We start from the raw sequence: 144,179 nt of genomic DNA, 5'->3' as shown, positions 1-144,179 counted from the left end.
ATGGTAATTCAAAGGACATTTTTGTTCTATAATGTTAAAGATATTTCGGATATAATTTATTGTCTTTCGTTGTAACGAAACACTTTATCTATCGAACTCTACTTTAGAATAAAAAACAAATTAAACATTTCGTTAATTAATCCTACCTAGAAACATAATGGATTAATACCATATAAGTATTATTTAAGTAATATTTTATTAATTATTTTTAATAATATATAAATTAGTAAAAGGGTAGAATCATAATCCTATTTTAAAGTTAAGATATTTTCACTTATAATAAAATAATAATAATTTCTGGGCACGGCCTCCGCTCGTGTACCTATATCAATCAATACACATTTTTTTTAAAAAAAAATATAAAGATTATTAATAATATTGTTTATGTTTTAAAATTAAAAGGAGTATATACTCCTTAAAATGACGAATTTTAATTTTTCTTTAAGTTCACTGAATGACATGTGTGAACTTTATGTGTCTTGATTTTTCTTATTTTTTAAATATGGGTTAGATTAATTGACAAGTCTTTGAATCTATGAGATTTTTTTATCCAAATACTTTTTTTAGATAGAACAAATGAAATAATAAGTTCTAAATTTAATCAATAAAAACATAAAGTTGCAGAATCTAAAAATATTTAGCAATATCATCGTTTTTCTTCTTCAACGCTTCCTCTTTTTTCATTATTAGTTATTTACAAATATGAAATCACACCATGAGTTTATTTTCAAACAAGTAGTAAATCATTTATAAATTCTAAATAAACACACATTAAATATAATGCATGCTAATTTTTGTAGATTTAATTATGAGAAAAAACTAATTTCATGAAATATTCAATTCTTTTATCCAATAACCTAGAGTGTTCACTCCATGATAATCAACTTGTTATAATAAACATAATCTTTAAAAGAAGATTTGTACATCACACATGTAAATGATGTTTTTTTTTTCATTGCGCATTATTCAAGAAAAAGTACTCAATTTACCTTCTTTCAACCGAAAAATTGAATGTAACAAACAATGAAGCAAGTAAAAATATGCAACATTGAAATGAAAAATAATACTTACCAAACAACAAATAAATGTCCATGCTGCCTTTAACATTCTTGAAGAATGTATCGAATGCACTGAAATGACTAATCTTCTAATTCAAATATCTATATTCTCCAAGAAGTTACCGACAATAAATTAATGAAACAACATACATATTCTTTCCCACACAAGTAGGTTTGTTTTATCTCATGAATGTTGAGCAGACTTTTTGTCCAATTGAAAAACTCTCATTTATCACCTGTTGCGTTAAAAACATAAATTTTTTATTAAAAAAATGAAACAAAACATGTAATATTAGTTCTATCTATATACATATATGTCTCAAATTTATTGATCAAAAGAAACATGAAAATTAGAAGAAGAATTTTGTGAGATACATTAACTCACATGCTATTGTCACGGGAAAACATCAAAATAATGTATTTTGTTGGGAAAATCATGTATATAATTTTATCAATGGAACTCTTCAAATTCTTTAACTTAAAATTAAATAAGAGATGTTTTGAAATGTTTGGACTTCATTTGTTTGAATGACTATTTATCTTTCATTATATCTTTATTACTTTAAAGTTTATAATCTAATTATTTATTAGAATACTTTTACATTTCAACAAATAGAAAAAAAGATATTTAAGTGAAGGGTAAAATGGTAATTCAACTTTGAGGTTAGAAGCTTCTCACTTGTAATAATATAGGGATAATGCACAAGTACCCCCTCAACCTATGTCCGAAATCCCACAGACACACTTATACTATACTAAGGTCCTATTACCCCCTGAACTTAATTTATAAGTAATTTTCTACCCTTTTTTAGCCTACGTGGCACTACTTGGAAAAAAAAGTCAACCATCCTTGGGCCCACACGATAGTGCCACATAGGTCAAAAAGGGGTAAAAATTTATTAATAAAATATGTTCAGGGTGGTAATAGGACCTTAGTATAGTATAAGTGTGTCTCTGAGATTTCGGGCATAGGTTGAGGGGGTACTTGGACATTATCCCAATAATATATGATGATATGATATGATTTTTCATATTTTGACTTGACACACTTCATAAGAACGTTACTGCTATTTCTGCGTAAGAAGAGGTAGACAATGACTCGAACCAATTTTCGAATACCAGGTACTACGACAATGTGCTTCTTTCACGACATGCTATAGTTCTGGGCGTCTTTCCATGGTATTCTATCCTTAGAAGAAGTCATGTATGCCCCAGACATTTGCATATTCTAATCTTGGAGAACTAAAAGACTCATTCAATGACTTTTGTGATAGCCCTCACTAAACCAACCTGAATCTGAACGGATGTTGAACTCAAAAATTCAGAAATTTTCAATTCCATAAATTTGAACATAAAATTTTCATCCCTTTGAACTATAAGTAACTTCATTCTCATTAGTTGAACCTTGTACATTATCAAGTTTGATCCCAAATCCTAATTCATTATCCTCTTTAACTTCGAACTATTTGGTAGGAGAACAACATCACATAATATACACGACTTCATACAGAGTCTTCTGAGAGGTTGACAGGTTTCTTAGTAGATCCAGGATCTACTTTATATTAAGAGCTATAGCTTTTTGAAGAATAACCTCCCTCGGATCATCTATGTTTGATTATCATAATCGACCACTTAGTCCAAAAATGACATAACTGTCATTTCTCATATCCATATCTTTACTCACTTTAACTTTATTTCAAATATTCACGCAATTCTAATTCTTGTATTTGGTGATCTTGAAATGCTCTACCAATAAAAACTAGGCCTGAACATAAACCAATTGTTAGGTTGTGGAGACTGATTAATATTTGATGTATTGTCATATATTAATGTTCTTGCGGTTCAATCTCTATTTATTCTCTATAACCTAAAATACTCTGAATTATTAATATATATATATATATATATATACCCATTACCGTCGAAATTTACTCACGGGATGTTACCACGAAATATTGGTTTCTCTCTCTAGATCTCTCATCTCTTTCTCTTGAAAGTTCTTATGTTCTTCATTTATCAAGTGTGTGTGGATTCAATCCTTATTCCAACAACGTCTCTAAGTTTCTCACACTACTTTGATATCCATACCCTCGTGTGTACACATCTTAGGTCAAAATTCTATTCAAAGAGCTATATGTCAACTAGCTCATGGAGTTTCTTCTCAATATATAGAAGATAATGGGAAAACCAAAGGTTCACTCGTTACATTTTAGTTCATCTTCCACCTTATACACAAATATAAATTTATCTACAATTTATATTTATGTTTCCCCTTACATCTTTCCCTAATATTGAAGACTGAAGTGTTATGTTTTTCATCTTTCTATGAACAAATAATATTTTTACAATCTTTTTATATGCTTTATTTTGTACAGATTTATATAAATTAGCATGAGATATACGTGCAGCGCAGCAAGTAATCAAACACACTGGTACGTGCATTATCATTATGTTGTTTGCCTTAGCTTCAACTCTTCGAATATTCTAGATTCCTCTTTGAAATACCTTTAATTAAGTAGTAGATAAATGTTTAACACTTCTTAAGTGTTTTAACTGTTCTAAAGGGTCTGTTGGTCAGACTGAGATAACCAAAAAGAATTCAATGGATCATGTTGACATTCAAGATATGTTGGATTGGCTCTACTAATAGTAAGATTTCAAAAATTGACAAACAGTACCATGTTACTATAACAAAAACCTTTTAGAGGCATTAGATATTGACAATAATAAAGAGTACGAAAGCCTTTAGCGGCATTAGTTAAGTATCATTAGAATTAATGTCGCTAAAGGATTTAGGGACATATATAAAGAGTGACTATTGCCGCAAAAAATACATTATTTAGCGACAATTAAATAATTGCCGCTAACGATTACTTTTGTTGTAGTGAATTTGAAGCAACAAGTAGAAGGTACACATCTTGCGAAATGAACTTCTAATTCAACTTCTTCTATTCCACAAATTAAAAAATATATAGAAGTTATTTTCGATAGACTCCAAATTTGTTTATTTTATTATGCCTAGAATACAGTAAGTCAGTATCAAAATAAATTAGCTCTTAATAATTGAACTTAGCTTTTTATACAACTCAGAGGCTAACATATAGTTCCTCCGTTTAAAAAAAATGTTCTCCTTCCTTTTTCGTCTGTTTAAAAAAGAATAATATCTCTTTTTTTATAACATTTTAATTTCAACTTTCCACATGGCATGGTTAAAGCCACAAAATTGAAGGACAATGTTTAATACATTTTTACATAACTTTAATTTAGTACCATAAGATTTAAAAGTTTTCTTTATTTTCTAATACTCCGTATCAAGTCAAATCAGATCACTCTTTTTGAAACAGAAAAAATATTATTTTTTCTATTATTTTGATGAAACCACTAGTTGATGCTGACTTTATACTCCAGATTAGAAATTAATAATTCCAATGCTTAAAAAGACAATAAAGTTGATGGAAATTATTACTCCCTTCGTTTCATTTGATGTGATACATTTTGCATTTTGAGATTCAAACAGGTTTATTTTTGAAAGTAAGTTTTTCATAGATCCTTTTAATAACATTTTGAATTATTAATTATTGTGACGCATAGTACTCTTTACGTAGCTTACAAATAAATAAATTTCACTTTTAAAAAATTAAAAATTTCATACGCAAATATCGATTAAAATTAAACTGTTTGACTTTTAAAAAATGAAAAATATAATTTAAAATGGGATAGAGGGAATATTTTACAATATCTCCTTTAGCATCTTTTGTCTCGTAGCAAATATTTTATTGGTCATCTATCTGTGGTGCATTAGAGGAAAAAAGAAGAAAAAGAATTGACAAGTCTTTGTCTATTAGTACCTAATTTTTTTCCTTTCACATGAAAAGAATCAAGTGCAGTTATTGAAGATGAAAGAGAATTATTGGAGGATGAATTTTGACTACAACAAACAAAAAAACAACAACAAAGAATTGCTCATTTTGGTTAAGAGTAGTGTAGATCACAGGTATGCTCACTCATTTGCATCTCTAACCAAATATTTGATATATACACATCTATTCTGATCATTATTCTTTACTTGCAGGATTGGATTTATGAATTGGAATTAGAGGAAACTGAAAAAGATGGCTCAACAGTGTGGTGCAGTGATAGGTGCCATAGACTTTCTGAAGAGAAGACATTTGGATAGTTTCATAATTGATGAATTGGACGATGCTAGAACTCGACTTGTATGTGTATCTCTATTTCTGGTGAAATTGGAGGAGGTTTTCCCTGAGAACACGATATCGACACAACTAGGGGCCTTATTTCAACAAGCTCATGATGGATTTTCTGAGATATGTACTCACACGGATCAACATTACCCCATCATAATGACAAAGGCGCTGAAAATATTTACACTCAACAACATTGCTGCGCGAGTCGAAGCAGCTTCAAAGCCAATAATATCAGGTAGAAAAATGATATCAGAAGTGCTGAAAATGCTCAAACCCGAGAAAATTGCTGAAAGAATCGAAGCTTCAAAGTCATCTAGCCAAATCACTACTATGGAGATGGTGAGGTTTGTCGATTTTTTGCTTGATTATGTAAAGGATCCTACCCTTGTGAAGCTGCGATATCTACGCGCTTTCTTCATATTAAGTGCAAGTCGATGCATTGAGCATGAGAGTATGCATTATTTCTTCATCCATGTTGAGAATGTAGCTTATACTGCACTACAACTACGTTTCAAATGGATCGACAAATATATAGATATGATCAGTTATGAGTTGCACAGTTTGAGAAGTTCTTTAAGTCCTAATTTAACGCAGAACCTCTTGACAGCGTTAAAATCATCAAAATCAGAGACTACATTGAATTCCGAATGTATGCTTGATTTTGTTAATGTTCTACTAGAGGATCTAAAGGTGCATCTACACTGTTGTCAAATTTGGGGGCTCAAAGAAGAACTTCTTAACAGTGTTCATTTTCTACGGTGCATAGAACATGGAGGCACTCAACTCAGAATATTCAGTTCTCTTCAGTCACTTATTGAAGATCTGGTGTTTGAGGCGGCATTAGTCATCAACGCCTATGATGAGGATCTTCTTTTTGTTTTGATGCCGAAGCTTAATCATGTCAATCTAGTAATCAAAATGATTCAACTACGTAACAGTGAAGCAACCTTTCTCCTGAGAGCTGATAGTCTTAAACTGATTGACTATGCTTTAGAAGAGCTGATAGTCGTGACAAATTTTCTCATGGATTCATTGGATCAGTGCAAACAGCAACCTAAGATAACTGATCTTTTAACTCTTATCCAATCTGTGACTAACGAAGCATGTTCAGCTGTTAAAAATCTTTTATGTTATCCAAGAGGAGAAGACTTCGTCAGGGAAATGAATCGCTCACATTTTCAATTGCTTCTAAAGTTCAACTTTATTAAGGCAGCAATTAGACAGATGTGTTCTACCATTTGTGCTTCATCAACTGAGATACATCTGCTGAACTTTCTTCCTATTAATTTTGAGGTCATTGGTTCTTACTTAAACTCCTCAGAGAAATCATCCTCTGGTTACCGCAACATGAATTTAGTTATCATGGATTTTCACCAATATATTATTGACAATCTGCTACTGAAGCATGAAACTGATTTGTCATTTACAGTTGCAGATGATGTTAAAAAGTTCTATGATGGATTGTTGCTCCTGTTAACTCATCTTGTTGATACTCTATCTCAGTGCAGTGAATTTGGAACTACTGCAATTGAGGCCAAATCTGCGAATAGCAACAAAAGCAATCTAATTCTTCAGTTTTTGACGGTGGCTTTCAAGCTTATCGGATGTGAGAGAAGTTTGATGGATCTACAGAAGCACAAAGCCACCTTGAAAGCTCACATTCTGGATCTGATTAAAAGTTCTCATGAAGAGCTTATTTATCTTAGAGTTTTTCGTTCTCAGGCAACACACAGTCCATAATGTCTTAATGCATGCTGAAGTGACTGCCAACAAGATAGCACAAATCATCAAAAGAAGAAGCACTGAGGAAATTGGGCTTTTATTATCTGAGACTGAGTCTGTCAAGGTAGAGATCAGAAAAGTATGCTTTCAATTTCTGGATGCATCACCTTACAACATGACAGATGGCGAAGACCTTATTAGATTCTTATCGAAACACCAGGACTGGCTGCTCAACTTTGATGCCTTTTCAATTCCTTTTTTGAAGAAACAGATTCCAGAAATCAAAGGCAAACTATTTTATTTGGGTTCTTTTATTGCAGATATTGTACAGCATCGTGATATGCATCAAGAGCTCAAAGATCTTGTGAAACGTGTTCAAGATATAAAGTTTGTCTGTCTCTTTCCCATCAGGGATTCTGCACCTTCTTGGTGTTACAGGTTATATCTCTCTGATGTCAAGCAATTGCTTAAGTTTGTCGAGACAGAGGTCGAAATGATTTGTCTCAAAGTTCCAGATTTTTCAAGTCATAGCTTCCCCAAGATAAATGAACTAGGATTTCTTGATTGCTTCCTGGGAAAATTGGATGAGATGTTAAGTTCTAAGCTTGAGTCAGTCATCGACTTAAAATGCCAAATTGAGCCATTGAAGGAGGGCTTATTGTGTCTAAGAACGTTGACTGATCATTTCCCAGAAATCTACGATGAGCATGATGAAGTTTATAGTCTTATAACAAGAGTTACCGCCATGGCATACAAGGCAGAGTATGTTATGGACTCGTGTTTGACCTATTCTTATCCACTCTGGTACAAAGTTTGTTGGATTTCTGAAGCTGTTGAGAATATTAAGCTTGTAAATGAAGTTGTTAGGGAAACATGTGAAAGAAAAAAGGTAGATGTCGCAGTGCTCAAAATTAGAAAGACCTCAATTCATCTTGTGCCGTCTTTATCAGCTAATACTCCAGGATCAGATGAAGAAATGGAGAGTTTCCAGGAGGCGATGGACCAAATGAAGATGCAGCTACTTGGAGGTTCGCGTCAGCTAGATGTCGTCTCATTAGTTGGGATGCCGGGAATTGGTAAGACTACTCTTGCCGAGAAGATTTACAATGATCCAGTAATCACCTCTCACTTTGATGTCCGTGCTCAGTGTCGCACGACTCAAGTATATTCATGGAGAGATTTGTTGCTAGCCATTTTGAATGGTGTGCTTGAGCCTAATGATCGCAATGAAAAAGAAGATGGTGAATTAGCTGATGAGCTGCGCCGATTTTTGTTGACCAAGAGATTCTTAATTCTCATTGATGATGTGTGGGATGATAAAGTGTGGGACAATATACATATGTGCTTCAAAGATGCTCGGAATGGAAGTAGAATTATTCTAACAACCCGTCTGAGTAGCGTTGCCAATTATGCTAAATGTGAAAGTGAACCTCATCATCTTCGCTTGTTCAGAGATGATGAGAGTTGGACATTATTGCAGCAAGAGCTGTTTCAAGGGAAGAGTTGTCCACCTGAAATTGTTGATGTGGGGTTTCGAATAGCAAAAATATGTGGAGGGTTGCCTCTCTTCATTGTATTAGTTGCTGGTGTTCTCAGAGAGAAAAAGATAATAAAAGCAGAATTGTGGAAGGAAATAGAAGAAAGTCTATGTTTGCTGAATATTGATAGCTTGGAAGAGAGCATGTCTATAATTGGATTCAGTTACAGGAATTTACCACAACAGCTGAAGCCTTGTTTTCTCTATTTTGGAGGACTTCTAAAGGGGAAGGATATTCATGTCTCAAAGTTGACTCGGTTGTGGGTAGCTGAGGGTTTTGTACAAGCAAATGAAGAAAATGGACTAGAAGATGCCGCAGAATGTCTCTTGGAAGATCTTATTAGTAGAAATTTAGTCATGGGCGTGGAGAAGAGACCCAATGGAAAGCTCAAAACATGTCGTGTTCATGATCTGTTGCATAAGTTCTGCTTGGAGAAGTCCAAACAGGAGAATTTCCTTCTTCATATCAATGGGTATAAAGAACTATACTGATTTTATCGTATTATTGTTTATATCAACTCTCATTTTCATTATTTTTTCTTTGAACAGATTCAGTGGAGAGGATTCATTTCCTGAAATGTGTATGGATTACCGGTTGTTTGTTCATTCTTCTGAGGATCAGATTGATCTGTGGCAGCCATCTCGCTCAAATGTTCGCTCTTTGCTTTTCAATGTGATTGATTCAGATAACTTGTTATGGCCGCATGATGTCTCTTTCATCTTTAACAGCTTCAAACTTGTTAAGGTGTTGGATTTGGAATCCGTCAACATTGGTGGTACTTTTCCCAGTGAAATACAATTTCTAATTCATTTGAAGTATTTTGCTGCTAAAACTGGTGGAAATTCAATTCCTTCATGTATAGCTAATCTTTGGAATCTTGAAACTTTTGTGATAAGAGGATTGGGAGGAGAGGTGATACTACCTAGTTCACTTCTAAAGATGGTTAAAATGAGGAATATACATGTAACTCATCGTGCTTCATTTAGTTTGCATGAGAACATGGGCGAATCACTTGCGGACTCTCAGTTAGATAATTTGGAAACCTTTTCCACGCCACATCTTGTTTACGGTGAAGATACAGAGATGCTGTTGAGAAAGATGCCAAAATTGAGAAAGCTGAGTTGCATATTTTCAGGTACATTTGGTTATTCAGAGAAAGTGAAAGGAAAGTGTGTTCCTTTTCCGAGATTAGACATTCTAAGTCACCTTGAATCCCTCAAGATTGTCTCCAACAGTTATCCAGCTAAACTTCCTCATGTCTTTAGCTTTCCCTCAAGACTTAGGGAACTGACTCTGTCAAAGTTTCGTCTACCATGGAGTCAAATCCTGAGTATAGGAGAGCTTCCAAACTTAAAGATTCTTAAGTTACTTCTCAGAGCCTTTGAAGGGGATGAATGGGAAGTGAATGACTCAGAGTTCCGTGAACTCAAATACTTAGAACTGGGGGACCTCAACATTACACGGTGGTCTGTCTCCGAGGATGCTTTTCCTTTGCTTGAACGTTTGGTTTTAACCAAATGTAAGTGTCTTGAGAAAATCCCTTCTCATTTTGATGATGCTGTATCATTGAAAAGCATTGAAGTAAACAGGTGTAGCTGGGATGTTGCTCATTCAGCCGAGGAAATTCAAGCAATTCAGCATGATGAAATGGCAAATGATGCGTTCAAAGTTACAATACAGCCTCCAGATTGGGATAGAAATTCATCTCCTTGACTATTATCTGGTATGCTCTTGTCATGTTCAAAGTTACAATACATCATCATGCTTTTTCCAATTACTTGAATCTGATTCCCTTTCTCAGTGAATGTTCCGTTCATTCAGGCTTGCAAATAAAAGATGTTCGTTCATTCAGGCTTGCATCCCTTTCTCAGTGAATGTTCCGTTCATTCAGGCTTGCAAACAAAAGATGTTCCGTTCATTCAGGCTTGCATCTCTTTCTCAGTGAATGTTCCTGTTCATTCAGGCTTGCAAACAAAAGATGGAGGAGGACCTCTGCTAGTTGAAGGATCTTCAGCAATAAGTCAGGTATTTGAATTAATTTCAACTCTTAGTGATTTGTGCGAAACTTTTAATGAATTTATGAGCAAGAGCTCACATCCTTTTTCTAAACTTTCTGAAACAATTGGATATGTGAAATTTTTGTTATCAGTGTGCTACTTTTTTTCTTAATCAGTTCATTGGAAACTTGTCCTCTCGGCACGTGAAAGACTTATTTGTCGAGGTCAAGATGATTGAAGATATATTGTGTGTACCTACAAAGATGAATCATTAAAGTTTGATCAGATTTAATACAAGCATATGCATGGATGAAAAAACATTTAGTTTTTCTGTCATTTCAATCTATGTTTTTCTCTTATTTCAAGCTTTTTTAACTCCGGAAAACTAGAGTGATGAGAGATCGTTAAACGCAGTGATGAGGAACGGCCAGCTTCTTTTATATCACCAATTGCAAAAGGGGCTTTGAAATTGGCACGTCTTGGAGAGGATTTCTCTTTTATTTAGTTTTATTTTTTGGAACAGACATATTGCCTCTGGCTCCCATTCTTGATAGAGAGTTGCCTATTTACTGAATGAATACATATTTCCTTTTTTTTTTTTAACTAAAACCCGAGACCTCTAGTTGAGGTGGAAGGGTTGCATCCATCACAGATGCCTCTTGGTGTGGGAGACTTATTTCTGCCAGAAAAATATGTTCAATAATCAATGACTAAAACTGTCACGACCGGAATCTAGATCCCAGACGAGACCGGCGTCGTTGACCTCTCAGAGGTCGCAGACAAGCCTACTTACGTCATTCTTACTTTACATAGATTAATTTTAGCGGAAAATTTGGAATTTTTGATTCTTTAATCATACTTGCTGAACATTCTTAACATTTCGTAATCGTTCATCATCAACCATCTAACATTTAAGAGATAAGCAACTGAAAGAAATAATTCATTAAATATTAATTGTATATCGGCCAAAATAGCACCAATACAAAGTCTGAACCAAAACAGGAAAGAAACGCTAGTGGAACATGCTCCACTAGCTCAACTCTAAAACTACGCTAGAATGTAAAACAGTAGCATCCTCGAAGGCATAAGGACCTACCAAACTCCGGATGAATGCTGACGTCCAGATAGCTGCAACAAAGAACTTGTAGCTCTACCGTACACCTGTGCCTGCACCTAAAAGTAGATGTTTGTATGGAATTAGTACACACTTGTACTAAGTATGGGTATATGCAAGCACACACCAGGGACATGCATGAGAAAGAATAGCTCTTTCCTAACAACATGATTTTTGGAAGTCAAGTCGGTGGACTTGCTAAAATGAGATTAGGAAGGTTATGCCACGAGAGTGACATGCATCATTATAGTTATTGTATGGCACACAACACATAATATCTTCATATAACACATAACATATAGCACATAGTTTCTTTCATATTGTTCATTCATATACCATGAGACCTTATTATCATAGACTTAACCTTAAGACTTCCCAAAATGAGGGCTCAACATATGGGACCTCAACTAGGGAGCCTTCTTCAGCAAACACAGAGCCTGCTTCATTCATTCGTTCGTATTTCATTTCAATTCATTCATAGGCCAGTGCGAACACCAGCTATACCTAGGATGTAGTTTAAGACTTTCATCGGGTTTGCTGTGCAATGATCAGGAATGACCTAATGTCATTACCTAAATCTAGCTCACCTCTTGATTATCCTATCCTAACACCTTCGGTATCATTCATTTCTTTATATGATTCATTTGAGGCTGGCCTCATTCATTCATTGGGAACTTTAACTTTAACCGACATAGATCATGTGAGCATCATGAAATCCAGTGTCTTCCCCACACCGAAAAGAGGTGGAATCACCGGCCAAAGCGATTCAATAACATGCTAGCGTATATGGGAATTTAACCCCGCCAGATCCCTATAGTGGCAATATAGGTTCAAAGACTAGGAGATGTATGGAGACCCATACCCGGCAAGCCGGACAGTCTCATCTCATGAGAGTTACGTGAACCTCCGCCCTTCCCGAAAGAAGGCATCACCGCTCATAGCTAGCCTATCGGTGCTCAGTATAAAGTTCCATTACATCCAACTCATACATCATGGAAGTTGTCTTCTAGTATGAGGGCATCATAGCTCAATAGATGATTTCTCATCTCATTATTAGTATTAAGTGTTTTAAACCCAATATTTTTTCATTAAATTATTTATAGAGACTGGTCTCTTCATTATCTTACACCCTCATTGATGAATACGTATTGGTAACATTTACTTAGGCTCGTTTGAGATTGCTCTCTCCATATACATTAGCCTCACATCATGATTGTCACCACATTCTTCATTTCATTACGTACATCTTAGGTTCACTTATTTTTTTTGAACGTATGTTAAACTTATGTGTCTATACATACAAGCCATGGGGCTTCGTTTATAGTTCGTTAAGTGATTCTTATTTTCCTAAGATTATGTATTACAAGACTTATGTATCTTGTATATATACCAAGATCTTGATTTTTGATCAAAGTAGATTACATTATTCTTGAATATTTTACTCACGTATGACTTATGTATCAATACGGAGGTTTGGGCACGAGAACCCAAATCTTGAATTATTTGGACATCATTTATATTTTTCATTGATTTTAGTTCTAATATTCATAAATTTAGAACTCTAAATTAAATCTCAACATTTTCGTGACATAATACATTTTCTATTTTAATTAGAATTCTAAATTAAATTTCAATCATTTACATGAAAGAATAATTTTCTAATTTAATTAGAATTCTAATTTAAATCTCAATATTTACATAAAAGAATTAGTATTCTATTTTTAATCAAAATTCTAAATTTAATCTCAATGTTTACATAAGAGAATTAATTTTTTTTTTTAACTTTAATTAGAATTTTAATTTATTATTATTATTATTTTTAATTACATTCGCTTGAATAGGGAGGTTGTGGGTTCGAACCCCCACAGCCCCCTTTATTTTTCTCTTATTTTCGCTGGAAATGGATGCTGTGAGGTGGTGGGTTCGAACCCCCACAGCCTCACCTTTATTTCCTTAATATTTGTACCCCTCCCTTCAACTCTGAGGTCGTGGGTTCGATCCCCACGCCTCGCATCCCCTTTTATTCCCTTTTTTTTTTTTTTCGCGAACTGGGGGTCGTGGGTTCGATCCCCGCCCCCAGCATTCCCTTTTAAATCTCTTTTTTTTTTTTTTCGCGCGTGGCTGGGGTCGCGAGTTCGATCCCTGCCAGCCCCATTTTTTTTTTTTAATTAAGGCATGCTGCAGGGAGGTCCTGGGTTCGATCCCTGCAGGCCTCAAAACTTTTTTTTTTTAATTCTTTTGATGTTCAAAAATTTCCAGATTCTTTTAAAGTCTGTTTTCAAGTTCTGGAAATTTATTCTACGATTTTTCTTCACTTTTTCATCAAGTTTAACATTAATTCTTAGGGAAATTTCATGGTTCATTCATAATGTTTTAATTACACATTATATTTTTTTTTTATAGATTCGTCTAACCAAGAATTACTCCCTCAATCAAGCCACCTAACATTTCATATGAACTTCACGTCTTACCCCATTTTATTCACGAAAAATATACAATCATATTACATTAAACTTTTGGAGCATTACATAAAGAACCTCATTCACTGTAACATACTTACACATAATTTCAAGAAAAACATGGTTGCCTTTCATACGATTCCAAGTACACAAACATAATCATATTCATCGCGAAAACATAATATACACCTAAATCTACCAGCAATCATACCCAACCTAAAATTCATTGGGAGCTAGTGACAGGGGCATGCAACGGGAAACAGCCTTAGTTTCGAGATGAATAACTTGAATCGTAAGGGGCCTCTTGGGAAAGGAGCCAAGAGAGAAGAAACCCATACCTTAATCGATGTTCAAACTTTAATGTTGCTGCCCGGAAAACTCCTCCAAACCACTCCCAATTCACTTCAACGCACACCTCTCTCGACGAACCTCTCTTAGCCTTGACGTTTTGATTACTTATTTTCTTTTACTTGAAAATTTTTGTGAGTTTTTCAAGCATGAAAACTGTTGATATTTTTGGCAGAAATAATGTGATGAAGATGGAGAACGTGAGAGAGAGAGTTAAGGAGCGTGAGAGAGAGAGGACTATTTGGATTAGGAGACTAATTCAAAAATCAGTCAAATAATAAATAAATACAAATCTGTTTTTGATTTATTTATTTATTTATTCATTTAAAACGTGAAAGGACAATTACGCCCTTTAAATACTTATTTATTCTTATTTATATAAAAAAATTTTTTTTGAATCGTTACATTATCCCCCCCTTAGGAACATTCGTCCCCGAATGACACTACCATTACACCTCATAATGCCAATCAGATCATAACTTAATTGCTATGTACAATCAGCCAATAGCAACAAATACGAAGAGATAAGGAACTATAGTCTTATGAGTAGGAAGCCTAACCTCAAGAGTTGAAAAGATGTGGATATCGGGATCTCATGTCGGCCTCGGCCTCCCACGTAGCACCCTCAACAAGATGGTTTCTCCATAATACCTTCACTGTGGCAATCTCCTTGTTCCTTAGCCGCTTGACCTGTCTGTCTAAGATTTCAACAGGTATTTCCTCATAGGACAAGTCTTCACCAACCCCCAAACCTTCTACAGGTAGGATTGATGCTGGATCACCTAGGCACTTCTTCAACATAGAGACATGAAAGACTGGATGAACAGAAGCTAGCTCCGCAGGCAATGCTAACTCATAGGCCACCTCACCCACGCGTTGTAGGATCTCATATGGCCCCACATATCTCGGACTAAGCTTCCCTTTTCTACCAAATCTCATCACCCCTTTCATAGGAGATATCTTCAAGTAGACCTGGTCACCAACGTTAAATTCTAAGGGTCGTTTTCTGTTGTCTGCATATGATTTTTGTCGGCTGTAAGCAGTAGACAACCTGTCCCTAATCAGTCTAACTTTCTCCAAGGCCTCATGAATGATCTCTGGACCCAAAATAGATGACTCTCCAACCTCGAACCACCCAACTGGAGATCTACACCTCCTACCATACAATGCCTCAAACGGTGCCATCCCAATGCTGGAGTGATAGCTATTATTATACGAGAACTCTATCAAAGGTAGATGGTCATCCCAATTACCTCTAAAGTCGATCACACACGCTCTTAACATGTCCTCCAATGTCTGAATAGTGCGCTCTGCCTGCCCATCTGTCTGAGGATGAAAGGCAGTGCTAAGTTTCACCTGCGTGCCTAAGCTTTTCTGGAAAGATCTCCAAAAATGTGAAGTAAACTGAGCTCCTCTATCTGAAATAATAGACAAAGGGATCCCATGCCATCTCACAATCTCATCAATGTAAAGTCTCGCGTAATCCTCGGCCCTGTAAGTAGACTTCACTGGGATAAAGTGGGCAGACTTAGTCAATTTGTCCACAACAACCCATATAGAGTCATGCTGCCTCCTAGTCCTCGGAAGACCAACTACGAAGTCCATATTAATGGCCTCCCATTTCCAAGTCGGAACCTCAATGATCTGAGTCAGACCACCAGGCTTAAGATGCTCTGCCTTAACCTGCTGACAATTAGGACACTTAGCCACATAGTCTGCAATATCCCTCTTCATGCCATCCCACCAATAAATCTGCTTAAGATCATGATACATTTTTGTGGAACCTGGATGTATGGAATATCTGGACCCATGGGCCTCTGTAACAATCTTGGTCCGTAAATCATCTACATCTGGTACGCACAACCGGTTCTGGTATCTAAGTATGCCATCATCTCCCAAAGCAAAAGACTCATTCATTTTTAACAACACTGAGTCCTTCATCTCCATCAACACTGGATCAAGATGCTGACCCTTCTTGACTTCCACTATCAGGGATGATTCAGAACTAGGGTGAACTGAAACACCTCCACTAGTAGAGTCAACCAACCGCACACCCAGTCTGGCCAGTCTGTGTACCTCTTTCACTAGCTCCTTCTTCTCATCCTCAACGTGGGCTGTACTCCCCATGCTCATCCTGCTCAAAGCATCAGCCACAACATTAGCCTTACCTGGATGATAGTGCACATTCATGTCATAATCCTTCAGCAGTTCCAACCATCTGCGTTGTCGTAGATTCAGCTCCCTCTGCGTGAACACGTACTGGAGACTCTTATGATCTGTGAACACATCCACATGTACTCCATAAAGATAATGCCTCCACAGCTTCAATGCAAACACCACAGCTGCCAACTCCAAGTCATGAGTGGGATAATTCTTTTCATGAACCTTGAGCTGTCTGGAAGCATAGGCTATCACCTTACCAGCCTGCATAAGAACACATCCCAAACCAACCCTAGATGCATCACAATAGACAGTGTAATTCTCGCCACTCTTAGGCAGAGTAAGCACTGGGGCTGAAGTGAGTCTGTCCTTGAGCTCCTGGAAACTCTTCTCACAAGTCTCCGTCCATTCATACTTGGATTTCTTCTTTGTCAAGGCTGTAAGTGGGGCAGCAATGGAAGAAAATCCCTCCACGAACCTGCGGTAGTAACCAGCCAATCCCAGAAAGCTACGGATATCGGTGGGTGTAAGAGGCTTTGGCCACTTCTTAACGGCTTCAGTCTTTCTGGGGTCCACTTCTACACCTTGATCGGACACAACATGGCCCAGGAAGGTCACTGACCTCAGCCAGAATTCACACTTGCTGAATTTGGCATACAACTGATGATGTCTAAGTACCTGCAAGGTTAGTCTCAAATGCTGTGCATGCTCTTCCTTGGTCTTAGAGTAGATGAGAATGTCATCAATGAATACTATGACGAAAGAGTCAAGGTATTCACGGAAGACTCTGTTCATGAGGTCCATAAATGCAGCAGGTGCATTCGTGAGACCGAATGACATAACCAAGAATTCATAATGACCATATCGGGTACGAAAAGCTGTCTTTGGGACATCCCCATCCCTAACCCTAAGCTGGTGATACCCTGAACGAAGATCAATTTTAGAGAAGAAACTAGACCCTTGGAGCTGATCGAACAAATCATCAATTCTGGGGAGTGGATACTTATTCTTTATAGTGACTTTGTTGAGCTGCCGATAATCGATACACATTCTAAGGGTCCCATCCTTCTTCTTTACAAACAACACTGGAGCGCCCCAAGGGGATATGCTCGGTTGAATGAAACCCTTATCAGTGAGATCTTTTAACTGCAGCTTCAACTCCTTGAGTTCTGCTGGAGCCATTCTATAAGGAGGAATTGAGATTGGTTTAGTATCGGGTTCTAAGTCGATACCAAAGTCAATCTCTCGAAGGGGAGGGACTCCAGGCAAATCTTCAGGAAACACATCTAGGAATTCATTTACCACAGGCACTGAGTCTATGGAAGGAACGTCATGATCTAAGTCATTAACACTCACAAGATGACATAGTAACCCTTTGGCCATCATTTTATTGGCCTTAAGATTTGAAATCAAGGGGTTAGGGCGAGTCGGATTGTACCCCTCCCAGACTAACTCTTCTTCATTAGGGAAACGAAACCTCACCACTCTACTACGACAGTCCAAGCAAGCATAATGGCTGTGAAGCCAATCCATGCCAAGAATAATATCAAAATCATGCATGGGTAACTCAATCAAGTTTGCACACATAGCCCTGCCACTCACAACTATTGGGCAATTCTGGTATACCCTATCAGCTTTCACATTTTCTCCTAAAGGCGTACTAACCACTATAGGATCATGCAGGACTTCAGGTAGTACTTTAAAAGTAAGGGCAAGTAGAGGAGTCACAAAGGAAAGCGTAGACCCTGGATCAAGTAAGGCATAAACAGAAGTTGAGAATACTTGCAGCATACCTGTGACCACATCAGCGGACTTCTCCTGCTCCTCCCTACCTTTCAAGGCATAAAATGTGTTCCTCTTGGGAGGCTCGGCTGCTGCTGCACCCTGTGGGGTAGGCCTAGGCTGAGCATTACCCCCAGCCTGACCTCTGTTCTGGGGACAATCTCTGACCATGTGTCCACTCTTACCACAACCAAAGCAGGCATTAGTGCCCTGCCTGCATTCCCCAAGGTGAGTTCGGCCGCACTTAGTACAAGCCTTCCTTGGGCGCTGCATCTCACCTCCATTGCCCCTCTTGGGTTCGGGTCTGCCTCCTCTAGGTGTTGTATTTCTCTGAGGGTCAGAATTACCAGCACTCTGTTGCCCCTTCTTAAATTTGGGCTGCTCGCGGACGCCAAAATTATTTCTATGGCCTCCATGGCTGGGACCTGCCTGATCTTGAGGCCTAGGCCTCCTAACATCACGTACACCTCTCCTCTTTCGGCTGTCCTCTACCTGCTGGACATGCATCATTAATCTAGAAAGGTCCATATTATCATGGAGCATCGCAGCCCGACAATCCTCCTCCAGGTCTCCATTGATTCCTGTGAGGAATCTACTCATCTCCTCCCTGCTGGTAGAAACCAAGGGAGTAGCATACCTGGATAATTTCAACAAAGTTAAGTACTCTCATCATTCTTGTTATCAAATACTAAGGGAAGTACATACCTTGATAACTTCACAAACTTCAGGGAATACTCCCTGACAGTCATGGATCCTTGCTTGAGGTTGATGAACTCCTCAACCTTGGCCTCTTTCATCTCTCTAGGGAAGAACCTTTCCAAAAATGCTGTCTTGAACAGCTCCCAGGTGACTGGCACCTCTCCTAGGACACGGTTATCTCGCCACATTTTGCACCAAGTCTGTGCAACATCTTTGAGCTGGTAGGAAGCCAACTCAGCCTTCTCAATATCAGTGGCCCCCATGGCCACCAGTATCTTATGCAACTCGTCTATAAATTCCTGAGGATCTTCTGAAGTCTTAGCCCCTGTGAAAATTGGAGGATTCATCCTCGTGAAGTCTCGCAGTCTGTCAGCTATGCTGCGAACCGGTGGGTTTTCCCTTAGAACATCCTGCCGGTTGACTTGGGCAGTCATAGCTTGGGCTTGCATTGTGATGGCCTGTGCCATCTGGGCTAGAGATGCCCTCACCTCCGCATCAGTCAACCCAGCTGGGTTAACAGGCATAGCCACTCCTTCAGCTGGAGCCTGGGGTGGATTCTGATTACCCCTAGCTGCAGCTGCTCCCGTCCTCCGACCCTTAGTCCTCCAAGTATTCATTCTCTGAAAAACAACAAGATTGATGTTAGACACGTTCATAACACCAAGAATTCAAACATTAGGATAAGCACGATAAGATCAGAAAAAGGGAAGTTTTTCCTACGCATCATGCAGTCTCTAATCCAGGATAGTGGTGCACTTCACTACCATGACTTAGAAACTACTCAATGTGGTTGATGTGAACTCATTATTCTAGGAATTTAACCTAGCGCTCTGATACCAACTTTGTCACGACCGGAATCTAGATCCCAGACGAGACCGGCGTCGTTGACCTCTCAGAGGTCGCAGACAAGCCTACTTACGTCATTCTTACTTTACATAGATTAATTTTAGCGGAAAATTTGGAATTTTTGATTCTTTAATCATACTTGCTGAACATTCTTAACATTTCGTAATCGTTCATCATCAACCATCTAACATTTAAGAGATAAGCAACTGAAAGAAATAATTCATTAAATATTAATTGTATATCGGCCAAAATAGCACCAATACAAAGTCTGAACCAAAACAGGAAAGAAACGCTAGTGGAACATGCTCCACTAGCTCAACTCTAAAACTACGCTAGAATGTAAAACAGTAGCATCCTCGAAGGCATAAGGACCTACCAAACTCCGGATGAATGCTGACGTCCAGATAGCTGCAACAAAGAACTTGTAGCTCTACCGTACACCTGTGCCTGCACCTAAAAGTAGATGTTTGTATGGAATTAGTACACACTTGTACTAAGTATGGGTATATGCAAGCACACACCAGGGACATGCATGAGAAAGAATAGCTCTTTCCTAACAACATGATTTTTGGAAGTCAAGTCGGTGGACTTGCTAAAATGAGATTAGGAAGGTTATGCCACGAGAGTGACATGCATCATTATAGTTATTGTATGGCACACAACACATAATATCTTCATATAACACATAACATATAGCACATAGTTTCTTTCATATTGTTCATTCATATACCATGAGACCTTATTATCATAGACTTAACCTTAAGACTTCCCAAAATGAGGGCTCAACATATGGGACCTCAACTAGGGAGCCTTCTTCAGCAAACACAGAGCCTGCTTCATTCATTCGTTCGTATTTCATTTCAATTCATTCATAGGCCAGTGCGAACACCAGCTATACCTAGGATGTAGTTTAAGACTTTCATCGGGTTTGCTGTGCAATGATCAGGAATGACCTAATGTCATTACCTAAATCTAGCTCACCTCTTGATTATCCTATCCTAACACCTTCGGTATCATTCATTTCTTTATATGATTCATTTGAGGCTGGCCTCATTCATTCATTGGGAACTTTAACTTTAACCGACATAGATCATGTGAGCATCATGAAATCCAGTGTCTTCCCCACACCGAAAAGAGGTGGAATCACCGGCCAAAGCGATTCAATAACATGCTAGCGTATATGGGAATTTAACCCCGCCAGATCCCTATAGTGGCAATATAGGTTCAAAGACTAGGAGATGTATGGAGACCCATACCCGGCAAGCCGGACAGTCTCATCTCATGAGAGTTACGTGAACCTCCGCCCTTCCCGAAAGAAGGCATCACCGCTCATAGCTAGCCTATCGGTGCTCAGTATAAAGTTCCATTACATCCAACTCATACATCATGGAAGTTGTCTTCTAGTATGAGGGCATCATAGCTCAATAGATGATTTCTCATCTCATTATTAGTATTAAGTGTTTTAAACCCAATATTTTTTCATTAAATTATTTATAGAGACTGGTCTCTTCATTATCTTACACCCTCATTGATGAATACGTATTGGTAACATTTACTTAGGCTCGTTTGAGATTGCTCTCTCCATATACATTAGCCTCACATCATGATTGTCACCACATTCTTCATTTCATTACGTACATCTTAGGTTCACTTATTTTTTTTGAACGTATGTTAAACTTATGTGTCTATACATACAAGCCATGGGGCTTCGTTTATAGTTCGTTAAGTGATTCTTATTTTCCTAAGATTATGTATTACAAGACTTATGTATCTTGTATATATACCAAGATCTTGATTTTTGATCAAAGTAGATTACATTATTCTTGAATATTTTACTCACGTATGACTTATGTATCAATACGGAGGTTTGGGCACGAGAACCCAAATCTTGAATTATTTGGACATCATTTATATTTTTCATTGATTTTAGTTCTAATATTCATAAATTTAGAACTCTAAATTAAATCTCAACATTTTCGTGACATAATACATTTTCTATTTTAATTAGAATTCTAAATTAAATTTCAATCATTTACATGAAAGAATAATTTTCTAATTTAATTAGAATTCTAATTTAAATCTCAATATTTACATAAAAGAATTAGTATTCTATTTTTAATCAAAATTCTAAATTTAATCTCAATGTTTACATAAGAGAATTAATTTTTTTTTTTAACTTTAATTAGAATTTTAATTTATTATTATTATTATTTTTAATTACATTCGCTTGAATAGGGAGGTTGTGGGTTCGAACCCCCACAGCCCCCTTTATTTTTCTCTTATTTTCGCTGGAAATGGATGCTGTGAGGTGGTGGGTTCGAACCCCCACAGCCTCACCTTTATTTCCTTAATATTTGTACCCCTCCCTTCAACTCTGAGGTCGTGGGTTCGATCCCCACGCCTCGCATCCCCTTTTATTCCCTTTTTTTTTTTTCGCGAACTGGGGGTCGTGGGTTCGATCCCCGCCCCCAGCATTCCCTTTTAAATCTCTTTTTTTTTTTTTTTCGCGCGTGGCTGGGGTCGCGAGTTCGATCCCTGCCAGCCCCATTTTTTTTTTTTAATTAAGGCATGCTGCAGGGAGGTCCTGGGTTCGATCCCTGCAGGCCTCAAAACTTTTTTTTTTTAATTCTTTTGATGTTCAAAAATTTCCAGATTCTTTTAAAGTCTGTTTTCAAGTTCTGGAAATTTATTCTACGATTTTTCTTCACTTTTTCATCAAGTTTAACATTAATTCTTAGGGAAATTTCATGGTTCATTCATAATGTTTTAATTACACATTATATTTTTTTTTTATAGATTCGTCTAACCAAGAATTACTCCCTCAATCAAGCCACCTAACATTTCATATGAACTTCACGTCTTACCCCATTTTATTCACGAAAAATATACAATCATATTACATTAAACTTTTGGAGCATTACATAAAGAACCTCATTCACTGTAACATACTTACACATAATTTCAAGAAAAACATGGTTGCCTTTCATACGATTCCAAGTACACAAACATAATCATATTCATCGCGAAAACATAATATACACCTAAATCTACCAGCAATCATACCCAACCTAAAATTCATTGGGAGCTAGTGACAGGGGCATGCAACGGGAAACAGCCTTAGTTTCGAGATGAATAACTTGAATCGTAAGGGGCCTCTTGGGAAAGGAGCCAAGAGAGAAGAAACCCATACCTTAATCGATGTTCAAACTTTAATGTTGCTGCCCGGAAAACTCCTCCAAACCACTCCCAATTCACTTCAACGCACACCTCTCTCGACGAACCTCTCTTAGCCTTGACGTTTTGATTACTTATTTTCTTTTACTTGAAAATTTTTGTGAGTTTTTCAAGCATGAAAACTGTTGATATTTTTGGCAGAAATAATGTGATGAAGATGGAGAACGTGAGAGAGAGAGTTAAGGAGCGTGAGAGAGAGAGGACTATTTGGATTAGGAGACTAATTCAAAAATCAGTCAAATAATAAATAAATACAAATCTGTTTTTGATTTATTTATTTATTTATTCATTTAAAACGTGAAAGGACAATTACGCCCTTTAAATACTTATTTATTCTTATTTATATAAAAAAAATTTTTTTGAATCGTTACAAAAACCATTTTAGTCACCACAGAAAATTATGCTCAGCCCTAAGCGATTTGTTTATAGATTCGTGATCAGTGATCAAAAGATTATTATAAATCGAAATGTCCTATTTCGTTTGTTCATAGATGTGTGAGAAATGAGAAGGAAATACTGAACCAAGAAAAACAGCCACGAAAGATAGAAGTCCCTTCTTCTGTTTCTATTAAGGAAGAATTTCATAGACTCCAAATACCGACTATTTATCAAGACAAGTCAACTTCATTCTTCACAAGACTCATAACAGTACCTCAGAGCTCCATTTGTCCTGCAACACGATTAAATGGATCAGCAACCTCATTCTACATAATCTTAGAATACATTTCATACTAAATGAAAAAAGAAAAGCTTATACCAGAGAAGAAAAGTTGTCTACAGCATCAAATTCTTATGTGTTGTATACTCAAACGAGAAAGGGGTGATAAGATAAAACAATGACAGCATTTCCTTATGATCGGGAAATCCATATCTTATTACAGATATACAACTTAATTGTCACTGCAAATGAACGCTTCCATTCTACTGTTCACAATGACGTGCTGCAGAAGCAATGATCAATATATACAAGAAATATATTACTTACTTTGAAAGCACCATCTAGTGACTAGCAACAAATACATATATCCCAATATTTTAGATCTGCGATCTACTGTTTGTAACCCAAAGTTCTAACTTAGCACTAACAAGTTGATCATTACTCTTGCATTTTTGTCGTTTCATTATTAGCTACAAATGTCCAATTTAGCCTGAATATGCATTCTTATAAGTTCTTGATGAGATGTGATTGCACAACCATATCATCTCTGTCAGTTTATGCCATTTAGCTAATCTATTGTGGTAACCTACTATAGCCTGAATTCCAGAGACATAATTAAGTAACCTCTCCATAACCCAATTTAAATTTAACATTCTTTTCATAGTAAACAAGATGATATTCAATAAGCGAGAAATCCCAATGGGCCATCATCCCTCTACCCTTCTCCTCTTAAATACAAGATTTTTGTTTGTGACAAGGTTCAAACTCGCGACTACATCTAACCCACACATCAATTGTTTGCAGTACCCCATGATTACTCCTCCTTAGATCCAATCTTTCAACTATATATAACATGGCTGTGTGAATTCAATGGTAAAGGAGTTATATTTGGGAGAAAGACAATTCCTTTTTCTGCAGTTCAGAACAAAACTATATATGAAGAATTATGCAATTTATATAAAGTTGGCACTGGAGACAGACAGAGCAAGGTAGGGTTGAAAGGATCATCCAAACATTACTACTCTCTTCGTCCATTTTTATTTGTCATATTGCGATATTTCAAACAAAAAATTTAAATATTCAAAAAGTATATGAAAAATACTATAAATTTCACTATTTTGCATATCAATATCATGACAAAAATGCATCTTAAAATATCCATCAAAAAGTTTTTATAGTTTGACTCTAAAAATAGAGACAAACAGTTGTTACGTTTTACACAGAGCAAGGATTCTATTACTTTTCAGGTATATAAATTAGATATTTTGTCCTAAGTTTTCATATTATAGCGAAAATCCCGACTCAGGATCTACACATTATAAATAGTACTAGTTAAAAAGATTAGAAGTTGACCTGGTCATATTGAAGCAAAGGCAGAGTGTTGGCAACCCTTAATCTTATTAGTACAAGTAGGAATATTCTCAAACTCCTTAGCTGGTAATTTTTCAGATAAAAATCCAACATGAAATTCAATCATCTGAGACTGATCATCAACACTAATCCCAGTTACAGATACCCATACAAACAACTTCTTTGCTTGTATTCCAGTGACATCAGAGACAGATCCATAACTCAACTTCCCTTTAATATCTTTTTGGTAGTAAACAAGCTGATCTTGAAACTGTACATAACATGGATGTGTGAGTTGTACAGTAAAAGAACCGTCTTTGGTGGAAACAGTGTATGATTTCACATTGTTTGGGAGAAGACCCTTTGGAAGATTGTAAAAAGGAAGGAGATCATGAACATCATCATATTTATTTGAATGGCTAAGATTGAAGGATAGAGAAAAGATGAAGAAGAACAAGAACAAAAGCTCTGACTTTGGAGAGAATAAGGCCATTATTGAGGCAGAGAGACAACTAATAATGGGCCAATCAAGAGGCAAAATAGAATTTCATTAGCTAGACAGCCTATTTAATTGGGAAAACCGAAATTTCAAAAATACTGTGTCTCTAAAATTTCGATCATAGTCTAGCAAATATTTATGTATTTTTTCTATTTAATTCAATTATTTTGAAGCAATTCACGCAATGTGAACAAGCTAGAAGAAGTAAAAATATTAGTGATTGTTTTACGTTTCAAGCTCAAAGACAACCTATTCTATTTCTTTCTTAAAATAAATTAAAGACGATTAAATTATAATTAGAAAGTTGAATTATTATAAACAGCTTTAATTAAGTGGAAATTATCGATTTTATCTTTTTTACGAAAAGAAAACAATACTATATATTCTTGAAAGTTTGCTAAATAAATATAATATGAAACAATAGTAACTCAAATAGTAGAAAAGATAAACCACAAAATTGAGCAAAAAGATTCAACCAATCAACAATAAACAATAAGTCAAACCTAACATCATTGTTTTATGAATGTGTAGATATTGAAATTTTGTGAAATTTTACAAAAACATGTTCAATTCTAATCAGACTTAATAAAATGTGTTCATTTTCAATTAGAATTTTGGAAGGTTACTTAACTTTAAACTCTAATCATGCTTATATAAATAATATTATATTATCATGCATCTCAAATATTCTGCAAATTCATAACTATTAACTCCTCTTAGATTTTCAAGTATTCGCTTCATCTACTAAAAAGATTACAAAGAGCAATCCGGTTTTTAAACCACGGAATGCCACTATTTTCAATTAGTGTTCTGATAAAACAAAAATGGGAAAAAAGAAGTCACAATAATTCAGTTTCTTCGATTACAATACGTATATACAAAAGGCATAATACATATATATGTTTTTAACTTGACCTCATTTTATATTAGATAAATGACAAAAATCTCATCTTTAAATTTTCTTATTACCATTATCCCCTATTAGTTCTACAAATTCTCAAAATTTCTTATTTCCACACATCAGATTAATGTATCAGCGCATCAAATTAATGCATCTCGCGCACCAAATTAATGTATCTCGCACATCATATTAGCATATCGTGTATAAAATGTAATATATCTTACTTAACGATTAATGTATCTCGCGAATAAGATTACTGTGTCAGCACTTATATATTGTATCAGTTTCAGGAATTTTTATAATTATAAACTTATAAGGGACAAATGGTAATTTTTTCTTAAAAGTATGTGATTTTTCATTTACCCTATTATATTTATGTCATAATACATAAATGTGCCCTTCAACTTGACTTCGAATCACATTTATGCCCTTCAACTTTGGGTGTGCACAAGTAGACACTTAGACTTGTATAAAGTTGAACAAATAGACACACATGTCCTACATGTCATTTTTTGTCCTACGTGGTGTCGTACGTGTATTGTGCCATGTAGTACTCGTATGTTTATTTATTTAAAAGTTGGATAGTTAAAGTGTCTGTTTGTGCATTATGAATGTTAGATGTCAAAGTTAAAATTTGAAGTCAAGTTTAGGGTCCAATATATGTGATATGCCTATATTTATGCCCTCCAACTTTGGGTGTGCACTTAAACTTGTATAAAATTAAACAAATAGACACAAACGTCCTACGTGACATCCTACATGAAAATTTGTGTCGTGCGTGGTGTTCTACGTCTATTATGACACGTAGAATTTATGTGTCTATATGTTCAACTTTATACAAATTTAAGTGTCTATTTGTGCACACTCAAAGTGCGAAGAAGAACACTTGAATGTTTACCGGAATCTTAATGTATTTGAAGAGTAAAAGTTGAATCAATTTGTTTTGCTTAATTGGTTAGTATTCTTAACATTTGCACTATCTTTATATTCACACATTTGTGTAAGCTATTGTCTGTTCTTTTCTATATGTAGAATTCGTCATTAAATAATTGCATATGTGTCTCATCTTGACTAATAAATGTGATTACTTGTGTAGTTATTTGATTGCTTTGACAGGTTTCAAACTTGAAGTTCAAGTTGAAGATTAGCCATGAAGAAAGATTTATTTGTTTATTTGAATCTATATTTCTTTTCTTATTTTATTTATTTGAATGTTGTAACATTTGTATAACTCTAAAGCTCTCATATATAAATTTATTTGGGGGATCGCCTAGGGGAAGGGGATTTACATGCTAATTGTTCATTGTAATTTTTAAAAAGTTAGAAATCATGCCTATAGGTTTATCTTTAACCACCTAGAATTATTGTTTGTAGGTGTCGTAATAACCAATCTTCAACGTGCTTGATGCTTTTGTTTCACAAAATAACTAGATTTCATTAACTTTTTTTTTAATGTTAAAATCAAAATCATAATAATTTAGTAGGCTGATTAGATGTTTAAAAAATGTTATAACTTTTCATTTGTCTTATCACGTAGAAATTATGCCTAAGGATTAAAATGTTCATATCATTTAGATTTACAAATCATGCATATATGTGTTACTCCGTTTTTTAACACCTAGAAATCATGTTTATAGGCTTGTAAATAAACTTTTAGCATATCCATAATAAAGAATAAAATTTGTTGTGCATATTTGTGCCCTCCCCCTAAAATTAGTTAATATTATTAATTAGTAATCTTATTTGTCCTCTTGAAGATTTCGCACTTGTGATGCAATATGTTGTTTTCTTAAAATAATAGTGATAATAAATTAAAATCATTTCATGCATTTAACAAACTACTTGGCTTTTGAATATTTTATATCAAAACCTTTGTATTTAATAAATTTACCACCTTAATGTTCTACTAGTTTTTTTTTTCTTACTTACAAAGATTTGCAATATAATTTTCTTAAAAGTCATTATTCAATCTTCCTTTAAAATTTTGGATTGATTATGACATTGTTTATTTTTGAAATAAATTATAAGCACTATCTCCTAACCTATCGTTAGTGGGAAAGTGTCATGACCCAAAACGAGCCGCGAGTGGCACCCACATTTACTCTCCTATGTGAGCGAACCAACCAATCTAATCCCAACATTCCAACCATAATGAACCGAAAATAATGCGGAAGACTTAAAACTCATTAACAAAATCAATTAAATAACTTCTAAAATTTATCAATTACTATCCCCAAAACCTGGAAGTCATCATCACAAGAACATCTATCCTCAAATTACTAAATCTAAGAGTATCTAAGAAACTAAAATAAGTAAAAGAGATGGTCCATGTCCGAACTTCAAGACATGAAGACGCGAAGGAAAGAATCCAGTCCGAGCTAGGAACAATAGCTCACCCTGAAATCTGATTATGCTGAAGTCTGGCTAGAGTTGCGGTTGAGTCGAAGTCGATGGTACGTTTGCTGCACTCCACAAATAACAAGAAAAGAAACATACAAGTAGGGGTCAGTACAAAACACAAGTACTGAGTAGGTATCATCGGCCAACTCAAAATAGAAAACAATATATTTCAGATAATAACATAAAATCAACTAATATTTTTAACAGGTGACAACAACATTTACCATAACCCTTTTTGCCATAACACCATACACATCTATGAGGACTCAAGCCTCCACACCATACTCATTTGGGAAACAGGTTCTTTAGATTGAGTATATTAACATATTACAAGATTCATTCTTTTACTATCCTGGTGTCGGAACGTGACACCCGATCCTCTACTATCCTGGTGTCGAAACGTGACACCCGATCCAATACTACTATCCTGGTGTCGGAACGTGACACCCGATCCACTACTACTATCCTGGTGTCGGAACGTGACACCCGATCCACTACTACTATCCAAGTGTCGGAACGTGACACCCGATCCACTAACCTCATTCTTTTAGTTCATCAAGCCTTATTTTATAACAAGGCATCATCATTAACAAAGAGGTTTTTAAGGTTTGAGATGCAACGGTCTCATCGTGCTAATTCATCACAATTATATAATCACATCATGCATGCACACAATTAAGCATATAGGAGACTTTACAATACTACCCAATACATATCATTCGCTATTAAGAGTTTACTATGAAATAGCATAAACCATAACCTACCTCCACCGAAGAATTCGTGATCAAGCAAGCTATTCCTCAAAGTCTTTGCTTTCCTCTTCGTTTTCTCCCTCTCTCGATCGTTTCTCTCTTTCTCTCTGTTCTTTCTATTTTTCTTATTCAAACCCCTTCTCTTTTACCCTAATTATCATATAATTAAGTATAAAATATGGTAAAAGTAACCCACTATTTATTCCAAGGTTGTCTCCTTTAACCCCCAAGTAATTGAATTATTAACATTAAACCACTAACTTTAGAATTATAAGCAGGAATAGTCCAAAACGCCCCTTAAAACATTTAACAGAAATCTGACCCAGTCAGGGTTACGCAGCCTGTGACGGTCCGTCGGGCCTACGACGGTCCGTCCTACAGAGTCGTCACAGAGTTCAGAAACTCAATCCTGTGGAAAGGTTTGTGACTGTCCGTCGTGCCAACGACGGTCCGTCCTGCCATTCCGTCGTGATGTTCAGAGAGTCGATCTCAGTACCCAAGTTTTCAGATTCTAAGTGTTTTGGAACGAGACCCTCTCGACGGTCCGTCGTGGGATCCGTCGACTTAGACAGTTATTACCAGAATAAACTCTACTGCTCAAAACGACTAAACAGGTCATTACAATAGATACCAATTTACCCATCGTTCGTCCTCGAACGATCACAAGAAGAAAACAAGGGCGAAGAGGAGTACCTGAATCTGTAAACAGGTGCGGGTATTTTTCTTGCATATCAGCCTCCTTCTCCCAAGTGGACTATTGAACTGGTCGATTCTTCCATTGAACTTTGATGGATGCAATCTCCCTTGATCTCAACTTACGGATTTCTCTATCCAGAATGGCAACAGGCTCCTCCTCATAAGACAAATTCTCATCAAGAAGAACTGAATCCCAACGAATAATGTAATTTCCATCCCCATGGTACCTTTTCAGCATAGACACATGAAATACTGGGTGCACCCCTGACAGTCCTGGAGGTAAGACTAATTCATAAGCTACCTCTCCTACTCGTTTAAGTACTTCAAATGGTCCAATATACCTTGGGCTTAACTTACCTCTTTTACCAAACTGCATCACACCCTTCATGGGTGAAACCTTCAGCAAAACCTGTTCACCCTTCATGAACTCTAAGTCTCTCACCTTTCGATCTGCATATTCCTTCTGCCTACTCTGAGCTGCTAAAAGTTTTTCTTGAATGGATTTCACTTTCTCTAATGAATCCCTCAAAAGATCTGTACCCCAAGGTCTAACCTCAAATGCATCAAACCAACCAATGGGAGACCTACATCTCCTCCCATACAATGCTTCGAATGGGGCCATATCAATACTTGAGTGATAGCTATTATTGTATGAGAACTCTGCTAAGGGTAAGAAGTTATCCCAATGACCACCAAATTCTATCACACATGCACGAAGCATATCTTCTAACACCTGAATTGTTCGCTCAGACTGACCATCGGTCTGAGGGTGAAATGCAGTACTAAGGTCCAACCTAGTACCTAATTCAGCATGCAATGTTCTCCAAAACTTAAAAGTAAACTGCGTACCTCTATCTGATATGATGGAAAGTGGAACTCCATGCAATCGAACAATTTCTGAGATGTAGAGTCTGGATAACTTCTCTGCATTGTAAGTCACTTTAACCGGAATGAAATGAGCAGACTTAGTTAATCTGTCAACAATTACCCAAATGGAGTCATACTTACCCATTGTCTTTGGAAGACCAATCACGAAGTCCATTGCAATTCTCTCCCACTTCCATTCAGGAATGGACATTCTCTGAAGTGTCCCTCCAAGCCTCTGGTGTTCATACTTTACCTGCTTACAATTCGGGCATTGAGCAACAAAATCAACAATGTCCCGCTTCATCCTACTCCACCAAAAATGTTGCTTTAGATCACGATACATCTTGGTTGCGCCAGGATGTATAGAATACCTTGAACTATGAGCCTATGTAAGAATAGTGTGAATCAAATCATCGACACGGGGTACACATACCCTTTCCTTAATTCTCAAAATACCTTCCTCATCGATTTTTGCTTCTTTAGCCTCTCCTCGCAACACCTTATCTCGGATCCAGATCAGTTTCTCATCAGTAAACTGCTTTCCCTTAATCTTGTCAAGAAAGGAAGATCTTGTCTCCACACAGGCCAACAATCCTCCCTTCTCATTTACTTCTAACCGCATAAAGTCATTAGCCAGAGTCTGAACCTCTCTAGCCAATGGGCGTCTAGAAACTTGCAAGTGAGCTAGACTCCCCATGCTTCCTGCCTTTCTACTTAAAGCATCTGCCACAACATTATCTTTTCCTGGATGATACAGGATAGTGATATCGTAGTCCTTCAGTAGTTCCATCCATCTCCTCTGTCTCAAATTCAAATCTTTCTGAGTAAAGACATATTGTAAACTACGATGATCCGTATAGACTTCACACTTAACCCCATATAGATAGTGTCTCCATTGCTTTAATGCAAACACTACCGCAGCCAACTCCAAATCGTGGATCGAATAATTACGTTCATGCACCTTTAATTGCCTCGAAGCATAAGCAATTACATTTTTCTCTTGCATTAGCACTGCACCCAAACCAGAATAGGAGGCATCGCAATAAACAATGAAATCCTTACCTTCTACTGGCAGGGTAAGGATTGGTGCAGTAGTCAACAAGGTCTTGAGTTGCTGAAAACTTTCTTCACATTCGTCTGACCATACAAATGGAACACTCTGCTTAGTCAAATTTTTCAGTCGGGAAGCAACGGAAGAGAATCCCTTGACAAATCGTCGGTAGTAGCTAGCTAAACCAACGAAGCTCCTTACCTCTGTAACATTAGTAGGTCTTACCCAATTCTTCACTGTTTCAATCTTGGAAGGATCAACCATCACTCCATCCTTAGAAACCACATGACCTAAGAAGGACACTGAATCTAGCCAAAACTCACACTTAGAGAATTTGGCATAAAGCTTTTTCTCCCTCAACATTTCCAATACCATTCTCAAGTGCTCCTCGTGTTCTTTCCTGCTCTTTGAGTATACCAGTATACCATCAATAAACACAATGACAAAGAGATCCAGATATGGCTTAAAAATTCCATCCATCAAGCTCATGAAAGCAGCGGGGGCATTCGTAAGTCCAAAAGACATTACTAAGAATTCATAATGCCCATACCTGGTTCGAAAAGCAGTCTTTGGCACATCTGCTGCCCGTATTTTCAATTGATGATAACCAGATCTCAAGTCGATTTTTGAGAAGGTACAAGCACCTTGTAATTGGTTGAACAAATCATCTATGCGAGGAAGAGGATACTTGTTCTTAATAGTTACTTTATTCAGTTGCCTGTAGTCTATGCACATCCGAAAACTCCCATCCTTCTTCTTCACAAATAAAACCGGAGCACCCCAAGGGGATGCACTTGGTCTAATAAAGCCTTTCCTTAAAAACTCTTGAAGTTGGGCCTTTAACTCTCTTAACTCAGCGGGAGCCATCCTATAAGAGGGTATGGAAATGGGGCGAGTACCCGGCTCCAGATCAATGCAAAAGTCAATATCTCTATCTGGTGGCATACCAGGAAGGTCTGCAGGAAACACATCCAGAAACTCACGGACTACCGAAATCGACTTAATTGAAGGTACTTGGGTAGTATCATCCCTGAGGTGTGCCAAGAAAGCTAAGCACCCTTTACTAACCATTCTCTTAGCACGAAGAAAGGAGATGATACGAACTGGAGTGGAAGTGTAGTCACCCTCCCACACTAACGGATCTGTCCCAGGCTTGCCCAGCGTTACAGTTTTAGCATTACAATCTAAGATTGCAAAATTTAGGGAAAGCCAAGTCATACCCAGAATTACATCGAAATCAACCATTTCTAAGATAACCAAGTCTACATGAGTATTGCTCCCCACGAAAGTCACCATACAAGACCTATATACCTTTTCAACTATCACAAACTCACCCACCGGAGTAGAAACACGAATAGGCACGTCAAGCAATTCACAATTTAAATTAAGGCTAGTAGAAAATGCGGAAGATACATATGAAAATGTGGAGCCAGGATCAAATAATACAGAAGCCATGCAATCACAAACCAAAAGATTACCTGTGATAACAGCATCTGATATCTCCGCTTCCGACCGCCCAGGGAAAGCGTAACAATGGGCCCTATCACCTGTCTGCCCGTTGCCCCTACCATGTTGTGCTGCAGTCGTTCCGGCTTGCCCGCCACCCCGGTTGGTTTGGTGACCACCATTACCTTGACCACCACGTCCTCCAGAATGGCGGCCTCTTCCATGACCACCTCTACCTCTGACTATTGGGGGTCTGTAACTCTGTTTTGGATAATATCTCTTAATATGTCCAATTTCCCCACATCCATAACACTCTCTGGGTTCAAGCATAGGTCTCTGTGAGAGTGATGGAGTCTGGGGATAACCTCCAAACTCAGAGAAATATTGACCGGTCTGCGGTGGACCCCCAGCTACAGCCTGTAGTGAAGACTGAATAGGTCGGTCTTGATAACCTCCTAAACTCTGCCCTCTGGAGTAAGAACCACTAAACTCGCCTCCCTTGCGAAACTTCTTAGTTGCTGATGACATGGTGAAGTCATCTGGCTTCACTCCCTCCACCTCTATTATAAAGTCTACTACTTCCTGAAAGGATTTTGCTGTAGCAGCTACCTGTAAGGCTGAAATCCGCAAATCTGACCTCAACCCTTTCACAAAATGGCGAATCCGCTCTCCTGGACTGAAGCAAAGCTGGGTGGCATACCTGGATAATGCACGAAACTTAGCCTCATAGGCAGTGACCATCATCCTGCCTTGCTCTAGGCTCAGGAACTCATCTCTCCTCCTATCCCTCAAAGTCCAGGGTATATATTTCTCCATAAATAAGCTAGAGAATGACGCCCAAGTCATAGGTGGTGCATGTGCTGGTTGACACTCAACATATGACCGCCACCACATTTTGGCTTTTCCCTGAAACTGATAGGTTACAAACTCCACGCCAAATCGTTCCACTATGCCCATTTTATGCAGTAACTCATGACAATCAACCAGAAAATCATAGGCATCCTCAGATTCAGCACCCTTGAAGACTAGAGGTTTCAATTTCAAGAACTTACTGAAAAGTTCGTGCTGATCACTTGTCATTATAGGCCCTGTAGTCAATTGAGGAAACGTGCCTATTTCCAATGAGGCATCCATGCGGGGAGCCATAGTAGCTGCATGCTGTACTCCCGGAACTTGAGGTGCTGGTGCAGAAAACAGTGGAGGTGTCTGGCCCTGATCATATAACCTTCTAAGATAAGCAAGAACCTGATTAATCATCTCTGGGGTAGGTTGGGGTGGTAATTCCTCATTCTGCACTTGCTCATTCTCCCCTTCCTCACCCTCTCTTACTACTTCCTCAGTCGGTGGAGGAGTCACCGCCCTAGTACTAGATGGTCCAGGTGTTTGTCCTCTTCCTCTAGAGGACATCCTCCCGTGACCTCTACCACGGCCTCTTGCCACTGCTCCTCTTCGAGCTACAGCCCCAGTGGATGGCTCAAACGCATCTTGTCTTGCCGGTGCTGGTGTTGGTGTAGTTGTTGCTCTAGTTCTAACCATTTGCAAAATAGAGTGAAGATGGTCAGATACCAATTTGTATCACCTAGATACCAGTTGGATCCAAGTAATAACACGAAAGAAAGAAGGAATGAAATTTTTTCTAAAGTCCTATAGCCTCTCAAAGAAAAGTAAAGGCGTCCCCCTACCGTTCCTCAAGACTCTACTAGACTCGTTGTTGTGTGATGAGACCAAAGAACCTAATGCTCTGATACCAAGTTTGTCACGACCCAAAACGAGCCGCGAGTGGAACCCACATTTACTCTCCTATGTGAGTGAACCAACAAATCTAATCCCAACATTCCAACCATAATAAACAGAAAATAATGCGGAAGACTTAAAACTCATTAACAAAATCAATTAAATAACTTCTAAAATTTATCAATTACTATCCCCAAAACCTGGAAGTCATCATCACAAGAACATCTATCCTCAAATTACTAAATCTAAGAAACTAAAATAAGTAAAAGAGATGGTCCATGTCCAAACTTTAAGACATCAAGACGCGAAGGAAAGAATCCAGTCCGAGCTAGGAACAATAGCTCACCCTGAAATTTGATTATGCTGAAGTCTGGCTAGAGTTGCGGTTGAGTCGAAGTCGATGGTACGTTTGCTGCACTCCACAAATAACAAGAAAAGAAACATACAAGTAGGGGTCAGTACAAAACACAAGTACTGAGTAGGTATCATCGGCCAACTCAAAATAGAAAACAATATATTTCAGATAATAACATAAAATCAACTAATATTCTTAACAGGTGACAACAACATTTACCATAACCCTTTTTGCCATAACACCAAGCACATCTATGAGGACTCTAGCCTCCACACCATACTCATTTGGGAAACAAGTTCTTTAGATTGAGTATATTAACATATTAAAAGATTCATTCTTTTACTATCCTGGTGTCGGAACGTGACACCCGATCCTCTACTATCCTGGTGTCGGAACGTGACACCCGATCCAATACTACTATCCTGGTGTCGGAACGTGACATCCGATCCACTACTACTATCCTGGTGTCGGAACGTGACACCCAATCCACTACTACTATCCTGGTGTCAGAACGTGACACCCGATCCACTAACCTCATTCTTTTAGTTCATCAAGCCTTATTTTATACCAAGGCATCATCATTAACAAAGAGGTTTTTAAGGTTTGAGATGCAACGGTCTCATCATGCTAATTCATCACAATTATATAATCACATCATGCATGCACACAATTAAGCATATAGGAGACTTTACAATACTACCCAATACATATCATTCGCTATTAAGAGTTTACTATGAAATAGCATAAACCATAACCTACCTCCACCGAAGAATTCGTGATCAAGCAAGCTATTCCTCAAAGTCTTTGCTTTCCTCTTTGTGTGCTCCCTCTCTCGATTGTTTCTCTCTTTCTCTCTGTTCTTTCTATTTTTCTTATTCAAACCCCTTCTCTTTTACCCTAATTATCATATAATTAAGTATAAAAGATGGTAAAAGTAACCCATTATTTATTCCAAGGTTGTCTCCTTTAACCCCCAAGTAATTGAATTATTAATATTAAACCACTTACTTTATAATTATAAGCAGGAATAGTCCAAAACGCCCCTTAAAATATTTAACAGAAATCCGACCCAGTCAGGGTTACGCAGCCTGTGACGGTCCGTCGGGCCTACGACGGTCCGTCCTGCAGAGTCATCACAGAGTTCAGAAACTCAATCCTGTGGAAAGGTTTGTGACGGTCCGTCGTACCAACGACGGTCCGTCCTGCCATTCTGTCGTGACGTTCAGAGAGTCTATCTCAGTACCCAAATTTTCAAATTCTAAGTGTTTTGGAATGAGACCCCCTCGACGGTCCGTCATGGGATCCGTCGACTTAGACAGTTATTACCAGAAGAAACTCTACTGTTCAAAACGACTAAACAGGTCGTTACAGAAAGTCAAAGGAACTATGAGGTCTAGTTTCAATTTTTAAATTAAACCGACGCGTCCTTGGAAGTACCACCTACTCATAAATTTCAAAAGGAATTATGTGTATTTATGTGTAAATATTTATGTGCCTACATGTAAGCTAAATCTTTTAAATAATTTTCAAAAACATAAACTATTTTTTAGACCGACCTCAAATCAAAATTGTTTCCATGGTGGAGGAGCGCGATCAACAATATCGTGGCATCATCCCTATAAAGAAACAAACATTTTTTTAAATAAAAAATTCCTATTCAAAACTTGCTTAATTTTCAAAACTTTACTTTCGCACATATTAATTGCTTAATATTTGCCAATTTTGTTTATAACATAGTATCATATGCTTAAATAAAAAATAAAATTTGATTTTCATTTATTGCTATCACCTAGCCTTGCATGCTCAAATTAATGAAAAATAATAAAAGAGTATTAATTGTTTTTATTTTTGTTATCACTTAGCAAGCTTAAATAAATTAATAAATGAAGTGACCTTGATTGCTAATTGTAACCCCCACATAGATTGCATGAGATACGGCCGGGACCCAGATTTGTGGACCTCGAGGGATGCCTAACACCTCCCCCTCGAGGTAATTTGAACCCTTACCCCAATCTCTGGCTCATTGACCTTAGCTAGATTTAGTTAGGATAGATAGGTGCCCTAACACGCCTTAATTCGTTAGGTGAAGACTCCTTAAACTCAAAATCCCAAAATAGTTGTTAGGTCATGTACATAACCCGTTTTTGGAAAAAAATGGGGCGCGACAGAATGACGAATCCGCTGGGGATATTAGGTTCTTACCATTACGTGTTTCGTGCTTACTTATGTGGGGTTTACTTTATTTTGGTCATTTCATTATTTGTTAGGTGTTTACCATGTTTAGTTTATTTTGTTGCCTTATTTACTGTCTTCTCTCCATGTTCCATCCCTTTCCCTTTTCCTTATATGTTTATTACCATGTTTCATCTCTTCCCTTTTTTCTTATTTGCTTAATTACATGTTTAATCTCATACTCTCTTTCCTTATTTGCGTGATTTTCAATATCTTGATATGTTTAAATTCCTTTATTTATTCATGCTTATTTATCTATTTATTGTTTATAAACTGTCTATATGTTACCGCTTTCCAATTTAAATGCTAAATGTTTATTGCTTTGATAACTGGCATTTCGCTCATACTTCCCCCAATTGGGACCCTCTTCCTTTTTTTTTTATTTTTTCTTGTGATGTTTTGCCTTTGCACCTCTCACAACTACTCCAATTCTATTCAAATACCCATTATAGAGAGTCGGCATATGCGTGGATGTAACGGATAGTTTTACTATCGCGAAGCCACGAGCCTCTCGCATAGAATCCCTTACGAGTTCGTGTCAATCCAACTTTTAGAAGTCCTGGTTAGGTCATACATGCTGCATAAACCCTAGGTGGTTTGACCCTTGGTTTCAATCCACATAATTAGTAACCACCCTCTCGTCTAAAGGGCACCAACACTCTTTAGAAAAATTGCATACTTATGTGTCAACGTGATCATAATATAATTAAATCAAGCCAATTATGCCAAAATAGAGTTTAGAAGTTGTTTATTGTTTTATTTGCAGAGTCATGGATGGGTATGAACCTCCAAACCCTCAAATGGTGAAAGAAGTGAGTCAGAGACTTAAGACCTAGTGGATGGATATAAGAAGATATAAGGAAAGGGAGATTCATCAATTGTTGGGTGGCCTCACATTTCTTATTTTTGTCATACCAAACCCTTACCTGACAAGGGCACTACTAGAGTATTGGGATCCTGTGAGAATGGTGTTCCAGTTTACAGATTGCAATTTGACACCAACAATTGAAGAAATTAGCGGTTTCATCGATCTTCCATACCACGAGTGTCAAATGATGGTACCTTATAAGCCATCATCAAAGGAATTTCTAAAAAGTATGGGGATGAAGTCTAATCCAACTTGGACTTCTTTAGACCTTGGGTGGACTAGTTTAGACTTCTTATACTCACAATTTGACCGAGATGATGGCTACTACATTTATGACTATAAATTTGAATGCTCCGTTGAATAATGGGAAAAGTATCGTCTGGATGTCTTTTCCATCACCCTATTGGGATCCTTGGTTTTTCCTAAATCAAGAGGAAGAATCGATACATGCCTAAGGTACGTGGATCGAGACCTAGCTCAAAGAGGAGGCGATCCTAGGAAAACCATAGTGCCCACGATCCTGGCGGAGATAATGAGGAGTCTGACAACATGTGTTGATGGTAGGATGTTCTTCGAGGGATGCAACCTTCTACTTCAACTATGGTCTATCGATCATTTCCACAAGCGAACTGGCGTGGTAGATACCTATCTTGGTCAAGGCAACAAGATTGATAATCATCCAAGAAGGTTGGCACGTTTCGCCGCACCTGTAGGATTTGTGGACTGGCAAATATTTCTGACTGAGCTTGAGAGCCGCCGAATTCAATGGAAGCTTCATTGGTTGTCCACGCCTAATGTCATAGTAAGAGGGGATGATCGATATTTGGCTTAAAGGGTGTCCAACCATATGTGCCTCTTCGAGTACTTCGCCAATTTGGGAAAACTCAAGTCATACCACCCGATATGACATAGAACCATTTAAGTATGAGTTTGGACTAGATAAACCACAAGTCCACAACATACTTCGACGATGGGAGCGTGTGTTGACCATTCCTATTGGTGCATGACAGGCTTTATGCACGCATGAGTATCGCATATGGATCTTTATAGAATATGAAGTCCCAATATGAAGTGTAGAAGGATACCATGGGCTTACCAATGAAAGGTAAAACATATGGGTACGGAGTGTGTTGAACGTGACACAAGAAGTCCCTCCCATCACAATAGGTTAATTGGCGCCAAGCTCTTGGAGTCGATACCTCCAAGATTCCAGAATTTAGGATGATTTTCCCCAACTTATCCCTTTTCCCTTAGTTTATTTCAGTTTATTTTATGATGTATTGTTTGAATTTTATAATAAATGAAAGTTTTGTTTCTTCTAATCTAAACTCCAAATTGGCAAATAAGGCTTGAATTAATTATTGTGCATCACTTATGTGTCGCTTAAGCCTACCTCTGGCTCAACGAGGCTCTTTTGCATTTAGGGTGTTTATCTTAAATAACGTGTTTGATATCCCAATTTATGCAATGTTCTTACTTGGGCTTTATTTTGTTTTTCTTTTATTTTATTTTACCCTTTCCCAATAGTTGATCTGTAAACCATGGTTTATCACACGCGATCAAAGGATTTATTTCCTTCTCTCCCGACTGAGAATCGCAAAGGAAAATTGAAAGCGACTAATGCTAAGGTTATGTGCAAAACTATTAAAAGAAAGTGTCTTTCAGACAAGTTGGTATCAGACCTTGAGCATAAAATAAAGAAGTTAGAAGAAGAGTTGTTGGACATGCGCGAGTGGGCAAAGTTGTTACTCTCCGTCAATCTAACTTTGGAGACGAACATGGATATGTCACCTTTCGAAAGTCAAGTCACTCTAAAAAATAATCCTCCTCCAGATTACTCGACCTCTCAAAGTCGACCGAGCTCCATTCAAATACCTCCAAAGAATATCTACTTTCCAAATCACCCATATCCGCCACATCATCATGCATATGCTCCTAAACCTCAACACCTTACTTTAAATCCTCATCATCCCACTATGCAAGCTCCTCAATACGAAACAGCTTTGCACCAAGTTCCCTGGCATCATGCGCCTCCCATGCCATTTCCGATCCCTCCATATCAAATGTCTCTGTACCAAAGACCTCTTATGCTATATCTTTTGGAACTAAGTCAGATCTGATTACCGTTTAAGAGGGGATACGTAGGCGCTCCTATGGGGTTCGGTCTTACCATAACAAAAACTTTCATTTTCCCCTTCTATTGATAACTGGGGTAGAATTTTTGAGAGGATCTCAAAAAATTCCATAAATATTTCTTCTTGCACATCTCCATACTGGGGCAGAATTTTTGAGTAACTTAAAAATTCTCAAAAATTCCATCAAAAACATTTTTTCTCAACAACTGGGGCAGAATTCTGAGAGGATCTCAAAATTGCTGAAAATCAAGACTAAGTAGAAATTTTTAAGAGAATATCGAAAAATCCAACCGTCGAGCTACAACTACAACAGATCAGAATAACAGAAGTTCTACACTGGGCAGAAATTTTGAGAAAACCTCAAAATTTTTGACGATACTCTGAAGAGCATTCTATCAGATATCAAAGAAGCGTTGTGCCAAATCATGGATACACATCAACCTCCCCTTTAAACTAACTATTTTTTTTTAATGTAGAAAATACAGGTACATATACAAAGGCAGTTTCAACAATCAACATACCACTTTGAGCCCGACAAATGACACTCGACCCTTGCAACAAGGCAGATGTCCAAGCTACTATATACCCTCCACATTCAATTATGAAGTTGCACTATGCCTGAGATCTAGGTTTGCATGACTACATTATACCCGATATCGCATTATGCTCGAGAAATGCATCATTGCATGTGCCCGATAATGCATGTACCCGAAGAAATTCATCATTGCATTGTGCCTGAAGAAATGGATCATTGCATGTACTCGAAGAAATGCATCATTGCACGTGCCCGAAAAAATAGATCATCGCATGTGCCCAAGATTGACTTATGCTCGAAGAATTGCATCATTGCATGTGCCCGAAGAAATGCATCATTGCATATGCCCGAAAAAAATCCATTATTATATGTGCTCCATACTGCATGTGAAGAAATGCATCATTGCATATGCTCGATACTGCATGTGCCCGAAGAAATGCATCATCACTTTGTGCTAGAGACTGCATTGTGCCTAAAGTTTGCATAAGCCTAAGATTACATCGTGCTCGAAGTTTACATGTGCCCGAATCAAATCAAGTCATAAGTATCAACAGATGTCAAAACATATACGCTCTCTTTACTCATAACTTATATTCCAAAGGCGTCATTCTCTAAGGGCGTCATCTTTCATGGCCTGCGGACTTCATGTCATGGCCTAAGGACTTATTTTATGCATATCATGTTCCTAAGGCATCATAGTCTAAAGGCATCATCCTCATGGCCTGCGGATATCATATCATGGCCTAAAGGTTTAATTTCTGTCTATCATGATCCAAAGGTGTCATAGTCTAAAGGCGTCATTTTCATGGCCTATAGACAACATTTTCATCTCGGCCAGCAGTTGCAAAGAGAAGGATCGCCAGGCAGCCCGCGAGAGACAACAACAGCCAGGCAAGAAGAACGACCAGCGGCTCCAGCAACTCCACGTAGCAGCAGCCAGGCGAGGCGACCAGCGGCTTCAGCAACTCCACGCAGCAGCAGCCGACAACACCGGCAACAACTCCCACCAGCAACTCCGGACAGCGAGACAACGAGAACTCAATGAATTTAAAAACGGTTAAAGACGAATTTTTTTTTACAAATCCGTCCAAGTCCGTTCTCTTTTGATTAAAATCTCTTTTTTAATTTTTGGTGTGACTGGTTTCTCAACGTTTTGCTTGTCACATGTTAATAATTATACGAAATCATTATCTTGTACAAATTATATTGTTAATAATCTGTGAATTTTTATTTTTCTGATCCATATAAATATGTCCTTGTGTTATATGCTTTGGTTCTTAGTATCTTTTGAGGTTTTTCTAACTGATTTGAAATTTCAGTTTTTTTTTACTCAATATTTGGCTTTCATAATCTGTTCGCAATATGTTTACTCCCTCCTCTCCTGAATTCTTAAAATTGGTTAATAAATCTTGATAAAAATTCAATCTATTTGCATCTATTTTAATTAATGGGTTAAATAAATTATTGATCATGCTTAAATCTATGAATCTTTGCAATATCCATGCTCATACAAATGATTGGAGCCATTGGTGATTTTGTATGATTTTAGTTTAATTTGATTAATTTATTTTTTATCCTATGGTAATTTTGACATATTAATCATTTTCATATTATAAAATATAGACAGATTTTATATATATATATATATATATATATATATATATATATATATATATATATATATATATAGTGATTTAGTTGATTGTGTCAAATTATTTAATATATGAGCAAGTCTAAATACAATTCCTTCTACCCTTTAATATTTATGTCTAGTTTATATGATTGAATTAATTCAATGTCTAAAATATTCTTTCCTAGTCCATTTTACATGATGTATTATGGTAAGTTGAAGTTGCTTATCTTAACTTGACAAATTTCTTGTTTTTATATTTGATAAAAATAATTTAAAATAATTTTGTTTTGGCTCTTATTTATTTAAGGTAAAAGAATATTATCTTCCTTACTTTATTCTTGCTCATCTATTTTTTTAGTAATGAAATATTCTTTTTTTTAAAAAAATTAAGAAATAAAAAATATGATTTGTCTCTCATTATTTAAGGGAAAAAAATATTTCTCTTCCTAATTTATTTCTGCTTATATTTGGAAGTGATATATTTTTAAATTTGGCTGATTTGAACCTCCTTTAAAATAAGGAAAATAGTATATAGATTGATTCCTTAATTTATTTCTTTTCCTTATTTGTTTCCCCCTCTTTGCTATATAATAAAACCCCCTCCCTTCATTATTTCATCAACTCATCAACACATTCACTCTCAATCACAAGTTCTCTCATTGCTCTATTGATAACTGGGGCAGAATTTTGAGAGGATCTCAGCAATTCTCAAAATTGCTAAAAATCAAGACTGAGTAGAAATTTTAAAGAGAATCTCAAAAAATCCAACAGTCGAGCTACAACTACAACAGATCAGAATAACAGAAGTTCTACACTGGGGCAGAAATTTTGAGAAAATCTCAAAATTTTTGACAATACTCCGAGGAGCATTCTATCAAACACCAAAGAAGCCCTGTGCCAAATCATGGATACAGATCAACCTCCCCTTTAAACTAACTATTTTTCTTTGAATGTAGAAAATACAGGTACATATACAAAGGCAGTTTCAACAATCAACATACCACCTTTGAGCCCGACAAATGACACTCGACCCTTCCATTATGGGGGATGTTCAAGCTACTACATACCCTCCTCATTCAATTATGAAGTTAAATTGCACTATGCTTGAGATCTAGGTTGCATGACTACATTATGCCCGAGATCGCATTATGCTCGAGAAATGCATCATTGCATGTGCCCGATAATGCATGTGCCTGAAGAAATGCATCATTGCATTGTGCCCGAAGAAATGCATCATTACATGTGCCCAAAGATATGCATCATTGCATGTGCCGAATAATTCATACGGTCAAAGAAATGCATCATTGCATTGCGCCCGAAGAAATGCATCACTGCATTGTGCCCGAAGAAATCCATTATTGCATTGCTCGATACTGCATGTGTCCGAAGAAATGCATCATTGCATGTGCTCGAAGAAATGCATCATTGGATGTGCTCGATATTGCATGTGCCCGAAGAAACGCATCATCACATTGTGCCCGAGACTGCATTGTGCCCGAAGTTTGCATAAGCCCAAGATTGCATCGTGCTCGAATTTTACATGTGCCCGAATCAAATCAAGTCATAAGTATTAACAGATGTCAAAAACAGATACGCTTTCTTTACTCATTACTTATATTCCAAAGACGTCATCCTCCAAAGGCGTCATCTTTCATTGCCTGCAGACTTCATGTCATGGCCTGAGGACTTATTTTATGCATATCATGTTCCTAAGGCGTCATAGTCTAAAGGCATCATCCTCATGGCCTGCGGACATCATATCATGGCCTAAGGATTTAATTTCTGTCTATCATGATCCGAAGGTGTCATAGTCTAAAGGCGTCATTTTCATGGCCTACAGACAACATTTCCATGACCTGAGGATACACTTTGCATATCATGGCCCTAGACATCATAGCCTAAGACGTTATTTTTTCATGATCTTAAGGCAAACATTCATGGTCAATATGGGAATCACATCATGTTTAGATTTACCGCTTATTTTGATATATATGTTCTAATTACTATATTTAAGCTATATTACAAGTTACAGATGTGCAGATTACAGACAAATTTGCCTTCTGAACGGCTGCTCACTTGCTTACAAACAAAGGCTCTGACGAATTCTTGACTACTCGCACTATCGTTTCGCCACTCATCTATCATTCAGGCTACCATCTTCGGATTCAACTCGCCTTTGTGACCTACTGTCTCTTCATCTAGGATCGTCCGCCTTACAATGCGACATCTAGGCTCGTCCGCCTAACAATGCGACATCTAGGCTCGTCCGCCTTACAATGCGACATCTAGGATCGTCTGTCTTACAATGCGATATTTAGGCTCGTCCTCCTTACAATGCGACATGTAGGCTCGTATGCCTGTGACATCTAGGCTCGTCCGCCTTACAATGCGACATTTAGGCTCGTCCGCCTTACAATGACATTTAGGTTTGTCTATCTTGTAGGACATTTAGGCTGTCCACCTTAAAAGGACATTTAGGCTTGTCCGCCTCATAGGACATTTATGTTCGTCCGCTTTATAAGGTATTTAGGCCGTCTGCCTTAAAACGACACTTAGTATCGTCCGCCTTAAAATGACGTTTACACTTTCCTTACAACTTGACATTTTCGTCTATAGTATTATATCGCTATACTATCAGATCTATTGGAGTTTGATGTTATTCTTCGGAGATGGGCCAAAGACTATCAAGGCTTGCACTACGTCTCAAAACAGATATGATCGATCGCCCCTGACTACAATTATCATGCTATCATCTATCACAACGAAGACCCTATCAATTCTTTGCTACTCATACTCCGAACCTCGCTCAAAGGTTGATAGCCTTACTCTATCATGCTATGAGGTCTAGTTTCAATTTTTAAATTAAATCGACGCGTCCTCGGAAGTACCACCTACCCATGAATTTCAAAAGGAATTATGTGTATTTATGTGTAAATATTTATGTGCCTACATGTAAGCTAAATCTTTTAAATCATTTTCAAAAACATAAACTATTTTTTAGACCGACCTCAAATCAAAATTGTTTCCATGGTGGAGGAGCGCGATCAACAATATCGTGGCATCATCCCTATAAAGAAACAAACATTTTTTTTAATAAAAAATTCCTATTCCAAACTTGCTCAATTTTCAAAACTTTACTTTCACACATATTAATTGCTTAATATTTGCCAATTTTGTTTATAACATAGTATCATATGCTTAAATAAAAAATAAAACTTGATTTTTATTTATTGCTATCACCTAGCCTTGCATGCTCAAATTAATGAAAAATAATAAAAGAGTATTAATTGTTTTTATTTTTGTTATCACTTAGCAAGCTTAAATAAATTAATAAATGAAGTGACCTAACAACTCTTTTGGGATTTTGAGTTTAAGGAGTCGCCACCTAACGAATTAAAGCGTGTTAGGGCACCTATCTATCCTAACTAAATCTAGCTAAGCTCAACGAGCTAGAGATTGGGGTAAGAGTTTAAATTACCTCGAGGGGAAGGTGTTAGGCATCCCTCGAGGTCCACAAATGGGGGTCCCGGCCGTATCTCATGCAATCTATGTGGGGGTTACAATTAGCAATCAAGGTCACTTCATTTATTAATTTATTTAAGCTAGCTAAGTGATAACAAAAATAAAAACAACTAATACTCTTATTATTTTTCATTAATTTGAGCATGCAAGGCTAGGTGATAGCAATAAATAAAAATCAAGTTTTATTTTTTATTTAAGCATATGATACTATGTTATAAACAAAATTGGCAAATATTAAGCAATTAATATGTGCGAAAGTAAAGTTTTGAAAATTGAGCAAGTTTTGAATAGGAATTTTTTATTAAAAAAAATGTTTGTTTCTTTATAGGGATGATGCCACGATATTGTTGATCGCGCTCCTCCACCATGGAAGCAATTTTGATTTGAGGTCGGTCTAAAAAATAGTTTATGTTTTTGAAAATGATTTAAAAGATTTAGCTTACATGTAGGCACATAAATATTTACACATAAATACACATAATTTCTTTTGAAATTCATGGGTAGGTGGTACTTTCGGGGACGCGTCGGGTTTAAAATTGGAACTGGACCTTGTAGTTCCTTTGACTTTCCCACTAACGATAGATTAGGAGATAGTGATTATAATTTATTTTCGAAATAAACAATGTCATAACCAATCCAAAGTTTTAAAGGAGGATTGAATAATGACTTAAAAAAAATGTTGCAAAACTTTGTAAGAAAGAAAACTAGTAAAACATTATTATAGTAAATTTATTAAATACAAAGATCTTACTATGAAATATATTCAAAAGCCAAGTGATTTGTAAAATTCATGAAATGATTTTATTTTATTTATTATAATTATTATTTTAAGAAAAAAAAACACATTGCATCATAAGTGCGGAAATCTTAAAAGGACAAATAAGATTATTAATTAATAATATTAACTAATTTTAGGGAGGGGGGCACAAATATGCACAACAAATTTTATTTTTATTATGGATATGCTAAAATTTTATTTACAAGCCTACAAACATTATTTCTAGGTGTTAAAAAAATGGAGTAACACATATATGCATGATTTTGTAAATCTAAATGATATGAACATTTTAATCCTTAGGCATGGTTTCTACGTGATAAGACAAGTTAAAAGTTATAACATATTTTAACATCTAACAACCTACTAGGTTATTAGGATTTGATTTTAACATTCACGAATTAATGGAGTGTAGTTATTTTTAAACTTATTAACAAACAAAGCGTCAAGCATGTTGAAAATTGGTTATTACAACACCTACAAACAATAATTTTAGTGGTTAAAGATAAACCTATAGACATGATTTCTAACTTTTTAAAAATTACAATGAACAATTAGCATGTAACTCTCCTTCCCCTAGGCGATCCCCCAAATAAATTTATATATGAGAGCTTTAGAGTTATACAAATGTTACAACATTCAAATAAATAAAATAAGAAAAGAAATATAGATTCAAATAACCAAATAAATCTTTCTTCATGGCTAATCTTCAACTTGAACTTCAAGTTTGAAACATGTCAAAGCAATCAAATAACTACACAAGTAATCACATTTATTAGTCAAAGTGAGACAATATGCAATTGTTTAACAACTTATACATAACAAAGGAATAGAACAATGAACTCACACAAATGTACGAAATAAATAAAAAAAATAATATAAATGCTAATTCCGAATACTAACCGGTTAAGTAGATTAGGAATGGTAGCAATGAAAAAACAAGTTGATCCAACCTTTACTTGAACAAAAGCAAAATAGTAAAATAGCGAAGAAGAACACTTGAATGTTTACCGGAATCTTAATGTATTTTTAGAGTAGCAAGAGAGCAATGAGAGAAGGGAGAGTGATGAGAGAACTTGTGATTAAGAGTGAATGTGTTGATGAAATAATGAAGGGAGGGGGTCTTATTATATAGCAAAGAGGGGGAAACAAATAAGGAAAAGAAATAAATTAAGGAATCAATCAATATACTATTTTTCTTATTTTAAAGGAGGTTCAAATCAGCCAAATTTAAAAATATATCACTTCCAAATTTAAGCAGAAATAAATTAGGAAGAGAAATATTATTTTTTTTCTTAAATACGGAGAGACAAATCAGATTTTTTATTTATTTATTTATTTTAAAAAAGAATATTTCATTACTAAAAAAATAGATGAGCAAGAATAAAGTAAGGAAGATAATATTCTTTTACCTTAAATAAATAAGAGCCAAAAACATAATTATTTTAAATTAATTTTATCAAATATAAAAACAAGTAAGAAATATGTCAAGTTAAGATAAGCAACTTCAATTTACCATAATACATCATGTAAAATGAACTAGGAAAGAATATTTTAGACATTGAATTAATTCAATCCTATAAACTAGACATAAATATTAAAGGGTAGAAGGAATTGTATTTAGACTTGCTCATATATTAAATAATTTGACACAATCAACTAAATCACTATATATATATATATATATATATATATATATATATATATATATATATATATATATATATATAAAATCTGTCTATATTTTATAATATAAAACGATTAATATGTCAAAATTACCATAGGATGAAAAACAAATTAATCAAATTAAACTAAAATCAAACAAAATCATCAATGGCTCCAATCATTTGTATGAGCATGGATATTGCAAAGATTCATAGATTTAAGCATGATCAATAACTTATTTAACCCATTAATTAAAATAGATGCAAATAGATTGAATTTTTATCAAGATTTATTAACCAATTTTAAGAATTCAGGAGAGGAGGGAGTAAACATATTGCGGACAGATTATGAAAGCCAAATATTGAGTAAAAAAAAACTGAAATTTCAAATCAGTAGAAAAACCTCAAAGGATACTAAGAACCAAAGCATATAACACAACACAAGGACATATTTATATGGATTAGAGAAATAAAAATTCACAGATTATTCACAATATAATTTGTTCAAGATAATGATTTCGTATAATTATTAACATGTGACAAGCAAAGCATTGAGAAACCAGTCACACCAAAAAATTAAAAAAGAGATTTTAATCAAAAAAGAACGGACCTGTATGAATTTGTAAAAGAAATCCGTCTTTAACCATTTTTAAATTCATTGAGTTCTCGTTGTCTCGCTGTCCGGAGTTGCTGGTGGAAGTTGTTGCCGATGTTGTCGGCTGCTGCTGCATGGAGTTGCTGGAGCCGCTGGTCACCTCGCCAGGCTGCTGCTGCGTGGAGTTGCTGGAGCCGCTGGTCGTTCTCCTTGCCTGGCTGTTGTCTCTCGCGGGCTGCCTGGTGATCCTCCTCTTAGCAGCTGCTGGCCAAGCGCAGGAGTTCTCGTCGGGGACTGCTGCTTCTGACATTGATAGGAGGCGTAGGGAGGCAGTAAGGAAGGCGAGAGAGGAAGATAAAACAAGGAAAGGGAAAGGAAGAGGGGTCGCGAGAGAGGGAGAAAGGGAGGAGGATGGAAAGGGGAGAAAGAGGGAGAGAGGCGGCGGCCTGGGGAGAGGCGGCGGCCTGGAGAGAGGGGGAAGAGAAGGAGATAAAAAAATGTTTTAGGTTTTGGGTCTTTTGGTGTTGAAGAAAGAGAATTGGAGATTTAATCACAACCGTTAGATTAGATAGAGATGGAGGGTTAGGATTCGATCTAGGACTTATTTTAAAAATGGACGGATGAGATTAAAAGACGAAAAATTAGAATCAAATTGGTTGGAGGATTGGAATGGCTAAAAATGCAATTGAAATGGCTAGAATTGAAATGAAAGAGGGGCTACAATTGGAATAAAATTTGAAGTGGAGTTGCTAGAATTGGAAGAAATTAGAATAGCATAGGCTAGAATTTAAATAATTTTAAGGAAAGTGTGGGAATTACTATTTAATTAAAATACTACATATATTAAAATATTTTTATATAATTAAAAATCATTTAGATTTTGAAACATTTGAAATTCATTAATAATTTTAAAATATTTTAATAATATTTACGATAATTTATAAAGTAAACGATATTAAAATATATAATTTTTGAGAAAAATCGACTAAAACTTCAAACTTTAGGTAAATTAAAAAAAACGTAATTAATCGAATATTATCCTAAAAATGGTTAAATATCGGTCAAAATTGGGTGTCAACATGTGTAATTCTCATTGTAGAGGGTTTTCGTGGAAAATGCAGGAAAGGATTTTCATGGAAGATTTGCTCATTATTTCTTTGGGAGGCTGTGCTTTGGTGTTGGGAAATGACTGGATGAAGAAACATAATCCGACTAAGTTCAATCATGAGCGAAAGTGTGTGACTATAGGAAGGAAGGGTAATAAGTTGGTACTGCCAAGAATAGCAGGAGAAGGAAGTTTGAATGTGCTATCTACTGGATCAATGCGAAAAATGTTGAAGAAAGGTCAATCTATAGTTGCTCATCTTTTTATGATGAACATGATAAAAAACAGTGAGGATGAAGTAATTGAAGAAGGAGTGCAGAAAGTGTTAGATAAATATGGGAACATCTTTGCGGAACCAAAGTCTTTGCCACCAAAGAGATTGTTTGATCATACGATACCCCTCAAATCAGGAGTTGTACCTGTCAGTTTGAGACCCTATAGGTATAATTACCATCAAAATAATGAGTTGGAGAAGCAAGTAAAAGAGATGTTAAGCAGTGGAATCATACAGGCTAGTCAATCACCTTATTCATCACCGGCATTGTTAGTAAAAAAGAAGGATGGTACCTGGAGGTTCTGTGTTGTTTATAGAGGGTTAAATGACTTGACCATTAAGGACAAGTATCCAATACCAATTGTTGACGATTTGTTAGATGAACTGCATGGAGCGTCGATATTTTCTAAGGTGGATTTGAAAGCTGGGTATCATCAAATTAGGATGAAGATGGAAGATGTACACAAGAATGCATTTCGTACTCACATGGGCCATTATGAGTTTCGAGTAATGCACTTCGGACTCACTAATGCCCCAACAACATTTCAAGCCTTAATGAACCAGATTTTTTGATCGTTTATCTGGAAGTTTGTCTTAGTATTTTTCGATGATATACTAATCAATAGCAGAAACAAGGCAGAACATTTACAGCATCTGCAAGTGGTGTTTAATATTTTTAGAATGAATGTGTAATTTACAAAGAGATCTAAATGTTCTTTTGGTCAAGCTAAAGTGGAGTACTTAGGCCATGTTATTACTAAGGAAGGGGTGACTACTGATCCTCATAAGATTCAAGCTATGGTGGATTGGCCTAGACCCACCTTGGTTTAACCGGCTACTATCGAAAGTATGTGCAGAATTATGGAACCATCAGCAGGCCACTCACTAATTTGTTAAAGAAAAAAGCCTTCAAGTGAAATAGTGAGGCTGAAAATGCATTTGAAAATCTTAAGAAAGCTATGATGACTACACAGGTGTTGGCTCTTCCTGATTATACTCAAGAATTTGTGGTGGAAACTGATGCAAGCCATAGGGGTAGTGGGCTGTGCTTATGCAACAAGGGAAGCCAATTGTGTTCTTTAGTAAAGTGTTGGCTTATAAACATCGAGGTAAATCGATTTATGAAAAAAAGTATATCGCTCTACTTAATGCGGTGGACAAGTGGAGACATTATTTACAGTTTAAACACTTTGTTGTGAAGACTGATCATCACAGTTAGAAATACTTGTTAGAACAATGAGTGACTTCGGCTATACAACAGAAAGGTTTAACAAAATTGTTGGGTCTTGATTATGAGGTGCGTTACAAAAAGGGCGCCTAGAATAGAGTGGATGATGCTCTATCTAGGCGACAAGAAGGATTGCAAGGTAGACAAGATTTTGGAGGTAGGATTATTGATGGTTGTGAGTATGATCACGCCCATGTGGATCCAAGAAATTATGCACAACTATAGTGAGGATTCGTTTGTTTAAGAGTTAATGACCTTGTTATCAGTAAACACACACGGGCGTAGTTTATGACATAATGTTAATGGTGTTTTGAGGCGAAAAGGTAAGGTTTATGTGGGTTCTCAAGGGCCTTTACGGCAGCAGCTCATTTCCAATTTTCATGATACTCTTTTGGGTGGGCATTCGGGTCAGTTAGGTACTTTGAAGATATTAACTCAATATTTCTATAGGCCTAAAATGAGGACTATGGTGAATGACTATGTGGCTCAGTGTGAGGTATGTCATCGTAACAAAGACGACAATGCAGCATATCCGGGTTTACTTCAACCCTTGCCGATTCCAAATCAAGCTTGGAGTCATGTTAGCATGGATTTTATAGAGGGGTTACCAAAGTCTCAAAATAAAAGTGTGATCTTGGTGGTGGTTGATCGTTTTATCAAGTACACTCTTTTTATAGCTATGGCTCATCCCTTTAATGTGGTGACAGTGGTTTTGGAAGTGAATCCATAGGTTACATGGAACTCCAGAGTGTATTGTATCTGATTGAGACAAAGTATTTTTGAGTAAATTCTAGCAGAAAATGTTTCGGCTATTAGATACACAGTTGCATTATAGATCGGCCTATCATCCTCAGAGTGATGGCCAAACTGAGTGAGTCAATCGATGTTTGGAGAACTATCTTCGTTGTATGACCGCTAATCGACTTATTCAGCGGAAGAAATGGTTGTCTGCTGCAGAATGGTGGTATAACACCAACTTCCATACGGGCATGCAATGCACTCCATTTGAAGCATTGTATGGATATACACAACCTCAACTTTCAATCGGGCCTCTTCTGGAAATAGTTGTACAGGCAGCACAGGATGTAGTGATGCATCGACAACAGTTTCTTTAGTTATTAAAGGATAATCTCGCTACTGCCCAAGCTCGGATGAAATTTTTTGCGGATAAGAGAAGAACTGAGCGTGAGTTTGTGGTCGGCGATTGGGTTTATTTGAAACTTCAACCTTATAGACAGACTTCATTAGCTTTGAGAAGAAATTTAAAACTCAGTTTCAAGTACTACATTTCACATTTAATACTTGAGAAGGTGGGGTTAGTTGCTTACAAATTAGCTTTACCTATGCAGTCTAAGATTCACCCGGTCTTTCATGTATCGTTGTTAAAAAACAAGGTGGGCGATCGAGTGGTAGTACAGTCGGAGTTGCCTTATACGAATGATGCAAGGCAGTTCTTGGTGAAACCAGTGGCTATTTTGCAGCGAAAAATGGTCAAATGTAACAATATGGCAGTGGTGCGCGTACTAGTGCAATGGTCTAATCTTCCACCTGAGGATGCTACGTGGGAGGATTATATAATAGTGATTATTGGGGAGAGAAGGGTAACTAATTTTGGAAAAGTCACGTTTCTTTCCTTTCTGCTTCTCTGTTTCTCTTCTTATCTTTTTCTTTTCTCTGTACTTCTTCTCGTTCTCATCTTTCTTCTTCGTTTCTCATTTACAGATTTTCTATGGAGGTTATGAAGTTCTTAGTTAATAGTTAATTACGTGTAATTGAGACTTTCGATTATCAATAAAGTTGGTTTGGTTTTTTTGTGATTTTCGATTTAAATCGTAAATTGAATTTGTGATCCTATTAAGGTCATAACACATGAAAAATCCAATGGCTTGGTTTGTCTGTATCATGCGTATCAAAAATGAACCCAATCATAGGTATCCAACTCGGTGTCAAAAATGATCCAATCATAGGTAACCCGCCTAGAACTTTAAAGGTTGAGCTCAAGATAATTTAAATTGGGTTCAATCTCAACTAATTCAAGCTTAACCCAATTGAAGAGAATTCTCAATTGAGCCCAATTCAATCTCCAATTTCAACCCGTTTTAAAACTTTTTATTAAAATATGTTACTATATTAAAGGTATGAATTATTATCTATTTAACATCTTTTAGTATTTATTTATCCATTTTTTACTTTTTTAATTAAGAATTATTGAGTGGAAATTCAAATTGTGATTATAAAAGTTAAATATCAATATGTTAAATTAGTGAAATTAATCGGGTCAAATTGGACGGGTCAAGACCCAACCCATTTTTTAGCTCATTTGAGCCCAAAATAAACTTGAGCGGGTCAAGACCCAACCCGATTTCAATTCAACACATTTAAATATATTCATTTTCAACCTAGTCTGTCTGATGGGTATGGTAGGTTGGTGCTATGGAATCCATCTATTAAAAAGTTCAAGAAAGTTTTCGGCTTTGTTCTTACACAGATGGGTTTCATCTGGTCCAAGTGTGGTTTTGGAATATGATGAGGTTCATGACGATTATAAGGTAGTGGGTATTTTTAGCAACATGGTATGGTGAGGCTAAATTTTTGCATTGTAAGCTTCATTGGATTACTTATCGTAAAGTGGTTGGGGCATCACGTCTATTGATATGGTTGAATTTCCGAGTGTTGGGAAGTGATCTTTCGGTCCTCTGTCATAGTGATGAGAGAACTCACTCTGATGTGTGGGTAATGAAGGAATATGGAGTTAAAGCGTCTTGGCCAAAACTGTATACCATCAGGTATCCTGCGAACTATGAGCTTTCTCTGCCCCTTTTCACGTATAATAAAGGTGAAATTCTGCTCGCGTTTAAATCAGCTTTAGGGATATACGATCCAAAGAATGACTCTATCACATATCCAGAGGTTCCTGATGATGAGGTTACTGGTTTTTACGACAGAATTAAGGCAGAACTTTGCAGCGAAAGCCTAGTTTGTCCGGATTTACCAAACAAAGATCGAAAGATGTAAGAACTCAGGTGAATGCCTGTTGTAACAGTTAACAGCTTGTAAGTATTCTTTCGCTGCATTTTTCACGTGTTTCAAAATTCTGCTTATTTTGTCAAATATTGATCGTTTTTTAGTGACACTTATTAAGGAGATGGATGAATTACGGAGATCATTTAATAACAGTTAATTAGCTTCTGATATTACAAAATTTGGATGATTTTCGTTGCTGCTAATGATAGCTTCCTGTTAATTTTCTACAGTTAATCAAAAAGCGGAATCTTCTTTCACTTTAGTGGTACCGTTGATTTGAGTTGAAGGAGGGAACAGTTTTAGAAAGCTGCGACTGCTATAATCTTAATTCTCGAGTGTATTAGGCTCTTTTCACTAGGTATTCTCTAAATTTTAATAGCCCAGATTTGCTTAACTAAACAACTGGCGTGACCATTGTTGAGAAGGTCGTGGAGATGGCAATGGGACAGCGCTGTAGCAGTGTGGGTTTGGTCTAAACCCGCAAAGGCTTCAACCCGCCCTACGTAGAATTATTTTTCTATTTTCAACCCACCTGCATAGCAAAAACATTTAAAAATTATTTTATTGTTAAAGCTTAAACAAACCAGATTACATTTCATTTTTTCTCTTTTTAACCTTAGAAGAAAAATGTATTTCTTAACTTTTTTCCTGTATAGTAGACTATATTTAGAATGTTGCCCAAAATATTCAATATAAATACACCAGATATTCCTACTTAAATTGATTTACTAATTCTATTAAACTTACGAGATAAGAAGCATTGATGGAGCAATTCTAAAGTGATTCTTTGTACATTATGAAAATTGGAGGTCAAAGTTAAAATTTGAAATCAAATTTAAGATCCAATATATGTATATTATGCCTACATTTAAAATGTCAAACATTTTTGCAACACCTCTAAGTATTCTCTCTCATTATAGCTACTTAGTGTAGGAAAATAACATACACAGCGGAAGCATTCCAGAATCATACATCTTGCATGAATATGAACAACAGTCACAAATAGTCATCACATACAAAGTATGCTGAAAATTAACTCAGGATTACCTCTTGAAGCGTATACAGATATCTTGAAGTAATTCCAACTCCAGCTCTATAGTCTTCTACAGTGATCCCAATCAACAATTGAACTCTCTCAATAATTGGGTGGGCAAGTATTGTATAAAATACTCCAAACAATCTAGGTTAGAAGAATTCCTATTTATAGAGATGTCTTCCTAGTCCAAAATGGAGAAGAAAAGCAAATTCTTTTTCTTGAAGAAAACTTGAAAACACACGTTTATCCTTCAAAGAAAAAAGAAACGCTACTTTTCCATCTTCTACTAGAAAATAGGATTCTGAGTTCTAGTTAAATTGGGCACTGGAGGGACCACAGAATTTATTACTGAGGATTCCTATTATGGAAATATTTCTAGATAATTAATTTAAATTATTCTTACCATAATAAATTACAAATCATTCCACTAAAAATTCGTAATTGAACTCCTCTATTTATTTTGAAATTCACCACTAAACACTTATTTGATTCCCCATGTTAAGATTACCGATACTAATCAATAAATTAAATTACTGACGAATTTAATTCAATGATTAACTTCTTTTAGAGCAATACTTGACTTATTTCATGTGTCAGATTCATAAATCTACCGGCCGGGTTCACACATGAAAACTTACAAGCTTCTCATAAAAGGTGTATCATCAATCTCTATACTGAGACATAGATTCCATCAACTAACTAATTATTTCACCAATATATATTATTATCATCCAATCTACCAGACATATTGACCCATCTCAGAATCTCACCTTTTAATAAATCAAAATGATAATTAATATATACAGATCATAATCGTTATATCAAGATTAAGAATATAAGTACATTTAATAGTTTAGAGAATATGTTTTCATCAGTCAGTCTAAAACAACTATCTTTGCTTGGTCCCGTTCAATACATACCAAATGCACTAGCACGAGAAATTAGAACTATGTCATTCTCATAATCAAGATAAATTACTTTAATCTCGTGCTACAATCTTTCTGATGATTTTTTCCAAATTTCCATCTATGATTGTGAACTATCAATTTTTAACTTATAAGAACTGATGATTTAATCTTCTGTGTATAAGCTTAAACACTATACACCAAATCATCTACTATATAAGTTAAGGACACATATATGACAATCGATCTATTTAATGTAACACTTTATTGAATTGAATAAATGAATGAACAATTGTTCAATATTAATACTACATCAAAACGCATGGTTAATAGTATATCCTAACAATCTCCCACTTAGACTCATAACCATGCACCTACAACTCTAACACCCATTCCTTCAACATGTCTATCAAAAGACTTTTGCGGTAAAACTTTTGTGAAAGGGTCTGCATGGTTGTTTTCTGATGCAATCTTCGCTACCATCACATCCCCTCTCTATACTATGTCTCGAATCAAATGGTATTTTCGCTCAATGTGTTTTGCCTTATGACTTCGTGGTTCCTTTGAATTTGTAACCGCTCCACTATTATCATAAAACATTGTAAGTGGCATTTTTATCGCAGGAACAACCGCCAAGTCTTTCAGAAAGTTTCTGAGCCACACTGCCTCCTTAGCTGCTTCAGAAGCTGCTCATATTCGGCTTCCATAGTAGAATCAGCAACACAGGCTTGCTTGATGATTCTCCAAACAATGGCTCCACCTCCCAAAGTAAACACATTTCCTAAGGTCGACTTTCTAGAGTCCATATCAGACTAGAAATCTGAGTTTGTGTACCCTATGGGCACCAACTCATCCGAATGATAGACTAGCATGTAATCCCTAGTCCTTTTCAGGTACTTGATTATATGCTTAACTGCTGTCCAATGTTCTCGTCCAGGATTAGATTGATATTTGCTAACCATGCCTACGGCAAAACAAATGTCAGGTCTAGTGCATAACATGACATACATGAGACTTCCTACCGCTGATGCATAAGGAACTGTCTTCATGCTTTCTGTTTCCTCATCTGTCTTAGGACATTGATCCTTAGATAAAGAAATTCCATGTCTAAAAGGAAATAAACCTTTCTTGGAATCGTGCATGCTAAACCTGGTAAGAATTGTATCAATATAAAGAGCTTGAGATAAACCTAACATCTTTTTCTTGCGATCACGTAGAACCTTGATCCCAAGGATGTGAGCTGCTTCTCCCAAATCCTTCATATCAAAGTTTGTGGACAACCATTTTTTAACTGAATTCATCAAGCCCACATTATTTCCTATGAGCAAGATATCATCTACATATAATACCAAAAACACCACCTTATCCCCATTCCACTTTTTGTACACACAAGACTCATCAAGACATTGCTCAAAACCAAAAGACTTGACTGCAGTGTCGAAGCAAGTGTTCCATGCCCTAGAAGCTTGCTTTAATCCATAAATAGATCTTTTAAGCTTGCACAACATGTGTTCTTTTACTTTTTCTATGAAACCATCTGGTTGTCGCATAAATATGCTTTCATCAAGACTTCCATTAAGGAAAGTTGTCTTGACATCCATTTGCCAAATTTCATAATCATAATGAGCAGCAATGGATAAGATAATTCTAATAGACTTAAGCATGACTACTGGCGAAAAAGTTTCCTCATAGTCGATCCCTTCTTTCTGAGTAAACCCTTTTGCAACAAGTCTAGCTTTGTAAGTTTGCACTTGTCCATCTACTCCTCTCTTTTTCTTATATATCCACTTGCATCCAATGGGTTTGAATCCATCTACATGTGGTTCTACAAGATCTCAAACTTTGTTAGAGTACATAGACTCCATTTCTGATTTCATAGCAACAATTTATTTTTCTGCATCTTTATCTTGTAGTGCTTCGTCGTAATTCACAGGTTCGGTATTCGACTCCTCAGGGATTCTGTCAAAAGACTCTCCTAAGAGTTCATACCGAAGTGGTTTTCTTATCACTCTCCCACTACGACGAGACACTACAGCTGCAGGGGCAGGTTCAGAGAGATTTGCATTATTATGATCTTGTGGTGGAACCACATCATTTTTAGGATCTTGAGTTTCCATGTTATCTTCAGTATCTTGCGGTGCAGAGATATCAACAACTTCTTCCTCTAATACAATCTGCTCACTATTGCTCCAACTACCTTGATGCAATGAATTTTCAACATCTTGTACTTGCAGAATTTTATGTTTGTTAACATCTCTCCCACTATTATAATGCAATGGTATGTTAACTCTAACATGTGGGGTCTGAATTTGGTTTTCATTATTTTCAGTAGATTGATTTGTTTTCTCTTTGCTCAATTCCTGTAAAACTAGTTTACTTCTAGGAATATGGTTTGTTAAAAAATCCATTTCCAGAAACTTGGCATTGGTAGTCACAATGACCTTCTTTTCTTTAGGATTATAAAACATACCACCTTTTGTTCTTTTAGGGTATCCAATAAAAACACATACTTCTGTTTTAGGTTCCAATTTTTCTGCCTTCCCTTTTAATACATGTGCTGGACATCCCCAAACCCGAATATGTCTCAAACTAGGTTTGTGCCCAGTCCACAATTAAATGGGTGTCAAAGGAACAGATTTAGAAGGAACTAAGTTCAGAATGTAATTTGCAGTTTCTATGGCATATCCCCAAAACAAATGCGGCAAATCAGAGTAACTCATCATTGATCTAACCATTTCTAAAAGAGTTCTATTTCTTCTTTCTGCTACACCATTTTGTTGTGGCGTTCTAGGTGCAGACATTTGATATGTAATTCCTTGTTCTGATAAGTAACTAATAAAATCATTAGAGAGGTATTCGCCACCACGATCAGATCGCAATGACTTGATATGTATTCCATGTCGTTTCCCTGTTTCAGCCTTAAACTCTTTGAATTTCTCAAAGCATTCAGACTTACGACGCAATAAATATATATATTCATATTTTGAGTAGTCATCAATGAAGGTCACGAAGTACTCATACCCACCTCTAGCTTGAATGTTCATTGGGTCACACAAATCAAAATGAATTAACTCTAGTTTATTATTGACTCTATTTCCTTTTGAGGGAAAAGGTCTCAGTCATTTTTCTTTCTAAACAAGATTCACATGTTGGTAGTGCCTCCACTTTTAATGAACCTAAAGGTCCATCTCGAACCAACCTTGAAATCTTATCTAGATTTATATGACATAGACGCAAGTGCCATAGATAAGTATCATTAAAATCAGAAGAACATTTTCTTTTACTTGAAAGGTTAACATTATTCAATTCTACGATTTGTTGCAGTTCTGGAGAGACATTAATAATAAAAAAAATCATCAATCAATGTACCAGCAGAGACATATGTTTATTATAACTAATAACACAACCGTTATCCGAAAAACTAACATCATAACTATCTCTCAAAACTTTAGAAACTGAAATCAAATTTCTTCTAACGGCAGGTGCATATAGAACGTCTTTTAAAATTAAAACTCTACCACTATCAAATGAAAAAGAAATATTTCCTAATGCTAAAATTGGAGCTGCAGAGCCATCTGCTTGAAAAACGCTAACTTTACCTCTAATCAGCTTGCGCGTTTCTTGAAACTCCTGCATAGTAGTGCAGATACGATAAGTGGCTCCTGAATCTACACACCATGAAGTGGTAGAAACAGCCGCTAAAAAGGTTTTATCGACAAGTGAAAGTGAGTTACCTGGTTTGTTTTTCTTCTTGGCTAAGAAATCTGGACAATGTGCCTTCCAATGACCTGACATCTTGCAATGAAAACACTTACCCATAGACTTTTTCACTCCCCCAGTTGGAGGTGCAGTTGTCTTAGCTTTGTGAGCCTTTTTCTTCTTCTTTCCACCTTGCGGTTTAGAAGTAGAACCTTTCTCAACATTAAGTGTCATTGATGGTGCATGTTTTTTTAACAAGGGTCTCTGCCGCCTGTAGCTCATTCAACAATTGTGCCAAAGATAGACTCATCTTATTCATATTATAATTTAGGCAAAATTGTTGAAAACTATCAGGCAGAGACTGCAATATCATCTCAACATGGGAGACATTGTCGATTTCAGCCCCCAAAACCTCTAGTTCATTCAGAAGACCTATCATCTTCAGAACATGGTCTCTTACAGGGGTGCCTTCAACCATCTTAGTGTTCATGAGAGTTCTCATGGCAGTCTGCTTAGCTGATCGACCCTGGTCTCCAAACATTTGTTTGAGATTCTCCAGAATTTCAAAAGCAGACAACATAACTTGATGTTGATGTTGCAAAACATTTGACATTGAAGCCATAATGTAACATCGCGTCATCTCATCAGCTTTGCGCCATTTCTGATAAGCTAACTTATCCTCATCACTAGACTGATCATTTGGTTTCAATGGACATTCCTCATGAAGCACAAACTTATATTCTTCAGCAGTTAACACAATGTTAAGATTTCTCCTCCAGTCAACATAGTTAGAACGCTCTAGTTTTTTTTTGACCCAAAATAGTACTAATGGGATTAAAATGAGACATGTTGAATTTGAGATTGAAGAAATAGTTACAATAGATCAATAACATAGTCATATAACATTGAATATTTACATTCAAACTCATGATATACATATACATTCATGCATCTTAAATAGCCAATCGTTGGGAATGGAGAACTATTCATACAATATACATATATAATGACCGATTATTCACTCCATAAACTTATACAGATCTAACTCAGTTGGAGAGTCTACTGTTACTTTAAGTCAAGTGAAAATCCTCTAGTTGCATTGATCAAATCATATATTACTCAGTTTAGGAGAGTTAATACAAATTATCAAACTAGCGATTAAATACGTAATGACTTGTATTAAATTCATCTGATGGGGAGGAAGGTCTAAGCCAACACATAAACTTAATACTTTATTACTCTTTAATCTTGATAATTTTAAAAAAAATTACTTATCACCATTTTATTTTCTTGGTAAATTTTATACTAACAAATTTCTAGAAAGAAAACAAGTCATGGGTTGAAATTTTTTTTCAGCAATTCAATTTTAAATTCTTTATTTATTTATTTTCTTACTAAACCAGAAAACAACCAGCCGCCATAATACAAGAATAAAAATTGCACAGAAGTGCCGCCATAATAAAAAAAATAAGGACAGGTGCAACTATCAAATTTCTTTTAAAATTATCCATCCAAGGAACACCGTGCATGACAATATGAAAAAATTATCAAATCTTACAGATCAATTTTCATAAGTAACTATTACCGTATGCATTTAACAAAAACAAATCAAATCAAGTTTTTATCCGTTCTATCCTTTTCGTGATAAAATAAAATTCACAATCACGAATCATACATATAATTTCACATATGCATATTTTAGGTTATGTATAAAGATGCAAGTATGTCTCTTGATGCCAATTGTAGGAAAATAGCATACACAGCGGAAGCATTCCAAAATCATACATCTTGCATGAATATAAACAACAATCACAAAAAGTCATCACATACAAAGTATGCTGAAAATTAACTCAGAAATTACCTCTTGAAGCGTGTACAGATATCTTGAAGTAATTCCAACTCCAGCTCTATAGTCTTCTACAGTGATCCCAATCAACAATTGAACTCTCTCAATACTTGGGTGGGCAAGTATTGTATAGAATACTCCAAACAATCTAGGTTAAAAGAATTCCTATTTATAGAGATGTCTTCCTAGTCCAAAATGGAGAAGAAAAGCAAATTCTCTTTCTTGAAGAAAACTTGAAAACACACGTTTATCCTTCAAAGAAAAAAGAAACGCTACTTTTCCATCTTCTACTAGAAAATAGGATTCTGAGTTCTAGTTAAATTGGGCACTGGAGGGACCACAGAATTTATTACTGAGGCTTCCTATTATGGAAATATTTCTAAATAATTAATTTAAATTATTCTTACCATAATAAATTACAAATCATTCCACTAAAAATTCGTAATTGAACTCCTCTATTTATTTCGAAATTCACCACTAAACACTTATTTGATTCTCCATGTTAAGATTACCGATACTAATCAATAAATTAAATTACTGACGAATTTAATTCAATGATTAACTTCTTTTAGAGCAATACTTGACTTATTTCATGTGCCAGATTCATAAATCTACCGGCCGGGTTCACACATGAAAACTTACAAGCTTCTCATAAAAGGTGTATCATCAATCTCTATACTGAGACATGAATTCCATCAACTAACTAATTATTTCACCAATATATATTATTATCATCCAATCTACCGGGCATATTGACCCATCTCAGAATCTCAGCTTTTAATAAATCAAAATGATAAGTAATATATACAGATCATAATCGTTATATCAGATTAAGAATATAAGTACATCTAATAGTTTAGAGAATATGTTTTCATCAGTCAGTCTAAAACAACTATCTCTGCTTGGTCCCGTTCAATACATACCAAATGCACTAGCATGAGAAGTTAGAACTACGTCATTCTCATAATCAAGATAAATTACTTTTAATCTCGTGCTACAATCTTTCTGATGATTTTGTCCAAGTTTCAATCTATGATTGTGAACTATAAATTTTTAACTTATAAGAACTGATGATTTAATCTTCTGTGTATAAGCTTAAACACTATACACCAAATCATCTACTATATAAGTTAAGGACACATATATGACAATTAATCTATTTAATATAACACTTTATTGAATTGAATAAATGAATGAACAATTGTTCAATATTAATACTACATCAAAACGCATGGTTAATAATATATCCTAACAAGTGAAAGGGACGGGGGGGGGGGGGGGGGGGGGGGGGATAAAGTTCACAAGGCAAGAAATGTTAACCTGAACTGAACAAGCATACCTAGACACCACCTTATAAGTGTGTGATGGGTTCTACATTACTTGCTTATCAATGCGACCTAACCTTCTTTGTCTTGACCTCCATTGTTTCCATAAGACACTTGCAAAACCCATTTTACTCACCTAAAGTATAATGCAATAAGATAGTCTTTGAAATTGACACCTTATTTCTGTAGGTTTCCCGGTAATAGAGATATCTGCCAGATCTCTTACGGTTTCTCCTTCAATCTTCTTTCTTTCACCTGACACTCAAATTTTGGGTTCTATGTGATTTCGATGGGTTTTAGGGCAAATTTTTTAATAGTCATTCGTGACGATCTTATTAATGGTGTGTGTTGGTCTCGAGCGGTAAATATACGCATTTTCAAATTGAAACGAGGTCCAATGCGGGAAATATAAAATTTTCCATTTACGTGTCTTGTAGTCCATGAACTTTTTATGATATGTGATCCCGACTGGTTTTTGGCCAAAATTTTTTGGGTCATCCATGACGATCTTATCGACGGTGTGTGTTGGTCCAAGGAGAAAACATGCGCATTTTCAAGTTCAAACAAGGCTCAGAGAAAATACCGAATTTTTATTTTACTATGCTATAGTCATAGATTTTCGATTATATATGATCCCGACGAATTTTTGATCGAACTTTTTATGGACATCCGTGACAATTTTATTAATGGTATGGGCGTTTGTGACGACCCATGCGTTTGTCTCGAGGTCCAAACGTTCACATTTTCATGTAAAAGGCAAATTTAGTAATGCAATTTACTAGCAAAAGGCAGAGGCATAACCCAAATGAAAAGACCAATATAAGCAAGTGATAGTGGGATTATCCTTGGCCCCTACCAATCATTTTTGCATTCACGCTGTAAACAAAATTAGTAAATTCAAAATACAAACGACATTAATTAAACTATCCCAAGTAAAAAACTGAAATGTTTTTTTTTTTTTCATATTTGGTTTATTCTTTCCTATAGAAAAAGTCTGCAATTCTATAAATTGGAAACTCATCTTCTCATACCAACAATACAATGTAGTCGTTTAGAGAATTCTGTTTATGAAAAAAAAAATCTCTATAGTTTTTATGTTTTTGATTAGTTTTTAGTTATGTAGATCAGTTTGTCGTATCAAATAATAATATTATGACTTTAAGTATAATTTTATGTGTCGTCTAATTTATTGTAATATGATGTGCAATTATAAGCTTCCGCATGACGCCCTAATCACTTTCAAACTCAACAGAAAGTTGCATAAGAGTCTGCTCGAACTCAGTGTCTTGATTCAAATTTTGTGTTAAGAAATCCATTAATTAAATAAGTATAACAAATAAATTAATTTAATGATATCTTATCTCACTATTTTAGAAGAAAAAAATTCATAAAATTCAAATTCTGACTCCACCTATTTATACGACGGGGCGGATTAATACGGGATAAGCTCAATCCCCCGGACCCACCAAACTGACATCCATTAAATCATCCTCATGAGAAATATATAGGCTTTAGCCTTGTATTCTTTGTTTTTTTAGCAAATCTAAAAAAGAATCGCATTTCAAAGAGTATGATCAGGGGCGGATCCACATGGTGCCTATCGGGTATTCGAGTATTTATTAACTTCGTTACGAAATATATATATATATATATATATGTAGAAATCGATAAGTATATGTATAAAATTAACATAGAGCACCCAATGAATAAATCATATAGTTGGCCCAATGGTTCTAGGATGGGTACTTAAGACTCTTTTAGTATTGTGTATCGAGGTTTGAATCTCATTGTTAATACATATTTTTTACAATTTCACTTCAGAGCACCCAACAATCTTAAAATACTAGATCAGTCACTGAGTATGATGTAGTCATGTAGACAACCTATGATCTATTCTATTGTTAGTATTAATAACTTCTTTTGTATTCTAAATCTGTAATCTATGAGTTTCGCATAGAAAACTTTACTGTTACTCAAAGATCGCGTCGAAAGATAGGGAATTTAGTCAAATATGACAGCTTCAACTTACATAGCATCAGTGCACGGGCAGTAGTTATTTTGTGTCATTTTCATTAACTTGAGTATTATTTTTTGTAAACAAAACAAGATGACAACTTATAATTTTAACAACTCATAGTCAAAGTTGGTGTAAAATACCTTTTCCTTTTTGGTAGGTAATTAATTAATTGGTTTTTAATTCTGGTAGTTGGGATAGTTATTGCACTGATTATGAACTTTTGGTGTATGCCAGAGAGGTGATGAATATTATGGGTACTCAAAAGTGTAACAAATTGGGCATGTGGGTTGGTGTTCTGGTAAGAGTCTTAAATGTGAGGAGGCAAAGTTAAATTTTTTTATAGTTGATATGGTACTTGTTATTATAAAAAAATATCGAAATATATATCATAGCGAAATAATTAGTTTTGTATTAAAAATATACAAGTTAGTATTAATACAAAATTAATTATTTAGATATTTGAAATTTTGGAACTTAAAATATCAAATTAATTTAATTTGGTATAGTAAAAAAATTTAATACTATACGATGGACACACCTACTTAGGCCAATGTATTTGATGTGTTTGTTTTTTTTCCGGAAAAATTGGACAAATAAGTAAATATATATTAGTTAATTAGCTAAATCAATGAATTAATTTAAAATTGTGATGATAAATTGATAATTTTCATTTTAGATACTGAAAATCAGATTTCTAGGGATCATTTAAAAAAGAACAACATTCACATATAGCAAACATAAAAATCATATTTGTATGTTATAGTTATAGTGTGCATAGTTGCGCTTCATAACAAATATAAATATGTATCTGTATAATTTGTCTTTGTTTCGGTATACATATACAAAAGATTAATTGTATAATATGTGTTGGTATAAAACGAGAAAGAGAGAAAGACAACAGAAAGCTGCGCATGGGAAGATTGTATTTGTATAATCATAAGTGTATAAGACGAAAATATTTGCATTTGTATTTTGTATATACAATTTTCTCTCTCTTTATACAAACATAAACGTAATATATACATTTGTATTTGTATAAAGTGAGAGAGATCAATGAGAGTGACCAGCGAGATCTGGGAGAGGGAAACGAAAATATATGTATATATATACAACTTTCTTTCGCTTTATACATATACAAACACATTTTATACATTTGTATTTGTATAAAAGCGAAAGAGGCGAGGCAGACTGCCAGCAAGAACGAGAGTGGCGAGCGAGATTCACCATAAAAGAGGTAAAGTAACAAAAATTTGATATGTGATACAATTAAATCAAACTATATTTATAATGTTTAATTTAAAGTTTGATACTTAAAGAGTGCTTTATTAGAACCCTAAATTGTAGGAAAATGATGAGAAGAAGAAACACCGTGTAGAAAAATAAGAAGAAGAAACGGTGAAGATCAACAATGGGGGGAAATTTTCTCTGATTTTCTGAGTATTTTTATTGATGAAGGAACAACTATTTAACCTAATACAAAATGACAGAAATGTAAACAATCTAAGAGGCTAACAAATTTCTAACAAACTTTGCACACCTATATAAAATTCTAGAAGAAGCATCTAATAAGAGAATCTTATGCTATGTATTAAAAAGATGACAAAAAGTAATGGGATATGAGTGAATAGGCTTTCTTGATTGATAATGTTGATCTGAATGTTGGGTAGAATTTGAATAAGGAACAACAGGTCCTGCGAGCTGTTTCTCTTTATTTTTCAGATGATACTTGACTTAATTTGTTTCTCTTCTTTCTTTATATGAGACGTGTCTTCAGATGAGACTTGACTTAAGGAACAGGTCTTACGACCTGTTTCTCTTCATTCTTCATGTGAGACCTGGGCCTGATTTTCATAATTGTGGCCTGGCGTGAGTTTCATTATCATTCTAATACCCCCCCCCCCCCCCTCAAGTTGGCGGGGAGAGAAGCGAGACACCAAATTGCTATCAAGTCTATGATGTGAAAAACTAAAAAAAAGTAGAGTTGAACTGGTAAAGAGAATACTGAATGTCATGAAAACCAGGCCCAGGTCTCACATGAAGAATGAAGAGAAACAGGTCGCATGACATTCAGTATTCTCATTACCAGTTCAACTCTACTTGTTTGGTTCCTCACATCATAGACTTGATAGCAAGTTGGTGTCTCGCTTCTCTCCCCGTCAACTTGAAGGGGGGGGGGGGGGGGGTATTAGAATGATAACGAAACTCAGATCAGGCCATAGTCATGAAAACCAGGACCAAGTCTCACATGAAGAATGAAGAGAAACAGGTCGCAGGACCTGTTCCTTAATTCAAGTCTGATCTGAAGACAAGTCTCATATGAAGAATGAAGAGAAACAGGTCGCAGGACTTGTTCCTTAAGTCAAGTATCATCTGAAAAATAAAGAGAAACAAGTCGCAGGACCTGTTCCTTAATCAAATTCTACCCAACATTCATGACCCAACATTCAGATCTAACATTATCAAATAAGGATGTCCACTCACTCATATCCCATTATTTTTTATCATCTTTTTAATACATAGCATAAGATTCTCTTATTAGAAGTTCCTTCTAGAAATAAATTATCATAGGGGCCCTCTTCTAATTTCTAGCTTGAAATTAAATATTTTAGAAAATAAATGGGAAAGGGACTAATTTATACTACACATATTTTTGGATCGGGTCAAATAAATAGGTCATCAATCAGGTGGGGTTTTTGTGTTTGGGTTGAGATATTTGGATTTTGTGTAACTTGCCTAATTAGTATGCCAACTAAGCATTTAATATATGAGATAACATGTCAACGTAATTTATTAATTTTTAATCCACAAAAGATGAGTAAAATAATATGAAGATTAACGATAAAAGCATACGATTATATGAATGTGAAATATAAGAAGAGGTGTAATGTAATTACCTAAGTTCAATCATATTATATTACTACACGTAATTGAGTCTTAAAAGATAAATTGTATATGTGTTAAAAAATTTCATTCTCTAGAATAAGCTCTAACATTTCATATGATATAACATGTAAATGTAATTTATTATTTGATACAAAAAAAATGAGAAAAATATATGAAAATTAATGATAAAAGCATAAGATTATATGAATGTGAAATATAAGAAGAGGTGTTATATAATTTCCTAAGTTCAATTATGTTACTAGCGGTAGTTGAGTCTTGAAAGATAAATTGTGTTTACATTTATTTCTAATGATGAAAATTATCATTCTCTACAATAAGCTTTATTGTTAGTATTTCACTCAATTTTATCATAATTATATTTTATTCAAAAATAAAATAAAATTAGTAGTCTTTTCGGAAAATAGTCTATTATATTGTATTTTTTCGGAAAATGAGTCATCTATTATACCATCCTTTTCTTAAAGAAGTTGTTTGAATTTCTATAAATAAGATATTTGTCTCCCTATATACATGACACATACAATAGTTTTCACGATCTAGCTGTTATGAGAGTTTTTTATTATTTTGGAATTTCATGATAACCTGTAACTGCTATATTCTCTGTCTCAATCTCTATATTTTTGAATAAGCACTCTTTAGTGAGTACTTTAGGCACACGGGATAAACCCCCATTATGTAATAGCCTGCAAATCACACCGAAAATGTAAGTAGATTTTTTTTTTATTAATATTATTTTACGCTACCTCTAACCTTCTATATATTAGCTTTCAATTTTGTTTGATCATGCAATGCATGCTTATATGGTTTTATTTAGGTAGAAGACATCATTCCCCTAACTTTCTTGAAGTCTTAGATTTCTCTTCTTTTAGTAATTCCATTCTCTCACCCTATATATTGTTTTTGCCTTCCATACCTATCTCATGATTCAAAAAAAAAATAAATTAAAACTTAATAAAAATGGAATATGTTTAATTTTAATCTAAATAACTTTTGGACGAATTAATAACTCGTTAATTTATACTCATTTATTTGACACTTCTATGGATGACCACTTGAGGAATTTAACTTTATAATCCGCTATGCTTTCTTAATTACAAGTTAAACAATTAATTAATTTCATTTTAATTACTTGCCCCTTGTATCGAAAAAAAATAAATATACTTTTTATCTTATCAGTTTAAGAGTCTTTTTTCTTACTATGCTTTGTATTAAATATCTACATAAAATAGTAGTACGTTGTATTAAAAAAAAATTACCATTTCAGTATTACTATATACTCTTAGCGATAATTAATATTTTTTGAAAATGTCTGTGAAGCTTATAACGATATGAGATTCAATGACAATGATTTAATGTCAGTAAAGTTTTAGTTTTTAACACTTTTTGTTGATGTGTATCGCTAAAAGTTATTTTTGTTTTGTAGTAATAATCAATTCAAAGTTTCAAAAGCATGTTATTTAATAAAATATATTTTTAACGAATTTTTTTTAAAAAAATATATCAAATATTTATCACGAATCAAGTAATATAAAATGGAAGAAAAGTGATTTATTAGCTTTATCTTCTTATCACGAGTAAGAAAATTTATTCCTACCCATATAGGTAGGGGTATACAAAATGTGTTGGGTGTTTAATTGCATTTAATGTTACGGCAATGGAAAGATGATAAATTTAAATGACCAAAATTGACTTTACATTATTAATTTAGGTCATCAATTTATGACACATTAATTAATGTAATAGGAGGTTGTCTTTTTTTTTTTCTCTCACACTCTTTAAATTGACCAATGTTGATGTATTTTGGAAATTCAACAAACATATCATATACTCCAATATTTCTTGTTCTACTCATAATTTTCTTGTAACAAAAAAAAAATGGCACAAAATTCTCCTAATGGAGAAATTCAATCATCAAATTTACCTAATTTTCTTCTCTCTGTTAGACTTAAATATGTTAAACTTGGTTACCATTACTTAATCTCAAATGCAATTTATCTCATAATTGTTCCAATTCTTGTTGCTGTGGGACTTCATCTTTCAACTCTTACACTTGAAGATCTCATGAAAAATCTTGCAATGTTGAAATCTTACTCAACTCTTGTTGTATTTTTGGGCACAATATACTTCATGAGTCGTCCGAGAAACGTTTACTTAGTCGATTTCTCGTGTTACAAGCCACACGAACGTTACATGATATCGAAAGAACGTTTAGTAGAGAAACTGACAGATATTTTCGATGAAAGTAGTCTGAACTTTCAAAAGAAAATATTGTACAACTCAGGTTTAAGTGACAAGACATACATTCCAGTAGATAAGTGGATCCCTTCGAATTTTTCCCTTAGTAGTAACCAAAATCAAGCAAAATTGGTTATTATTGGTGCTATCGACGATTTATTGGCGAAAACCGATGTAAAAATTCGAGATATTGGATTTATTATTGTGAATTCTAGTATGTTTAATCCAACACCTTCTCTTTCTGCCATGGTTGTGAACCATTATAAACTTAGTGTCAATGTGATTACTTACAATCTTGGAGGTATGGGCTGCAGTGCTGGGCTTATATCTGTGGACTTGGCCAACAGACTTTTACAGGTTGGTGTATCGTCTTTTTTGATATATTTTTTTTTAGTACGTTTCAAAAAGATTATAGATACAAATATATATATATTTAGAAATAACCTCTAAATATAGCTAGCTAGTTAAAATTGAACTGATTGTAAATTCTCATGGAAACTTTAATTATTTCTTAAAGTAACACTTTTAATGAAGGTATGTCCCTCTTTTTTTAGTCCATTTTGCAAGAAACTAAATATCTTAATTTTTTTTAATTTTTGTATTTTGGGGGTGTGTTCTATATAAAGAAGAATATTTTCTTTAAAATGTTTTTCTTAGAGATTTTCTGGTTATGAGATATTTTCCAACAAAGACGTTTTTCCACCAACAGAATGAACACGACTTCTATTGCTTTCGGATGGAAGTCATTTTCCTTCGTAATTATTTCAATCTCATTATTTCATATCACAATAATACTTGACATATTATCAATCTTTAATACTTAAAAGTACCATCAAAACACAATATGATTCATTAATATATATGAATCTTTAATACTTAAAAAGTATCATTAAAACACAATATGATTCATTAATATATATCATCATCAACTTTTAATGAAGAATGAGATTCCACAGTCAAATCAATTTTCAGAAACTTTCTAGTGTTGGATCAAACATCATCATATAATATGTTGGTAAAAATTGTTGAGTTTTGAAATGATTGAACAGGGGAAAGCCAACAGCTATGCACTTATAGTAAGCACAGAAATAGTCTCATCAGCCTTCTATACTGGGAATGATAAATCAAAGCTAATACCAAACATGATTTTTCGGATGGGTGCATCCGCTGTTCTCCTATCGAACCGTTTCTCCGACCGGAGGCGGTCGAAATATCAACTGATGCATGTCGTCCGCACCCATAAAGGCGCGGACGACAGAGCATTCAGTTGCGTGTTTCAAGATGAGGAAGAGGATGGGAAAAAAGGCATGTCATTGTCGAAGGACCTAATGGCAGTAGCTGGTGAGGCTTTAAAAACCAACATCACAACTTTAGGCCCATTGGTCTTGCCAATGTCCGAGCAGCTCCTCTTTTTCGCCTCGTTAATTGCAAGGAACGTGTTTAAACGGAAAATCAAACCGTACATACCGGATTTCAAGATGGCATTCGAGCATTTCTGCATTCATGCAGGGGGAAGAGCTGTGTTGGATGAGCTTCAGAAGAATCTTGATCTCTCAGAAGCACTTATGGAACCATCTAGAATGACTCTGTATAGGTTTGGGAACACTTCAAGTAGCTCAGTGTGGTACAATTTGGCCTATTCCGAGGCTAAAGGAAGGATTAAGAAGGGCGATAGAGCGTGGCAAATAGGATTTGGATCAGGATTCAAATGTAATAGTGCTGTTTGGCGCGCCCTCAAGACAGTCAATCCAGCCAAAGAAAAGAACGCGTGGACAGATGAGATTGATGATTTTCCTGCTCAAGTCTCACGTTGATGCTTAATACTGAAAAATGCACAACACCTACAAAAAATCACTCTTATACATTAAATCGTGCAAACAATTATTTGTACAATTAATGTATCTACAAGTACAAGGAAAATGAGACAACCAGTAGGTAGTTCAAATTTCAATTTCATTACAAACTTTGAATCAGATTGGTGACTTGAATTTCAATCTTTTTTATTTCAATGCTCACTCATGCTCTTTATTTGTTGAAGGAAAATACCCTGTTCTTGAATCTTGCATCATTTTAATTTGTTTGTGTATACTTTTGAAACATGTAATCTTAAATATGTCATGAAAAATATTTTTCTTCATGCTCAACATACCATCTATGTGTTGGGTGTAACACATGAAATTCATGAGCTAGCCTTATTCTTTTACTACTTTTAGTTTTTGGCACTTTTTTTTTGCGTCAGTTGAACAAGTAGACACACGTGTATTATGCCACATAGGACACATGTTTATTTGTTTAGCTTTAAGTGTCTACTTGTACATTTTATGTCTTTTATTCCTTTTTTTGTATTCCTTTTACCTTTATTCACAGGACCACCATTCCAAAAACAGGAAACATATGATGTGATATTGCAATTTGCAAGAGGAGAGCAAGTTACACATGTTATATGACTGGTTCTTTGAAATAGGACCATATGTATCTGTAGCTCGTTTTAGTTACTAGGTTCACAATTAAATACATAATACATATTTAATGAAGTTTCTAACATAAATACATGATCTAAGCAAAAACTATTGGGTTTGTCTCAACCCATACCTAATAGTGTAACTCCACCCCAGCCCGCTTAATAAATATCAAGAAATGTTTGAATGTGAACCCGGTTATTATACTATACTAACTTGAGGTCGCCGTAGGAACCCATTAACCTCAAATCCTAGATCTGTCTTTGCTGGCTAATTTAGCTAGCAATGTCCAGCAGCAACCTAGGTCTTAACGATGCTTAACTTAGGAACAAATTAAACTCTTATATCCAATGTTTGTGTTAGTAAATAAAACCAGAACTTTGAGCTCCTTATGGATAACCAATTATTTAAGATGGCATTTGACACTCTGCGACTATTTCAAAATGCAGATCAAATAGAAGGCTTTCTAACAAAGAGGTACATAATACAAAGTGATTATAGTACTCATGTTATGTCAGCCAGCCATGAGAATGGTCTTGTTTTATGTTCATGACTCCAATCCAGTAAGGAGTTTATGGTTGTTGGGGCTAGGAGACAAAAATTTATAATCCGCCAAACCACGTCATCGATAAAACAAACATGAAAAACTGCAAGGTAGGCTACTCTCGGTGATGTAATTTAAAAATAACTATTGTCATGGAGTTTCAAATTACCTTGGGACTATGACCACTAGGATTCCAATTGAAACTTGAGGAGATGGAATGAAACAGACTTAGGCACCTTTCCTCTTTCAAGGGGACTAGAAAGAATGCAACTACTGAGACAGCATCTTGAATTAAATCCTGAGAGAAAATAAAAGATTGGTGAGGTAAGGTCTATAGAACCGTAAGGAAAAGGGCTTAAAAGGAAGAGCACTCCGACTTGCTTTCAAGAGAAATTCTAGACACCTTAGATGTCAGATCCTACAGGAAAGACTTCATGATTATGTCCTGGAGTTTCATCTCTGGAATTCGAAACTCCATGACAGCGGCTACTTTTCATTTATAGGAACTGAGCAGTGGCTATTTGTGACGGTAAAATGTCACATCCACTTCGTGTTATCATCAAAAGTTGAATAGGCCTATGAGTTGGTAAGAACCTCAAAAGAAGCTTTGCTCTTAAGAACCTCAAAAGAAGCTTTGCTCTTTTTTCATAGCCGATGTGGTTAGTTTGACAATGATTGTCCAAAAGAAATCTGTTGATCCAAAGAATATCGGATTGATGGACAAATTAAACACTCAAATATGGACTTTCAAACAAGATAAAAAAGAGAGCCAACCCAAGTTTGCTTGATAATTGGAGTGAATAACTGGGAGTTCAATTACAAGAAGCCAATAGAAGTATAGCAAAATAAGTTGCACAAAGTTGCTTCTGCTATATCTCTATTAAGTTCAATGGAAATGCAAGAAATTCTCTGAGTAGGAAAAATTATTTCATAAGAAGGCCCAATGCAACATGGGAAAGAGAAGGCCTAGTAGGTTGAAGATTGGTCACTCTCTAGAGAAAGAGTGAAGAAAGATCCCTCCTCGAAGAGTCTTCTGGACCAAAGGTTGCAAACTCAATAGTTTCATTGCATCTCCTTCGAGGGAGTATTGGACAATTGATGAGGTCTACATACTTATCAACACAAAGAATAACCTGGTACAGTTGGTTGTTAGTTGTTACCAAGTGCATCCTTATTGCATTCTATTGCTGCTTCATGTCCAGTTCCATCTTTACAGCTTCCTTGATTATTTCCACGCTATAAAAGCCTCCTGGCTCAATTCCTGCAATGTGTTTGTTTCGAGACTTAATGAATAATTTGATGCTGGACTGGAAAATAACTATAAGTACTTGCATCTTTAAGAACAGAAAGAATATTCACCTTCTCCTTAATGGTCAGAGCTGCTTTGAAGTAAGAATGCTCATCTAGAGTAGAAAGGGAACAGGTAACATGTTTGTCCCATTCGTGTGACCAGAATTTTGTTCCTTTATTTCTTAGACAGGCTAGCGTTGGCCAGTTCTCTTGCATGCTACTTATCAGGTCTTTGATCTGCACCGACATAAATTTTCATGTTCAGAGTTAGGGCCCGTTTGGATGGGCTTAATAAAAGCAGCTTTAAAAAAGTACTTTTGAAAGTGCTGAAACTTATTTTTAAAATAAGCAGTTATGCGTTTGGATAAAAGTGCTGAAATTGTTATGCCAAACGTGAAAAGGGAAAAATAGAAGAAAGAGATGTTAGGGTTATATGGTTCATTTGGAGATTGTATAAAAGTATTAAGGGAAAAAACATAAAAATATGGTCAACTTAAAACAGCTTATAAGCTAAAAAAAAAAAAGCACCCCTACCCCAGCTTTTAACTTTTGGCTTATGGCCCGTTTGGATGGGCTTAATAAAAGTAGCTTTAAAAAAGTACTTTTGAAAGTGCTGAAACTTATTTTTAAAATAAGCAGTTATGCGTTTGGATAAAAGTGCTGAATTTGTTATGCCAAACGTGAAAAAGGAAAAATAGAAGAAAGAGATGTTAGGATTATATGGGTAATTTGGAGATTGTATAAAAATATTAAGGGAAAAAACATAAAAATGTGGTCAACTTAAAACAGCTTATAAGCTAAAAGAAAGAAAGCACCCCTACCCCAGCTTTTAACTTTTGACTTAAAATAAGTTTTTTTTAACTTAAAATAAGCTATTTTGAGTATTGCCAAACAGTTAAATAAGTCAAAAACCAGCTTTTAAGTCAGTTTGACCAGCTTTTAAGCTGAGCCAAACAGGCTCTTAAAATAAGTTTTTTTTTAACTTAAAATAAGCTATTTTGAGTATTGCCAAACAGTTAAATAAGTCAAAAACCAGCTTTTAAGTCAATTTGACCAGCTTTTAAGCTGAGCCAAACAGGCTCTTAGTATCCAGATCTCCAAATGACCAGTCTTCTGACCTATATATAATTGGTTTTCATCTGTGCAGGATACATTAATGTAGAGGCCCTCCCTTCAAACACACTAAAGCATTCTCATAAGAATCATAAAAAGGAACTTCACTGGTTGAAACTTGGGAGTGCTTGAGAAGCTATTTCGACAAAATTAACAATGTTCACGAGAAAATGCCAGTGTGCCAGAGGTACAAAAAAGCATCGTAATATAATATGTAAAATCACAATTCATTGAGCTTACCTTTGTTTCATCATAGAGGTTTGTGATATCACAACTTGATGGATAGGAGCCATTGTCGTAATTTGGTCGAAGTCCATGAACGCCAAAGTCAAGTGTTGGCTTTACAGTAGTTGAATAACAACTTAGCTTTTGATCACATAGTGCTGGTGGCCACTGAGAACAAACATAACCTTAAAGTTAGAAAGTTCAAATCTAGGGAAACTCCAATAATTTTTACCTAAAAACATTCCAGGAGTAATGATATCATATTCTAAGAGGAACTAGCGATAAAAGGAGAACTTGCCTGCTGAACAAAGTAAAAGAAATCAAAATTCTGTGTGACACAGAGAACAAACAAACATTTTACTACAATAATCTTGATCAGTATAGGGCGGTAGTATCCTATCCTTGTGTGCATATATGGTTGCTATTGGAGTTAAAAATGGTGTTTGCCGTCTAGAGTTTTATACACATATATGTATGTACAATACAAATCATCAGGATTACCAGTGTGCGGATGGAAAGTATCACTCTGCTTAAGTTCTCGTCATGCCAAAAGAGTAAAATCATGTGAAAAACACACGGCTACGTCCCTCTAACAGGTTTATCTGGACAATGAGCATGTGCCAAATGAAGCCATTCTTGATTTGACTCTCAATCACAAAGAAGTGTCAGAAGCATGCTAAGAAGAGATGAATATCCTACGAGCGATACCACATGTATTAGGAAACTGCATGGTAGTTCATAAAGTCTAACTGATGGCTAGTGGTCAGAATTTCACCAAGCAGATTAATGTGCTACAAGTTTTGTTATCCTCTCTTTTCATTAAACATTATTATTAAACAGAAAAACTCTGTGGTCCAAGAAATATAATGATCCCATCTAGGGAACTCATTTAGGCCTTCAATTGGAAAGTTATGGAAACTATATAACTATAACAAAATATGAAGAAAAAAAAGCATTTCAAGGATGTTAGTTGTAGACAAATTTCAATTTACTCAAAACAGGGAATATGTATCAAATTTTAGGTTGTCTTCTTGAATTAGTGCTGTTTAGTACTACAGTTGATTTAAGAAAGTTGTAGCTTCATCTTTAATTTATGTATTACAAAAATTAAAGAAACTGAACTGAAAGTAATATGGTAAAGAAGGATAAGAAACCAGCTTATTTTCTAACCTTGGGTTTGCTTTTCATCAGCATTCACTAGCAAACAAATCTGAACGATAAACTATTATGATGATTGATGAACCCAATTATCACAAGAAAATTCTGCATTGTATCCAGTTGGTGTTAAGATTGTATAGGCTTGGTCTCGCTAGTGAGCATTCCATCAATCATGTAACCAAAACTACCCAATATAACTCTTTCCACCTTCAAAATTGATGAAACTCATTAATGTGAAGGTGGTAGAGGTTTCCTCTCGCAAGAGTGCATATCGATCATTTGTCACCAAAAATCCCCACAAGAACAGTTTCCACCTTCAAAATGATGAAATCTATGCAAATCTCTAATAATAATATTTCGTTTAAAGATAAGTGATATGAATTTCGCAGCTGAATGACAATCCCCACAGATTCTAAGGTTCTTAACAACACGGATTGTTTTTCCGGGTGGACTATTAAGAAGACCAAAAGTAATTGCCAATTTTTCACTGTGGTACCTCAAAGTAGCTTCTTTATCTTCATCGTTTAGGCCGGGACGAAAAGCTATAGATGTATCAGGAACATAACCAACCAATTTCAATTTCTCGATTAACTTGTCAACTTCCTGGTGCAGTTCCCTGTGCTCAATACACGTAACCTCCCCAGAGAAGAATTCATGTAGTACATTGTTAACCTCTATCGAACTACATCCAGGAATTTTTTTAATCCCTCTTTCTTTCATCAAATTCCAGATGTAATTCACTTCTTCCCACTTCCCAGCTCGTGCACACATGTTTGAAAAGATCACATAATCGCCACTATGTGATTTGTCCAGTTCAAAGATTCTCTCAAGTACCAGCTTCCCCAAATCCACATTTCCATGGATGCTGCAAGCAGCTAACAATGTCCGCCAAAGTAAAAGTGTAGGTGGAATTGGCAATTCCGTTAAGAACTTAAAAGCATCAGTAAGGCGGCCAGCCCGAGCTAATGAATCCAACATACATCCATAGTGTTTCACCCCTGGTACAATCCTGTAATTTTCTGTCATGCTATTGAAAAATCTAAAACCCTCTTCGATCAATCCACTGTGGTTACAGGCATAGAGTAGGCCCAAAAATGTAATTCCATCAGGATTAACTTTAGTGTTCTGCATCTCTTGAAACAAAGTTATTGCACAACGAGCACGCCCATGAATAGCATAAGCCATGATCATTGCTGACCATGCTTGAGTGTCCCTATAAGGCATGCTCTCAAAAACAGAAATCGCATCAGCCAAGCTCCCACACTTTGCATACATATCAATAAGTGCTGTGTTCACCTTAACATATTGATCAAAACTATTTTTCTTAATGTATTCATGTACCCATTTTCCAAATCCCAACGTTCCCAATAAAGCACATGATGAAACAACACCTAGAATTGTAACATCAGTAGGCTTAATTTTTTTCACTTGCAATTCACGAAACAACAAAAGAGCCTCATTTGGCTCGCTGCTTCTCACGTAACCTATTATGATTGCATTATATGTTACCACACAAGGGTCAGCTATCCTATCAAACACACGACGAGCTGAACCATTGTCCTTACACTCAATGTACATATTCATAAGTGCAGGACAAACATACATATCACCGTTAAGGCCGTATTTAATCAAAAGACAATGCAACTGCTTACCTTCTTCAAGAGCTTCAGCACCTGCACAAGCCTTCAACAAAGAAGGAAATGTATAAAAATCAGGGACAACACCCAATGTTAGAATTTTCAAGAACAGAACAAAAGCATTTAATGGGGTGTCACTATGAGCATAACCACGGGCCAAGAAGTTAAAAAGGACTATATCTGGTTGTGGAATTTTATCAAACAGGAGGTGAGCATGGTACATAAATGCAGGTGTTGGATTTTTTGTGCAAAAATTTATGAGCTTACTCATAAAAAAGATATCATTTTGCAATTGGGTTTTTATAGAAAAGGCTTGAATTTGCTTGAGGTCTCTTAAAGATTTGCATTTGGGTACAAGAGCAAGAGGGTCAATTGGTGTAAAAGTGTCTTTTCTTGAATTCTTTTTGGTGATCTCTTGGCAAGAGAAAGGGCCTACTATGAGTAATGGAGTTTGAATAGCCATGGATTACAGATTTTACATACAGTTAAGGGATTTTATACTGCAAATCAAATCAAAAGGATTTTTTTGAGTTTGGCTTTTCCTCCTTTTTCGCCTTTCATTTTGTGCCTCAATTATCCTTTCCCACTGTCTTTTTCTTGAACACAAGCCCAACTTTTAAACAGTTTAAGCCCACTATTCATTGCCCATATGGGCCTCTAACCTTCTCCTACCTCTGTCACTTCATCCTGTCAAAAATGGCGTCTACAGTAGCCAAGCTTAGAAGCAGCTCCAATTTCATCAATAGTCTTCGAAGATTTTCTCACGCAATATCCATACCACCACCACTTGATAGCACCATTTATCTCCAAACACCTTCATCACCATCGTTGGTTTTACCTGAACATGACGACGACGACAACAACAACAACATAGGATTTATGATCCCAAATTCACCTTCTCTTAAAGGGTCTATGGAGCTAATGGCTGTTCCTAAGAAAAAGGTAAAAGATCGTTCCTTTTTCACTTTGTAATTAAGCTCAAATGAGAGCCTATTTCTTGTATTTCCTAAATTGTTTTTTTCTTCTTATTACTATTGTTTAAAGTGATAATTATGGTTATAAATTTAGTTTTGGGTTTACTTTCTGTTGGCTGATGTTCATTTTCACGGTCAGGATTTCGGATACCATATTGCTTAGTGTTCTTTTGGGGCATGTTCTCTTTTGTGGTTATAGAGTTTCAGAATATTGATTTGGAAACAATAGTTTGGGCGTTTGGCCATATTTCGATGTGAAATTTGATTAAAAAAAGTAGATTTTTTTAATGATGTTCACAAATTATACATGATGAGTTTAAATGGAGTAAGGTGGTCAATGACAACTCATATAGCCAATCCTAACTTATTTGAAATAGAGGTGTAGTTGTTGTTAATGATTAATATGTTATAACTGTCTGTTGAGTCTTTAGTTTTGCTTGTCATTGCCATGTATTTTGGCTTCGAAAGATTATATAGAACAATGTTGCAACACGACTAATTGTTGTATTGAGTTTTACATTGTACTCTTTAAGTATTCGTTCCTGTGATGTTATTGTCTTCAGTTCTGATTAGGTTGTGAGTTGATATCAGTAACGTTGCAAAGTCTCTCGTGCTAATATGTGAAGCAAGACCTTATATGTATGCACAGCTTTTCTATTTTTCTATTTTTGAATGTGAGGTGATAGACTCGGTAGATGATAGATCAGGATGTTTAGAACGTCTTTAGGGAGATCACTTACCATCATGATCTTTATTGGGGGAATAAAATCAGAGAACACAAGTACGGCTGGGAAAAAATCCATCCCAATTGAAGCACTAAGAAAATCAAAGTCTTGTAAATGCATTTGGGGCCTTTACTATGTGGTTGGCGAAACTTGGGAAGTGGCTTAAGTTTCTCTATTCCCCTTGCAAATACACGAGATTAAGATAAAGTGTAGTTACTCTTTGTTTCCTTTTGGCCTTCTGTTCCCCTGCAATTCTCGAAGATTGGATCTGACCAGGAAATTTCCAGACAGTTCCAGATATGAAAGTAGGTAGTAAAACTAAGCTTAAATACAAGAATATGGAGTTGAGACTTAAATTAAGATCCCGGATATAAGATTTTATAGTATAATAGCTTTACATTTTGGCTATTTATTCACAATTAATAACAATTTAGCTAAGTGCCTACTCTGATCTTAGCTACCCTTGGACTGTAAACTGAATTCTGGTAAACCTATGGCTTTGAGGAGGCCTCCACATATAAATGTCTCCCAACTTTTTGTTAATAATTGGCAGGAAGGTTGACAACCTTTCACACTTTAATAGGTTTATTCATGAAGAGGGTTTTCTGCTTGCTTGTGCATATTCCACATGAAATGTCTGCAAAAATTTACAGTGTAACACTAAGTTTCCTGAAGAATTGATCCAACTACCTACACAAAAAGGAATGTTGAAATTCTGAATCTTTATCTAACAAGTTGGAGCCTTGTCAATCAGACTACCTCATTTGCCTTTTTCTTTGTGCTTTTTTGCATAGTGCATGCCAGCTTGGGGCACTTGTTTAAATTTTCCTATGTATAGATGGATGAATTCTTATGCTGTGAGGTTGCATTTGCTCATGCACTCGTGTGACACCGAGAGTGTGCATATGTGTATACATGTTACATATAGTTCACATTTTGTTGTGCTGATAGGATATGCTTGATCATGCAGGTTTCCCCTCATAAGAGAGGCATAAGAAATGGACCGAAGGCTCTAAAACCAGTGCCAGTGATTTTGCGGTGCAAGTAAGAGCTTTATGCCATCAAAAAGAACTATTTCAATATTCTGCTTCTTCCCATAAATTAATCTCAATTGAAACATATTGAAGAATGAAATGCTTAGCTAGTAAGAGAAAATCCTGAATTTTCTATTTAGCTTGTAAACAACAGAAGATTGGATATATCGACATATGTCTTTCTTGGTGCTTCTGAACTACTATTATGTCTCCCACTTTCAAAACCAGAAACCAAAGCAAGGCTTGGCACAAAAAAAGTATTATAGTAGATTGTCTTTCCCTGTAATGGAACTATCATGTTGGAACAAAAACTAGCATGAAAGTCGGACTCCGTGTCTCTGTGTAAAGGGAAGTTTTGATAGGGAGAGAACTCCTTGGAAAAAAGGCAATGAAAGAGTAAAAGTGTACTTGGGCTACCCATAAATTGAAAAAAGAACGACAAAAAGATAACAGTGTTTACATATCTCATTTTTGAGCGTGCATTGGCTATCCAATGGAGTGAGTCTTTGAGATTTTATTCGGCTGTCTGATCTTAGCTCAGGAGTCAGACTAACCGTGTGCTTCTAAAATTTTGCTCTCCCGAATTGATGGGTTTCAAGTATGATTTGTTCCAAGGTAACATCTTGCTTGAATGATTGATAAACAATAAGATTATGATTGTTGACACAAGAAAAATTCAGTAGGACATTAAAAAAAACTGATGATATTTGAAAGGTCTGTATAATTTTGTGATTTAGATGTGTCACAGTGATGTTTATCTTGGTCCTCTGTAAGGAAGACAATTGCTTAATGTCATGTTTCATTTTCTTGTCTAATGCAATGATTTTTGTTGTGCTCCCGGTTCCATTTTTCTTTCTTGGTCTTCCATCTAAGGTCTACACTATTCCATGCTAATTCTCTTAACATCCTTCTGCTTGCAAATAAACTTGCAGGGTCTGCGGTCGAGTCAAATTACCACATTTCTTTTGCTGCAGTGGAATCAAGCCTGGTGATGAGATTAGTTCGAGCAGTTGATCAACTTGAAGTGGAGCATCCAACATAATTTCTTCAACTTCAACTTTGTTGTTCTGGTAGAATTTTTTTTTGTTTGAAAGAAAGAAGTTTAAAATATGCACCATAGCTGCACAATAGCATAGGCCTCTTGCTGAACAACCTGTTTTGCATGTTGAAGTTGCACTATATTAGTTTTATTTCTTCCAAGTCTTCCCTTTGATTGATGACAAGACGAGTTCTTGAAAAACACAAAGCATTAGAATTCGGAGACTAGAGCATATAGCTCTTTCACATTCATCACTCTGGAAAAAAACATCCCTGATGCTCCCCTGAGCAAACAAGCAAGAACTTACATCAAGATCATCTGTTCTCCGTGACTATCAGAACTGTTCATGTACTTTGTGAAGTTGCACTGTTGAGTATGAAAGTTTCATATCTGTAGCATTCTCATCACTTTTAGTTTCTTCATATACATGTTTGAGTTCTTTTTTTGAAGGATTTGCTCTTCCTCTATGGCATTGATAAACGCTCGGGTATGTATGAGAAACAATCATCCTAGTTGAAGCTGCTAAACTGTGTTTATGCTATTGAAATAGATTGGAATTTTGTTTCCCATGCAAGACATGAAAAGCTATTCTTCTAAATACTTTTGAATTATGATGTCTTATCTTCCAGTTGTTCTGTTGTGCTTTGAATTTGTTTCACCTTGTGCTGGTGGAATTACATGGTTCAAACTTGCTTCAACTGCATTCTCTTGTCAGAAAATAGTACCCTGTAAATAGGATAAACACTAGTGTTTTTTTTTCAATACAGTATTGTTATTCATAACTATTTTAATTTGCCGCACTTAAAGCTAAGCAAAAACAATATTTCTATCTCCATGAGTAAAGTAAGGTCTACGTAACTTTACCCTCTCGAAACTCCATGTATGGGATTACAGTAGACACTAGTCACTAGGCATGTTGTATAAAAAGTTGGAACTTGACTGATTTGGAAAAAATAATATAATAGTTTTTTGAAGAAATAATCTACAACTATTTTTAAAAATAATGTAATAATTGGAAATCCGACAATAGATCGGAGGATTTTGACCATTTTTTCAAATTTAAATAATACAACAAGCATAAAAACGTAGACATAAATAGTTGCAAAGAATGTGGAGACAAATTAATAAGAGGATTGCTTATTAACTTGCATTATATGATTTAAATATCTATTTATTTACAATAAAGCAACAAGCATGGATTACGTGGCTTTTACACATCATGATTATCCAAAATAAGAATTAAATCTAATGTAATGCCCTCAAACTTTAAATTATGTCGTACATTTGTTTTTTGTTTTTTTTATTCATCATTGATATTCATTTTAAAATTCAACTAATTCTGATTTGTATTAAAAAATTTCACAATATAAAATTAATTAGAAGAAACTTCGATAGCCAAGAATATGTAATAATAATAATAATAATATATTGCAACCAAATGGGATTACAAGGAATATACTATTTTGGGATAAGAATTAACGTGATATATATATATATATATATATATATATATATATATATATATATATATATATATATATATATATGTTGTTTTGAATAAGTTTATAAGATGATAAGTGTAAGATATCATTGCCAACATAAATACAGTTGAGAGAGTTGAAAAAAAAAATACATCTATATATATCCTATGGGTCTCTAAAAAAAATTTAATTTAATGTAAGAAGCCAATAAGTTTTTTTTAAGGATTAGCAAGTTGACATTTAAATATTATACTCCTTCTGTCTATTTTTATTTGTCATGATTTTTTTAGAATTAAATTATAAAAAATTAAAACATTTTATGATGTAATTTTTATCATATTAATATGCAAAAAATTACACTTTATAGTACTTTTCATATATATTTTTGAATATCAATTTTTTTTGTTTACAATATTGAATTAATGCAGTCTAATTTAACTTTGAAAAATTAGTTAAATTAACTTTCGAGAAATACAACATGACAATAAAAAGTGAACATAGAAAGTATTCAATAACATTTTCACATTTAATTAATACCCTTGTTCATTTTTCTATATCATAATTTTTATTGAATCAATAGCCTTCCTATTTGAAAGATAGGGATAAGGTCTTTATATATTTAATATCTTTTTTAGATTTCGCTCACTTGTAAAATTACATTAAAATTTGTTATAATTAATATCTCTAAAAAAAAAAAAATCCTTTAGTGAAAAGAAAAAAGAATTTGTTATAAACATATTTGTGTTATAGTTAATGTCTAATTATGTGGATATGGTTAGGAATCATACTTGGTGACTAAGTAAGATTTTCCTTATAAATAAAGGGTTTTTTTCATTGTAAATAAGATTTGTGAAAGATCTATGAATCTTGAATATACTTCAAGAGAAATAAGATGTCACGACCCAAAAATGGACGTGATGGCACTCGTCTTATCCCACCAAGACAGGTAAGCCTAAAACTCAACTATTACAATAAAAATGCGGAAAATTTACTATCAACTTACATTATACCCCAAAACCTGGTTGTCACGTGTACAAGCGTCTAAAGTATTACAATCGGATCAAAAGAAAATATAAGTCTCATATGATATTGTTTCTAGAGTAGAACAAAATCATAAACAAGAGTAAGGAGGGATGCTGAGATGACCAACAACTACCTCACAAAATCTCCAGGAAGCCTCGGAAAAGAAGAGAATATATCATAAAGTCCGGGCTAGTAACCTACAAAAATTTGTAGAAGCAAGGGGTGAGTACCAAACCATACGGTACTCAGCAAGTAAACCTCTAAACACAAGCTAAGGGGATGAAATACGGGTACTCCTACCACCCCCAACCGAACCTCCACAACTACAACCTACATAAACATCAGCCCAACCTAACAACTCACAGTTTACATAGAACGTAACTCAACAAAAACATTTAGACAAATTACATATCCTCCACAACAACACTTTAACAAATTACATATCCTCCACAACAACACTTTACAAATTATATATCCTCAACATCAACACTTAAACAAATTAGATATCCTCAATAGCAACACTTCCAAAAATTTACATATCCTCAATAACACACTTCAACAAATCACATATCCTCAACAACAACACTTCAACAAATCACATATCCTCAACAACAACACTTCAACAAATTATATATCCTCAATAACAAGCTCAGTATTCAACAATCACAAGTTCCGCAAAAAGGCAATCACTAGATCAGCAAAACACAATATCAAGTTCACTAATGATAAGTATGTGCAATGTAATGGAATGCAATGTCAAGTATAATGATGCATGTCTGACCTAGTGATACACACCCGCTGTCTCTCAGTCCGGGACCCATGGGGGACATATCTGTCCATGCATCTGTCGCGGCGCACGACACGACCCTCGATAATAGTAACCATCGCGGCGCGCGATACGTCCCTCGAAATATAGTATCCATCGCGGCGCGCGATACGTCCCTCGAAATGGTACATCCTCTTAAGTACCCATTATTTCTCAATGCACAAAACACTTGCCACAACCAATGCCTCAGAATAATGCAGATGACAAGTTCACACATATAATGAGGAGATGACCATTTTCATAACATCGCACAGTTCACAACCACAAAAACATGAAGTTACATAAACAATGATTCAACAAGCCTTCAACCCTTTCTCAACACAACACACATAAACAATTAATCACAATGCCTTTTGTTATCCCCATTCTTTTCATCATTAGAATTAATCAATGTGGACAAGTCAACCCATCACCGATCCCGTTACTCCCAACATATACCACAAGGACATACACACATTTCATACACTTAACAAGAGTTTAGAAATCCACTTGCCTCAAATAGTCGAACAATGACTCCAAAACTTGAGCCTTCCTTTTTTGGTTGACTTCCAAACCAATAAAATCTATTCAAATAAATAACCACGATATGATTTCGAAACTAACAACATTCATATTGCTATATCTCTAGCTTACACCCAAAACTCATCCAAATTTATAATAAAATTTCTAAATTTTTATTCCAACCAATTGATCAAATCTCATATTTTTTGAATTTCAAGTTTAGGGTTAAATCTTAATTCTCCGAATAACATAATTATAATGATTTTTATATATCATAATGCACCCACTATTTAACACATATCTCAATATATCAAAACTTGAATCCTAATATGATAATCAAATGAAAATAATTAAAGCCGAAACTAACTGCCCTACACACCAATGGCGGACTACAAAACTATTTGCTGAAACCACTTATTTTCAATGTTCAAATTCATATTTATCGTTCCACTATTAATAATCCTAATCTTGGAGTAATCGTTGTCCAATGATTAAGACTAATCATTGTCCAATGATTGAACCATAATACTTATACACATTTATAACCCCAAGTTCACATATTAGTATAAATTATACAAGTTTTAACCTAAAAATCTATTCCTAGTTACTCAAAAATTTAATAGAAAGGATAAGAATAATTACCTTGATATCTCGAGATAAAAATATCGTTGTTTCTCCTCCTTTTTCTTTTTCTTTTCTCCCTTTCTTTTCTTTTCTTACCTGCATATTTTTTTTTTCCAGATCGTTCTCTTTCTGTTTCTTTAAGCCATGCGGCTTTTTAATAGCCTAGGGCACTTTGCCCCCTTTTTTTTTATTATTATTTTATGAATTTATTTAATTAATTCCTTTTCCATTTTTTAAAATTATATATGTTATAAAAGTAACACTTTCTAATAATCTATTTAAATATTTCAAATTTGGCCTATTATTATTAAAAATAAATAAATTATCCGATGTTAATTAATTTAGTTAAATGACAATTAAAAATTATCAAAAATGATCTTTTCGGATCCGAGTCATTACATAAGAAATTTTTTCTCTTCTCCCCAATTTCTTCTTTTTTTAAATTTATATAGTTTCGTAACAGAATTGTTATTTTTGATACGAAAAAGAAATCACGCTATCATAAACCAGTAGCACAAATGAATGCTCTATTGTCATGTTGTGTGCACGATACTATATTTCAAATCCCAATTTACAAAATAATTGTGGAAGAATTAGGAAAAGGTTATTCTTTCTATCAATATATTTAACTTATTTCCCAAATTTTCAATATATCATTAAAAATTTAAGAAAAGCTTAAAGCTTCTTTTCAACATTAAAAAAAAACAGCTAAACAAATCTGTAACAAATCATTTTATATTGTATTATATTATATACTAATATAGGAAACTTAAAAATCTTATAACTTTATAACATTCCAACTGAAGTCAATTTTTTCCCCTGTCGTGAAAAATAAAAAATTATTATTATTTCTGGTATGAAAAAAAAAGAGAATGTTTGACAAAAAGGTTGCGTATAGAATTACTATAGCATCAAATAAGGACCGGAAAATGAGCATCAAATTCCTGAAAAATTCACACCACATTTGATGATACAGAAAAATCGTTCCTTCAGAGATATCATACTTTTATTATTTGATGATACTCTTAATATGTGTGCGGATCTGATTTAATTTTGGATGACGATAAAATTAGATCTCGAAACATTTATCTGCTCTGATACCATTTTGAAGTGTGTGATCATCTCATCTAATCTGAAAGTTTAAGCTATTAGAGAGAACACACTTTTATTATTTAATGATATTCTCAACAGTTTTCGATTGAAATGATGCTCTAGACAGAGGCGTATTCAAGATTTCTAGATGATGGATGCACTATTATAAAAAGATTGATCTAATATATAAATTTGATCGGTTTGACAGGTAGATGCTTATTATTCAAAGTCATTAAAATGTCAAAAATGCTACCAATAACTATTAAGAGAGGTAGTACTATCTAATTTTTTTTAGAAAATAAAACAAGATAAATATAAAATTCAAATTTCTAATCTCACATAGAGAGGTGCATCCCATCATTATCGCATTATCATAGTATGAATTCACACATCTATATTTTAATATTTATACAAAATATAACACTACTATATATAATCTCAATAAAAAAGCATGAGTTCACGAAAATCGAATAATACTCTTTAAATACGTCTCCAACTCTAGAAATACCCTATAAATTATATATTAAATCGAAACTTAATATAAATATGAATATTTAGGAATACCTTACTCACTAAACACCAACTAATAGTGCTAATGTAACCTTCACGTTCACGTAAAAGTTTGATCCTCTTGTTTTCTTACCTCGATGCATGTATTAAAAACATTTTAAAGAAAAAAAAATAAAAAACAAAAAGTAAAAAATAAAAATAAAAACACGTATTAATAATCATATTATATTCCACGTGTAATACGCTGAGATTTACGGATGATAACTAACTAAACCAGCCGCGTTACAGCTGACATTTGTTTGTTAACACAAGCAAACCAATTTCCAAAATTATAAATTGGCAAAATTTGTTCATCATCAGCTCTTCCAAAGTTTCTGCATCACATAGCCAAAAAAAAAAAAAAAAGGTACACCGACTATTTTACAAATTATGTTGTGTATATATATAATCATGCATGTGTTTTTTAATTTGTATAGTTTCGATAAATTACACATAATTTTTATTTTTTATATGTACATATATATATATCTTTTTCTAGCTTAAAAGAGGATTAACAGTATTTTCATTTATCTTAGACGTGACCTAATTCTGAGCTTACTAGGTCACGTCTATGAAACAATTATCCGCTTAATGATATTTGTACATACTAATGACGGGATTACAAGGTGGGAAATCAAAAATTTTAATTAAGATCCCCTAATATAGCTTCTTGAATTATGATGAGTTGGGTATTTTAGGAGATTGTTGGTTTAGCTAAAGTTTAGTAATATTCTTAGAAAAAGTTACTTGAGTGATGTTATCTCTTCGATGAAGAAGCGGGGCTAGGCGGGGTTCATATATTGGGACAAAAACACTAGATTTTTTATAAATTGTATGTTTTTATCATAATTTTTATTTTTGTTTTTATGTATATTAACTTGTGATTTTCCCAAATTCCTATTTCTGGCTAGAAAGTGTGTTGATGGAGGAACATTGGATTTATGGTAGTTAGCTTCTCCATATTTCTTGTTCAGTTAATTAGTTTGAGATTTAGAGATTGCCCTTTTTCATATTTTCTTCATAATCTATCATCTTAGATATTATGACTTAATTGAAAGCTGGAATTTTTTTTTGTGATCATGCTGAATTTTTCACTTGTCATATTCTGTATCACTTGTTAATGGCACACATTCTGTTTACTATTTGGAATCTTGAATGTGAAGTTGCAGATATATACCCCAACGCGGTTAGACGTTTGCTAATTTCGTATAAATTTTGAGATATAACATTCAAGAATGAAGTTTGGTAAGTTATTCAAAAGGGAAATGGTCCCAGAGTGGATAGAAGCTTATGTAGACTACACTGGACTCAAACATATTTTACAAGAGATCCGCCGTTTTAAGGAAAGCAAGCAGCCTCAAACGCCTGCAACATCTTTAGATCAGAGGTTGGCATTGTATCGCAACTTTAGTGGTCTAAATCTACAAGGCGGTGTTCAGAATACTGGTGATATTGAGAACCAGGTGATAGCAGTAAACACGGTGCCACACGAAAACTACAGAAAATTTTACCAAACAAAGTTCCTGGCATCTCCTGAAGGAGCAGAAAATGAGATTATCTTCTTTGACAAACTAGACCATGAATTCAACAAGGTTAATACCTTCTATAAGGATAAGGTGGATGAAGTCATGAGGGAAGTAACTTTGCTGAATAAACAGATGGATGCTTTGATCGCGTTACGTATCAAGGTAATGGATCCGGGTTTCAATGCATTTCCTTCCCTTCAAAGTCTTTCCTTGGACATTAACAATTCAACACCTTCGAGGATCACATCTCCTCTCAAAACGACGGCTGTAGGTACGGGACTCAATCAAATCCACTTCATGGATTTCACATATTATGAGCTTTGCAAGTAGTAACTATATTCAGTAGAATTGATAGTTGGAATTTTAATGATGCTGATCCTCTATGGAGCAGACTTAACGACAAACCAACAGTAACTCATCAAATAATACTCCCTCGTTTTCAATCTATTTATTTGTCTACTTTTGACTTATCACGGAGTTTAAGAAAAAATAAAGAAGGACTATTGAAGCTTGTGGTTTTAAACTCAAGACATGTAGGATATACCAAAATGTCTTTTGATCTGGCTAAAAAGGGAAAAAAGACGTTCTTTTTGAAACATACCAAAAAGGAAAGTAAGACAAACAAATTGAATCGGATGGAGCTTAGTACTTGTTGGCCTTTAGTTGGCTCCAAGGTCCAATCTCAACTTAGTACTGCAGCTTACATATCCCAACTTTACGACTATCTTTCGCTTCATTGTATGATTAGACAGAGAAGTAAATTATTTTATCATTATTCCTGTAGATGATGTTTATGTATATTTCGTTATAGTGCATTTTCAGATTCTTCACTGTCAATGTGCAGATACAGATGATATGCCTGTCAGTTCAAGTTATGGAAGACAGGTTTCTATGACTAATGCTTCATATCCAAAGCTTCCCATCAACCGCAATTCTTTAAGAGAGTTCAGAGATACTGATTCACATAAAACCGATCCTCTTGAAATCCTAGATCATGTTAAGATTGTTAATACATTTGAAAGTCCCATATCAACTATAAGAGGCGTCTTGAGCGAATCCAAAGAGAATGATTTGAGTTATAAGAAAGAGGAACTAAAGAAGGTTGAACATAGGCTGAAGCTTATTTTTATTGAGTTCTATCAAAAACTTCGCCATCTAAAACATTTCAGGTAGTGCAAACTAAATTCTGACTTGCTTTAATCTCCTTTCCGAAATTATTCTTTCAATTTAATTATTTTCCGTCTCTCTGCATTTGGACTGCTACTTCTTCGGTGAACTTATACCAGCTATATGAACCTGTCTGCATTCTCCAAGATCCTCAAAAAATATGAAAAGGTTAGGTTTCACTAACCTAAAGCTTATTTCAATAGCCTGCCTTTCGGTTACATTTACATTATACTCCTTCTGATTCAATTTATTTATCTAGTTTTGACTTGGCACAGAGTTTAAGAAATCTTGTGGTCTTAAATTAAAGATATATAGAAAGTACCAAAATGTCCTTTAATCTTGTGGTTTTAAATATGTCACGTGGAAAGCTGAAACTGAAGAGTAGCCAAAAAAAGGAAAGAGACACTCTTTCTATAACGACTAAAAAGGAAAGACAAATAAATTGAAACGGAGGGAGTATTAGTTATAAGTGAAAACAACATTTTGAGCAAGTTCCAGGAATGCTGCAGTCTGTCACCAAGGAATTTAAAATCCTAAAATTTTGGATCCTTTTCCCGATTGCAGATTACATCTAGAAAAGCAGCAAGATCATACTTGAAAATGGTAGATAACTCTTACCTTGGGAGCTCCGAGGAGGTCAGTCTGATCAATCCTTCCACCATTAGGATTATGTTGTTCTTGTAAAAAAACGAGAAATTTTATCGTAGTATTGTACTTGAAACTGACTGTTACATCATTGATGGTATTATGCCATTCTATAGGTTACCAGTCTTCTGAACAGGGTGGAGACGACCTTCATCAAGCATTTTTCTCAGTCGAACCGCAGAGAAGGCATGAAGATATTGCGGCCAAAGCATAAAAGAGAAAAACATCGTATAACATTCATATCAGGCAAGTAATACAAATATATGATGGACAGAACCGATTGGACAGTCACTCTTTTCTTCGGATATAGTGTGTGTCTTTTTTGCATTTTATAGTACCCTTAATATTTTGGTCCTTCGCGTTATTTCAAATTTTATCAATTCACAATTTCCAGGTTTCTTTTCGGGTTGCTCAATTGCTCTACTAGTTGCTGTTATTCTATTACGAGATGACAGAAAGTTGATAGATAAAGATGAAGGCAACTCTTATTTGGACAAGATAGTTCCACTTTACAGGTAAGGGAGGATTAAACTCTTTTCTATGTGAATATCACTAATACCAGCATAATGACAAAGACCATACTTAGGCTTCCTGAGCCTGTAATTTGACTAGAGAAGAGTTTTGAATTGTCTGGCAGTTTTTATGCATACATTGTGTTGCATATGCTTTTATATGCTGCAAACATATATTTCTGGAAGCACTACAAAATCAACTATGCATTTATCTTTGGTTTCAAGCAAGGGACCGAGTTAAGCTATAGGGAGGTATTTCTTCTTAGCAACGGTCTAGCAATGCTCGTCCTTGCCGCTCTCCTGATGCATCTGCACATGAATTCAAGAGCTGAAGTATATGGTACACGTATTGACTATGTTCCTCTGGGCCTGATAATGGTATGATTTAGAGCTTTCTGACTGATCAGTTCTACTGTATTTACTTTCTTTCACCAAAGATAATTCTCTATGCAGGTACTTCTTTTCATTACTTTCTGCCCGTTTAACATCATTTATCGCTCAAGTCGTTGGTTCCTTATAAGATGTGTCTTCCGCTGTATCTGTGCTCCTCTTTACAAGGTATATTCAACAGATAACGGGAAAGTATATAGTTATATCCAGGTGAGCTAACTCTCTCTTTAAATTCTCATTTTGTGCAGGTGACACTTCCAGATTTCTTTCTAGCAGACCAGCTGACTAGCCAGGTTCTGTGACTTCTCGACATTGTAGAATTTAGTTTCTACTTCATCTTTTGGTGGTTGTAATGGTTTTAACTTCCTACATAATACAGGTTGAAGCAATAAGGAGTTTGGAGTATTACATTTGCTATTATACTTGGATTAAATCTTCACATGGACATGATACGTGCCAAAGTCACAATGTCTATAACATATTTTACTTCATTCTAGCGATCATACCATATTGGTTCCGGTTTTTCCAGGTTTGACGACTAATTTTGATTGTTAGTTCATTACTGTAAATTGTGTATATGAAAAGATGAGTGCCACTACGGATCTTCCCTCCGCCTTTCATCTCTAGTGATTCCCCCTGCCTGTGTTTTGTTTCTAGGACACGGGACATCTTCTAGATTGTTTTCACAATTAACGAAAATCAAACATCTCTTTCTCTGCTATATCCTTGGTGGCTTTAAGCATAAATCATGTTCTATTAGGAACTCGCTTCTCTTAATAGTATCTTTATACCATTCTTTAAGTACTCAAGAACGGGATCTTTTCCTTTACAGTAGACTTAAAGATGCTTATGCTTTCACTGTAGTGTGTCCGTCGACTGTTTGAAGAAAAGGATCAAGCACAGGCATACAATGGCTTGAGATACTTTTTGACAATTCTGGCTGTCGTTATTAAAACAGCTTATGTATTGAGAAAGAGCTTGACTTGGGAGGTGTTGGTTATACTGAGCTCACTTATCACAACTCTTTTCAACACGTACTGGGATATAGTTGTCGATTGGGGGCTGTTGAGAAGGAAGTCGAAGAACAAGTTCTTGCGGGATAAGCTCATACTGCACCATAAAAGTGTATACTTCACAGCCATGGTAACTTCCATAAGACAATTAAGTTGTTCCAATTCATTTTAAGACGAGCTGTTATTAGCTACTCTTCTGACTTTTTCGTTCTCACAGGTCTTGGATGTTTTGCTCAGATTTGCCTGGCTACAACTGGTATTAAGATTCAACGTGCACTCTTTGCGAGGAAGCACTGTCTCAAGCATATTTGCTTGCTTAGAAGTGATTCGACGTGGCATGTGGAATTTTTTCAGGTATTACAATTTCTGATGCCACATTTTCGTTTGAATCAGTCTTTCCCATAACTTGTTTATCATCTTTGAAGTTCTGTGAACTGGCATTGCACAGCTCACTGCAATTCTGCTGTCCATGTACAGTCTTGTTGATAATTGTACTATGCGATCTTAGATCTATCTATATACATTGTAATTAATCAGGTTGGAAAATGAACACCTGAACAATGTGGGGAAATACCGGGCATTCAAGTCAGTACCTCTTCCTTTCGCGTACCATGATGAGGATGATCACAAAGAAGAATAAAGATGAACATTTATCGATCGATCCCCATTACCTTATCAGAGTACTAGCAACTGCCAAACTTTACCAAGCATCAAATGTCATTCATCATGAATAGTTCACATGTCAAATGTCTTATGATATACAACATTTTGCTATCTAAGCTCAAGAAGTTTTTACATTTCTGGGCTTAAAGGTAGACGCCAAGAGTAGAACGCGTGTGGAAGAGCTTAATTTTCACACAAAAAAAAAACCAGGCAGAGTTCAGAACAAGGCAAGATATGCAGTGACAAGGAGGGAGAGAGAATACATTGTTGAGAATTATACAAATTTAAAAATTTCTTGTTTGTATATTGTTCAAGTTGAAGATAGTAAGTGAATGATCAAGAAAAAAACAATCAAACATGTTTAATTTTATTTTAATCATATTTAATGGCTTTAGGCTACCAAATTCATTGAGCTAATATATTGTTATGTTCCCAAACTTCATAGGTTATGACATAGCTTTTGTGGACGATTTTAAACCATTAATAACAAACAATATTTTCCTTTTTCATTAAATGTAGTATTCATACTCCCTCTGTTTTTTATTATTTGTTTTTTTTTTATTTAGTTGTCTTTAATTCTTTATCAATTTTGATAAATTAAGAAAGGATAATTTTTTCTTTCTATTATACCTTTAATTAATACTTTGAAAAAAAAACAGAATTTCTTGTAAAAATCTTAAGTTTTTAATTTATGTATTTCATAATTAACCGGGGAAAACTGTAAACTCTCTGTATCAATAATTATTTTCTTAATAAGTACGTCAATTTAAAAGTGAATAAGTAATTCGGGGCAAAGGAAGTACTATTATCTTCTCTTTTTCCTTTTCATTGCTAGGGGTAATTTTTATCTAGAAGATACTAGTGTTATGTTGTGCCAACCTGGAAAGCAAAAAAAACATAATACATAAGTATGATCATTAACTTGATTTCAGCGAATAATTATACTCTAATTTTGAGTGTGCACAAGTAATCACTTAAATTTGCATAATATTGAATAAGTAGATATATATATCTTACATGTCATAATACACGTAGGACGTTATTCAAAATACAAAATTATCATGTAGAATGAGTGTGTCTACTCAGTTCAATTTTATTTAAATTTAAATATTTAGTTATGCAATCCTAAACTTGAATATCATAATTATTATGTTTATGCATTATAAAAAACACAGATCTTTCATTTGGCATTAATAATTTTCATTGACCTGACTTTTATTTCTAAATAAATAATGTCCAAAAAGTAATAAAATATTAACTATTCTGTGGAGAAAAAGGGTTTAAGAGGAGGTTTATGAGCAGCCATGGAAAACTTAACTTCCAAGCTTTCAGATTCAAACCCTAGCTCCCCCAATTCAACAATCCTCACCATGTCTTCCTCACCGACCCACGAATCAAAATCCAAAATTGAACCGACCCACGAATCAAAATCTGAAATTGAAGAGACCCATGAAGCTGAAACGAGTGAAACCCAAAAACCTAAGGAGGAAGACCAAGAAGAAATTGGAAACGAGGAGGAAGAAGAGGAGGAGGGTGAATGTGGGTTTTGCTTGTTTATGAAAGGGGGAGGTTGTAGAGACTCTTTTATTGACTGGGAAAAATGTATTGAAGAAGGGGAGAAGAACAAAGAGGATATAGTGGAAAAGTGTTTTGAGGTTACTTCTGCTTTGAGGAAGTGTATGGAGGTGCACTCTGACTATTATGCTCCTATATTACAAGCTGAGAAAGCTGCAGGGGCTGAATTGGAGAAGGAGAAGGAGAAGCTGAAGGATGAAGGCAACGACACCAAATTGGAAGGGAGTTCAAATAGTTCTTAGCTAAAGCAGAGGCTAGTAAGTCTACAGAATCAGAAAAAAATGATCTTTTTTTGCTTGGGATGTTATAGGTGATTTTGATTATTAAAAAGTGGAAATTGGGAGATTCTTTTGAATTGAGGGAAGAGAATAGTCCAATAATTGTACTGAAGTTGCCTCAAATTTTAACATTATATGTTTTCTCATGAACTGAATAATTTGTTGCATTTTGTCTCTGTGTCTTTTGTATACTCAGCGAAATTTGGTGTAAACTATAGTTTCTTCTGATTTATGATATAATGATGCTGGAATGAGCAGAAGATATCTTCCAGCTATGACCTTCAACTCTTGATCTACAATTTCCGTCATTTTTTTGCGATAAATAAGAATTTGATGTTAGTTTATTGCTGTTGGAATTAGTATTGTAGTTGTTGATTTATGTGTAAATGCATTAATTGTGAGAAATGAAGTGTGGATGCATTAAGGAAAATCCAAATCAGATGGCTTGACTACTTGCTATCTGTATTCTTCATCAATTTAGGAGTGCATTAATTGTGAGAAATGAAGTGTGGATGCATTGAGGAAAATCCAAATCAGATGGATTGACTACTTGCTATCTGTTTTCTTCATCAGTTTAGGAGTATCTATTTCTTTTTTTTTCCTGCAAGGTTTTGACTTTCAGCTGTATCAAAAGAAATATGATTTGAGTACTAGTTGGTTATTGGTTTGAATCTTTTGAAGACCAGTGAGATAACTCTCTATTTTCTGTGTGTTCAGCTGGAAACAGACTGAGCAAGATAAGAATGCAAGATTACATTTAAGAGCTACGGTAATGTTATTGCATCTTGTTACGTTCTACTATCAGTTGTTAAGATCCATGAGCCAGTCAGATTCCTTATCAGAATTATCTTAATATTAATATGGTATAATAAAGTGAGACATTGTTCTATTTACTCGTCAATGACATCAATCCCATGTTTTGGACAATTTAAGATTTCTAAAAGACAAATTATGTGATTCTAAAGGTTCTTGCTTGACAAGGTTACCTTTCCTCATACTGATAAAGTTTGAGTATTTGATATCAACTCAACTTCTTTGCTTATTCATTGCAGTACATGAGTTTTTCATTTTCTCAATTGTGTGACTGAAGACAAATTGTGAATATAGTATGCCAGAAAAAGTAAAGGGTAGAGATCCAGTCTTTCAGTGCTGTTGCCTGCTAGAATCTCAAGTTCCTAAACTGTAAATATACACATCCTTACAATCTATACTTTTTATTGATTTCATTTGAAGACTTGACAGTACAAATGAAGTAGATTTTTGGTTGTGTCTTGCTGCTGCTGTTAATCGCCTGATCTTTTGTAATTTATGCTACTAAAGGTTCCATCATATCGTCATAATGGCGGGTATCTGCATGTGCAATGCATTTAAAGCCACTGATGTTGTCCTCTGCACTGTACTATAAAAGGAAGTGCATCCTGTTGCGCTGATTCTCAACCAGATAATCCGAGGAGAATATTTGTTTCCATACCCAGAGAAAAATGCCGTTTTATGTTGGAAAAATATGGTTATGCTTTTACTGCTGCTTAACGTTACACCTGCATTCAGCACTGTGCTCCAGGAAGTGTGTATCAAGTAGATTAGCTGATAAACTGAGGCTTATGTTAGTGCTCTTCATATGACTTTTTGATTAGGTTCTTTAATCTCTTTAGCTCATTTCATCTCATTTCTGCTTGTTGATTGAATCTCATCATCTTTTAGATAGCTCGCGTCTCTCTTACCTTCACCTTTTTAGAAAAAGATAGTTTGTTTACATTATGAAATAGAGTTTCAAGAGATCTGCTCCTGTTGTGCTTCAAACACGTTAAAATTGTCTTTTTCTTACAGATGAGGCAATCTGTAAAGACCATCATACAAAATAATACCAATGCAATGCCTGTGAACTGATATGAACAGAAATTCAAATTCCCCTTCCTGGCTGCATACTTCGTATGTCATGTAAACTGCAGCATTCATCAATTTGTCTCTGTGTATTCGTATTTTCATTTTGTGATTGTGTTCAATCTGGTGCAGTGGTATGCTAGAAGTTACAATATAGTCCAATTTACTAGCTATTTATCCTTTTTAATGCTTGCATCTTAAACAGCTATATCGATCTTAGTTCTGCTGGTCTATGACCTAGTCATATTGAACTATTAATACTGTGAATAATTGTTTTTGCTTCGCGGCAATCATGATTTTACCCTGATTGGCTTATCTTTGAGTTGAGATTCTTGTGTGTTCTTGCTCTACTTGTGGATTGGATTATATCCTTCCGGCTCTGGAGACCGTTTGAGGATTTTGTCCCAAAAATCTGCATAATGCCCTCATTTCAACCAACTTTTCCATCATCCATTTGTTTTTGAGCTGTTCTTAGCAGTCTCGAAATGACAATGGTTTTTTCTATTTGCTTATATTGTGTATTGTATCTCTTTGCCTCTGGTTGCGTATATCATTCTCATTGCCTAATAATGGCTGACTTGTGGGGTAATTGGACATAATACTATTTTGCTAGACAAACCAAATCACTCGTAGGGGTAGGGGAAATTTGGGAGGAGATAACAAGGTGGTAAATCAAACATATGTTTCTAATTTGTTGATACAAGTTGTGTTTGTTGATATTGAGTGAATACACGGGGAACAAATACACTTGATATATATCAATTGTATTTATGATACAATGAACACAACATGTATTCATCCTCTCTCTCAGATCCTGATCACCTCTACTACCTCTCCCGGTCGCTCTTACCTCACGAATTATAGTTGAAGCCAATCGAATTCTAGTTACGCTCAAGCTATAGTTATTTTTGAAAGCTCCCCATTGTAAAAAAGAAAGCCAGTTACTTTGGCGTTTTGTAACATTTTACTTCCCTATTTTTCGATTGTTGTAAATCTTAGAGATCAAGCTCTAATGCACGAAATGAGTGTGAAAGAAGTGAAATAATTTTCTTAAGTATTGCAACCTCCTAATTATAGATGTGGCGCGCTTCACACTGATAATTAGGACTCTACAGACAAAATCCATCAAGAACTCAATTTTTAAGCTTTCAAGAACTTAAATTCGCTGAAATAAATCATGATTGGAGCGTGGATAAATTAACTCAACGCTATGTGATCTCACATACTTTGTAGGGATCACCCTCGACGAAATCCACAAGTTAAACTTAGACAATCTTGAGAAATTTTGAACGTTCTTCTCCTTTCTCCAAGCCCTAGCGTGAAATTCACTTTTCTAAAACTGACTAAAATCTGACTTTACCCCAATTGGACTCCTAAAAACGAATTAGAATAATTAGGTAAGAAAAAGATTAATTTACCCATCCAAAATTCGGATTAGACTTTCCTTAATCCAACAAACCAACTTTCAGAATATTTTATACTATTTTTTATTCCTTAAATATTTATTTTACGTCTAAATTAGATGTTTTAATATTGTCTTATTTTAGTAGATTTATTTTAAAAGATTTGAAAATAACAAAAAAAAAAAAAAAGATATGTTTTATTATAACTAGTCAACGTGATACTAAGCAAACATTATATATTGTGTTTTGTGCCTTTGGGGAAAACAAAAAAAAGATTTAAAATTGGTAAAATTTACACACTATTATATTTTGGATTCAAAATTATACACTCTTCGTTACATATTTTGCACAAAAATATCTTCTAACTATCTAAATGGACCAAAAACATCATTCCTACCAATGATTGTACTTCGAAATAATACATTCAGTATTTAAATAAACATTATAATTAGATATAAAATATCGATACAAAGTTTCCTAATTGCTCAACATTCAAAAAAATAAATAAAATCCATATCCAAAGTTTCTATATGCATCGTGTAATAATCTAACTTCTTAATTCAATTAACGGGGGATAACTCTTTTTTTTTTCTTGGTAAAAATAAAATTTCCATATCTGTTTTCTTGATCTTGGCGACAAAATTAAGATTATCGTATCTATTATATCTTCTTTCTTGTTATTGATTGTCATCTTTGTTATCATGATAACATTTTATATCTATGCCTTATATTTTGTGTAATTTAATTAATTTATAAACCATGTTTTTCTATTTTTGATCCAATTAATTAATTGTTAGTGAAAGTTGTTCCTGTATGTATCGATTGTTGGGTCTTAGACGCCGTTTGTTTTGATCTGTATGGCTGGTGGATGTTTTGTTGGAATTGTTGACATCGTTTTGGAATATTGGTGGGCTTGAGTCGATGTTTTTACACTAGTTTAGGTCCTAATTGTTAAGAATTTCAATAGTTTCGAATATTATTTCCTTTACCATATTTTATGCTCGATATACATAAGTTTGAATTCATGAGATGATACATGTATTTGTCAAATATAAAATCGAGATACATATTTTATTTTTTAAAAAGTAATTGATTCTAATCGATTGCCTTGATTAGAGGAGTAATTGAAGATTTTCAGAATACATAGACAATTAATACAAGAAATTTAAATTAATAAAACCCCTTATATTAAGGCGGAAATCAAGGAGTGTATATATGTTTAGTTGATTTTATTTTATTATTCTTTGAAATAATATATTTATTAATATTATTATAAAAGACAAAAATATGTATATCTTGGTCATATAATTCGACCAATTTCATTTTATCACTCTTGAAGTAATAAATTTATTAATTTGATGTATCTATGATCAATATATGATGTATCCAACAAACTAAACACTTAGATACATGAGTATTAAGTATATTCATATGTATTATACAAATGTCTAGTATTAGTTTCTCGTATTTATTATATGTGTCTAGTATTTATTTCATGTATTTATTTATATGACCTAATATTGATTTCATATATCGATTTATTTGACCTAATTTTAAGTTCATGTATCTTTTTTATGTATCTAGTATAAATTTGATGTATCAAGTATCAATTTTTATATATTATATTCAAAAGCATGTATCTCATATGCATAATAAGCATACATATAATTCTGTGTATTTAAATATGAATGTAATAGAAACACACAAATATAGGAATAAAACACAATTTGTGTAGTGTCTTATCATAAATAAAAAAGGATTTTTAAAAAAAAATTCTTCCCTTTTTTCTAGCATCTCAATTTTTTTCTCATAGATACACATAACTTTAACTCAGATATATCAAGTCTTCACTAAATATATATAAACCTGATATGTATTCAACATTGATCTTATGATATATTTGTTATGTTAATTAAAATTTGGCGTAATTCTTTCATCTTGATTGGATCGTTCTTATATTTAGACCTATTCTCGATTTGTGTGTTGGTAGATGAAGAGTTATCACTACAAGGAGAAATTCATGAGTGAAAATAAACAATAAAGGTTGTTTAATTTAGTACAACATTGTTAATGTATTGTACCTTTAACAAGATTTATTCGATTTCGAGAATGATCAGCCACTAAAATTTTTGGGAAACAACAAAATTAAAAAATATAAAACCTAATTTTTGAACTTTTTAAATTGAATGTAAGAATATTATGAACTTTTAACTCAAATACAAAAATCAAGATAAGAATAATACAAATAAACCTATATGTATAATGTTTGATTTGAATACATCAATATCAAAAACTTGCTAGAGTTAGAAATCAAGCCCAAAAATGTGTTGGTTTAAAAACTTGCCAGAGTTAGATATGAATAATAAGCATACATATTATTCTGTGTATTTAAATATGAATGTAATAGAAACACACAAATTTTGGAATAAATCACAATTTGTGTAGTATTTGTCTTATCATAAATAAAAAAGGATTTTTTAAAAAAATTCTTCCCTTTTTTCTAGTATCTAAATTTTTTCTCCATAGATACACATAACTTTAACTCAGATATATGAAGTCTTAACTAAATATATATAAACCTAATATGTATTCAATATTGATCTTATGATATATTTGTTATGTTAATTAAAATTTGGCGTAATTCTTTCATCTTGATTGGATCGTTCTTATATTTAGATCTATTCTCGACTTGAGTGTTGGTAGATGAAGAGTTATCCCTACAAGGAGAAATTCATGAGTGAAAATAAACAATAAAAGGTTGTTTAATTTAGTACAATATTGTTAATGTATTGTACCTTTAACAAGATTTATTCGATTTCGAGAATGATCAGCCACTAAAGTTTTTGGGAAACAACAAAATTAAAAAATATAAAACCTAATTTTTGAACTTTTTAAATTGAATATAAGAATATTATGAACTTTTTACTCAAATACAAAAATCAAGATAAGAATAATAAAATAATAAAAATAAACTTATATGTATAATGTTGATTTGAATATATCAATATCAAAAACTTGCTAGAGTTAGAAATCAAGCCCCAAAATGTGGTGGTTTAAAAACTTGCTAGAGTTAGAAATCAAGCCCAAAAATGTGGTGGTTTAATTAGAGTTAGAATTAGGCCCAAAAATGTGGTGGTTTAATTAGAGCAGCCCATTAGACATTCGTTGGACGTGTATGACACTGGCTCGGTATCCCTTCCACTGCACAAAACGGAAGCTATTCGTTGCCCGTGAAACCAGCCTCACGCTGTCCACCCCACTTTAGGAATCAAGCCCAAAAATGAATGTGGTGGTTTAATTAGAGCAGCCCATCAAACATTCGCTGGACGTGTATGACACTGGCTGGCTCGTTATCCCTTCCACTGCACAAAACGGAAGCTATTCGTTGCGTGAAACAAGCCTCACGCAGTCCACCCCACTTTAGGAATCAAGCCCAAAAATGTAGTAGTTTAATTAGAACAGCCCATCAGACATTCGTTGAACTTGTATGACACTGGCTCGTTATCCCTTCCACTGCACAAAACGGAAGCTATTCGTTGCGTGAAACAAGCCTCACGCAGTCCACCCCACTTTAGAACTTATATGACACTGGCTCGTTATCCTTCCACTGCACAGAGCGGGAGCTATTCGTTGCTCTGTGAAACCAGCCATTCGTTGAACTTATATGACACTGGCTCGTTATCCTTCCACTGCACAGAGCGGGAGCTATTCGTTGCTCTGTGAAACCAGCCTCACGCAGTCCACCCCACTTTAAGAGCCCAGCAGCCCAAGCCTTCGCTTGGCCCACAAGACCCAACTCTTTGCTTGGACAGGGCAGGCCAGAGAATTGTCACACAAGCCCTACCTTCTGGGCATGCTCAACATTCCACCACACTGATGCCCTCACTTGAGTTACAAGCCCACGCTACTGAGCTCGGCAATGTGAACTCTGCTTCTTGCTAAAATAAAGAGGCAAATAGGTATACTTATCAACGATGTGGGACTACACTTGAGGAAAAAGGATTAATACTTAATAGAAGGAAAAAAGAAAATGTTGTTCTTTCTTCTTCCTATTTCTAGTTAGTTGTTTTATTATCTGCTAGTACTCATTATGTGCCTGAACATCAGCTGGAAAAGGAAATGCTGCTAGAACTCGGGGAAAATCGCGATTCCATAAACATTAACAACCATCATAAAGGCATTTGACTATCAAAAACTGCTCGTAATTTAAGTATTTACATCAAATAAAAAGTGACCTTGTAATATAACTCAACTAGACAGACCATAAGATTAGCTGAAGTGTGTCCTTATTTTGGCTCCCAAAATATGATATCTCCTTGCTCTCCAACAAGACCAAGATCTTTAAGCCTTCTTTCTTGGTAGTATTCTAATTCATCTAATTCCAGTTCTCTTTCTCTAAAGATATCGTCGATTTGTTGTAAAACCTTCTTCTCTCCTGCTCTTATCCCTACTGCTATCTGAAGCCTTGAACTGAGGTTCCCTTCCTCCATCAGTTTCTCATCCTACAATCATTGTTGTGTTCAATGCCATAAGCGGATTTATTCATAAGATTGAGAATCCAGATACCATAGAATTAAAGGAAGGTGACAATGAAACATGGACGACTTAAATATAGTAGGACAAGAGGCAATGACGATGTCTTAGTAACAGAATTAACTAGTGATGTAAACATATATACCTCTTCAATTGTGGTGTGATAGGCTGAAAGTGCAGATGTGCATGCATCTCGTACGACTTTACATATGAGCTCCTCGTTTGCTCTGCTGACAGGTAACTCAAGATGACCCCAAACAGCATTTCTGAAAATTGATTCTAGTAGGAAAGCATCAGTTCCACTAAGGGCAACCAGCCTTAGATATGGAATCAGAAAAGGGGGAAGAGATTGTCCGAGTTTTATGTCAAAGTAAGCAGTTCCTCCTAGGCCATTTGACTCTGCTATATCCAGCTTGTCCTCATAAAAATCATCAGACTCTGATATTTCCAAAGTTAACGTAAACGCATCACGAGCTGAAGTACTTGGTTCGATGAAGCCATAGTCAAGAGCCATATCAGCATTGCTTTTGTTCAAGTCATATTGTATGAAAAGCTGTCAAAATCAACCAAGTTGGCTATCAAATTGAAATGCTACCTGATGCATGTGATTATGAGATAGGAAGTGATGAATAATTGTTTTCACAATATCAGTTTTTCAATGAACAATAACAGAATGACTTGTTCTCTAGTGAAGATGGATTGAAGAACTCAATAAGCTTTACCTGGTCTCCAGCCTTCAGTTTCAATGGACTTCGTAAAGAAAACAACAAATCCCATGAGAACAGACCTGCTGGTCCCCTAACTTCATGGGCATGATCTTCTGTGGAAACTCTTGCATTGTGGTTTGTCTGATAAGTAAACCATTCATATAACGTTATTCACACAATCCATCATAGCCAATAAAATGATGAAATGTTATATAACAATGAACATTTACTGCAGGTGCACAGAGCCAGAGCCTCTCTCACCATTGTGGGCTTCTTATGAGCAGTCGGCATCATTAAAATACTTCAATTGCTTATCTAAGTAGTTTTCATTTACCTAATATCTTACCAGGTCAGCAAAAGGAACCAGAATAAGATTTTGATTCCGAAGACGAGAAAATGCCCTTGATCTGAGCATTCCAAATGCCCAGAAGAAATCATCCAACGTTATAGGAAAAGGGAAAAGCTGCTTGTTAGGAAGTATGACTTCTTCTTCCACTTTTCGGAATTCATTTTGCACATAATCTTTCACACTCAATGTTGTGCTTAAAAGTTGAGTCCCTGCAAATGATAGCATGACAAACGAAATGAATCACAAATACCTGAAATTCTCAAATTCTCACTTAACCAAACAAGGGACATCACATTTCTTATATAGCAACGAGCAATTTCATCATCTTTAGAGAAAATGCCATCGTGTTCTACACAATTGATCATGGAGTGTAATCAAGACAATCATGTAACAACCCTATGCAAAGGCATTAACAGTATCTCTAACTAAGTCAATAAGGGATCACAATTTCATAGGTTATATGAAAACCATTAACTAGCCTACCATATAAAATATTGCATCCAAAGCCGGAAACAAACTTCAAGAGGTTCTGTAACCATATGACATCTCTCAATAGTCCAAAATTTTATGACAATAACAATATAAGCAACTAGGACTAGCCATAACGCGATGATACAGTTGCTCCTTTGGTAACCTCAAGGTCATGTGTTTAAGGCACGAAAACATACTCTTGTAGAGATACAAGGGGAAGGCTGCAATTTAGAGTACTTTGTCATGGGGCAAGTACTTAAGTAATAAAGCAAGAATTTAAGTTCTACATACTACACAATCCAAAAATGTTTATACAATGGCGTGGAGCTCGATTTACTTCCCCTTTACGAGCTTAAAGACACACACATACAAAAAGAAAGCTAGTTGTGGGCTTCGGTTTCCATAAAATACTCAGACGGTGTGGGTGGCACAGAGTATATGAACACAAAAATCTGCAATTCTGCTTTTACATAGTAAAGCAGATTAGATTACCTTGAATCTCAGAAAGCTCCTCTTCAGACCTGCACTGGAAGAACATATCAAGAACCTTCATCAGCAATACAACTTCCAAAATAATTATTCATAACAACATATCCAGTGTAATTGCACAAGTGGGGGCAAAAAATACACAAAAATCTGCCTTCAATATGCAGACCTTACACCTACCTTGGGAAACGCAAGCAAAATTATTCATAAATCTAAAAAAGAAAGCAAATTGAAGGCAGACCCACCAATAAATAGTGGAATCAGTAGACTCTGGAAGAACAGCCATGTAATATTTCCACTTTGAATCATCTCTCCATTTCTCTCTAAGCAAGAAAAGAGCAACAGAAATCCAAGGTTTCAATCCAGTACACACATTCCCAATTTCAGTATCTGCAACAGCATCTGGATTAATCCAGAACCTTCTAGGAACTTCTAGAACTGTCTCCCCTTTAGCTATATCTCTCTTAGCAACTAACCCTAAACCTTCTGGTACAATTCCTGGCTTTACAGGTGTCTTTGCTGATACAACTCCTTCATCACATAGCCACTTCCAGAATGTTTGGACTGGTTCTGGGATATTTGGGTCAAGTTCTTGCAACTGAAGAGAGTTTATCAAGAGTGATTTTGGGGAACTGTGTAAAGATTGAATCTTTGTTCTGAATCTTGTGGTTTTGAGTGGACAGAGGAAAGATGAAGAGGGTAAAGAGAAAACAGAAGCCATTTTTTCTAGCTTAGCTTGGTTCTACTGGATTTCAGAGTAACTAGATTTCCAGATGAGGTTGTTAATCAGTTAAGACAAGACCTTTTCTATCTTCTTTATTTTAATTAATATATCTATCATTATATCTTGTTTATTGTGTTTCGATAATCACATTATTTTGTCCTTGTTATTACTCCTATCTTGTAGGCTCTGCAATGCTTATCTGTGTTAATTGTTATGTTTGCCTCGCTATTTTATTCTTCTTTTACTTTGTTACCCTTTAATTGAGGTTCTTTCGAAAATCATCTCTCGTGTATAATCTACCCTTCCAGTCCCAGATATCACTTGTGAAATTTCACTGATTATATTATTGTTGAATTAATAACAAATTTTCTATTCATGACATAATCTATCTTTTTTTTCCCCAAGTGCTTTTCCACATCGCTGATAAATATATCTGTTTGCCTCTTCATTTTCGCAGGCAGCAGAACTCAAAATGCCGAGCTTGGTAGCGTGGGCTTGTAACCCAAGTGGGGGCATTAGTGTGGTGGAATGTTGAGCATGTCCAGAAGGTAGGGCTTGTGTGACAATTCTCTGGCCTGCCCTGTCCATGTACAGAGTTGGGTCTTGTGGTCCAAGCGAAGGCTCGGGCTGCTGGACCCCTAAAGTGGGGTGGACTGCGTGAGGCTGGTTTCACAGAGCAACGAATAGTTTTCGCTTTGTGCAGTGGAAGGATAACGAGCCAGTGTCATACAAGTCCAATGAATGCCTGATGGACTGTTCTAATTAAATCACCACTTTTTTTGTCTTGTAGTCAAGCTAACCATAACCAGTCATTTGTTTCTGAGACTAGGATAAATATACAATGCTTCAACTGCATAGCATTGTCAAGTTCCATGACCACACCTCAAAGCTAACCATAACCAGTCATTTGTTTCTGAGACTAGGATAAATATACAATGCTTCAACTGCATAGCATTACAACCATTTAATTATCATTTATCTTTTTTTAGTCCTTTTTCATTCTGCAATCATTAAAGAACAAATGAGATAACATTTGTAGAACCAAGTAAAGCTAGAGTGAAACATGGCTTCTGTTTTCTCTTCTTCTTTCTTCTGTCCACTCAAAACCACAAAATTAAGAATAAAGCTTCAAACTTTACAGAGTTCTCAAAAACCATTCTTGATAAGTTCACTTCAGTTAAGAGAACTTGACCCAAAAATCCCGCAACCTGTCCAAACATTCTGGAAGTGGCTATGTGATGAAGGAGTTGTATCAATAAAGACACCTGTAAAGCCAGGAATTGTAGCAGAGGGTTTAGGATTAGTTGCTAAGAGAGATATTTCAAAAGGGGAAACAGTTTTAGGAGTGCCTAAAAGGTTCTGGATCAACACAGATGCAGTTGCAGAATCTGAAATTGGGAATGTTTGTACTGGATTAGAACCTTGGATTTCTCTTGCTCTTTTCTTGTTGAGAGAGAAACGGAAAGATGATTCCAAGTGGAAATATTACATGGCTGTTCTTCCAGAGTCTACTGATTCCACTATATATTGGTGGGTCTGCCTTTAAGTTTATCTTTTTCCTTGTTGTTGTTAGGCTGGATTAGAGTCTGTCATTAGCTAGATTTTGAGTTTGACTTCGGGTCAATCGTCATATCTTACATAGTATCGAAACTAGGTCCATCCTGTTTGGGCTTTCGGTCCACACTCGAGATGCGTCTAGTGTGAAGGGGAGTGTAAGAGTGGGTTAGAGTCCCACATTGGTTCGAGGGATGATTTTTTTATATGGTCTTGGGCACTCTTCTACCCATGAAATAGCTTTTGGGGTTGAGTTAGGTTAACTTTTAAGTGTCGTATCATTATCTTTACAGTTTTTATGAATATTTTTTTCTATTGAAGTTGTGTTGCTGATGCTGCTTGGTATGTTCTTTCAGTGCAGGTCTGAAGAGGAGCTCTCTGAGATTCAAGGTAAACTTTTTTGCTAGTAAAACATGCCTTTAATAGGAAAATTACAGATTCTTGTGTTCGTGATGGAGTTAAATTATATATACTAACATTGTAAATTATTTTTTTAACTCTATATAGTTACACAATCTCTTGAAGCTTGTTTCTGCACTGGATGCAATCTTGTATGTTGTAGCTATAGGCTATTTGACTGTTTTCATGTAACCTGTGAAATTGTGATCCCTTATGACTTTGTTATAGAGATTGATATGCCTTTTATATAGAACTGTTGCGTGATTCTCTTGATCATACACCATATTCAAATATGTAGAGTGGCATGGCACTGTCTCTACGCAAAGTTGAAACTGCCCTTAGATAAGAAATGTGATGTTGCATGTTTGGCGTGCTATCATTTGCAGGAACTCAACTTTTAAGCACAACATTGAGTGTGAAAGAGTATGTGCAAGATGAATTTCAAAAAGTGGAAGAACAAGTCATACTTGGTAACAAGCAGCTTTTCCCTTTTCCTATAACCTTGGATGATTTCTTCTGGGCATTTGGAATGCTCAGATCAAGGGCGTTTTCCCGTGGTGGGATTCAAAATCTAATGCTGGTCCCCTTTGCTGACCTGGTAAGATTTTAGGTAAACAAAATTACTTAGATAAGCAATTGAAGTTTTCTAGTGATGAATGACTACTTATAAGAAGTCCACAATGAAAAGGAGGAAGTGTTGGATTCAGAATAAATTCATCTTAGTTACAAGATTTATTCAAAAGTATGTTAATGATCAAATGAACCTTTATAGATATGAAAGCTTTAGTTTCAGCTAGAAACAAGAATTAAAAGAGTCCGAGGACTGTTGTCAGAATTTCTTTGTTTGTTGAAGTTCTTTTGGCTATCGATTGGTGAATAACGTTATACAAATGGTTTACTTATCAGGCAAACCACAGTGTCAAAGTGACTACTGAAGATCATATCCATGAAGTTGGGGGACCAGCCGGTCTGTTCTCCTGGGATTTGTTATTTTCTTTTCAAAGCCCATTGAAACTGAAGGCTGGTGACCAGGTAAGGCTTGCTGAGTTTTTCAAAAGGAAAAGTCACTCTGCTATTGGTCATACAAATTCCAACATTTTGAGTAAAAACATTCATTACTTCCTATCTCATAATTTCATGCATTATGTAGCATTTTTGCTGGATCGTCTGTTAAGAGTCTATAGGAGGCCTTGTTTGCTTCATATATTTGATTGAAGATTTGAAGTACTTCTGTTAGAACTAAAACCTTTTATGTACTCATACCACAATGGTACTTAACAGATGTGTTTTTGACAGTTTCTTATCCAATATGGCTTGAAGAAAAGTAATGCTGATATGGCTATTGGCTATGGCTTCATCGAACCAAACTCAGCTCGTGATGCATTTACATTAACATTGGAAATATCAAAGACTGATGATTTTTATGGGGACAAGCTGGATATAGCAGAGTCAAATGGCCTAGGAGAAACTGCTGAATTTGACATAAAACTTGGACAATCTCTCCCTCCTCCTCTATTTCCATATCTAAGGCTTGTTTCCCTTGGTGGAACTGATAATTTCCTATTAGAATCAATTACTGGAAATGCTGTTTGGGATCTTCTCGAGTTGCCTGTCAGCAGAGCAAACGAAGAGCTCATATGTAAAGTTGTACGAGATTCATGCAGATCTGCACTTTCTGGATATCAAACCACAATTGAAGAGGTGGGACATTGTCATTCCTCTTGTTCTTACCATATTTTTGTTCTCCATGTCTACATTGTCGCCTTCCTTTGAAGCATTCTGCTCAATACTATGGTATCTGGTCTCTAAATTGGAGAATAGAACTGTTTTTATCTCCATTATGTGGGTACATGTATTGTCTATTGGCATTGAACATAATGATTATTGTAGGATGAGAAACTGATGAAGGGAGGGAACCTCAGTTCAAGGCTTCAGATAGCAGTAGGGGTGAGAGCAGGGGAGAAGAAGGTTTTACAACAAGTCGACGATATCTTTAGAGAAAGAGAACTGGAACTAGATGAATTAGAGTACTACCAAGAAAAGGAGGCTTAAAGATCTTGATCTTGTTGGATAGCCAAAGTAAGGAACTCTCTGCAGACCTTATTATCATTCTAGTTGAGTTATAACAGCTTGGACTTCAAAGTCAGAGGCGGATCTAGAATTTATAGGCTCATATACGAACCTCAACTTACGAACCTCAACTTGGCTATACGACTTCTCAGCACACATTTTGGATTTTCTTCAAGTACCCTTTATTGAGCATGACATTTAGATAAACGATCAAACTGTTACATTTCTTTGCTCTACATTTTAGAGCATTTGATAGTAAAAAAAGGTTATATTCCTGTAAAAAAAAAACTGTGGTATCAAGTACAATCAACACAGTCCAACTTGTGGAAGAGAGTAAAAACATATGAACAAAATGAATGAACACATTAACATGACACTTCTTTTCTTTTTGACAAGTGACACGTTTGGTTTCTTCATTTTTTTCCCCTCTTGCTTCTCCCAGTTATAAACTACCTATCTATGACAAAACACCTCTCCAAAATGCCCTGACGATTGAAGGCCGCATTATAGCCCTTTGGCTAACAGATCTCGATTGTGCATACCAACAACTTTACGCCTTCACATAACGTCTGTGCATCACTATGGAGTAGCTACACATGGAAGACATGCCCTGAATTTCATTTCATTGGACAGCAGTGGAATTATCAGGCCCAAACAAGTCATCACAGGTTTTACTCTCACACAGACACTCCTGTGGATTTGCATAAAAATAATCTTCTTCTTTTGGTTTGTCTGCAATGACTCTGCGTCGAGACAGTTGTCCCATTCGTCCTTCATGTGACTGCCGGACTGTAGCTGTAAACTCATCCCATGAAAGTGTTCCATTCTGATGCAAATCTAATAACTCTACCAGTCTTTTTCGATCCAATAGAATGGTTTTCTTAAACCCAAGATACCTGCAAAATATAATCAGAAATGCCTTCATAATGTTGTTAATGTTATGGAATCATTTCCAGCGCAGTAGGTAATATGTACCTACGATGACCTTCAACAACTTTAGCCATGTTCCCATCATAAGTGGGAACAAATACATTACTAGCAGTTGAAACGATGAAATCCAGGGCTGCCATCTGAGATGAATGATTCTGGAAATGCTGCAATTCCCCAGGTGCTAGCAGCATGTCCTTTTTCACCTGATATTATACATAACAGGAAAGAAGGTCCTCAGCAATTAAAAAAAACTAGCAGTACAAAACATAGAACATTTTGAGCACATTCGCAGGCTACCAAATGTCTCAAAGCATGTCCGTTAGTTCAATAACAGTATACTTGTATCAGCGATCATTTTCCAAGTTGCTCGTCTACTGAATACATGCAATAGACTACAACAATGTTGGCTAAGGCACATGTTCGCTATTCCATGCATCAGATTTCGGATGAATGTTTAAGAAACAGCCCTAAAACTGGTAGTTTAAATGTCCCAGCAACAGATACAAATAATCACTTACAATTTTTGGGAAGGCAGCTCTCAAAGAAGCAAGCCTACGTTCACCTCCATAAATGTCACCAGATGCAATATATATTTGTATGTCTTTATCAAAACCCAACGCTTGCAAAATCAATGCTGCCTCTTCTGGGGTGAGAGGACACAATCCTTGAGATCTCTTCTCCTCAGATACAATCTCTTTCTCCCTCCACCAAGGGAATGCATACCTAAGGAAACAAAGACAACCAGAAAGGAATTTACTATTTAGACAACAAGTTTGCATGTTGGTCAAGACAAAAGGGTGAAACAGAGAAAACTGTTTTGGTGGGTGTGGAGAACAAAGTGAAATCATTAAATCATCCAAAAATGTAAAAATTCGAAATCTTGAGATAGAAAATTAACTTTACGAGTAAATGTCATTGTCACAGCAGCTCATAGTTTATGTTAGTAACCCACTGGCATCCAATCAACTAATTTTATTATGCCCATGACGAGGGCAGGCTGACGAAGGCGGATCAACTTCTTCAAAGACAACTTCTTTCCATATTTTGTTTAAAAGAAAAAAAAAGAGAATAAAACTAAAATACAACCATCATTCTTAGATGATCACCTTAACCGTTTGAGCTCCTCAGCTTCCTCCTCAGTGCAGCCATGGGTACAACCAGAGAATGCCAACATATCCATCTCATATCTTAGATGCAATGCTACAAATGGCCCTCTCTCCTGAAGCAATCGTACCAATTTTTCTCCCAAAGCCTCAATATCTGGAGTGAATTTCAATGCCTGGAAATTCACACGACATCTGAGTTTTTGAAGCTCAAGAGGAATCCCATTGTTTGCTAGCCTAGTATCTGTTCTGTTGAAATGTATTACTTGATGCTTTTTGAAGAGAGGCAGAATCTGCAATAGTAATCCAAATGCGTTAAAGCGGGTTAAATTAAACAACTCTTGATGAAGCATATATAGCATCAGAGGAGATCTATTCAATTATCAAGGTAATCATTGTATGCAGATTGATTCCAGTATCAAAAGCAGTACATGATACTACATACAGAAAAAAGAGAAGTACTTTGCAAGGTGAGATGTATCATATAAGATTTAAGCACCAGTCCTCTAAATGACAGACAAATGATGATGTCCACAGTCATGAAGAAGAATCGACGGTGTAGGTCAATCACAAATTGATAATAAGACAAGGATGTATTGCAAGTACATAAACCTGTTGCAAGTAATACTTTTCATTTGACCAGCTAACAGGAGGCATTTCTAGCGGTTGGTATCCATATCTCCTGCTGAACCTCTTTGGCAGTCTCTTTATTATCCGAACTTCATCTCTTAGGGAATCAATGAAGTGTCTCACATCAAAAATATCATCAAAATTGCTGCCAAGAAATGTTACAACTTGTTATAAAACACGGAGCAATAGGTTAAAGATCTACTTCTACAGAACACCAGAAATACCTAGGGTCTGCCCAGAAAGATGTTTTATCAAGCTCTGGGACAACCAAAGTTAGATTTAAAAGCCGTGCAACAGTCACCATGTCACAGATCTACATTCAAAAAATGGCAGAAATAGTTACAGATTAGGAGTTTGAAATTCCGGAGCCTACTTTATATTGAATACAGTTTTGGATTTTCTGACTTTCTTGCCATATGAATTGGATAAGATTGTATAAAGCAAAAAAGCAAAAGAACAAATACTAACGGCTGCACGCATTTGATTCAAGCCACCATTGCAGGACACTTGAAGAAACCCATTATTTGTATAATTTCCTGCATAATATCATATGCCAAAGTTGTTATGAATGTTAGAAGAAGCAGAATTTGGAACTCATAGAAAGAAATAGTTCCTATTACTGTTACACTTATAAGACTAGGTAACAGTACTTTTGGTCACTGAATGTTTAGTTAGTAGAGTTGCAGATATATAAGTTGTTTGGATACTTGAGTAAATCTTTAATGATTCAAAACAGCACTAATATTGTGCTGAGATTTGTATAACTGATTACAAAGATCAATTCCTACTCTAAACTGAAAGGAAATGATGAAGTCTAAGAATGTATCTACATCATTTACAAAATCCAACCAACCAAAAAATGCTAGCGAAAGTGTACAATTGCACTTGGAGATATATAAACTGAAATACAATGTCTCATATTGCAAGAATTAAAAAAAGGTTGCCTGTAGCAACTTAAAATGTACTTTCATCCATAAAAGTGTGTTTACATCCATCCCCTTATAGTTGAGACATTTATTTCTTTTATTAGTTCCTTATAGTTGAGACATCTCGTCTAGCAGCATTAAATTGTTCAAAAACATCAGGAAAATTTATGTTTAGTCTACTTCATGATTCAAGCTGTAATAAGGAATGCTACAGAGAGGACTAGAAAAGAAAGTCTATCATCCAGTCCCTTTCTCGACTTCCCTTCAAACGAACATTTTGTTTTTATCTCTAGGGAAGCACTTCCTACTAATCCAATTGATTATCTGTCGACAGACTAAGCACAGATTCAACGAGCAACTTCATTAGCTTTTCAGAATATAGTTTTAAAATGGGAAGAGTATATATATTCTAAAAAGCAAATGGAGTCTCTCATTGGATCTATGATTAGTTAGTCAAGGAACATGAGTTTAGGTTCTCTGTTTCACACATTGTGACTTTATCAGCTTTTTCAGAATATATAGTATTATGTTCCATTTTTTCAGGAATGCTTGATAAAGCAGTATGTCACAAGATTACGGGACCTGGAATGGGGAAATATAATAGCATCAATCAAAAGTATATCAATTAGCAGAAGAAAACACACCATAAATGGATACCAATTTGGGACGAAAAGAAGACATTTAAAACCATTACCTATTTCTGACCACAAACCTTTTAAGCTGGCGTTTTTTAATCGCCATTTGGACACCAAAGTGACAACTAAAAATAGAAAGAGAAACTGACCATAGACATCCATCCCATTGGTAGCTCTCTCTAGATTACAAATTTGTTAAATCGTACTTCCAAATTATCATATCTCAAAAACTATGAATACCATGCTCAGGTCTCCCTCCTAATTCATTTTTTTCCCTTGTCAATCTATGACAATCAATTAACTTGCCTCAATCTCAAACTAGTTAGTATATAAATCCTCTTTCACTTTCTGCTCTGGTAGGGGCGCCTTCATTCAAATGCTAAGCTTAGACGTTTTCAGTAAATTAGGATTCTTTAAAACTAAAAGTTCCCTAAATCTCATGTTGTATAAGTCTCTATTTATCCTAACTATACTAAAAAGACCAGATCAATTACCAGACCTCACACAAGTGTAACAACAACTATGTTTAAATCCCAATCACTGGGCAGATATCTCTATTCTTCCATATGGATCCTTCACTTCCATTGGTGTTAGGTTATTAGCTAAGGAATTACAACCAAATTATATACAGCAGACTGATCACATACTTTAACAACCACAACAACATAACCAATATAATCCCACAAAGTAGGATATAGGGAGGGTAGAGTGTAGACCTTAACCCTACCTCGGCTTAAGGAAAAACAGTCTAAAGCAGTTCCAAAAAAGAAGTACATAAGTACAAAAAACAACCAATAATAATACAAACAACATATAATAACAGAACGGGAACTAGAATAAATATCATAATCAAGGTACAAGAAACAATATATAGTAACAGAAATCAAAGGACAAGAAACTACATGAACAATACTACGACTACTAATATAAACGGAAAGATCACATACTTCAATGACATCAATTAACTAACTAAATACTTCATAACTTATAGAGATTCAACCTCAAAAAGACTCACTAGGTGGAAGAAGAGGCAAAGGAGAAGGCAAAGTCTCTTCAACATGAACAGACACCTTAGTAGTATAACCAGTAAAACCCGAAAACCAACGTGGATTATAAAGCTCCCAAACAGCAATAAGCTGAACCAAACATGTCCATATCAAAATGCTGGAACAAACCCTTACAAAATAAACTTTTAATCTAGTCCTCTGTATCATCTGCCCTTGTAATGGTAGTACTTTCTCACTTCTAACATGTACCTCACTCTCGGATCTAACCTCCATTTTACCTCCTCTTCACTCTTCATAGCCAATACTTCAACCCCAAATCACCAAACCCCCCAAATCTCTTCATACACAAATTCCTCATATGTACATGCATGTTAAGGTAATACCCAATTGCATCAAAACTCAAACCACATTAGAAAATGAGAAATTGTCACCCCAGATTAACTAAAAATTCAAACTTTTCAACACCCAATATGGAAAAAGATCTCAACTTTGGAACAAAACCAAGAAATGAGGGAAAATGGAAAATTATAACCCCAGATTGACAAAAAATTCAACACCCAAAATGAAAAAAACTGAACTTTTCAACACCCAATATGGAAAAAAATCTCAACTTTGAGCAAAACCAAAAAATGGGAAATCTATGATGAAGTAAAAGATGAGAAGCGGTGAGGAAATTAATTATTTTTTTTCTAGGGGTGTCAAGAATGTAGCACAAGGAGAAAACTATAGTGGGGACAGACAATAGTCAATATGCTGTAAATCTAAAAAAAAAAAAAAAAACATGCTTTTCATGAATTTTCTGAAAACTTTTTTCTCTGTAAAAAGATAAAAACTTGTACAGTATGTTGAAGTAGCAGGATCTAAGGAAGAAAATGACAGAGATGGAAGAGATCTAAGATTATCATAAAAGAAAAAAAAAAGATTAAATTTTAAACTTGGAATTTTGTACCCAAAAATGTACTTTTTACGTAATAGTATTAAACAAATAGTCCAAATCAACACACTCAAAATATGGTAATGGAAAATTAATTACTCTTAAGTCATATAACGTAAATTTTTAAATATAAAAAATTTAAAAGAGACTTTTTGGTATTCTAAATTAGGAAAAATAGTATGAAGTAATAATTTATTAATCTAAATTATTGTCATAGTTTATTTTATTTGTAATTCTTGATATACATCTTTTTTTTTTGTCATCTGATTTGGTATATAATTAACAATTTTTGATATACGATTACTCATTCGATACATAAATATGTAAAATGTGTTTCTCTTTTTATAAAGTGAGAGAAAAGTGTATATACAATACAAATACACATGTTTTCGTCATATGTATTTATAATTATACAAATACAGATCGTATTATATAAATTAGAATGTAGAAATAAATTTATACGAAAGTAGACAATTTGTATTTAAATAGATATATCTAACAAATTATACAAATAAAAAATTTCATAACAAACATAAAATTTGTTACAGAGCACAATTATACAAACTATAATTGTACTTTGCTAGATGAGAAAGTAGCTCATTAAATTAACCCTCAGTCTGTCAATAAATCAAAATTATTTATATTGAATTAATTTAGAATATGATAAAATTGTTTTTAAGTTTATAAATCATAGTAAAGTGGCATAAAGGGGCTTGAACTTGTGACTAAACTAATCGTGTGTGTTGTAAAGTCTCTCTTCTCACAAATTAAATTATAATTATTACTACTATTTATATAAAGAATATTCTCTTAGAGCCATAATACGTCACATAGTGCGTGATATAGAGTATATAATTATAAGATTTTAGAATAACACGTGAGAGGTTAATTATCTTATAATTACAGAATAACTGTAGTAACAAAAAAATAAAAAAAAATAAAAATATGTAATTTGACGTACAATTTCTTTATAAGATGAATAAGTTAATACTGTAATTAAACTAATTGATTGTTTATTTATTTATTATTTTTAAAAAAATTTACTCAATTAATTTTCAAGATACTCTTATTATATAAATATCATGATAAAATACTTATATTAATTAAATTATTTAATAACGATTACTCTCATAAGGAAATGACTGATGCATTCCTTTTTAATATTATTTGGTTTTAATAAATTAAGGTATATCTTCAACAGTAAGAATCTTATGATAAGCTCAAAAAAATTAAAAGTATTTATTAAGGTCAAATAAACATAGAGAGGTATTTTACTTTGATAATTCTATTTATAGGTCTTATTAATTATATGAATCATTAATATAACACTTTTTTAAGAGTTCCAAAATTACTCAAAAAGAAATGCAATGGTAATTTCAACATTTTCAATCCAATCATCATCACTTTTTGCAAATTTAAAGGTCTTTCCTTTTCTATATATCCCTTCCACCACCACCTTTTAAAATATTAAAGAAAAATAATTCATTTAAAGGGAAAATCTGGATTTAATAATTTTATTTCAGGAAAAGAAAATGATAAAAGTATAATTAAGAAAGAACCGAGGCACCAACATTTAGCAGTGTGCACTATTCGAATCAAATCGAATAATCAAATCAAATTAAATTAAATTTTTATTTAATTTTTAATTTGCTTTTAGATTTTAAAAAAGAAAAATCGAAAAAAAAATGAATTATTTCTCTCTATATGTATAGGTTCATAATTAAGTTAGAGTTAACCACTTTTGTCTCTTTTTAGTTATTGTCTTTCACGATGATTACTTTTAAATTTTATGTTTGAACATCTATAATAAATATGCTTATAAGTATTGTATTTTAATTTTTTCTTATGATTTATATTATAATATATATTTAAGGGATTCAATATTATTACTTTGATTATGTTATTAATTATTGACTTAACCGAATAATCAAACCAAAAAAAATTGAACCAAAGAGAGGAAAATCAATCAAAACTCAATTTATTTTGATCGATCGAATTGGTTACACTTAGCGCAATACCAAACCGAAAACTCAAATGCACTGATGGGAGTGTTTCACCTTTAACTAGAAGTCTCAAGTTTGAGCCCTGAAATATGAAAAAAAATTCTGATGAAATCACCACTCAGAATATAGGCTTCGGACACCGAGCAGCAAAAAAAAAAAAAAAAGGGGGGGGGGGGGGGGGATAAAATTCAAAATTAGAAAAGGAAGGTTCCTTTGAAGTCAAGATAGTTTTTTTTGGGCAAATTCATAAATAGGCCAACCACAAAAAGAGAGCCAATCATGTTTATTTATTACTCTCTTGGTCCACGAAATAAAAATAATTTAATAGCCAATATTATATTCATTAAGAATTACCAAATTATTCGTATTTAATAAAAGTAAAATTTGAATTCTTTATTATTACTATAAGCTTAAACTTTATATTCAATTGAATAAAAAGAGAAGCAAATAAAATAAATTTGTATAGTTGGAGAGCAAAATTTGTATGGTTTCTCTACAGCCTACAACCCTCAAGAAAATAAAACTTATTTATTTATATGTATTTACTATTATAATAATCATAATAATAATAATAATAAAATCTTCATCCTTCTCCATCTGAATCTCTTCTCCAAACCAACATTCTATCAGTGAAAAATATAGCAATAATTTATTTGAATTTAGTGACAGAAAGGATGATTCAAAGAAGGAACATCCAATGGGTAGTTGTAATTTTGGGGTTTATTGCTAGTCAAGTGGAATCCCTTCGATTTGATCTGCAATCTGGTCTCACTAAATGCATAGCTGAAGATATTAAGAGCCATGCCATGACTGTAGGCAAGTACCATATTGTGAACCCTAATGAAGGTTATCCTTTGCCTGATACTCACAAAGTCACTGTCAGGGTAATTTTCTTGTTATTTTTTGTTTATTTTGATGTTTAAGCAAATGGGGTTTCTTTATTTGATCTGTTTATGTTAAAGTTTGAGTTTTTATTGGTCGATCTATGAGAAATCAAGAATGGTTTTTGTGTGTGTGTGTTGGATGTTTTTGGTTTGATATGTGAATTTTATGCTGGAGTTGTAAAGCATCAATTATTGAACATGCAAGGATTTGAAATTGATCTGTGTAATTTAGGTGACATCTACATATGGAAATACCTATCATCAAGGGGACAATGTTGTTGAAGGGCATTTTGCTTTTGAGGCAGCGGAAGCTGGGGATTACATGACTTGCTTCTTTGCTGCTGATCACAAGCCCCCTGTAACTCTTTCTCTCGATTTTGACTGGAGGACTGGTGTAGCTGCTAAGGATTGGACGAGTGTTGCCAAGAAAGGCTCTGTTGAAGTAAGTCCACTTTTATCTTCTATCTACCTGCTAATGTATCTATACTTGACGTATACTTGTGTTAGATATGCATTTGCGTGGATGATATGACAGTTTGCGCTCATATAGAATGTAGCTCACAAGAATCCCTTGTGCACGATAAATTTGCACTTGAGGAGTCTCATAGACTACATCTTTAGTTCGAAAGAAACAGGAAAATTATGGATGTTCTTTAGTTTAAAGGTTTTCAATTTTTGATAGGGAATTTTAATCTAGCTGATTCCAACTAATTTTGAAATAAGAGTAGTTGTTATATACCATTCTTTCTCAAAAAAAAAAAAAAAAAAAGAAGAAATGGAAAGTAGTTATATAACAGAATTTGGGAACGCCTTATGAAGTGACACTCTTTAGTACCTTTTCTTAAGAATATTTTCTTGCTTATCAAAACAATTTGTTTTTTGGCTGAGTAAAAAATTACAAGCAACTTACTAATCATCTTGAGAGCATTGGACTGTGTTTGCTTGGTGATGATTGCCTCCATCATCTCGCCTGTAATGCATGCATACGCACTCCTTGCGGCCCTCATCTGCATTAGGCAGCCCTGCGATCACACTCATGAGTTCATCGATCTCCTCTGAGGCATAAGATTAACTTGGCTTGTGCATAGGTCTCATAGCTTCTGCGTTATCCTGAGGTCTCTGAGCCCCTCTCACCCCATTCACGCCCTTAAACTTGGAGACTGGAGTCTCTACTTGATGGAACTACTAGATGATAATGAACTTTTTTTAAATAGTAGGGAATACCAAAATATGAGGATGAATTTATTATTCAACATTTTAAATCAATATCTTAAATTCCTATGCATTTATTTGCACATATAATGAGATTCATGTTTCTCTGTGCATGTCAGCTTGAACTTTAGTGTTTATTACTTCTGCTGGAGAAGCTGCTACAGCTATTAATGTTATAAGGCATTACCTACTGGTTTCACTTTTGTACTTTCCTCCTCTTGAATAGAAGCAAATACAGATAAAGAATGGAAGAAAGAATAGCTAAAAACCAACCCTACGAAGTAACTCGGATTTGGTAGATATTATTTCCAGATTCTTGTTACTGTCAGCAAAACAATAAAAAGCCTCCAAGCCCATTAGCCTATTAGCAATTATAAATTTAGTTGCTGTCATTCTGTCATTAAAAGAGGTACTGATATAAAACCATGTCACTAGAATTCTAGTGCATTGCTACTTATTGAAAGAAGAAAGGAATTTCAATATCTGACAACCTATGGCTCAATCCTCAAATGAGATAGATGTAATGATGCATGCTCGTGAAGTGTTATTGATATGTTCTTGGAAAACAACAAAGGTTATAATCTTAAGATTTACATTAAAATTTTCTGCATTCTGTTGTTCTTAGTTAGGACTACTTTTCTTTGTTTTGAACAATAGTCTAGAGTCTTTTATTTAAATCAAAACTTAGAGTAGTAGAAAAACTATTGTTGCCAGAAGTGTGCACCTGTATTTCAAAAACTTTTAGTTATGTCAACTTTGTGCCCGGACGAAGGGGCTTCTGAAGAGATGAAATTGACCATGAACTTGTTGACTGCACCTTGTGGAGTTCTGAGTTGTGACTAACATAAACTCTTGTCATCTTAATAGATAATGGAATTTGAACTAAAGAAGATACTTGAAAATGTTAAAGCCATCCATGATGAGATGTTTTTCCTCCGTGAAAGGTGAGTTTATCTTTTCTTTTAATAAATATTTTAAGTTCCAATCTTCAAAAATGTTGTCGATGCATGTCAATTCATCCCTGGTTAGTACTCCCTCCGATTCAATTTGTTTGTCCTATTTTGACTTGGCACAGAGTTAAGGAAGAAAAGAAGGCTTTTGAATCCTAATGGTCATATGACTTAAAGATATATCAATTGCACTAAAATGTCATTTAATTTTGTGTGCTTAAACATGTCAGTTGGAAAGTTGGAAATACATAGATGCCAAAAGGGAAAGAGAATTCATTTTGAAACAAACTTAAAGGAAAGTAACGCGAACAAATTGAAACAGAGAGAGTACTATTTTGAGGATCAAACACAAGTGGTGCAAGATTTTTGGAGAGTCCAAGCTACATAATTAATAAATGTTGCTTGATATTTTTTCGGCACGGTGCAGGGAAGCTGAAATGCAGGAACTGAACAGATCTACCAACTCCAAAATGGCTTGGATGACTGGCTTGTCAATCTTCTTGTGTTTAGGTGTGGCAGGATTGCAGTTGTGGCATTTGAAGACCTTCTTTGAAAAGAAAAAGCTTATCTAATGTTGTTTCTGATAGCTTAATAATGCAACATGTATGTGTAGAATTTTCCATAGATTACAGCTGAAGAGGGAAGGCAATGTTTTTGAGTTAATTGTGATAGAGAGAACTTGGATCTTTGTAGTTAATTACTTTTATATGACACATTCTCCTATTTAGCTTTCTCCATTTTATTTGCAGTTTACTTGTCAAACTTTTCATTTTACCTTGATATCAGAATTTTATAGCCACAAAAATATCATTGCATTTAATTACAAAGTTCCAAGTGTAATTCCATAAGTGTGATTTGTGGAGAGTAGAACTTAAGTAAATAAACCTTAACCGAGAATTGTTTCCAATAGCCCCATCTTCCTACAATGCATCGACAGAAAAAGTAAATATATTTCAACCTTTCCACTAGTGGTGAACTGACAAATCTAATAGTAGTTGGACTGGGACAAATGCATGCTTAGCAAAAGAAGAAACAGAGCAACTGTCACGGCAATCAATTTATGAAATAACTCCCTAAAGAAGAAGAATAACAAGTAGGTTGGTAATTGATACTTGTCATTATAAATAACTTAAAAACATTTTTCTTCTTTCATTTACACTTTTTTTTGCAAAAAAAGAAAAGCACCCCAACCCCTATCAATCATCATTTTCATAATTTAATTTGCAAAACTTTCTGCATTTTAGCTCCAACATTGTTTTTCTTTCATTTAACTTCATATTTGGAAGAGCTAATAATTTCAGTCTCCATTGGAAACGAACACATCCTGGTAACTGAAAATGGATCATTCCTTTTCCTCCACTCCACTTCAGACTCCATCGGCAAATACGTCTTCACGATTGAATACGGATCATTCCTTTGCCTTCACTCAATTTCAGTCTCCAACGGCAACGAATACCTCCTGGTAACAGAAAATGGATCAATCCTTTGCCTCCAGTACTCCATTTCAGTCTTCATCCGAAGTGAACAGGTTTTGGTAACAAAAAATGGATCAATCCTTTGCCTCCACTCAACTTCAGTCTCCATCAGCAACAAAGACCTCTTCATAATAGAAAACAGATCATTTCTTTGTCTCCACTCAGCCTCTGTCTCCATGGCAGCGTAGTAGGCTTGATGACTGAATACTGAAAATTATTCACATTTCTATTACTCTTATTATAACTAAAATGCTCACCATTAGCCATTGACGAAGAATGGTTCAGTAACTTCAATTTTTTCGAAAAGCTAACTTTAAGGCTGAATGGTTTTGGAGCTTCTTAAAAAAAAAACCCGAAGAAACTGAACCATTCGTCAATTGCTAATGTTGAGCATTCTGGTTATAATAGAAGTAATAGAAATGTGAAGGATTTTCAATTTTCAGTCATCAGGCCTGCTTCGCTGCCCATGGAGATTGAGACTGAGTGGAGTTAATAGAATAATCCATTTTCTATTATGAAGACCTCTTCGTTGCCGATGTAGACTGAAGTTGAGGGGAGACAAAGGAATGATCCATATTCTGTTACCAGGACGTCTTCGCTACCGATGGAGATTGAAATGGAGTACTGGAGGCAAAGGAATGATCCATTTTCTGTTACGAGGATGTCTTCATTGCCAATGGAGACTGAAATTGAGTGGAGGCAAATGAATGATCAGTATTCAATTATGAAGACATATTCATTGCCGATGGAGTCTAAAGTGGATTGGAGAAAAATGAATGATCTACATTGGTCCCGAACCTGTCACTTCCTAACGCACACTTCCAAATCTATTTGATTAGCTCATAGGCTGAATTGGTCCTTTAGGTGGGATTGATCCATGTACCCCTTCTCCCATGGATAGTGTTAACTCAATCGTCCTTGCTCTTTTTATTGGTGTTCCCTATACTCCCATTCTCCTTTTGGTGGAGTTTTGTCTTACCTCCAATTAACTTTTGGCCTCTATTCCGGAGGTTGGGCTTCATTTCGTAAGTATAATGTCACAGACTTAGAGTCTTACAATTGATCCGTGTGACACTTGAAAACTTTGCTAAGAGAATGAAAAGGAAAGACTTAGAAAGATCAAATGAGAGAACTTTGAAGAAGGCTTGTGGATTGCTTTTGGAGAATGCTTTACAACTTTGTTTGGTGCCTTTGCAAATGAGGGACACCCTATTTATACTACCACCTAAGGACTAAAGTGCAATTAATATTTCTTTACAAGTCCCTAAGATATTTATACGTTGGTCCCTTTCTAGAGAATTCTACATTATCTTAGGACATCACCTAACCTTCTTGAGAATTCTAAAAGGTTCTAGAGTCCTCCGCATGCTTCTTCACAACTCTAGAATGTTCTACCCCTATCTAGATGTAGAATCTGACTGGAAAAGTGGCGGGACATCACAATAAGCTAACTATTATGCCTCCATTTATAGTGTAACATAGAGTCATACACAGGGCCGACTCAACAATATTGGGGGTCTAGAGCGAAACTAAAGAGAGGGGCCCTTGTTAGTTTTAATAATTTAGTTTAGTAAATTAGAGTTCTGTTAGAAAATAAATTCTTATCTGTTTTGTTTGTCCTAGTCTTTAGGAAGTAGTTTAAAAGTGGGTTGTTACCTAGGTTTTAGGATAAAATCTTGTTGGATAGTTACTATATTTTAGCTTAACGTTTACTATATTTTTGCTTATTAGAATGACTGCATCGCAGTTTTTTTCAGTCAATAAAAAATTCTTTTCTATCAGTCCTCTCTTCTTCTCTATTGTGTTTTACTCAAAGAACAATATATCTCTGGAATTTGTTTCTTTCCTATCAGTGGCATCAGAGCCGCAGGTTAGTTTCAAAAAGAAAATAGAGAGAGATATTGTGAGTTTATGGCTTCAGAGAGCAACTTCGTGCAAGCAGTCATTCCTCGTTTTGATGGTCATTATGACCATTGGAGTATGCTGATGGAAAAATTTTTACGGTCAAAAGAGTATTGGCAAATTATCGAGGATGGCATCGGTGATCCAACGGAAGTAGAGGCTTTGACGAATGCTCAAAAGATGGAGTTCGAAGCAAGAAAGTTTAAAGATTTGAAGGCATACCTCTTTCAGGATATTGAGCGTGCTATCTTGGAAACTATTCTTTGTAAAGAAACTTCCAAGGATATATGGGACTCCATGAGAAAGAAATATCAAGGCACTTCTAGAGTGAAGCGCGGCGCGCACAACTTCAAGCCTTGAGAAGGGATTTGATACTTTGCAGATGAAGGAAGGAGAGTCTGTAATGAGTTACTGTGCTAGAACGATGGAGACTAGCAACAAAATGCGATTCCATGGAGAGAAGATAAACGATGTTACAATTGTTGAAAATATATTGCACTCTTTAACGCCAAAGTATGATTATGTCATTTGCTCCATTGAGGAGTCAAAAGATATAGATGAGTTATTGCTTGATGAATTGCAAAGCTCCTTATTGGTACATGAACAGAAGATGAATCGAAATTTAACTTCTGAGGAGTAGGCCTTGAAGGCTTCTACTTTTATGTCTTCCAATTCTAGAGGAAGGGGCAGAGATAGAGGAAGAGGAAGAGCAGATCATGGAAATAGAGACGGAGGCAACATACAAGGCTGTGGAAATTTTAGAGCTAATGACTACGGTAAAGGCAGAGGAAGGGATTCAGATAAATCCAAGGTAGAATGTTATCGTTGTCATAAATTTGGTCATTATCGTTCTGAATGTTATACTAGGCTGCCTGATGAGAAACAGAAGAAGTCATTTCGTTGAGAACAAAAAAGGAGAAACTTTGTTAATTGCAGTTTATGTTGAAAAAGAGCCTGAACAACAAGCTCTTTGGTATATGGATACCGGTTGTAGTAATCACATGACTGGAAGTAAGTCTTCTTTTACTTATTTAAATGAAAGCTTTCGATCGAACAGTTAGTATTGGTGATCTATCTACAATGAATGTGATGGGAAAGGGTAATATAAATTTTAGAACCAAAAAATGGGTGTATGTAGATCATATATAATGTGTTCTATGTTCCAGCTTTGAAAAGCAATTTGCTGAGTGTCGGTCAACTGTCATCACATTAAGGAATGATGCATGTGAAATTTCTGATTCTTCAAAGGAATTATTGCTATTGTGAGAATGATTCAAAATAGGTTGTTTCCTTTGAAGATTGAAAATGTTCATTCTTGCTCTATGGCAGAAGTGAAAAACCCATCATGGTTGTGGCATTCTCGATATGGTTACTTGAACTTTGGTGGCTTGAAGATCCTTCAAAGGAAGAGTATGGCGATGGGGCTTCCTGAAATTGTTGTTCCCTCCCAAGTGTGTGAAGAATGTGTTGTTGGCAAACAACATCATTCTCAATTTCTGTAAAGTAAGTCATAGAGAGCCAAAAAGGTATTGGGGTCGGTACACTCAGATATTTGCGGGCCAATAACACCAATCTCGAATGAAGGTAAAAAGTATTTTTTTTACTTTTATTGATGATTATTCCAGAAAGACTTGGGTGTATATTCTGCAAGAAAAGTCGGAGGCCTTTAATGTATTTAAAATCTTCAAAGCTCGTGTGGAGAATGAGACTGGAAGGACTGTTAAGAACCTTCGGATAGATCGCGGAGGAGAATATTTCTCTAAGGTATTTGTTGATTTTTGTGAGACTCGTGGCATTCGAAAAGAGCTCACAACAGCATATTCACCGCAACAAAACGGTGTGGCAGAGAGGAAGAATAGAACCTTTCTCAATATGGTTCGTAGCTTGCTGGCTCGGAGAAGAGTTCCAAAGGAATTTTGGCCGGAAGCAGTGAATTGGAGCATTCACATCTTGAATAGATGTCCCACTTTGCTCTTTGAGATGTTACACCTGAGAAAGCTTGGAGCGGAAGTTATTATACATACATACATACATACATATATATATATATATATATATATATATATATATATATATATATATATATATTTATCATATATACTTTTATTTAAAATCTACTTTTCGAGCTATTTTAGATGCGAAGTTATTAGATACTGTTAATAATAAATTTTTTTAATAACTCTTTTTCAAATGGTGATATAGCTAATTCATTCAATATCTCTTGAGACATTGTTGATCTTAAAGAATATTAAATCAATTTTAATTCAAAAAAAATTCTTTCGGCTGAGGTAACGGATACATGAACTTTAATATTATTCTATGAGCATTATGTGTATTTGGAAAAGAATCAAGTTTTTTTATTTGATTTTAAAAACTAATTTTCCTAGCTATTTAGATGTGAAGTTATTAGGTACTGTTTTAAAATCAATTTGTTTTAATAACTCTTTTTAAAATGGTGATATAGCTAATTCATCCAATCTCACTTGAGACATTGTTGATCTTAAAAAAGATTTAATCAATTTTAATTTTGATAAAACTTCTTTTGGCTAAGGTAACGGTTACTGGAACAATTTACATTATTCTATGAGCAATACGTGTATTTGAAAAAGAAGGAAAAATGCACAAGTACCCCCTCAACTTATGCCCGAAATCTCAGAGACACACTTATGCTATATTAAGGTCCTATTAGCCCACTGAACTTATTTTTTATTTAATTTTCTACCCCTTTTCAGCCTACGTTGTACTAGCTTGAAAAAAAAGTCAACCAGCATGGGGCCCACAAGATAGTGTCATGTAGGCCAAAAAGGGGTAAAAAATTATTAATAAAATAAGTTCAGGGGGGTAATAGGACCTTAGTATAGTATAAGTGTGTCTCTGAGATTTTGGGCTTAGGTTGAGGGGGTACTTGTGCATTATTCCAAAACAAAATATTAATTATTTTGATACTTTGCACCACTGACCAAAATTTCCTCTATTCGAATTTTAATTGCCTTAACATCTATTCACAAGCTTTTTATTCACCAGATGAATGTAAAAACAACTTTTTTAAATGGTGATTTAAAAGAAGAAATCTATATGGTTCAACTTGAATGATATATAATTTTTGGACAAAAAAATAAGGTTTGTAAGCTAATTTAATCTCTTTATGGCTAAAATAAGCTCCGAAACAGTGGCATACTAAATTGAATCAAGTTTTTTTGAAAGATAATTTTACCTCTGTTGAAGTGGATAAATGTGTTTATACGAAAATTGTAGACACTGATTATGTAATAATATGTTTATATGTTGATGACATGCTTATATTTGGTACAAATTTAGATATTGTGAGCAGTACTTAATCATTTTTTCCTACTAAATTTGATATGAAAGATATGGGTGAAGAAAATATGATTTCGCGAGTTAAGAAAATAAAGAGTGAAGATGATATAATATTGTAACAAGAACATATGTGGAAAGAATTCTTCAAAAGTTCGAATGTTTTGAGGTGCTAACTCTAAATTGAAAAAAAATTATGGTGACCCAGTTGCTCAATCTAAATATGCTCATATTATTGAAAGTCTATTGCATTTGATGAATTTTACTGGACCTGGTATTCCCTATGTTGTTTGTAGTTTGAATAAATATACTCATAATCCCAATAATGAGCATTGATTTACATTGAATAGACTGATCAAATATTTGAGAGGAACCATGAATTATGGTATTATGTATAGTGAATTTTCTTCTACTTTAGAAGGGTATTGTGATGCAACCTAGATCTCTTATTTAGATGAGACAAAATCCACTAGTGGATATGTGTTCACCTTAGGTGAGATGCAAAGTAGATAATCATTGCTAGATTGACTATGGAGTCAGAGTTTGTAGCTCTGGAGATGGATGGTTCTGAGGCTCTGTGGATAAGAAATTTCTTAGAGCTTATCCCTTTAATAAAGGATGAATTGCCTCCAGTATTTATGCACTATGATTGTCAAGCCGCAATTGTCATTGCGAAGAATAAATCTTATAATTCTAAGGGCAAACATATGAAATTGAGATATGATGTCATTAAGCAATTGCAGAAAGATGGATTTATTCCAATTGATTATGTGAAGTCAGAATTAAATTAGGCCGATTCACTGACGAAACTCGTGGGAAGAAAATTAATTCTTCAGACCTCAATAGAAATGTGTTTAAGGTCAATTGATAATCATTAGAGATGGGAACCTAATTTATGTGATTGGAAATCCCATGAATGAGGTTCATATGGATAATAACAAGTCGATATTGACTCTGCGGACTAACTGAGAGTGTTTGAAACTGCTACTAAAAATGAGGGATGAATTATTAACTGTTAATGAATTCATAGTGCATTTAAAACAGTGTATACTTGATGAGTTCACCTGTATGAGAAATGGAGTTTGGCCGCTCCTATGAGACTTTGGTCTAGTCTCTAGAGCTTTCATAAGTACCAGGCACGCGCATGACCTATTGACGCAAAACCGCATTGAACATCAAAATTATTGTGGTCAAAATGTGATTGATAAAGTCTCTAATTTACAATAAAAATTATTGGTTCTTAGAAATAATATATTTCACCGGTAATCTAATAAATTAAATTTTATCAATCTTAATTTAGTTCATCGTCCGAAAGACACCAAATTTTTTACATTTTATCTTGAAAATCCATCAATTGTATTTTCTTCATAAAAAATCTTTTGAAATATGGGAGGGATTGTAAGTAAAATATATGAAGTATTTTATTTATTTCAAAAGAGTTTATATTTTTTTATGATAAACTATTTTAATGTGTAATTGAGAAGATTTGTGTTGCTTGGAGAAAATGGCAACTTGGCCGGTTGTTTCTCTTGAAACAATGACTTGGCCGGTTGTTTCTCTTGAAACAATGACTTGGCTGGTTGTTTCTCTTGAAACAATTATGACACTTGTCAAAATTGGAGCTCACCTTTTAGCCTATAAATAGGCTTTAACTTTCACTCTAAAAACATACAATTCACACATCTTTGTTTTGTTGTTTCTCTCACTCTCTCGTTCTCTCCTCTATTATTTATCATTTACTAATTTAATTAGTAATTTCTATAAATCCCATTATAACTTGTTGATGTATTAATTTCTTGATTCCTGTATCCTCTATCTCAGATAGAGAAGTGCTTGTTTAATTCCGAAAAAATGTTTTATATTGTTAAAATAATTTCTTAGAACAATGTCCAACACAACTTAAGTATTAATTTTATGTATTAATTTTATTTTCTATCATTGTAGTTATTTTCACCTTATTTTCAGAACTACTATTATTTTGAAGTTAGAAATTATTTTCCCAACAAATTCCAAGTGTAATTTGTGGAAAATAGAATGTAAATAAATCTTAATCAAGAATTTTTTTCAATTGCCCCATCCTCCTACAATGCATCGACAGAAAAAGTAAATATATTTCACCCTTTTTGCTAGTGGTGAACTGACAAATCTAATAGTAACACAATTTATGAAATAACTCTCTCAAGAAGAAGAAGAATAAACAGGTAGGTAGGTAATTGACACTTGCCATTATAAATAATTTAAAAATATTTTTCTTCTTTCATTTATACTTTTTTCAAAAAATAAAAGCACTCCAACCTCTACCAATCATCTTCTTCATAATTTAGATTGTAAAATTTTCTGCATTTTACCTCCAACATTATTTTTCTTTCATTTGTCATCATACTTGGAAGAGATAATAAGTCCAGTCTCCATAGGAAGCGAAAATGTCCTGACAACAGAAATTGGATCATTTATTTTTCTCCACTCCACTTCATACTCCATCAGCGACAGATACATCTTCATAATTGAATATGAATAATTCCTTTGCCTCCACTCGATTTCAGTCTCCATTAGCAACGAAGACCTCATGGTAACAGAAAATGAATCATTCCTTTGCCTCCATTACTCAATTTCAGTGTCCATTGGAAGAGAACACGTCTAGGTAAAAAAAATGGATCAATCATTTGCCTCCACTCAACTTCAGTCTCCATCGACAACGGAGACCTCTTCATAATAGAAAATAGATCATTTATTTGCCTCCACTCGACCTCTGCCTTCATGGCAGCGAAGCAGACCTGATGACTGAAAATTGAAAATCATTCACGTTTTAGTTACTATTTTTATAACTAACATGCTCACCATTAGCCATTGGCGAAGAATGGTTCAATATCTTCAGTTTTTTGAAGCCCTAAAACCACCCTTAATGTTAGTTCTACGCTTACATATTTTTGAAGAGCTAATTTTCGTGTTGCGTGGTTTTAGGGTTTATTAAAAAAATGAAGATACGGAAGAATTCTCCGTCAATGGCTAAAGGTGAGCATTCTGTTTATAATAGCAGTAATCGAAATGTCAATGATTTTCAATTTGCAATCATCAAACCTGCTTCGCTGCCCATGGAGACTAAGTTTGAGTGGAGGCAAAGGAATGATCCATTTTCTATTATGAAGACGTCTTCATTACTGATGGAGACTTAAACTGAGTGGAGGCAAAAGAATGATCCATTTTTTGTTACCAGGACGCTTCGCTACCAATGGAGACTGAGATGGAGTACTGCAGGCAAAAGAATGATTGATTTTCTGTTACTGGGACGTCTTCGTTGTCAATGGAGACTGAAATTGAGAGGATGCAAATGAATGATCCGTATTCAATTATGATGAAGTATTTGTTGCCGATGGAGTCTAAAGTAGAGTTGAGGGAAAAGAATGATCCACATTGGTCCCGAGCCTGCCACTTCCAAACATAGATTTCCAAATCTATCTTATTAGCCCATAGGTTAAATTTGTCCTTTAGGTGGGATTGAACCCTATACCCCTTCTCCCTCGGATACTGTTCACATAACCGTCCTTTCTCTTTTGATTGTAGTCCAATTAGCTTTTGTCCTCTATTTTGGAGGTGGGGCTTCATTTCGTAAGCGTAATGTCACGACCCGCCAGATACCCTGGCAGATCGCGACCCATCCAGGCAGCCAGCAGCAGGCACAAGGGGCAGACTGCCCAAGCAGGCCAACAGGCAAAGGGGCAGGCAGCAGTTGGAGGGGCAACCGTTTCAGCAGTTTCAGCTATTACAGCAGTTACAGCCGTTACAGCTGTTACAGCAATCAATGGGGCGGCAGTTTCAAGGCTTGGCAGAACGTGGGGCAGACTAGTCAATGCTAGGAGTCCCTTTTTGGAAGACTTAGGAGTCATGCCTTAAGTTCATGAACATAGGGGCTTGTATAGTTGTATTTATTTACTCTTAGTGGTTAGAGTAGTATAAATAGTAGGGTCATTGTATTTTGTAAAGCATCCAACAATTCATTGACTAATAATATACTAGTCCATTCTTCCAAATTCTGTCTTTGTTTTCTCTTTCTAAGTTCTCTTAGCGATCCAAGTAGAGGAAGGCTTACTTGAGTCTACAAGATCGTGCAAGAATCGTGAGTAGACCGTCAAGTGCCGCACGGAGTATTGTCCGATTCGAAAAGTCTGTGACAATTGGTATCAGAATAGGTTCATCGTAAGAGAATGACAAACGAAGGAGACGGCACTAGCAGCACCCCCAACGTCCGCACTGATGGTGGCAAGAAGAACAAGAAAGGGAAGAAGCAGCAGACGGGTAATGAACCCAATCTGCCCGGACTTCCCCCAAGTGTTCCTCCACAAAATGTTCCTACACCAAGCGAAGGGCAAACATCCCTCCCTCCCCAGATTGTCGATGGAAGTGACGTAGACACCGATGAGGAGTCTGTGGACGTTACTGTCGGACCGGAGTGGATTGCAAGGGTCGAAATGGCGAGGCAAGCCGTTGAGATCATAGGTCAGCGCTTGAATAGAACGTACAGAGATCTCAAAGCTCTTGAAGAGTACTCCCTTGAGGAAGTTGAGAACGTTCGGAAGGAGTTGGAGGCACGCCAGCGAGCCGAGTACGAGACAAAGGAGGTCATTACTTCCTTAGAAATCAGATTTAGGGAAGCACTTGGCACAATCGAGTCGCATAAGGCCAAGGTGGCAGCACTCGAGGAGGATAGAGAGGTTGGTGGATCCTCATCACGTGACCGGGAAAGGGAAGCCAGAGTTGAGGCGCCCAAGCCACCAGTCTTCATAGGCGTTTGTGACGCGCAAGCGGTGGATAATTTCCTTTGGCACTTGGAGAATTATTTCAAGTGTATGCGGGTCCGTAGTGATGTGAACAAGATCAACACGGCTGTGTTGTATCTTTCAGAGTTGGCCATGCTGTGGTGGAAGCGTAAAGAGTCTGATATCGCAAAGGGGACATGCGCGTTGAACACATGGGAACAGTTCCATGTGGAGTTCAAGAAGGTGTTCCTCCCTAGCAACGTTGTCTATGAGGCAAAGCGCAAAATGCCGGAGTTGAGACAAAAGGGCAGCATACGCGCGTATGTGCGGGAGTTTACCACCCTTACATTTCAGATTCCCGACCTCAAGGACGACGACGCATTGTTCTACTTCATGGACGGGCTGCAAAATTGGGCCAGAACGGAGTTGGAACGGCGGTAAGTAAGGAATATAGACGACGCCATCACGCAGGCTGAAGCCTTGACAGACTTCAGGCGAGAGAAGTCTATTAGTGCCGAGGAGGACGACGAGGTAGGCAGTCATGATGATAGTGGGGATGACAGTGGCGAAGGCGAGGAGCAAACGCCACAACCCAAAAGGCGTGACACCTACGGGTCCAGCGGCAAGAAGCCCGGAGATCGTGGCAACACGGTAAGGGATTCCAAGGATGGTTGCTTCATATGCAAAGGGCCGCATGGTTACAAGAGATGCACTGAACTAAAAAATCTTGGTGCTATACTCCGTGAGAGGAAGGAAGAGAAGGCCCAAGAAGAAGTCGGGGAGACTAAGCAGTTGGGCGTGGTAAGCCTATGCGGGGCAGTCATCGAGCAACCATCGACGAGGCCAAGGAAAGTTGAGCCAAGGCAAGCGGAGCTGAAGCATGCTGACAAGGGACTTGCAAAGTCTATGGTGTGGGCTCAAATAGTCGACATCACGGTCAATGGGAAACCTGCTCGTGCGTTGGTCGACACCGGTGCTGAGGTCAATGTTATGACCAAGACGGCAGCAAAGAGGTTGGGGTTGCGATATACTTCAAGCGACGCCCAAATAAAGTCTGTCAACGCATCACCGACTCCCATAGTTGGAGTAGCACACGGCGTGAACATCATGGTAGGCGATTGGCAAGGGAAAACAAAATTCATCATCGCCCCCATCAACATGTTTGATGTTATTCTTGGGCAAAAGTTCTTCCAACGGTGCCATGCAGTAATCGATCCTCATCTCCAAAAATTGACAATCATGGAGAAAGGAAGGGAATATACAGTTCCTATGGTGAAGGCACAAGCGACGGAGGGACAGGCTAGACTGACAGCCATGAAGCTCGAGAGGGGAGACGTGAGAAGAAGGTTAACACCGGCAACGACCATTGCAAGTTCGAGCGAAGACAATGGTGCTGGAAAGTCCATGCCACCGCGCAGTAAGAGGGTTCCGAGTAGGAACGCTGACATGATGAAGAAGCCGCTGGAGCACCTGCCTCCGTTGAAGGAGGAAGTTTGGAAGATCGGGTCGAGAAAGGTTGGGACATCGATGAAGAGGCTACTCGAAGGGATTGATCGAGTATGCGAGTTGATGGTCGCCCGGCAGAACTCAACGCCGATACGGACGCAATGCGACGTGGCCATCGCATCATCAGGTGGGGGAGTTTGTCACGACCCGCCAGATACCCCGACAGATCGCGACCCGTCCAGGCAGCCAGCAGCAGGCGCAAAGGGAAGACTGCCCAAGCAGGCCAACAGGCAAAGGGGCAGGCAGCAGTTGGAGGGGCAACCGTTTCAGCAGTTTCAGCTGTTACAACAGTTACAACCGTTACAGCTGTTACAGCAATCAATGGGGCGGCAGTTTCAAGCCTTGGAGAGGCTTGGCAGAACGTGGGGCAGACTAGTCAAGGCTAGGAGTCCCTTTTTGGAATACTTAGGAGTCATGCCTTAAGTGCATGAACATAGGGGCTTGTATAGTTGTATTTATTTACTCTTAGTGGTTAGAGTAGTATAAATAGTAGGGTCATTGTATTTTGTAAAGCATCCAACAATTCATTGACTAATAATATACTAGTCCATTCTTCCAAATTCTGTCTTTGTTTTCTCTTTCTAAGTTCTCTTAGCGATCCAAGTAGAGGAAGGCTTACTTGAGTCTACAAGATCGTGAAAGAATCGTGAGTAAATCGTCAAGTGCCGCACGGAGTATTGTCCGATTCGAAAAGTCCGTGACAGTAAGCTATATAAAGAGAGTCATTCTACAACTATGAAGGTTAAACAAAAAAGGGAGTTCCTTAATCCAATTCTACAATCAAATCCAAAAATTGAACATCTTATAAGGCTCTAGAAAGAAACGCAAGCAATAGGCCTTGTTCACCAGGTTATACCACTAGAGGGCCCACTCATAGTCAAAAGCGAAAAAGAGAGGATTTGTAAGAAAAAAGTAAAATTTGCTGACCTACGAGCATAAGAAAGAAGAGGAAATTAAATTACGTATGATGAGATTCAGTCGAGTCACAAAAAAATTTCATCATAGCCTTTTTAGAGCGACTTTCATGGTTATGATGAGCTTTCTTCTACCTCTTCTATTTTCAAGATTGAATTCCAGTTTTACGCTTCAAGCAAGAAATGTCTTTGGTGGATGTAGGACTTGGGACCCCCAAAATTTTTATGCAAGATAAGCCTACAGGGGTGCCAATCAACCGAGCCACCAGGTTTGAGAATAAGGTGCGATTCCTAGATCTAGTAGCCGGTGAATCGCTGATAAAAAAAATCAGATTTTGGAGAGATTCTTCATCGATCTAGTGGCCGGTGAATCACTAATCAAACAGCGAGCAGCCGCCAGGTTTAATGATTTGGTGGGATCTATAGATGTAGTGGCTGGTGAACCTTTTTTTTTCTTCTTCTTCTACCATGAAGATTCAGAGAAAATCAAGTTAGGATGGAACTGAACAAGATTGAGCGGAGAATACAAATATCAAAGATTTTATTATTATATTAGCATAAGTAGTCAACATTTTCAATTAGGGTTTCTGCTATAAATGAAAACATAATAAATAAAACCAAACGAAGATAGTTAGCATAGATAGGAGCCTATCTCCGGTAGGCATCAGAGTAGGTCTCCATTAATTAAAGAAAAAGAAAGGGGGTGCGGCTCAAATCCACATTTTTTTTACCCTTTACTTACTTCAAGGGACGGTGTGTCTGATACATGATTGGTTAATGACTAATCATATAGTTTCACAATTTCATTGACTAAAAAAGTTATCAAATTAATTGTAATTATAATTGAAATGATCGAAAAAGAAATGTGAGTAATATGCTCTAAGGTTGAAAATATCGTAAAAATTCTTTAAAAAGAAGAGCCCCTTAATTACATAATTCTAAAATGAAAATCGGAAATTAAATTCATTATAAGTGTTATTTATCTTTTTAAGAAGATGGTATGCCGCTACTTGCACTCCAACTGAGATGCATTGGTACTGCTTCCTAAGAGCAACATGTCTCTCAATTTCACCATAGCGGCTTGTCTTGAACTCATAACAGCCTATAAATAAGCAATCATCGAGATGGAGTAACCTATTTTAGTTTAGTAACGATTCAAATGGATCAATAACAATAAAGATTTGTTCAAATAAGAACTTTGAGGTTTAAAGTTCCTTCATTTTTATTTGAGTTAGAGTCTTACTTTTTTTATTTAACCTGAGACTTTTCTATATTTTATGCTTCCCTCGAATTCAACTTTTGTAATTAAACCGTTCTATACTCAATTAAGGAATAGAGTTCTTTTTTGTTTTCATTATTTAAGCAACAGTTTCTTTTTTCTTTTTTAATAAATCTAAAATAAAACAAAAAAGGAATTTCCACGACCAAATAGAAAGAAAAGAACCAATTTTGCATCACCAAAAATTCACAATTAGTCATACAAAATTTCATTAATTAATTTACTCTATTAATTTAAGGGCAAGATATACATAGTGTCAATATAATAATTCAGAGAAAATTAAAACTGAGAAAATAAAAAGGTTTCAAAATAGAATCAATTACTTTTAATGAGTTCTTGACTTTCACTAAAGCTTTTTATACATGTTCTTCTATAGATATGCAAATATAAAATTTTATTGGCATTTTATTCTGCAAATAGGTCGACGGGAAAATAAAACTCCCCATCTTGAAATAGAAATGATTTAATTCTTTTGTCAACAAAAAAGTTATTATTCAGTGAATAGTAAATAGAGGATTTCTTAATTGTGTTATTTTATATATTAGTCAGAAAAGCGAATAGAGTTCCGTTACATATGGATTGTTGAGCTAATCAATAAAAAATAGGAAAGGGAAATCGTTCAATTATTCAATTAGATAATAATTGAATTATTTTTTCAAGTTTGATTCAAATTATTCTAGTATTTTATTACTTATTTGTTTTTGTTTGGCGTACAAATTTTTTTTTTGAACTCCCAGTAGAAAGAGATTTCTCTAATGATAAAACCTTTAATGCTACCCAATACCCCTTCATTTTCCAAATATTTTTACGAATACGCTTTTTTGATGTTGAAGTGCGTTTTTTTGGAACTGTCATTTAGAAATTAAAAAATTACTGATTGTTATACCTAGATGTGAATGACATCTATTGTTCAAAACGAATTCTTTTTACTACTATTTATTTTCGAGCTAATAGTGTCCTCTCCAAATAAAACATTATCAAGATAGGCAAAAGCTATGTGAAAATTGCAAAATATACCTCTTTATGGCCTTCATACTCATATATTTTTTTTAGTTCTTTTTTTTTTTTTTGATTTTTTGATTTTTTTTCTCTTCGTTTTCTCAATAAATAATTGTTTATTAATAATTTAAAAATTCAATCATATTTACTATTCTAATTATGTCTAATAAGTTACAAAAAGAACTCCATCTAATTATCTTCTCTACTTAAATAATATGTCTCTTCAAATTTTTTCTAACTATTGTTATGGTTTATCCAGGCTATGAATAACAATCATCTTTAGAGATGTTCAATGTCCATTTCCATTTTTCATTCTTTCTTTTTCTTTCATCTGTCATATACTTAATAACGTCATGATATGGTCTTCACTTTGATAAAAATAATATCTATATTCTTCAAAAATTCATCATAGAGATATTCACATTAGTTTGGTACAACTTCATCAAAATGAAAACTTAATTATCTTGGAAGAATTCATCAAAAGAGGTGGTCATATTAGTATAAAGTTTGAATGGTTTCGAAATATTTTGAAGCTTCATTAATGTAATGTTTTGATTTCAATTAATATTAATCTATTTCTTAACTATATATCTACTGACATTGTTATTATGCGAATGAATGAAGGTGAAAAGTATCACGATTTTTTTTTGTGTGTGTATTTGTTTGTCATTTTCTGATTAATATTCTAATTTTTTTGTAATTGTAGAAAGGAATAATATTTCTTATGGTACATTTCTCATAGCTATTAGATATTGTTATCCCTAAAAATATATTAGGAAAAATGCACAAGTACCCCCTCAACCTATGCCTGAAATCTCAGAGTTACACTTATGCTATATTAAGGTCCTATTACCCCCCTGAACTTATTTTATATGTAATTTTCTATCCCTTTTCAGCCTACGTTGTACTAGCTTGAAAAAAAAAGTCAACCAGCATTGGACCCACAAGATAGTGCCACGTAGGCCAAAAAGGGGTAAAAAATTATTAATAAAATAAGTTCAAGGGGGTAATAGGACCTTAGTCTAGTATAAGTGTGTCTCTGAGATTTTGGGCATAGGTTGAGGGGGTACTTGTACATTATCCCAATATATTATATGGTCTATCATATTAGACATCAATCAAAAAATAAATTAGTAAACCGTCTTTTTAGTATTTTTAAAAATTTTAATTAATAAATAAATTATTTAATGAAAAAAATGAAGAAAAAAATTCTCGATGTTATTTTATAATTATGCTATAATAAATGTGCTTATGTAATTAATATATATTTAACTTATAATTATTTAAAGCAAAAATTATCTATCTTATTTTTCATCTTATTTTTCGTATTTAAGAACGAGTTGTCTTTTGAATAGTTATTATCATAGTATTTTGTTCTTTTGTCATTGTTGATAGGTATAATAATACCTATGATACATTTTTCACAGTTATTAAATATTATTGCCCCTATAAATATATAAGTAAATCATCAATCATCTTATTGATATTTCTAACACTTTTAATTAATAAATAAATTATTTAATGAAAAACATGAAGAAAAATTTTCATTTATTTGAATACATACAACGAAAAGTTATTTTATAGTTATGCTATAATAAAATGCATTTGTGATTAATATATATTAAACTTATAATTATTTAAAGCAAAGATTATATATATATATATATATATATATATATATATATATATATATATATATATATATATATATATTCAAATTAATGTTATAAGACTCTTTCACTCCTTTATATGTATATTTATTTGTCAATTTCTAATTAATATTCTAATTTTTTTTTGGTCATTGTTGAAAGGTGTAATATTCCCTATGGTATTTCATATAGTAATTAGATAGTATTGCCCCTAAAACATATGATATGATCTATCGTATTAGAAATCAATCGCTAAATAAATAATCATCTTTTTATTATTTTTAAAATATTAATTAATAAATAAATTATTTAATGAAAAGAATGAAGAAAGAATTATCATTATATGTAGATATATAATAAAAAGTTATTTTATAGTTATGTAATAATAAAATTGCATTTGTGATTAATATGTATTTATCTTGTAGTTATTTCAAGTAAAAATTATCTATCTTGATTTTCCACATTAAATGAGTTGTGTTTTGAATAGTTATTATCATATATTAATTTTTTTTTAGTGATGACAACAATAAGAATTAGATTAATGTTATAAAATTATTCCACTCCTCTACACTTGTTAGGGACAAACATTAATCCAATTTTTTGGTATACCTTTCTACGACTTGACAGTTCATGTACTCTAAAACGTTTAATATTTTGTCACTCTATGATAATTATCATATAATCTAGTAGATAAGTAAGTTTACACATCGAATTACTAATGACATCATGACTTCTTATAAGTATACATGTTATTATATATTATGTGTTTCAATTTTTTTATTTTTCATTGCAAAGTATAATCTCCGATATAATGTTATAGAATCAACTTAACTTTTTTCTTAAGATAATTTTTATGTAATTCTTGTTTTTATCGACAATGTTAAGTGGAAATTAAGGTTTAAAAAAAATCTTTCTACCAAATTTCTTAATATACAACATCAAGACCATGACTTATGCACAATCCTACGAGCATATCAATTCAAACGAGTCCTAGAGCAGGTAAACCCTTCATTTTATCGATTTTCGTGTGCTATAGTCTATCATATTATTTGGTGATTCAGAATTCCAGGATCATTTTTTCCAAAAATATACATAGACGTATGTTTAGACCTTATCTATGGAACCAGTTGGTTACCACAACAAATTTTCAATGTCAAACGAACCCAAAGTCGGTAAACCCCTAATTTTGCTGATTTTCATGTGTTATAATTCACCATCTTTTTTGGTGATCCAAAATTTCAAGATCATCTTTTCCAAAATTTTACATGTCCGTCCTTTAAGACCTTATCTATGGAGTTGGTTGGTCACCACGACCAAAACAACCTATTTTTAAGGTCAAACGAGCCCTAGAGCAGCTAAACCCTCAATTTTGCCAATTTTCGCGTGTTATCTTTATGGTGATCCGGAATTTCGGATTATTTTTATCAAAAATTTATACGGACGTCTGTTAAGACCTTATATATGGAGTCAGTTGGTTACCGCGGCAAAAATGGCCCACTTTCAAGGTCAAACGAGCCCAGAGAAGGTAAACCCCTCATTTTGATAATTTTCGTGTGCTAGTCCATACTCATTTTTAATGATCCGAAATTTTGAGATTATTTTGGCAAAATATTTACACGGACATCCGTTAAGACCTTATCTTTGGAATCGATTTGTCACCACGGCCAAAACGGCCAATTTTAAAGCTCAACAAGTCCTACAGCAACAAAACCCCCAAATTTTTCTGATTTTTGTGTGCTATAATCTAGTATCTTTTTTGGTGAACTAGAATTTCTAGATAATTTTTGTCAAAAATTTACACGTACATCTGTGAAGACCTTATCTATGGAGTTGGTTTGTCAGCACGTCCAAAACAATCCACTTTCAAGGTCAAAAGAGTCTTAGAGCTGGTAAATCTCCCATTTTGTCGATTTTCATGTGCTAAGTCCACCATTTTTTTATGATCCAAAATTCCGATTTCATTTTTGTCAAATATTTACACGGATGTGCATTAAGACCTTATGTATGGATATGGTTGGTCACTACTGCCAAAACGGCCCATTTTCAATGTCAAACGAGTCCTAGAGTAGGTAAACCATCCATTTCTCTGATTTTCGTATGCCATAGTCCACCACCTTTTTTGGTGATCCGAAATTCCAAGTTTAAATTTTTCCAAAAATATACACAAAATTCCGTTAAAACCTTATCTATCGAGTCGATTTTTCACCACGGTCAAAATGATCCATTTTCAAGGTCAAACGAGCCCCTGTACAGGTAAACCCCCTATTTTGCCAATTTTTGTGTGTTATGGTCCACCATTTTTTTGGTCATCCAGAATTCTGAGATCATTTTTGCCAAAAATTTACACGGATGTCCGTTAAGACCTTATCTATGGAGTCGGTTGATCGTAATAGCCAAAATGATTCATTTTCAAGGTCAAACAAGCCCCAAAGAAGGTAATTCTTCCATTTTGCTGATTTTCATGTGCTATAGTCCACCGTCTTTTTTTATAATTTGGAATTTCGAGATTATTTTTGCCAAAATTTACACGAACGTTCGTTAAAAAACCTTATCTGTGGAGACAGGTCACGGCCAAAACGACCCATTTTCAAGGTCAAACAAACCCCAAAGCAGGCAAACCTCCCATTTTGCCGATTGTCGTTATAGTCTACTATCATTTTTGGTGATCCAAAAATCTAAGATTATTTTTTCAAAAATTTATACGGACGTCCGTTACTACCTTATCTGTGGAGCCGGTTGGTCACCACGACCAAAACGACCTATTTTCAAGGTCAAACGAGCCCAAAACAAGTAAACCCTCTATTTTACCGATTTTCATATGCAATATCCACCATCTTTTTTGGTGATCCAGAATTTAGAGATCATTTTTGCCAAAAATTTACACAGACGTCTGTTAATACCTTATCTATGGAGTCGGTTTGGTCACCACGATGATTTTTTCAATCTAATAAATAGTATTTTCGTTTATCAATACGTACGATCTTGGATCATTAATATTGATTTTTCTTTAGGCTTCGGATACTTGATTGACTCACTTACTTCTATTATGTCAATATTAATCACTTGTTGAAATTATGGTTCTTATTTATGGTGATAATTATATG

At 34.9% G+C, this 144,179-nt stretch overlaps 11 protein-coding genes, 1 long non-coding RNA gene, 2 other non-coding genes and 1 pseudogene across 27 annotated transcripts; 8 read left to right on the top strand and 7 right to left on the bottom strand.

Moving 5' to 3' along the window:
- The first annotated feature begins 4,827 nt into the window (after positions 1 to 4,827).
- On the top strand, positions 4,828 to 7,003 carry LOC101268573 (uncharacterized). Its single transcript, XM_069297870.1, has 2 exons — positions 4,828 to 5,052; positions 5,131 to 7,003. Exon 2 carries the CDS (start codon positions 5,171 to 5,173, stop codon positions 7,001 to 7,003), a length of 1,833 nt encoding a protein of 610 aa, XP_069153971.1. The 5' UTR covers positions 4,828 to 5,052; positions 5,131 to 5,170.
- LOC138337098 (putative late blight resistance protein homolog R1A-3) lies at positions 7,002 to 11,098 on the top strand. The gene is made up of 4 exons (XM_069297869.1): positions 7,002 to 8,995; positions 9,072 to 10,042; positions 10,113 to 10,246; positions 10,345 to 11,098. The coding sequence occupies exons 1-4, from the start codon at positions 7,011 to 7,013 to the stop codon at positions 10,354 to 10,356; spliced, it is 3,102 nt and encodes a 1,033-aa protein (XP_069153970.1). The 5' UTR covers positions 7,002 to 7,010; the 3' UTR covers positions 10,357 to 11,098.
- A 7,781-nt stretch (positions 11,099 to 18,879) lies between these two features.
- Positions 18,880 to 25,791, bottom strand: LOC101262518 (uncharacterized). Of its 3 annotated transcripts, XM_069297872.1 has the most exons (4): positions 25,174 to 25,791; positions 23,119 to 23,832; positions 20,305 to 20,381; positions 18,880 to 19,702 (listed from the first exon to the last, which is right to left on the bottom strand). In XM_069297872.1, exon 4 carries the CDS (start codon positions 19,697 to 19,699, stop codon positions 19,040 to 19,042), a length of 660 nt encoding a protein of 219 aa, XP_069153973.1. In that variant the 5' UTR covers positions 19,700 to 19,702; positions 20,305 to 20,381; positions 23,119 to 23,832; positions 25,174 to 25,791; the 3' UTR covers positions 18,880 to 19,039. The 3 variants fall into 3 exon arrangements, 2 of the variants coding, with proteins under 2 accessions (XP_069153973.1, XP_069153974.1); XR_741386.4 differs by lacking the exons at positions 18,880 to 19,702; positions 20,305 to 20,381 and adding an exon at positions 23,920 to 24,103 and having other exon boundaries at positions 23,702 to 23,832; positions 25,174 to 25,721; XM_069297873.1 differs by lacking the exons at positions 18,880 to 19,702; positions 20,305 to 20,381; positions 23,119 to 23,832 and adding an exon at positions 23,919 to 24,103 and having other exon boundaries at positions 25,174 to 25,721.
- A 45,128-nt stretch (positions 25,792 to 70,919) lies between these two features.
- On the top strand, positions 70,920 to 73,443 carry LOC101262214 (3-ketoacyl-CoA synthase 20). The gene is made up of 2 exons (XM_004239066.5): positions 70,920 to 71,785; positions 72,478 to 73,443. The coding sequence occupies exons 1-2, from the start codon at positions 71,069 to 71,071 to the stop codon at positions 73,240 to 73,242; spliced, it is 1,482 nt and encodes a 493-aa protein (XP_004239114.1). The 5' UTR covers positions 70,920 to 71,068; the 3' UTR covers positions 73,243 to 73,443.
- On the bottom strand, positions 72,394 to 80,317 carry LOC101267992 (pentatricopeptide repeat-containing protein At2g02980, chloroplastic). 4 transcript variants are annotated; one of them, XM_069297867.1, is made up of 6 exons: positions 78,230 to 80,317; positions 77,075 to 77,227; positions 75,791 to 75,958; positions 75,565 to 75,692; positions 74,601 to 74,729; positions 72,394 to 73,269 (listed from the first exon to the last, which is right to left on the bottom strand). In XM_069297867.1, the coding sequence occupies exon 1, from the start codon at positions 80,315 to 80,317 to the stop codon at positions 78,500 to 78,502; it is 1,818 nt and encodes a 605-aa protein (XP_069153968.1). In that variant the 3' UTR covers positions 72,394 to 73,269; positions 74,601 to 74,729; positions 75,565 to 75,692; positions 75,791 to 75,958; positions 77,075 to 77,227; positions 78,230 to 78,499. The 4 variants fall into 4 exon arrangements, with proteins under 4 accessions (XP_069153968.1, XP_025886877.2, XP_069153969.1 ...); XM_026031092.2 differs by having other exon boundaries at positions 75,592 to 75,692; XM_069297868.1 differs by lacking the exon at positions 74,601 to 74,729.
- LOC138337046 (extracellular ribonuclease LE-like) lies at positions 75,613 to 77,623 on the bottom strand. Its single transcript, XM_069297663.1, has 6 exons — positions 77,561 to 77,623; positions 77,358 to 77,387; positions 77,075 to 77,227; positions 76,905 to 76,970; positions 75,760 to 75,958; positions 75,613 to 75,692 (listed from the first exon to the last, which is right to left on the bottom strand). Exons 1-6 carry the CDS (start codon positions 77,621 to 77,623, stop codon positions 75,613 to 75,615), a joined length of 591 nt encoding a protein of 196 aa, XP_069153764.1.
- A 233-nt stretch (positions 80,318 to 80,550) lies between the features above and the next one.
- Positions 80,551 to 84,247, top strand: LOC101261920 (uncharacterized). Its single transcript, XM_010322620.4, has 3 exons — positions 80,551 to 80,796; positions 82,524 to 82,597; positions 83,520 to 84,247. Exons 1-3 carry the CDS (start codon positions 80,551 to 80,553, stop codon positions 83,599 to 83,601), a joined length of 402 nt encoding a protein of 133 aa, XP_010320922.2. The 3' UTR covers positions 83,602 to 84,247.
- Positions 84,248 to 85,912: 1,665 nt separating this feature from the next.
- Positions 85,913 to 88,225, bottom strand: LOC138348496 (uncharacterized). The gene is made up of 3 exons (XR_011221120.1): positions 88,100 to 88,225; positions 87,450 to 87,519; positions 85,913 to 86,327 (listed from the first exon to the last, which is right to left on the bottom strand). It is a non-coding gene; the product is annotated as an uncharacterized lncRNA (long non-coding RNA).
- Positions 88,226 to 89,926: 1,701 nt separating this feature from the next.
- Positions 89,927 to 96,152, top strand: PHO1-4 (phosphate transporter PHO1-4). Of its 9 annotated transcripts, none has more exons than XM_069297862.1 (14): positions 89,927 to 90,089; positions 90,892 to 91,519; positions 92,099 to 92,417; positions 92,535 to 92,583; positions 92,980 to 93,051; positions 93,177 to 93,306; positions 93,455 to 93,575; positions 93,698 to 93,950; positions 94,026 to 94,130; positions 94,211 to 94,255; positions 94,342 to 94,491; positions 94,827 to 95,105; positions 95,193 to 95,329; positions 95,513 to 96,152. In XM_069297862.1, the coding sequence occupies exons 2-14, from the start codon at positions 90,958 to 90,960 to the stop codon at positions 95,613 to 95,615; spliced, it is 2,325 nt and encodes a 774-aa protein (XP_069153963.1). In that variant the 5' UTR covers positions 89,927 to 90,089; positions 90,892 to 90,957; the 3' UTR covers positions 95,616 to 96,152. The 9 variants fall into 9 exon arrangements, with proteins under 9 accessions (XP_069153963.1, XP_004239111.2, XP_069153964.1 ...); XM_004239063.5 differs by having other exon boundaries at positions 89,974 to 90,089; positions 92,093 to 92,417; XM_069297863.1 differs by having other exon boundaries at positions 90,030 to 90,089; positions 92,093 to 92,417; positions 95,484 to 96,152.
- Positions 96,153 to 96,688: 536 nt separating this feature from the next.
- LOC101260817 (uncharacterized) lies at positions 96,689 to 99,269 on the top strand. The gene is made up of 2 exons (XR_011221119.1): positions 96,689 to 98,673; positions 98,812 to 99,269. It is a non-coding gene; the product is annotated as an uncharacterized protein (transcript).
- A 4,943-nt stretch (positions 99,270 to 104,212) lies between these two features.
- 7SLRNA (signal recognition particle 7SL RNA, variant B) lies at positions 104,213 to 104,693 on the bottom strand. Its single transcript, NR_136883.1, is given in 2 exon segments — positions 104,213 to 104,257; positions 104,435 to 104,693.
- Positions 104,694 to 104,907: 214 nt separating this feature from the next.
- Positions 104,908 to 108,165, bottom strand: LOC101259632 (ribulose-1,5 bisphosphate carboxylase/oxygenase large subunit N-methyltransferase, chloroplastic). Its single transcript, XM_004239058.4, has 6 exons — positions 107,567 to 108,165; positions 107,328 to 107,356; positions 106,362 to 106,573; positions 106,031 to 106,156; positions 105,454 to 105,861; positions 104,908 to 105,277 (listed from the first exon to the last, which is right to left on the bottom strand). Exons 1-6 carry the CDS (start codon positions 108,040 to 108,042, stop codon positions 105,062 to 105,064), a joined length of 1,467 nt encoding a protein of 488 aa, XP_004239106.2. The 5' UTR covers positions 108,043 to 108,165; the 3' UTR covers positions 104,908 to 105,061.
- An 813-nt stretch (positions 108,166 to 108,978) lies between these two features.
- LOC101260228 (ribulose-1,5 bisphosphate carboxylase/oxygenase large subunit N-methyltransferase, chloroplastic-like) lies at positions 108,979 to 112,275 on the top strand (annotated as a pseudogene).
- A 41-nt stretch (positions 112,276 to 112,316) lies between these two features.
- On the bottom strand, positions 112,317 to 118,315 carry LOC101259933 (rhamnogalacturonan I rhamnosyltransferase 1). Its single transcript, XM_004239059.5, has 8 exons — positions 117,308 to 118,315; positions 115,200 to 115,267; positions 114,956 to 115,044; positions 114,714 to 114,876; positions 114,105 to 114,394; positions 113,517 to 113,721; positions 113,044 to 113,201; positions 112,317 to 112,964 (listed from the first exon to the last, which is right to left on the bottom strand). The coding sequence occupies exons 1-8, from the start codon at positions 117,570 to 117,572 to the stop codon at positions 112,691 to 112,693; spliced, it is 1,512 nt and encodes a 503-aa protein (XP_004239107.2). The 5' UTR covers positions 117,573 to 118,315; the 3' UTR covers positions 112,317 to 112,690.
- A 2,157-nt stretch (positions 118,316 to 120,472) lies between these two features.
- On the top strand, positions 120,473 to 124,005 carry LOC101260534 (transmembrane emp24 domain-containing protein p24delta9). Its single transcript, XM_004239060.3, has 4 exons — positions 120,473 to 121,120; positions 121,353 to 121,562; positions 123,200 to 123,276; positions 123,710 to 124,005. The coding sequence occupies exons 1-4, from the start codon at positions 120,911 to 120,913 to the stop codon at positions 123,852 to 123,854; spliced, it is 642 nt and encodes a 213-aa protein (XP_004239108.2). The 5' UTR covers positions 120,473 to 120,910; the 3' UTR covers positions 123,855 to 124,005.
- The last annotated feature ends 20,174 nt before the right edge of the window (positions 124,006 to 144,179 follow it).

Source organism: Solanum lycopersicum, chromosome 5 (assembly GCF_036512215.1).
Source record: "Solanum lycopersicum chromosome 5, SLM_r2.1".
Taxonomy (NCBI): Eukaryota; Viridiplantae; Streptophyta; class Magnoliopsida; order Solanales; family Solanaceae; genus Solanum; species Solanum lycopersicum.
This window is presented reverse-complemented; position numbering and strand designations above follow the sequence as displayed.

Coding starts and splice junctions, on each gene's coding strand:
- LOC101267992 (XM_069297867.1), bottom strand. CDS start 80,317: ATGGCTATTCAAACTCCATTACTCATAGTAGGCCCTTTCTCTTGCCAA.
- LOC101260534 (XM_004239060.3), top strand. CDS start 120,911: ATGATTCAAAGAAGGAACATCCAATGGGTAGTTGTAATTTTGGGGTTT. Junction 121,121..121,352: donor CTCACAAAGTCACTGTCAGG/GTAATTTTCTTG, acceptor TGTGTAATTTAG/GTGACATCTACATATGGAAA. Junction 121,563..123,199: donor CCAAGAAAGGCTCTGTTGAA/GTAAGTCCACTT, acceptor TCATCTTAATAG/ATAATGGAATTTGAACTAAA.
- LOC138337098 (XM_069297869.1), top strand. CDS start 7,011: ATGCATGCTGAAGTGACTGCCAACAAGATAGCACAAATCATCAAAAGA. Junction 8,996..9,071: donor TTCCTTCTTCATATCAATGG/GTATAAAGAACT, acceptor TTCTTTGAACAG/ATTCAGTGGAGAGGATTCAT. Junction 10,043..10,112: donor ACGTTTGGTTTTAACCAAAT/GTAAGTGTCTTG, acceptor TGAAGTAAACAG/GTGTAGCTGGGATGTTGCTC.
- LOC101261920 (XM_010322620.4), top strand. CDS start 80,551: ATGGCGTCTACAGTAGCCAAGCTTAGAAGCAGCTCCAATTTCATCAAT. Junction 80,797..82,523: donor TGGCTGTTCCTAAGAAAAAG/GTAAAAGATCGT, acceptor TTGATCATGCAG/GTTTCCCCTCATAAGAGAGG. Junction 82,598..83,519: donor CCAGTGATTTTGCGGTGCAA/GTAAGAGCTTTA, acceptor ATAAACTTGCAG/GGTCTGCGGTCGAGTCAAAT.
- LOC101259632 (XM_004239058.4), bottom strand. CDS start 108,042: ATGGCTTCTGTTTTCTCTTTACCCTCTTCATCTTTCCTCTGTCCACTC. Junction 107,357..107,566: donor ACTGATTCCACTATTTATTG/GTGGGTCTGCCT, acceptor CTTCCAGTGCAG/GTCTGAAGAGGAGCTTTCTG. Junction 106,574..107,327: donor GGAGCTTTCTGAGATTCAAG/GTAATCTAATCT, acceptor TATCATTTGCAG/GGACTCAACTTTTAAGCACA.
- LOC138337046 (XM_069297663.1), bottom strand. CDS start 77,623: ATGATTTTACTCTTTTGGCATGACGAGAACTTAAGCAGAGTGATACTT. Junction 77,388..77,560: donor TACTTTCCATCCGCACACTG/GTAATCCTGATG, acceptor TGTGTCACACAG/AATTTTGATTTCTTTTACTT. Junction 76,971..77,074: donor ACCTCTATGATGAAACAAAG/GTAAGCTCAATG, acceptor TTGTCGAAATAG/CTTCTCAAGCACTCCCAAGT.
- LOC101268573 (XM_069297870.1), top strand. CDS start 5,171: ATGGCTCAACAGTGTGGTGCAGTGATAGGTGCCATAGACTTTCTGAAG.
- PHO1-4 (XM_004239063.5), top strand. CDS start 90,958: ATGAAGTTTGGTAAGTTATTCAAAAGGGAAATGGTCCCAGAGTGGATA. Junction 93,951..94,025: donor TTCCTCTGGGCCTGATAATG/GTATGATTTAGA, acceptor TTCTCTATGCAG/GTACTTCTTTTCATTACTTT. Junction 94,256..94,341: donor CAGACCAGCTGACTAGCCAG/GTTCTGTGACTT, acceptor TACATAATACAG/GTTGAAGCAATAAGGAGTTT.
- LOC101262518 (XM_069297872.1), bottom strand. CDS start 19,699: ATGAATACTTGGAGGACTAAGGGTCGGAGGACGGGAGCAGCTGCAGCT.
- LOC101259933 (XM_004239059.5), bottom strand. CDS start 117,572: ATGGAGGTTAGATCCGAGAGTGAGGTACATGTTAGAAGTGAGAAAGTA. Junction 115,268..117,307: donor TTTGCCTCTTCTTCCACCTA/GTGAGTCTTTTT, acceptor GATATTATGCAG/GAAATTATACAAATAATGGG. Junction 114,877..114,955: donor TCTTTCTGGGCAGACCCTAG/GTATTTCTGGTG, acceptor ATTTCTTGGCAG/CAATTTTGATGATATTTTTG.
- LOC101262214 (XM_004239066.5), top strand. CDS start 71,069: ATGGCACAAAATTCTCCTAATGGAGAAATTCAATCATCAAATTTACCT. Junction 71,786..72,477: donor TGGCCAACAGACTTTTACAG/GTTGGTGTATCG, acceptor ATGATTGAACAG/GGGAAAGCCAACAGCTATGC.